The 135,413-nt window shown below is 35.2% G+C and overlaps 19 protein-coding genes, 1 non-coding gene and 3 pseudogenes across 42 annotated transcripts; 17 read left to right on the forward strand and 6 right to left on the reverse strand.

Annotated features, from left to right (window-relative positions):
• The first annotated feature begins 4,035 nt into the window (after positions 1-4,035).
• On the forward strand, positions 4,036-6,309 carry LOC125211401 (phosphoenolpyruvate/phosphate translocator 2, chloroplastic-like). The gene is made up of 9 exons (XM_048111171.2): positions 4,036-4,450; positions 4,528-4,650; positions 4,765-4,917; positions 5,072-5,157; positions 5,226-5,310; positions 5,400-5,519; positions 5,593-5,670; positions 5,769-5,898; positions 5,974-6,309. The coding sequence occupies exons 1-9, from the start codon at positions 4,109-4,111 to the stop codon at positions 6,042-6,044; spliced, it is 1,188 nt and encodes a 395-aa protein (XP_047967128.1). The 5' UTR covers positions 4,036-4,108; the 3' UTR covers positions 6,045-6,309.
• Positions 6,310-7,101: 792 nt separating this feature from the next.
• LOC125210966 (DNA (cytosine-5)-methyltransferase DRM2-like) lies at positions 7,102-12,323 on the reverse strand (annotated as a pseudogene). Its single transcript, XR_016137364.1, has 11 exons — positions 11,950-12,323; positions 11,753-11,832; positions 11,318-11,352; positions 11,025-11,156; positions 10,780-10,876; positions 10,652-10,698; positions 10,432-10,554; positions 9,537-9,696; positions 8,668-8,762; positions 7,832-8,539; positions 7,102-7,695 (listed from the first exon to the last, which is right to left on the reverse strand). The product of XR_016137364.1 is annotated as a DNA (cytosine-5)-methyltransferase DRM2-like (transcript).
• A 1,314-nt stretch (positions 12,324-13,637) lies between these two features.
• On the forward strand, positions 13,638-14,481 carry LOC125216026 (GCN5-related N-acetyltransferase 8 pseudogene; annotated as a pseudogene).
• A 2,525-nt stretch (positions 14,482-17,006) lies between these two features.
• On the forward strand, positions 17,007-17,932 carry LOC125216344 (MYB-like transcription factor EOBI; annotated as a pseudogene). Its single transcript, XR_016137378.1, has 3 exons — positions 17,007-17,149; positions 17,297-17,428; positions 17,530-17,932. The product of XR_016137378.1 is annotated as an MYB-like transcription factor EOBI (transcript).
• A 1,854-nt stretch (positions 17,933-19,786) lies between these two features.
• On the forward strand, positions 19,787-19,858 carry TRNAP-UGG (transfer RNA proline (anticodon UGG)). The gene has a single exon. It is a non-coding gene; the product is annotated as a tRNA-Pro (tRNA).
• Positions 19,859-19,971: 113 nt separating this feature from the next.
• Positions 19,972-20,788, forward strand: LOC125216345 (large ribosomal subunit protein bL12c-like). Its single transcript, XM_048118036.2, has one exon. The coding sequence runs from the start codon at positions 20,038-20,040 to the stop codon at positions 20,590-20,592; it is 555 nt and encodes a 184-aa protein (XP_047973993.2). The 5' UTR covers positions 19,972-20,037; the 3' UTR covers positions 20,593-20,788.
• Positions 20,789-25,077: 4,289 nt separating this feature from the next.
• On the forward strand, positions 25,078-28,403 carry LOC125212990 (PWWP domain-containing protein 6). The gene is made up of 2 exons (XM_048113312.2): positions 25,078-25,225; positions 25,533-28,403. Exon 2 carries the CDS (start codon positions 25,611-25,613, stop codon positions 28,203-28,205), a length of 2,595 nt encoding a protein of 864 aa, XP_047969269.2. The 5' UTR covers positions 25,078-25,225; positions 25,533-25,610; the 3' UTR covers positions 28,206-28,403.
• A 258-nt stretch (positions 28,404-28,661) lies between these two features.
• Positions 28,662-30,618, reverse strand: LOC125212991 (universal stress protein A-like protein). Its single transcript, XM_048113314.2, has 4 exons — positions 30,311-30,618; positions 29,363-29,484; positions 29,128-29,246; positions 28,662-29,012 (listed from the first exon to the last, which is right to left on the reverse strand). Exons 1-4 carry the CDS (start codon positions 30,498-30,500, stop codon positions 28,904-28,906), a joined length of 540 nt encoding a protein of 179 aa, XP_047969271.1. The 5' UTR covers positions 30,501-30,618; the 3' UTR covers positions 28,662-28,903.
• Positions 30,619-33,029: 2,411 nt separating this feature from the next.
• LOC125216355 (uncharacterized) lies at positions 33,030-37,770 on the reverse strand. Its single transcript, XM_089066249.1, has 3 exons — positions 37,653-37,770; positions 36,578-36,684; positions 33,030-34,002 (listed from the first exon to the last, which is right to left on the reverse strand). The coding sequence occupies exon 3, from the start codon at positions 33,949-33,951 to the stop codon at positions 33,484-33,486; it is 468 nt and encodes a 155-aa protein (XP_088922375.1). The 5' UTR covers positions 33,952-34,002; positions 36,578-36,684; positions 37,653-37,770; the 3' UTR covers positions 33,030-33,483.
• A 2,151-nt stretch (positions 37,771-39,921) lies between these two features.
• LOC125213944 (uncharacterized) lies at positions 39,922-49,853 on the reverse strand. Of its 5 annotated transcripts, none has more exons than XM_089068268.1 (22): positions 49,683-49,853; positions 48,764-48,959; positions 48,328-48,643; positions 46,046-46,300; positions 45,558-45,682; positions 45,393-45,437; positions 45,232-45,313; positions 45,080-45,148; positions 44,841-45,011; positions 44,676-44,741; positions 43,429-43,497; positions 43,226-43,345; positions 43,018-43,091; positions 42,277-42,525; positions 41,619-41,710; positions 41,441-41,505; positions 40,911-41,033; positions 40,796-40,838; positions 40,607-40,647; positions 40,474-40,532; positions 40,339-40,390; positions 39,922-40,253 (listed from the first exon to the last, which is right to left on the reverse strand). In XM_089068268.1, exons 3-22 carry the CDS (start codon positions 48,493-48,495, stop codon positions 40,203-40,205), a joined length of 2,019 nt encoding a protein of 672 aa, XP_088924394.1. In that variant the 5' UTR covers positions 48,496-48,643; positions 48,764-48,959; positions 49,683-49,853; the 3' UTR covers positions 39,922-40,202. The 5 variants fall into 5 exon arrangements, with proteins under 5 accessions (XP_088924394.1, XP_088924393.1, XP_047970709.1 ...); XM_089068267.1 differs by having other exon boundaries at positions 41,429-41,505; positions 48,328-48,637; positions 49,683-49,851; XM_048114752.2 differs by having other exon boundaries at positions 41,429-41,505; positions 49,683-49,851.
• A 7,384-nt stretch (positions 49,854-57,237) lies between these two features.
• LOC125209157 (uncharacterized) lies at positions 57,238-58,232 on the forward strand. Its single transcript, XM_048108765.2, has one exon. It carries the CDS (start codon positions 57,338-57,340, stop codon positions 58,061-58,063), a length of 726 nt encoding a protein of 241 aa, XP_047964722.2. The 5' UTR covers positions 57,238-57,337; the 3' UTR covers positions 58,064-58,232.
• Positions 58,233-61,109: 2,877 nt separating this feature from the next.
• Positions 61,110-65,208, reverse strand: LOC125209030 (protease Do-like 1, chloroplastic). The gene is made up of 8 exons (XM_048108612.2): positions 64,754-65,208; positions 64,296-64,418; positions 63,299-63,470; positions 62,743-62,780; positions 62,180-62,378; positions 61,926-62,078; positions 61,642-61,776; positions 61,110-61,326 (listed from the first exon to the last, which is right to left on the reverse strand). The coding sequence occupies exons 1-8, from the start codon at positions 65,146-65,148 to the stop codon at positions 61,249-61,251; spliced, it is 1,293 nt and encodes a 430-aa protein (XP_047964569.1). The 5' UTR covers positions 65,149-65,208; the 3' UTR covers positions 61,110-61,248.
• A 2,654-nt stretch (positions 65,209-67,862) lies between these two features.
• On the forward strand, positions 67,863-69,764 carry LOC125214886 (uncharacterized protein At4g28440-like). The gene is made up of 3 exons (XM_048116095.2): positions 67,863-67,985; positions 68,439-68,673; positions 69,202-69,764. Exons 2-3 carry the CDS (start codon positions 68,451-68,453, stop codon positions 69,414-69,416), a joined length of 438 nt encoding a protein of 145 aa, XP_047972052.2. The 5' UTR covers positions 67,863-67,985; positions 68,439-68,450; the 3' UTR covers positions 69,417-69,764.
• A 59-nt stretch (positions 69,765-69,823) lies between these two features.
• PDE329 (calcium homeostasis regulator) lies at positions 69,824-71,007 on the reverse strand. Its single transcript, XM_048116094.2, has 3 exons — positions 70,553-71,007; positions 70,319-70,483; positions 69,824-70,245 (listed from the first exon to the last, which is right to left on the reverse strand). Exons 1-3 carry the CDS (start codon positions 70,913-70,915, stop codon positions 69,922-69,924), a joined length of 852 nt encoding a protein of 283 aa, XP_047972051.1. The 5' UTR covers positions 70,916-71,007; the 3' UTR covers positions 69,824-69,921.
• Positions 71,008-77,278: 6,271 nt separating this feature from the next.
• Positions 77,279-80,521, forward strand: LOC125210342 (uncharacterized). Of its 8 annotated transcripts, none has more exons than XM_089066935.1 (7): positions 77,279-77,430; positions 77,539-77,634; positions 78,655-78,933; positions 79,082-79,188; positions 79,290-79,422; positions 79,556-79,750; positions 79,910-80,521. In XM_089066935.1, exons 3-7 carry the CDS (start codon positions 78,664-78,666, stop codon positions 80,240-80,242), a joined length of 1,038 nt encoding a protein of 345 aa, XP_088923061.1. In that variant the 5' UTR covers positions 77,279-77,430; positions 77,539-77,634; positions 78,655-78,663; the 3' UTR covers positions 80,243-80,521. The 8 variants fall into 8 exon arrangements, with proteins under 8 accessions (XP_088923061.1, XP_088923062.1, XP_088923060.1 ...); XM_089066936.1 differs by having other exon boundaries at positions 77,539-77,615; XM_089066934.1 differs by having other exon boundaries at positions 77,280-77,430; positions 77,539-77,604.
• Positions 80,522-83,992: 3,471 nt separating this feature from the next.
• On the forward strand, positions 83,993-88,425 carry LOC125198880 (potassium transporter 8-like). Its single transcript, XM_089068869.1, has 9 exons — positions 83,993-84,227; positions 84,319-84,519; positions 84,612-85,098; positions 85,205-85,258; positions 86,322-86,582; positions 86,656-86,708; positions 86,804-86,927; positions 87,016-87,270; positions 87,346-88,425. Exons 2-9 carry the CDS (start codon positions 84,481-84,483, stop codon positions 88,323-88,325), a joined length of 2,253 nt encoding a protein of 750 aa, XP_088924995.1. The 5' UTR covers positions 83,993-84,227; positions 84,319-84,480; the 3' UTR covers positions 88,326-88,425.
• A 3,453-nt stretch (positions 88,426-91,878) lies between these two features.
• On the forward strand, positions 91,879-92,670 carry LOC125198977 (uncharacterized). The gene has a single exon (XM_048097187.2). The coding sequence runs from the start codon at positions 91,941-91,943 to the stop codon at positions 92,421-92,423; it is 483 nt and encodes a 160-aa protein (XP_047953144.1). The 5' UTR covers positions 91,879-91,940; the 3' UTR covers positions 92,424-92,670.
• A 9,229-nt stretch (positions 92,671-101,899) lies between these two features.
• On the forward strand, positions 101,900-104,611 carry LOC125198874 (xyloglucan glycosyltransferase 4-like). The gene is made up of 4 exons (XM_089066297.1): positions 101,900-102,787; positions 102,873-103,181; positions 103,251-103,655; positions 103,746-104,611. The coding sequence occupies exons 1-4, from the start codon at positions 102,131-102,133 to the stop codon at positions 104,379-104,381; spliced, it is 2,007 nt and encodes a 668-aa protein (XP_088922423.1). The 5' UTR covers positions 101,900-102,130; the 3' UTR covers positions 104,382-104,611.
• A 767-nt stretch (positions 104,612-105,378) lies between these two features.
• On the forward strand, positions 105,379-107,594 carry EMB506 (Ankyrin repeat family protein). Of its 3 annotated transcripts, none has more exons than XM_048097128.2 (8): positions 105,379-105,600; positions 105,703-106,108; positions 106,209-106,288; positions 106,402-106,500; positions 106,568-106,666; positions 106,757-106,855; positions 106,925-107,023; positions 107,117-107,594. In XM_048097128.2, the coding sequence occupies exons 1-8, from the start codon at positions 105,403-105,405 to the stop codon at positions 107,240-107,242; spliced, it is 1,206 nt and encodes a 401-aa protein (XP_047953085.2). In that variant the 5' UTR covers positions 105,379-105,402; the 3' UTR covers positions 107,243-107,594. The 3 variants fall into 3 exon arrangements, with proteins under 3 accessions (XP_047953085.2, XP_047953084.2, XP_088924411.1); XM_048097127.2 differs by having other exon boundaries at positions 105,385-105,600; positions 105,706-106,108; XM_089068285.1 differs by having other exon boundaries at positions 105,473-105,600; positions 105,695-106,108.
• A 25-nt stretch (positions 107,595-107,619) lies between these two features.
• On the forward strand, positions 107,620-111,933 carry LOC125198378 (uncharacterized). Of its 7 annotated transcripts, none has more exons than XM_089068288.1 (10): positions 107,620-107,741; positions 107,835-108,044; positions 108,643-108,825; positions 108,986-109,045; positions 109,650-109,748; positions 110,105-110,197; positions 110,473-110,616; positions 110,846-110,953; positions 111,436-111,487; positions 111,579-111,933. In XM_089068288.1, exons 2-10 carry the CDS (start codon positions 107,946-107,948, stop codon positions 111,611-111,613), a joined length of 873 nt encoding a protein of 290 aa, XP_088924414.1. In that variant the 5' UTR covers positions 107,620-107,741; positions 107,835-107,945; the 3' UTR covers positions 111,614-111,933. The 7 variants fall into 7 exon arrangements, with proteins under 7 accessions (XP_088924414.1, XP_088924416.1, XP_088924412.1 ...); XM_089068286.1 differs by having other exon boundaries at positions 107,629-107,750; XM_089068289.1 differs by having other exon boundaries at positions 107,629-107,750; positions 109,653-109,748.
• A 134-nt stretch (positions 111,934-112,067) lies between these two features.
• LOC125212501 (uncharacterized) lies at positions 112,068-114,219 on the forward strand. Its single transcript, XM_048112696.2, has 4 exons — positions 112,068-113,252; positions 113,337-113,375; positions 113,527-113,815; positions 113,895-114,219. The coding sequence occupies exons 1-4, from the start codon at positions 113,196-113,198 to the stop codon at positions 114,059-114,061; spliced, it is 552 nt and encodes a 183-aa protein (XP_047968653.1). The 5' UTR covers positions 112,068-113,195; the 3' UTR covers positions 114,062-114,219.
• Positions 114,220-115,108: 889 nt separating this feature from the next.
• LOC125216168 (uncharacterized) lies at positions 115,109-115,912 on the forward strand. Its single transcript, XM_048117809.2, has 3 exons — positions 115,109-115,198; positions 115,280-115,475; positions 115,560-115,912. Exons 1-3 carry the CDS (start codon positions 115,142-115,144, stop codon positions 115,742-115,744), a joined length of 438 nt encoding a protein of 145 aa, XP_047973766.2. The 5' UTR covers positions 115,109-115,141; the 3' UTR covers positions 115,745-115,912.
• A 12,553-nt stretch (positions 115,913-128,465) lies between these two features.
• On the forward strand, positions 128,466-134,052 carry LOC125215978 (transcription factor BIM1-like). Of its 2 annotated transcripts, none has more exons than XM_048117570.2 (12): positions 128,466-128,756; positions 128,878-129,115; positions 129,215-129,295; positions 130,576-130,935; positions 131,380-131,494; positions 131,636-131,772; positions 131,842-131,950; positions 132,483-132,552; positions 132,638-132,733; positions 132,954-133,399; positions 133,484-133,613; positions 133,695-134,052. In XM_048117570.2, exons 2-12 carry the CDS (start codon positions 129,091-129,093, stop codon positions 133,776-133,778), a joined length of 1,653 nt encoding a protein of 550 aa, XP_047973527.2. In that variant the 5' UTR covers positions 128,466-128,756; positions 128,878-129,090; the 3' UTR covers positions 133,779-134,052. The 2 variants fall into 2 exon arrangements, with proteins under 2 accessions (XP_047973527.2, XP_047973528.2); XM_048117571.2 differs by having other exon boundaries at positions 132,957-133,399.
• The last annotated feature ends 1,361 nt before the right edge of the window (positions 134,053-135,413 follow it).

Here is a 135,413-nt window from a genome sequence, read left to right on the forward strand (position 1 = left end):
GCTGCATACTAAATACTATGATTGTCATTTCTACAATAATATTCAAAAGCATCTAAAGAAAACTTTTCTCCCATATCTATTAGTAGTAGTATTAATAAGTGATGTATATCAACTAATTTGTCGTAAGTACGGAGTACACTATATAGTATGAAATCACGAAATCAATCATCACAAAATGCAGGTTTAATTATATTTTTGTCATAATAAGTAGGAGTATATAGTATGAAATCACGCCTCTCTGCAAAGGGTTTAGGGCGAGCATTTGGTGCCTTAGGAGCTTGGAGGTCTGATTTTATAGCTAAGGTTGGGATTTGCTCCATTTTGTCTGTTGAACTTTGGTTAATATTCTATGAGCTTCAGTTCTGGGTAAGGAGTTGTGATTTTGGAAACTAGCTAGAGGCAAAGAGTGATAGGTATAATTAATGTAAGGGTTTTTATGATTCTGGAGCAGTGTGATGTCTCTATTAGTTTGCAATCCATATGCATAAGCTATGTGGTTCATTCCAAGATTTTGACTAATAGTGATTCATCAAGCATGTGCATAGAGAAAACAATTTTTCTGCAGTTTTTTGTTGCATTTTGCTTATAATATTCATAGAGGTGTTCATGTTTTTAAAGCTAATTGGGTCTCAGACTCTCAGTAGCTAGATGCTTCATGATAGAATTAAGTGTTTCTTATATTTGTTAATTGCTTTGTAATAATATATTGACTGTAGTTGTTGTTCATAACAAAAAATGATTATAGATACTTCAAACTATGATCTGAATTGTTGGAAAATGTCAACAGATGGCAAAATAATTGCAACAAAAAATGTCAACACAGTGTCAACGGTTGATGCTGTGTTGACATTTTGTTCACATCAAAATCTTGAAATTTTACACTATGTTGATATTGTGTTGAAACTGTGTTAATACTCTATTGAGGAGTTTGTACGGTATATAGAGTTTGCATTTTATCACTACCTTGTTACCTTTATATAAATAGATATATACTTCTACTTCTAACCAATTTTTTAACTAATATTTTGTCTAAAATGGGAATGGAATTATGGAACGATTGCTTAATTATTGCTAGGACGGTAGGACCTATCGCATCTCAGCACTCGCTTGTCCAATATAATCATAATCTAAAGATTAATTAGTAAATTGTTCTAGCAGTTGCTCTATTTAATATCCAGTATAGAATTCGTGTAAAAGAATAATTATGAACGCGCGTATCATTTGTTTATAGTTGAGACGAAAAAAATAGTAAAAGATCTACTTTTCGGGTGATCATTAATTTCTCATGGGTCCATTTTTACAGTTTAATCATTTAGAATTATAAATGACACACATATTGTACTAATTAAAAAAGGTAAAGTATAAGGTTTGAAGTTGAATTATCAATCCTAGCTCATAGATGTAAAGATAAAGAAACAATAAATATTTAAGAACGAAAAGAATTAATTTGAATATAGTGAAGCAAAATCTTTGAATATCATTTGGGGGGGAAATGAGTGATTTACATTAAAAGGGGACCCCTACCATATATGATGACCATGAACACATGTTTTTATAGAAGAAGGGCCTACAAAAATTAAAGTGCAATTTTCTTGAAAATATGTAGACGGATTAAATTAAATAATGGATGTCACAATTTGGGGTTGGATGGTAGGCTAGTGGAGGGGGACTATGGTTTAATTTGGGGTAGGGTTGGTGAAGATGATTGATGAGTGATTATTCACGGGAGAAGATTATGTTTCTGCATCAAAATATGCTTTGTCTCTTTTACTTTCTCTCTCATTCATAAAGTGTTCCACGCGTGGTATAAATAAATATTCAAATGTCTTCAAAGGGTTTTTGGATTTTACAAAATTATAGTACTATATGTTGCGAGTCCAATGGTGTAGGTGCAATTTAGAGCAACAATTGAGAGCAAGTTGAGAATGCTGAAAATTAATTTGGAAAAATACTTTAATATGTGAGGAAAGCAGTGCCGGGCACTAATACGTACACCTTTTTAGTTAAATTGAAATAATTGGAATTATACAAAATTACACTTCTTTAATTGTTAAGATAGATATCAAAATTACCCACTCTTTATAACTACTACACACTCTATTCCCTTAATAAACTGAAATTATACAGTAAATTAAATTGTCGAAATGGGCCGTCAGCTGAGATGAAGCACAAAAAAATAGGAGTAGATTAAAGGTGAGTATATAATTTGTCATGTATAGAATTTTGACTGGATTGAGCCCAACTGTCTATAAATAGAAGGCCCAATAGATGAAAAAGCCCATCTCAACCAAATATAGAAGAAAAATCAGAACACTAATATTGTGGATAAGGGGTGGAAGTGGATATAAAATCGAAATAAATCGAAGGATTTCCAAAATCTATTTAGTTTTGAATTAAATTTGTACTTTCGAAATCTAATGACAAACTATACATAGTAACATAGTTGTATACAAGAATTCTACAAGAGAATCTTGATGTTAATTGTTAAGAGTAAGATATTGCGTGTCATTTTACATGATGCATTTTGATGGAGTATTATTTTTTAGGGAAGTAATGGTCATAAAATTAAGTTGGTATCTAACTAGATTATTTCTTAAATAACCCAATCTGGGTATATACAGTAATTTTCTATGCACAACTTTTCGAAAAATTACCAAGTCTAACATAATTAGGCTATGTATTAGATAGCCAAGTTCTAAAGGTAGGTAATGTGGTAGAGATGTGTCTCAAAACATAGGCCAGCCCTATTAAATAAACAAGGGATAGAAAGCGAAAATAATCCCTATATATGAACACCTCATTAATATCTTGAGTTTTTTATACTTGATTTTACAAATATAGTGAGTCTATCATATCATTTTCAAATACTATACAAAAACTTGGATTTATTTGGTGCGGACCAAAAATAAAGACATTGAAATATGATAAACACCAAAATAAATAAATATAAGTAAGTAATTTAAGGGACAGATATCAATTGTAGTAGTACTAAGCTTGCACTCAACGATAGGGGATTGGACCTATATTGAATTGGCATGATCATGACATTTCGACAATTACTTATATATATATCTTTAAATAATATAATAGTCATATTATATTATTGGCATATTAATTCAATAAATGTAATTATACATTTTGTGTGTGAGTGTATATGTGTGCGTCATAAAATGCATAATGAATCCTCATAAATTCTTATAATTAAATTTGACAATCGTCATTTTTAATTATAAGATAACCACATTGTTATTTGGAATATTGTTAAATCTATATGGAATAATTGTCCCTTGTATTAATTCATTACGTACGACAATTGCTTATATAACTTTCATTTTTAATCATAAGAACTATTAACATTTTATATAATTGTCACATTTTATAATAATGGAAATTACAATTTTTTGTCACTAAAATTTGGATGGTTGTATATCAAATATGGAGTAGCATATAGAGGAGGCGTCGTCTTCAATGAGCCGTCACCATTTTTCCAATAATAAAATGAATTAGTAAAAGCTTCGAGTATAATGTTTCACACATTTATATGGTCAAAAATGAATCTATTTATCATAGCTCACTCTCTCTCTCTCTCAAATTTTTTTCCATCAATGCAATCCAAATTCATCAGCACCACTCACCACAAAAGTCCAAATTCTTATTTTCAAGATATTTTTGTCCAATTATAAACTTCAATAGAGTTAGCATAATGCTCTATTTTGCTATGACTATGATCATTCTAAAAGGTGTCTTAAATTTACTAATTAATGTTGCATCTCATCTAAAAATAGGCATTCAAGTGCTCATTTATTTACTAAGTACTGATAAACAGCAGATAGTAGCGTAGTCGTAGAAATCAAGAGTAAATAAATAAATCAAAATAGAAATATACTATTGTTTGAAAAACTCTAAATACAAACTTGGATTTATAAGAAATTTGTAAAATGAGAGATGGATATAATTTGTATGTTTGAGAGCCCACAAAACAAGAGTGTCACGAGTTTGAAACCACACGCGATTTATGGCGGCTATTTATTCTCACTCCACGCCACATAAAACGTTCTTCTAATTCAATCTGCATGAATCCATAATTAATTGCTATTTTCAAACAAAAATGGCAACTAACTATGCATTGGCTCTCTCAACCCCAAAGCCATTCTTCACTTGTCTCAAGCAATCACCATTTCAGTGTGGATTTCCTGCAATCAATCAGTCCCAACTTCCCACCTCTTGTGATGCAAAACATGCCATTTTTTCAAATTTCAGCAGCAGAAACCTCGTGCAAAACTTGTGCAGCAGCCGGAGGCTTCCCGATTTCAAGCTCCGGTCAGCAGCTGCCCCGGATAGCCGAGACGAGGCAGCCAAGGCCGACAAATTGGTCAGGACAGTGCAGCTCGCAGCCATGTTTGGTGTCTGGTACTTGTTGAATATATATTTCAACATCTTTAATAAACAGGTCAGGTCCTCTTTAATTTTTTGTAATACTATTATTTAACTATGTGAATTGTATTGATGTTTTTTGGGGGGATTCAGGTGTTGAAGGTTTACCACTATCCGGCAACATTAACGGCCTTTCAGTTCGGATGTGGGACAGTTATGATACTTGTGATGTGGGGTTTGAATCTTTACCCCAAACCTAAAATCACCAAGTCTCAGGTTAATTTAGTTATAAAATTTACTTCAAAATCAATTATGGTGTTTCTCACGTTTTATGAAGTGTTTCAATAGTACTACTAACTAACATGAGTTAATTTATAAATTTTGGTGCAGTTCTTGCAAATACTTCTGCTTGCGGTTGGGCACACCATAGGAAACCTTTTAACAAACATCAGTTTGGGGAAAGTGGCAGTTTCATTCACACACACCATCAAGGCAATGGAGCCCTTCTTCACAGTCTTGCTCTCTGCCATTTTCTTTGGTGAGGTATGATTTGTAGATTTCATCTTCAAGGGCTTTAGGATATCCTCAATTTTCAATCTATTTTTATCACTTATAACCAAGATTTTGAATTTTAGATCATTCATGATTTTATAAGTATTTCATCAAGTTTTATTGAGTTTTGAGTGTGATAAGACAGAGGCCATCTCTATGGGTAGTTTCTTCTCTTGTTCCCATCGTTGGTGGTGTGGCGTTGGCATCGTGCACTGAAGTCTCCTTCAACTGGTATGAATATATACCATTCTCAGATCATTTCCTCGCGTCCTTGTTTCACAACAAATCTCTGCGAACAGGATAGGTTTTGGCACTGCCATGGCTTCGAATCTCACCAACCAGACGCGTAACGTGTTCAGCAAAAAGTTGATGCGCAAGAACGATGTACGTACTAGTACACTACTGTATACCGTGCTATAATGTATAAATGAAGGTTGGATAAGTGAGAAATTCTCTTGGTCTGGAATTGACAGGAAAGCTTGGATAACATCAATCTTTTCTCCATCATAACAATCATATCATTCTTATTTCTTGCACCGGCTGCCATTTTCTTGGAAGGTGTCAAGTTCAGCCCTTCATACTTGCAATATGCTGTAAGTAACAAACTGGAATAGCTCAGTTTAAATAATTTCTATGATACTATTGATTTATCTACTTCTGATTTAGGCAAGTGAAGGTTTGAATGTGAAGGAGTTGTGTGTAAGAGCTCTTCTATCTGGTTTGTGCTTCCATACTTACCAGCAGGTAAGAAAGTTACCAAAATTACGATAGTCATGGATTCCGTATCCCAAATAGATGAAAAGGTAACATGTTGAGAAGACTGATGAGTTTGCTATGGCCAGGTTTCCTACATGATACTAGGCATGGTGAATCCGGTAACACATGCTGTCGGAAACAGTGTGAAGAGAGTGGTGGTGATTGTGTCGTCAGTCATATTCTTCCAAACACCTGTCTCACCCGTAAATTCATTAGGTATCTATCGCACTCGTATTTCCCATCTAACTTTTCCTAGATCATTTCACATTTTGACATGTGTTTACAACTCAGGAACTGCTTTGGCTCTTGCCGGAGTCTTCTTGTATTCCAGAGCAAAGAAGATGAAGCCGAAAGCTGCTTAAACTGAAGATGATATTGGTATGATAGATTTGAGATGGATGAACAAGAGCACGAATAAACTGCAAGAATTGGTTGCAGGCTCAATTTTTGCCGGAATAACATGCATTCCAGCTAGGCTTCTTACTCCTTTAAGAAGAACACAATCCAAATAGATATGTAGAGGCTCTCTTATCATTTACTCATGTACATAATGCATACAGAACATAATATCAGTAATAAAATACCATCAATATATCATGTGGAACAAACATGCAAGTTGTGCTTAAACATGTCTAGACAAGTTTATGGGGGTTGTGTGGGTTTGACTTACAAAAGATGAGTTAATCTTAAAGAATAGACTAAGTTCATAGTAACTTGAGGCCAAAATTATATAGGCTTTGATATCATCTGATTATATGTAGGTTCAAACTTGACTGAACGTAAAGCAAAACAAAACGAAGATCAATGGAACTCTGCAAATTATGTTAAAAGAAACACCATAACTATAATAATTTATACTTTCACTTATGTGGTCTCAAATGTTAAAGTTTAAACATATACCACTATATTAGGTTTCTGAAATTTGCAGATTGCAAAATCTTGACTTAAAATACTCTGGGTTTATGCACCACACTTTTTGCTACAGTTGGATGACTCAGCATATGATCCAATATGTTTCTGGCAGACTAACATGAGGTAGCATATAAAAGGAAACTATCAGTGAGACTCTTACAGAATAAACATGGATCAAGCATTTAGGTTAAATCACATGAATAAAAACTGTGAAGGATAGCTATTAAATTACTCATATGAAGTTCCATATACCCAAGAGAAGAAAGAAGGTTATGTAAATTGGATAAGAGAACTTTGTGTATATGAGTCAATTTATCAGAGAAAAACTTGAAGCATCCCAGCATTGCTATATTAATAAAATGATGTTGGGAAATTAATAACCACATTTCAATTGCATTTGTATTTGCACCTAAAATAAGCGTGGAGAGCCTATTTCAACTATGGTCTAAGGATATTTACATCTAAATTATGCAGCTTCTGTAATCAGAGAAAAAGGGCGAATATACATTAAACTCAAAATAACTCCTTGTTCCAATGTGATTAATATTGATTGGCTCATGTTCATTTGCTCGCTGCATTCACTACAAGGGGAAAACAAATTGTAGCATCTCCCAAAATAATGCATAAAGTGTAGAACCATCTAATTGCTGCCCTATTTTTACATCTAGACTGCCCTATTGCTGCCCATAATACACTTGATTAAATCTAATATACGAAAATAATCATAAAACAGAGACGACTCTTTACCCTCCAGACCATCTCGGCTGACTCTGTTGCATCCTGCCAGATTGTTGCAGGGGCTTCCACCGACCACCAGATCGAAACCGCCGATGCTACTAATGATCTGTTCAGCTCTGGGGGCGTCAAACAATTGCATGTCGTCAAAATCAATCAGGCTACCTGTCTGATTGGTCTGCTCCCACCAGCTTCTTACTATGTCTCTATTCGCTTTTGATTTCTCGATGGAGACAACATTGTTCAATTTGATGCCAAGTCGGTGCAATGCCACTTCCGCTCCACCGATGCCAGAGAAGAGGGATAGCATGTTGATGCCCTGAGGATACATATCCTTGAGCACAGATGATAAGCCACAGTATCGACCTATGTTGGAAACACAGATCAATGCATCCAAAAATCAAGGATCAACAATCAAGAATCAAATATCAACAATTGACAATCAAGGATAATATCGATTATAAAAATTGAACTAAAATACAAAGAGTTAAACACTACTTACCTGAAAGGAATTTCCAAGAGACTTATATCTGTCTGTTCTACTAATCCCACCACCCCTCGTGTGGTTCTTTGGGAAGCCCAAGAGCATTTCTACTTCATCAGGCTCTAGAGGGGCAGCTTTGTTCCTTCCCACCCAAACCAAGTTCCACTTTCTGCACTGCTCCATAACATAGCGTTGGACAGCCTCTGGTGGGTCATCATCACCTTCATGCCTCTCCAGCACAGTGCGGATCCTCTCAGTCAGTTTAGCACTCGCTATAGCAGTCTGGATGCAGTTCAGCTTGTCTCTTGGGTCCCAAGTGGGCCACCACCTTTTTGATAAGGGAAAAGCCTGCTGGATGGTAAGGGGTGGGAGAGGTATGAGGGGAAACCTATTCTCAATCGGCAGATTATGAATATAGCCTCTCTTTCTTGCACAAGCCGAGAAGAACTTTGAGTCGACAAACTCTGGCTCAATGTCATAGAGGAACCTTGAGATGGTTTGCCAGACCCCCTTTGGTGTAAGGGCAACATTCTCATAGTAGAAGTATGGGGGGCCTCTTGATTCTTCTGGCAAGGAACGATGCACCCGCTCTGGTGGCTGCATGGAAGGAACACCATATCCTATCATTGGATTAGGCAGCTGTATCGACTCCTCCATGACCTTCTTCTTCATCTCAGAGAGTTTCCTTTTCTTGCTCTTGCTACTCCCATTAAGAATATGCCTTGCCTGTTAGAAGTGTTAGACAGTGGTCAATAACAGGTTGCTAAAGTCTAATGGATAATGAGGACAAGGAGCAAAAATAAAGACAGCTCAATCAAGATGGGTTTAAACAGTAAACATATGAGAAAGTTGACCTTGAGACCGTCTTCAGGCAAGTAGCAGTCTTGTTCTCTAGCCATTTGAGCAACACATATAAACTCGATCAAACCATCAACTGAGGTTTCTGGCCCTGAACAGTGGCAGCAAGTAAGTACTAGTCTAAGATCAAGCATGTCTTTGAGAATTTAAGAACAACTAAGGATTACCATGGTCCATGGATATTTTTCCTGTAACATAGGGACAGTGATGCAATAATGAGGCTAAAAAAACATTCATGAATTAAAAAGGAAAATATCACTTATTGTCCCTATGTTGGCCCCAGATATGCCCCAACGTAAGCATAACTTTAAAAGAGTACGCAACATTTCTAAATTAGCATTTGTATCGCGAAAAAAAATATTTCGCTGGAATTCATGTGTCATTTTGAGGTGTCCATGTTATGGACGTGGAGTTGTTTTAACAAAAAATAATGTGTTATTTGAAATAAAATCAAGATTGAGGAAAAGGGCTGTGGCCGGATACAAGCACAGTATCTAACAAACACTATTAACCACATAATCCATAAAGTTCAAGCAATGGTGAGAATATCAGAATGAAACACACATTTTCTCACTTATAATTCATGGGAACATGTAACAATTACCATCCCACATTAAACCACGCAAGCAATTTCGACTTCATAAGAAAATGACCCCAGTGGTGGTGATACTATCGTGAGACAAGGTAAAAGTTACATGTTCAAATTTGTATACCACCAGTCCACCACAATCAAAGGAAAAATATTCAGAAAATTTTAAGTAAGTTCCAAAAAGGTTGTTCAGAAAAAAATGAAATGGAAATGAATTTACATCACAGATCGTGCCCCAAAATAGAGAAACAATAGTTAGCACATTTGTGTACGCACCAGATCTTTCCAGAGCAATTTCCGCATCTTCCAGAGCGTATCCCATGTTTGCTAAGGCAAGCAATTTTGTCTCTTTCTCTGACAACGATCCAGATTCTGCCAAAGACAACAACATCTTGTGCTTCTCTGATTTATAATCACCATTATCCTTCAAGCAGTCCTACATGCCATGGCAAGAGTAAAAAACACACTAAAATCATCTCAAATGCTAATTACTAAATGTCAATGATTGTAACTGCATGCAGAGTATATACATGCCTTTGCATGGAGACCTTAATGATGAAGTAACTGTCAAAACAATACCCTAGAAATTATATAACATGAGTAAAATCATGAATAACTGAAGACCATGTGTATTTTCAAGATTTTAGTAAATAGAACACATATCATCTCCAGTCTCACTGGTTCATGTTCTGTCAGATCACCTGAACTTTCCTTAAATGACTTCCTGTCCTTTTGACTAGTATATTTATTATTTAACATGATACCTTTCTTCTTAGAGAATGGTATTCCCAAAATTCTACCATTTTCTCTAAGAAGAAAGATATCCAGTTAAATAATAGGATTAAATAAACTAACCAAAAAGACAGGAAATCGTTTAAGGAAATTTCAGATGCTATAAAGTGAGGTCCATATGTAAAATAAGTCTTCCAAACAAAACCGGCTAAACAATATAGACCAATGCCAGCATAAGGTCTTTGATTTTGCACGTGAATTTACGATATTCCAGGAGAAACTAACTTAAGAATGCATTCTGGCCAAAGGTAGCCATGCAATGCAACAGACCTAAATAACAAATGCACTTAAGAGTTGCTCGAAAAGTTTATTCATGCATACACCTGAAAGCATAAGGACAGAAAGTGAGGTATAAAAGGACTAGTACAGCTTCACATACTTCTGCTTCATCTTCGGACCAGCTGTCCATATCTGAAAGATCATATGGAAAGATCTCATTGTAATCAGAAGAACATGGATCAGAATTTGTGCTCAGCTGTTGTGGTGGAGACTCTTCAAGTGTCTGAAAAAAACCAATTATACATAACCAAGGAATTACAGAGGATTAAAAATTCATGCAACATGTTAGTAGTATATAACTATATATACACATCACTCACCGAGAATGTTAAGATCCAATTGAGTATAGAATCTGGATCTTCTTCTCCTGCACAACAGGCAATTAAAAGAATTAAACAGCGACAGTTACTTCAAACAAATTTTAGTCATTTTATAAAATAGTCTGTACCATTTTCATCAATGGCTTTTAAGACCAATTTCTCTGAAAACCCCATTCCTACAAATTGACCGATCAACTTGGAACGGGTGGCATTTGATGAGCTTGCCTTCAAAAACAAGAAGTTAAATCATCAATCATAGTATATGAGAAGGCATTCATGCAGCTAAGGTAAGACTCTTTATTCTTGCACATTTAATACAATGCAGACTATAAATAATAGTGAGTCGGCGTTTAATACGGGAATGCAGCTTTACCTCCTCATTGCCAACAATAGTTTCAGTACGAGTTGGCTGTGGTGATGTACCTGCTTCCAAGTGAGTTTCTGACTCCTCATCAGAAGAAGTCCAATCAACATCAGAACTATCTCCTCCAGATACATTTGCATCCTGAACATAAACATCAGGGACATAGAATGCAATGTAGTAAACTAAGTCAAACAGCTCATAAAAGCGATTAGTATCTCATGCAGTCATGCTAATGACATAATGAAAATTATGAAATCTCCAAGTTATCCATAGAATATAAAAGAAAATGGAGAAAAAGGTACCATGATCCCCAAATTTTGTGAACAAAGCTCTCAACCTGTTCAATATAGTACTATCATTTAATTGAAGTAAGCACATCAATTTTAACAAAGTATTGAATCTTATACTATATTCAAATAGGCACCTACAAGACAAAATCAGCCCACAATGTCAACTATAAACAGCTAATTGGAAATCCCTAAGAGAACCTATTTGATTATATACAAAAAGTTACTACTACACAATAAAAAAAATGAACAAAAGCAAAACTAGCACATTGCACCAAAGTTCAATTGAACACCTTCCAGTGACACCACTGATTAGAAATTAACCCAATTCAACAACCTCACCCTTTGCATGGTCGCAATTCCGCTACATACTCATTCATAATGCGCCTAAAACAAATTGGAAAAAAGAAAAACGAGTGAAACTTGAATGTAATTGAGACGGGAGCTCACCGAACCACTTCACTCCCAAACGCCCAACACTAACTCTTCACTCCTTTTCTTGAAACAAAATCCGAATGACATAAATTCTTCTGTACAGTAAATTCAAAACGCAATCAGATCAACTCAAAACGAATGTAACGAATGAAACAATTAGTAAAAGAGAACAAGACCCGAAATGATTCGCCTAATTGAACAGAAGCACGAACCTGTAAAATCGAAACTGAGAGAATACAATGAGAGAATTTGGGGGAGGAGTAAAATCAAAATCAGAAGATGAAAAAAAAAAGAGAGATTCCTCCCACCACACTACTTCATGAAATTAGGAGTAATTTTACGTACATATAATTTTGAACCCACGCGCCAAGTGCAAGGCAAAAAACATGTAAATTGAAGTTAATTATGAAAAGATTTCATATATTATGATCATTGTTTTGATTATTTAGTTGGACGAGTGATCAACTTTATTTCGTTTTTGGAAAAAAGACAACGAAATACATTAGTTGACCACTTCAAAAATGTAGGTGTGGCAGTGGGAAGGGAGAGAATAAGATGAATTCTATACACTCAGGTGTGGGCAAATGTTTTTCTTGAAACTGATGATGCTTAATAAAAGTGATTGATATTTTATTTATTTTTTAAAGTATTTATTAACTTTGACAATATATCACTGTCAAAGTTACATCTATGCATATCATATCTGTACAGCATAATATAGCCTTCTGTTATATTAGCTGTACAGCACCACGTTCACTTTTATGAATAGCGTGAACTTCAAATTTAGTCCTTAAGAAAAATATTTTATACATTTTAGATTTTTTATTTTAGTCTACATGCAAATTAAAATGTGACATCTTCTATTTAATAGAAATTATTTACACATAATTTTATATTCATAATAAAAAACCAATTATAAAATGAACTACGATAAAAATAAATTGTATGCACTACAGAAATACATAATGAACTACGACAATTAACGTTGCATTACATATAATTAACATTGTGCAACAAAAACCGCAACATATTAACATCGGGTAAAAGTAAAAGATCAATATTGGCACAACAAAAAACTCACTAAATATGCTTACTAATTTTGAATCCCACCTGTTCAATTCATCATTTTTTTAATCTACAATTTCTATATTTATTCAATTACAAATTAAAATAAATGATTATATTTAAAAATTTAATCAGTTTAAAAATTACATAATTTAATCACGGTAAATAACGTAATTTTAATTCGTAAATCTTCACAATTAGAAATAAAATAAACTTCATAATCGAAATCATTTAACAGAAGTTGGTCTTTTTTTCTTGCTTTTCGGCGTTTACTTCCGAAATTAAATTTTACTGTTACTTTAATTTATTATATAAAAAAAAAAACTGTTTTCTATCACAAAAACATGAGAATCATTTTCAACATGTATAGTGCGAAGATGATTGATGGACACATGCATCTCCTTGATAAATGAATGCAGTTAATTAATTCAAATATTATTTTTAAGTGCAATTAAAGTAGTAACACATTTTAGTATGTTTGATACGATGTCCTCACATTCCCACATTAATTATTAGTAATTGTTTAAATTTTATCCAATCTTGTAAAGAAGAAAGAACTATTGGTCATGTATAAATATTGAGAAATGAATTGTAACTAATCTATATGTATCCTCTGTTTTTCATCCATTTGGCTCAGTGATGTAGGTATGGTTTTAGTGTAATTATGCCCTATATATATTACAAGTGGTGGGGATGAACCGTTGTATCTGGAAGTTTATTCCAGGCCAAGTGGAAAACACTCTGAATTATTATTTTGGAGTTTGTAACACACATGCACCGAACCTTATAAAGAATTCAAATACAATTTGAAAGCCACATCTGTGAGGTAATCAATAATCAATAATGCAGATATGAATCAAACAAAACATGATTTAAATTACAATGTTGGATTTATGAATTACTAAAATGTAGTATAAAATTTATGATTTGAGAGAAACAAGCATACTAAAACAAGTGAAGCAATCATGGGCGCACCACCGCCTCTCTTCACCCGCGTCCGCCTCGCCACCGCCGCCGACATCCCCCACATACACAGCCTCATCCACCAGCTGGCCGTCTACGAGAACCTCACCCACGAGCTCCAGGCCACCCCAGCGGCCCTCTCCGCCACGCTCTTCCCCGCCGCCGCGCCGCCGCCGTTCGCCTCCTTCACAACGCTCCTCCTCGAGATCTCCACGTCGCCGTTCTCTCCATCCCATGACCCGCACTTCGCGCCCCTCCTCAAGTCCTTCCACCTCCAGCTCCCCGTGGACGACGGAGAGGAGGAGATGCCCACCGTGGCCGGATTCGTGCTGTTTTTTCCAAAGTACTCGACGATTTTGGCGAAGCCAGGATTTTATATTCAGAATATATTTGTGAGGGAATGCTATAGGAGGATGGGGATGGGGACTCTGCTTCTTTCGGCTGTGGCGGCGCGGGCGGCGGAGATGGGCGGGCGGAGGGTGGAGTGGGTGGTGGCGGACTGGAATGTGGACGCCATCGCATTTTATGAGCGGCTTGGGGCGGAGATATTGACCGGGAGGAGTCTATGCAGGCTCACCGGCGAAGCTCTTCATGCTTATGCTTTTTTGTAATTTTGATCATTTTGTAATTTTGGGTAATTCACTCTACAACTTTATTGTTGGAATTTGATGTTACTCAAATCAAGATATAATCTACTTGATTTTTGTTTAATACTACTACATTGCCTATGACATATTTTCTTGATTTCATTTCAAGGAAATATATTGATTGCCCCGTACAAAATTTGGTCAAATTTGTGGCTTAGGTGAAAGCATAATGGCGCAAGCCCACTTAATTCATTTTTTGTCCACAAATTGGACTTGTAATCAACAAATAATCGAAATGAAAAACTGCATAAATATTCATAATCTCAAGTCTAACTTTTGTCGAGAGACCACATGAGGAAAATTGAGTAAGCCCATTTATTCAGCAATAAAAGTGGTCACAAATCTGAAATTCTTCTTAAAATGGAAAACACTTTATTCCCACTTGATTACATTCCATGTGACAAAACTCAACATTAGGTAGGTGCTCGATTTCTTAAATTCCGATACTGTATCGTACAATATGGATAAAGTGTGATTAAATCATAACGATATATATTCCCTCCGTCCCATTAAATATGCAACATTTGAGAATTGGCACAAATTTTTATATAATGTTGTTTTGTGAGTTAACGAAGAGATAGAGATGTTCCATTTTAGGAAACGTTTCATTTTTAATGGAACAAACTAAAAAAAATGTTTCATTTCTAATGGGACAGAGTGAATATTATTATAAATATATTTAGTTCATTTAAATTAAAATAATGTAAATTACAGTTATAATTAGTTAATTAATTGATTGATTTATAAAAAGTTAATAATTCAAACCATTCAAACCACACAGCACACATCCAGCTACAAGTCTACAACTACCACACATCGAACACAAGTAGAAACTGCACCTAATGATTACTATCGAATGCATCTACGAAAAATAGAATATGCGCGTAAAAAAAAAAAACTTGGATGCCAACGTTTCATACTAAAATGGTTGGCCCAACTCAGGATCTATATAATTGTATTAAATACTCCATAATTTATGGGGGTGAAAAAAGTTTAAACTATAACCTTTGCTATATAGTAGTAGTACTATCAGATTAAGATGAAATTTGATGTTTCTGATGTATTAAAATATTCGGAATCAGTCTACAAGTTGATTTAATTTCTTAACCCCAAAAGCTGAAAGCATGAGCCACGAATCCCTTTCAGTGATCAAATATGCAATCGATTTTGTCCCTTATCTATAAGTCTATAACAATGTCTTGTACCATACGTATGATTTATCAATATTGTTTTGGGTCCAAATAATCCACAAATGGAAATTCATTTATGGAATGAATGTGTATAAATAAAGTTTATGTCCCAAACAATGCGTTCAAATTTATAAATGTTCCAAATTTACTTTTTTTTTTTTCTCTATAAAAACTCAAGTCTTTATAAGAAGTTTGATTTATGTCCTAATTCATAGTACTAGGAGTATATTACAACAACAATATAATGAGTCAACTAGCTGGCCGCATTAAGTGACGATCTAAACAATGTTATTTTGTACGGTTTAGCACAAGATACCAGTCAACTTAAAACTAACATACATATGATATGACTATTAGGCCATATGTAAAAAAAATACTCCACTTGCCAGAATTGATGGTAAATTAAGGTTTACATTTATTCCCATGTGGCTTTTAGTTAAACGAGTGAATTATATATGAAAAAATGAGTGTGTATTGGAATTTTCAAATAAAATTCACTAAATTTATTATATCTAATTTATAATAATTGAATCAAGATGGATACATTGTGAATCTGGATAATTTCGATTATTGGAGTGCCAAGCATTGATATCATTGAGAAATGCACCTCGTCTCCTGAAAAAGGGGGCTCATTACTGGAAAAATAAATGGCAATGCCACATGAAAACTCCTCCTATAAATAATGAAATAATATTTGATGGTATACTTATATAGAGTTGCATTTCTTCTTCTTGAGATCATATGCGTAGGCCGTAGCCATGAATTTGTAAAATTTAATTATTTCACATCTTAATCGTAATCATACTATACGGAAGGTTTGATCACAAGTGTATCCGTATCTATATAGTTGAAAACCATTTTGTGTAGTTATATATACCTACTATTTTTGCATTGTGTTGTACGGTTCAATGATTCCAGGCAGTCTAATTATATGCGACATAAATATGTAAATGTATTATTTAGATACTCCTATATGAAATCTTAATTCCTAATCGGTCAAGTTCACCGAGTTTTGGGTCAATAGTAGTACTTGGATTGTGGGTAAATCAAACTGGAATTTATCGGGTTATAAATGTTCAACTCTAACCTTAAATGTTGTTCATATTTCGGGCAAGTCCATTTGAACTAATTCGGTTGCTAATTAACAATAATATTAATATTGATCTATTTAATGAATTTCGGGATGTGGTTATTTAACTTGGTTGCTTAATGCACAATGTCGAGAGTATATCAATAATTTAATAAATGAAAGTTAGGTTGAAAGCTAATCATTCATACGTCTTCTAGTAGCTATTTAACTGGCCTTATAAACCGATCTCTATAAATTGAGCTCCAACTTTTTAATTTCCCACAAATTAATACTCCACCACTATCTCACACACATATACACACTAACGACTAATTAAGATGGAGAAAGAAGCATGCATCTCAGTTGAGCCTGAAGTGAGGAAAGGACCATGGACTATGGAAGAGGATCTCATTCTCATCAACTACATTGCTAATCATGGTGAAGGTGTTTGGAATTCACTTGCTCGATCTGCCGGTTCGTCTATCACTTTGTTTTTTTTTCTTTTACCAAATGTATTAGGTGATCCTTTCCGCTAGCTAGCTATTTTTAGTAAAATAGCTTAATATTCCACTTTCTAACATTCCATAGTGGGACAAAAATGAATCAAATTGATATGTGATTTTAGGGTTAAAAAGCGCACCGGAAAAAGCTGCCGTCTACGGTGGCTGAATTACCTCCGGCCGGATGTGAGGAGGGGCAATATCAAGGCGGAGGAACAGCTTTTGATTTTAGAGCTACATGCTAAATGGGGCAACCGGTATAAGCATAAATTAATATGGAAGTGATGAATAAAAAATAAAATAAAGATTACTATATTTTTATTATGCTAAATATTACTTATTTTGTTTAATATGGCAGATGGTCAAAAATTGCAAAGCATTTGCCCGGTAGAACTGATAATGAGATTAAAAATTTCTGGAGAACTAGGATACAAAAGCATGTAAAACAATCTGAGAAATTGACTACTCTACCTCGAAACAATGTCGATCAACTCACCTTCATGGACCAAGTTCTCCCCAGTGCAGTTAGCCAATCATATGAACCCAATGTTGCTACTTCTTCCGGTCAGGGAAGCATACATAATTTTCCTACTCAATCAAATGATCAAAATCTTTGGAGCATGGAGGATTTTTGGTCGACGCAGTAGCTTCATGGAAACTAATTCATTGATATTTATATTTATTTCATTATGGACAAATGTACGTTGTTGAGCCATTTCGATTATTTTCTTCTATTTAATAATTACTATATTTTTAGCATATTCGCTTTCGTTTAATACATTGCCTCGACTAGGTGGAGACAGAGTTAATCATGTATATATTGACTTACGTTTTAAATTAAACCGATTGTTTTTGCGAAGCCATAAAGGTATATATGCACATGATTGGGAAATCTAATTTCGTTAATACGGAGTATTATAAGTATCAAATGTATTTGGATGTATTGCAATCACTTTGCATCTTCTTGCATTGCTAATCACACTATTTATCTTGATCGATTTGTTGCACATTACTACTCCATATAATAACACCTATCATGAGTACTATTCGCATCTAGTTTGTATGAAATTGAGATAAAATTTAAGATAGTCAAAATATATAGATAGTTAAATATAGTAGTTAGCCACCAACTTAATTTCAAACAAAACTACTCCACATAAATTACTTGCCTAAAAATTCCTACGACATGGGTTTGGTGATACAATGATGATAGTCAAAATTTGTGAGACATAATAACAAAAAGTTAAATTGAAAGTGAATTTTTTCTGCAATGTACTCACGAATCATGTTACTATAGATTGATTTAGATATACATGTACATTAACTAATAACAATTCACATCATTTGAAAAATTATACTCCTCCAATTAGTAGGGTACGATTTCAATGCAAATTTAATATTCAATCTAGCAAAACTCATATTTTCATTTCCAACCATGCAATTAAGTTTTCCCAGTGTAAAAAATTTGTCACGAGAGATGTTAGTTAACATACAACAATTAACTCTAGTGAATTCGAAATGCTCACATAACATTTCATTGGTTTGGGCAGGTCCACGTTTCACAACGAATTATGCTAATATTTTCTTCATTTTCCATGATCATGTCGGAAGCAAATACCGAACTAAATTTGGGATATATAGACACGTATAACAGTGGGAAATCTATTAATGGGAATTTTGAGTAATTGCTTTATTTAAATTGGACCATGATTACCAATGGCATTGCAAATATTTAAGTTCGACATTTGCCTAACTCGAAATCCCTCATAGGGAAATATTCATGTGGTTTGGCCGGATACACAAATTCACACTAATTTTTCTTTTTTGTATTTAAGTTGATTACATGTATTTTTAAATTCATTCAATAAAAACGTATTGGATATTTTGAACCAAGTAGATTAATATCCATTAGGTTTGAATTTTAAAGTTTGGCATCATAAATCAAATACTTACTGTAAGGCGATTCATTTATGTTTTTTTAAAACTAATTACAACACGGTACTAAACTTAGATTACTACCACCAGCCTAAAAGAAATAGAATATGTGTTTTCCTTTTCAATGCAGATAAAGAGATTATAGCAAATAGAGAGTGATTAATGTGAAATAAGTGAGGGAAAGTGAAGAAATTTCATTTTGGGCTTTTGTAGTAGCAGTATCATATGGATCAAAGCGGGCCAGAAGATTGCTTTATGTTTTTCCATTTTCCTTCTTTTCTTCATGTAGCGGAAGAGCTGAAAATTGCTCTTATATCTTTTGCTCAATAAAACTTTGAAATATCCTAAGATGTAGTACTAAACTGTCACAATATTTAAATTTGAGCTTAATTTGTTGGGCTGATATTTAAGTCAAAGTAGATGATAATCAACAGTTTATTGGACAGTTCCTAACAAAGAAGATAAAAATATACTAGTACTAAAAATACATATAATGTATACGGTCGATTATGAAAACAGTTGTGTGTAATCTTGTATATGATCAATGCTATCCTTTTCCCAATTGTAATAGCTTAGATTTGGTGATGAATCCAAAATTTTGGACTCTTCGTTGCACAGCACAGCAGTTACAATTTTTATCTGAAAACACAATATAAAAAAATGTTAAATACAGCAACAGTGGGCATTTGGTCTAGTGGTATGATTCTCGCTTTGGGTGCGAGAGGTCCCGAGTTCGATTCTCGGAATGCCCCTGACAACTTGATTTTTGCCTTCGGGCCAGTGCATTTTTTGTGAAATCGGAAGGGCAATTTAGTAAATACCTATTGGAAATAGCAACAGTATTTCATCTCCCAAAATCCTTATCCTATCTTCTCCTCGCACTTCATTCACTACGCCCTATCGCACTTTCGCTCCCAATCTTCTTCTCTCCATGGCTTCAACCACGCTATCCTACGCCACCCTCCGCTCCGCCGCTTATCCTACACTCCCCTCCGCCACCTTCCCCAAGCAGCCCCTCGAATTCCTCTCCAAATCCACCCCCAAACCCCTCCGCCGTCGCGCGCAATTCGTCCGCCCCCTCGCCGCCGTCGACGCCCCCGAGAAGGTCGTCGAGCTCGGCGACCAGATATCGAATCTGACCCTTGCCGACGCGCAGAAGCTCGTCGAGTACCTCCAGGACAAGCTCGGCGTTTCCGCCGCGTCGTTCGCCCCGGCGGCGGCGGTGGCAGCGGCTCCCGCGGCCGGTGAGGCGCCGGCGGCGGTGGAGGAGAAGACGGAGTTCGATGTGGTGATCGAGGATGTGCCGAGCAACATGAGAATCGCGACGATTAAGGTGGTTAGGGCGCTGACGAATCTGGCGCTGAAGGAGGCGAAGGAGCTGATTGAAGGCTTGCCGAAGAAATTCAAGGAGGCAGTTTCCAAGGAGGAGGCTGAGGAAGCGAAGAAGCAGCTCGAAGAGGCCGGCGCCAAGGTCTCCATTGTGTGATTTTCACGGTAAAATTTCACTTTTTTCTCTTCAATTTGGTAGCAGATGTAGATGCAGTAATATTGGGGATTTGTAATTTCTGTTCCTTTGATTTACTTTTGATTATGAATTTTGGCATTTGGATACTGAATGCGGGTTGAAATATTTTTGCAAACTTGTTATAAAGATGAAGCCATTGTCCCTTGTGTTTCTATAATTCATTATCTGGAAATTGGAGAATTTGTGAACTTTGAATTTGTAGCTTTATATTTGCACAAGCATGTACACATAAAAAATTCTGTGTCAATTCAAGTGTTGCAATGAGCCATCAACGGGAGAATTAGTCTCTGGCAATTGGAGAATTTGTCAAGGCAATAAAAATCAATGTAAACTGCAAAACGTTTCTTCTCGATGCAGTAGACTTTGAAAATATGTTATCACAAAATACATTTAAAGTTATAGTTGATCCCTTTAAAGAACCTTGGAAAGTAAGCAAAAAATATAAAGTTTATATGAGATTTGCCAAAAAGATAATTAAGTTCAAATGTTCAATAATGACCATAATTCCTAAGAGCATCCCCAGTGGCACCATTTTCATTAGGACTTCCCACAAAAACTTTCTGTCACGTCTTCACTAGGATTTTTCCTGCACTAGGACTTTCCACTAGAACTTCCCGCAATAAAATTAAATTCACAATTACTCAATTCACGGGATTAAAATTTGCGGAATTAAAATGTCGACACAGAATACGGGAAAATTCGAATACTTCACTAAAAAAATTACATAATTAAAAAAAATTACATAATACTTAAAAAAAACATAAATAAGTTAAAAATTACAACCCTCGGCTCTCACTCATCCTCGTCATCGTCCCCGTCGCTCGTGCCGCTGCCGCCTCCGACGTCCCCGCCTCCAATCTCGACGCCATAATCATCAATAGGTAGCATTCTTAAATCGCGCCGACATGCGTCGATCACATCCTTTTGAACACAGGATCGTGCGACGTATACCACCTATGCATGGTCTGACATAGAGTCTTCGTTAGCTGCGCGCGGGCGAGACGGTGGTACTCATCTGGGCCTTCAGGGGCATCCGATTCGACCTCGAAGGACCCGCTGCGGTTGCCGCTTCCCTTCGTCATCCGCTGCGCAGCCTTTTGCCCCATCGGGCGACGACGGCGGCGGGAGTCTGATCGTGGTAGCGGGGACACTTCCTCGGCTTCGGGGAGCTCGTGCGAACCAGCACTGTTGCTGTACTCACCGGAAGAGTTGATCTTCGTCCGCTTCCAGCCCGAGTCGACACCCGCACAAAACTTTTGCAAATCCCTGACCACGAGAAAGGCCTCCCATTGGTCAAACTCTTTGAACTTCAATTCTTTGTCGGGGTACTGGGACAGGGCCCGGTTCTTCACATCATCCTCAGACATGCCGCTGGTTGCCATGCGCAGGTTGTTTTGGTAGAGGGCGGCAAAACGACTGAGCTTAGGCCTCAACCGATCCCACTGTTTCCGGCATTGCTCGGAAGTGCGAGGCTTCGCCCTAGCCGATTTGAGTGTTAGGTAGGCCTCACTAATGCGATGCCACAATCGATCAATATACTGGTTCGCCCCGACATAGGGATCCTCGACTACACCGACCCAGGCCTTCGCAAGCGAGGCGTTTTCCCACACGGTCCAGATCGACCTCTTCTCACTCTCCTCCTCTGCCCCCGTTTGCGAGGAAGAGCTCGGAGCTTTCCAGTTGCCCTTGCCCCTACCCCCGCCCCTGGCCTTGCCCTTGCTCCTTGCAGCAGGCTCCGCCTCATCGGGAATCTCACGGATCGGCGATAGCCCCAACTCCTGCCCCAGCTCCTCAAAAGAGAAAGTCTCATGCCGGCGTACTGAGTCTCCGGAACGGTAATAGGGGAATCATCGGCCAACAAATCTATATATGGGCGATAGACAGATTCCCTAGGCGTCCTCGGGCTCCTGTGCTGCATCGACCCACCCACCCCCGCCATATTTAGCGGCGTACTGCCCATCCCCGCTGCCCCGGGCATCATCCCACCCACCCCCGCCATATTTGGCGGTGTACCGCCCATCCCCGCTACCCCGGACATCATCCCACCCACCTCCGCCATATTTGGTGGCATACCGTCCATCCTCTCTGCCCCAGGCATCATCCCACCCATCTGACTCATCCAATTGTACATAATGTAGAACATTTGGGGAGTAATCCCCGCCATCCCTGCCATTTGGGGATTCTTCCCCGCCATCTGGGGATTCATCCTCGCAAAGTTTTCCACCGTTCCGGTGTGAAACGTGGGTGTGTTTCCTCCACTCGTGGTGGGGGAGTTCCTATTGTACTCCATTTTAGTAGAAATGAAACTTGTAGGTTTAGAGAGAGAAACTTGTCAACACAAGTGGTGTGAATGAAATGAAGTTCAACGAGCCCTATTTATAGAGTTTAAAAAAAATTATTTTTTGTCGGACGTCCGACCCCACGCCACAGTGGCGGACGTCCGCCCGCCCGTGGGTCGGATATCCGAGCCCATCCGACGGGCGCACAGGACGTCCGTGTCCTACCATTTTGCTCACTATGGCAGACGTCCGATCGGACTTCCGCGACGGCCGCCGTTGGAGATGCTCTAAGAAATTATCTTCTTTAATTGTTAAACTTATGAATATAGTCAGTGAATTTAACCTACTATTTTCAGCAGTGATGGTAATTTCAATATGTCAACTCTGTCAAGTTTACAAAATTATATTCCTATGCAAGTCAACCTTTTCAGTTTGTGTTAAAATCTCCCTTCACTTACGGCATCTCTATATGTGGAATTAAATAAAGGATTATTACTTTTAATATTTTCTAGGAGTAATTTTTATTCTATTTTTTTTTAACACAAATACATAAAATTTGGACTTTAGTAGTTTTTTCAAAATGAAAAATCAAATTTGACGTGACAAAACTCATGTATGGCTGTATGCACTGAGCAAGTACGTGTAATTATTACTCCCTTTATCACCGGAATGGATCACCTCATGCATTGTATACTACATTACATAATACATCATTAAAAAATTGACAAATGGATCTTATTTTATGGAAAGAAAAGTTATTTCAAATATAAGAGCATCTCCAATGCCGGCTAGCCAACCGGCTAGCCGATTCGCGTCGTTAGCCGGTCGGCTAGCCGAACCATTGGAGTAGGCCAGCGGGAAATCGGCCAAAATTTCGGCGTGGGCTAGCCGATGGCGTGGCGCTGGCCGCCATTGTGGCGTGCCGATCGGCCAGCGCTATTTTTTAATTTTTTTTTAATTCATTTTTTTTAATTTTTGAAAAACTATATAAACGCGATTTTCTCTATCTCTAAATTTCTGTACAAGAGCAACATCTGGCGATGGACAACAACAACTAGCCCAATACAAAATTAAGACCTAAAACAGAAACATGTTATACCGTCGCAAACTATAACAGATTCAAGGCATACTAATATTTTGTAATGGATTTTTTTAATAAATTAGTGAGGAGTAGAGTGGGGCGGTGGCTCGTGTGTGGAAGCCCATATTTTTTTTATTATGTAATTTTTTTGATTTTTAGTTAATGTACTTTTTTTATTTAAATAAAATTAGCCGGTGCGCTAGCCGCCATTATGGATGCTCTTAAGTAAAGAAATTAAACTACACTAAATATCAAAAACGCATTTATTGAAATTAATTTCAGTTATTTATGCTCAATTTTAATAATAAAAAAATAATGTAGTTTCAATCAATTTTATTATCTTGATATCTCATTCCATGAATATGAGTATTCTAATAAACCTATATTTTGTTAGTCTCATCTTACTCATATTTTATTATAAAATAAATTAATACTCCATCCGTTCCTTATAATTTGTTACCATTTGACCCGGCACACATTTTAAGAAATGTAAAAGAAAGTGGTTTGAAAAAATTTGTGACATGTGGATACTACTTTTATAATTAATTTTGTAATAAAATATGAATGAGAATGAGTTAGTGAATGTGTTGTCTACTATCAAAATTAATAAATATAAAATGTGACAAATTTTTAAGGACGGATGAAAATAAAAATAAGTGTTCAGGGACGTCTATAAATGAGATTCATATATTTCATTTATCTTTTTTCACAAATTATAATTTATAGTATTTCTTAAAATTTACGTTGAAATAATCGGTACTCCTAATAGAAGGATGAGTAATTAATTAGAAATTAGTAGGGGTGCACTGCTGAGTAATTAATCATAATTATGACATGTGGAAATCATCAAATGGCATTGGAAGACTACCGCCTGCAATTAAAATGGGTCGGGTTCCACTGCAGCTGGTGCAAGACACCGTCGCAGTGTTGTTGCATAGTCAACGATATCTTCCAATAGCACTTCAACATATTCAAATAATCCAACTCATCAGTTGTGTCTGGTGCACCGCGCTCCACTCAAACATATCCCTCAGCTTTTATTTATTACAAAATCCTTTATTTATTTCTCTCTCGAAAATAAATAAACTATTATCGATTTTCATTTCAGTTTGTCTGAGAAAATCTCCATAAACCCTAAATGTTAAACTCATGCTACACTCACAAACGCTTTCCTAGAATTTCTCTCTGCGTAGCTTTTTCTTGGGAGAAGATGCGTGTCTGAGTATTTGACAACGTAAGTTAATAGCTCAATTTCCGCTTTCCCTCTTTTTGAAAAAAAAATCTTTTCTTTCTCTGCTTCAGTTCTTTTGAATTTAGCTCGTACTGATTTGGATATGATTTATTATTAATTTTTTTTAATCGATTTTTGGTGTTAGTGGGGTTTGCTGTGCCTCTGTGTTAGTTTAGGATTTGAACATTATCTCGGGCGTTTCTTTATTTCAGTTTATTTGGTAATATTGCTAGTTGATGTTTAGTTATACCTGCAATTTACTTCCATTTATTCGGTTTTTATTCCTTATTTTTGGTTTATTTTATTGCAGTTGTAAATGTCCGAGAGCTTCGGGTAATATATTGGAACGAAGAGAAATTTGGGGGTTTTTTGGATTTTGAGTATAAAAATGGCAACTTTAGAAGATATTGTTGCTGCAACAAAAATCCTCTCTGATGATCCTGACTCCGAAAAACCGAAAGAAGATCGAACTAGTGCTTCTAATCTGAGAAAATGCGATGGTGGTTCTGATCCTGATGCTATTGTTAGTGAACAAGTTGTGCAGAGTGATGTAATTGTGGAGTCTACCATTGACGCGAATGGTTGCAATCAAAATAATGAAATTGGTGAGAATTCTTTGGAGGAAACGGGGGAATGTGATAAGGAATTGGATGGAAGTGGGACTGATGTTATGGATGTGGACGGAGATGGATGTGAAGGAGGCGTTGAAGATGATAAGATGAATGATTTGGAGATGAATAAAGAGGAACACGGGTTTCGTGTGGGGGATTTTGTTTGGGGTAAAATCAAGAGTCATCCGTGGTGGCCCGGGCAGGTGTATGATCCAAAATATGCTTCAGAGTTTGCTATGGCTCGTAAACAAGAGGGTCGTCTCCTAGTGGCCTTTTTTGGGGATAATTCTTGTTCTTGGTGCTCACCGTCACAGCTGATACCCTTTGTGGATAATTTTTCAGAGATGTCGAAAGGTAGTAGTTCTAAGAGCTTTCTTAATGCTGTACAGTCTGCTACGGATGAGGTTGGTAGGCTGTTGGAGTTAGATATGAGAAGTAAGTGTATCTCTAAGGAGAAGAAAGACAGTCTTGCTAAGCCAGAGGTGACGAATTCTGGATTGAACGCAGGGGTTGTCTTGCCCGAGGTAGATGTTTGTCGACTTCCCTTCCCCAAGTATGAACCTGCAGATGTGTTGGATAAAGTCAAGCAGTTAGCAAATGTGGTTTCTGTGGGAAATGCTCTCGACCTTGCTGTTTTGAGGAGTTGGTTGTCTGTGTTTTATTATTATAAAGGTGGTCATATGCTGTCTGCGTATCACGAGCCCTTTCATATTGAAGGTTTGGAAGACAAGAATCAAGGCAGAAATGGGGCTGGGGTTGATTTCAGTGTTCCGATTGAAGTCCCTATCCTTGGCCCACAGGACGATGACTGGCTCTCTACGCCCAGAGCTCGTTCTGTGAACTCACGCTCTCCGTCGGAGAATAAGGTTTTGCATAAACGGAAGCAGAGAAGTGTGGCTGAGCTCATGGGAGAAAACAAAAATTTTAAGCCGGAAAGTAGGAAGCTGGTAGCTTCAGATAAACAGGGCACAGATGTCGAGAAGTCCACGACCACCCGGAAGAGGAAGAAGGATAACAATGGAGAACTTAAGGGAGCTGGCAGTGAGCACCCTTCTTCAACAGGTAAAAGAGGTAGGAAGAAATTGGCAGATATCTCAGTGTTGTCCCCTATGATAACAGATGCAAAAGATAACAGTGCAGATGGTGTAAACGGAGGCAAGTTGTCACTGAAACCAAAGGAAATTAATGTTTCTGCTACTGAAGATGCTTCTGAAGCCAGAGATGACTCAGATACATTGTCTACCCCGAGGGAGAGGAAGAAGAGCAAATACTTATCTCCTCCGTATATAAATCTTGCATGGAGAGTGGGTAACGCGAGTTTTAAGTCTGCAGCACAAGCTGAGAATGGTGTATCTACCAAGACGGCTGAGGCTGGAGAGCGCACAGAGGAACGGGAAACTGGTACGTCTCAGTCTGTGGACATCGGGCTGACAGGAACTGTTAGTACCTCTGTCGAAACTGATACGCAGATAGTCAAGGATGGTAAGAAGCTGAGTTTCTCTGTGTCTGATGTTGATCTTCCGGTTAATGAACTGCTGTTAGAGATACAACACGCAGCTCTCGATCCATTTTACCTAAGCAAGAAAGGTTCCCTTGATACGGTTTGGGCATTTATCTCTGCACTCAGAAACTCAACCTACTTGCGTGGATCGGACTATAAAATATATCTCAATCGCAAAACAGGTAAAGGGAAATCAGTGCCGTCTGAGCTAAGGGATGTAAGCAACGAACTAACTGAGGAGAAAACAGACAACAAATCGCCCGACCAGGATATTCTTGTAGCATCAAAGACGCCTAAGAAGTCCAAGAAAGCTGTTGAGGCAAGTGTCGCGAAAAGTAGCAAAGAATCTGAAAAGGGCAAAACTTGGCCATGCCTTAATCTGTCTTTCACACCTGGATTTCCTGTGCCTTCAAAGAAAGAGGTTGTGGGGATGTTTGCCAAGTTTGGGAGCCTCAGCACTAGAGAAACGAAGGTCGAAAAAGATAGCAACTCAATCAAGATTGTGTACAGGAAGGACTCAGATGCAGAAGCAGCCTTCAAATCATCAGCAAGCCAGTGTCCATTTGGTTCAGAGAATGTTAGCTACGCGTTGCAGCGGTCTCCAGCTGGTTCAAAGTCGCGTAGATCTCATCTAAAAGCGTCGCCGCCTCCTAATACAGCTCCTGAGAATCGAAAAGCTGAGAACTTGGTTTCGGATCTCAATACCATCAAGCAGAAGCTTGAGATCACAACGGCCATTGTGGAGAACTACCGTTCGAAATTCTCATTGGAGGACGAGTCGGGTTTGAAGGACGAAATGAAGCATCTGATGGAGAAGATTGAGACAGTTGGCGACATGGTAAGAGTTATTGCTGAGAAAAGCTCATCGTGATCTAGTGTTGGTCTGCAAATGCAATTGTTGTAGATGTTTTTGGTTGAGTTTGATGGAAGACGAGAGAGCACCAATTTTATTTATTTTTGTTTTGATGTTAGCCTTTTGTATATTGGCAATAGGATAAACAGGGGTGTAGGTATAACCTGCTGCTGCACCTGCTCTATCATTCTAATAAACCTAGGTTTCACTTTGTTATTTTATTCGTTTTTTTATTTGCATTTTCTGTTTTTCGTGTAATGTTCTGCTCCGAAAATGATTATATCCAATTTATCGTCAAGCTAAAAATAATTGTACATATCAAAATTCTAAACATCAATGCTCCTTAAATGTATTATCAAAATTCTAAGCTTGAGCACAATAATTGGTTTCAGCTCTTGCTGCTGGAGCTTTGAAATGAGAGAGAAGAATGAGTGTCGATCATCAACATACGAAACCTAAACGCGATCATCTCAATAAACTTAAAAGACGAGAAATAATACTCACGGATACACAATGATATTGTCCACCCACAATCACAAATCTTGCTCACTAATACTTTACAAGGCACTCGAACTGGCTTAATATACGCGGAACGAAAAAATGGTCAAGACTCAACTCAGTACCAGAAATGCACAAGGAAAGCAGAGAAACAACATCAAGAATAGAATAGATTAATATGTCCCAATTGATCACCGATTAACAGGCAGCAGTAGCACTCAGTCATCAACAGGATCCTGAGGAGTCTGAGATGCATTGCGCTTGATTGCCATCACAGGGCAATCAGCATGCTTCACACAAAATTCACTCACAGTTCCCACAAACACCCTGCAAAACAGGTCACGAATCTTCAAACTATATACTACTATAATTTTCCATCATGTTGGGGAAAATTGAAAATTCACAATGAATATCGGAATAGAATCACAATAAGCATACGTACTTCTGGAAAGGTCCAAGACCTCTGCTTCCCAAAACAAGAAAATCTGGCTGGACACGATTAACTTCATGGCAGATGACTTCTTTGGGATCACCTATCTTTATCCATGCTTCACAAGCAACCTACAAAAATGTTACTATAACTACATTACTCATGCAGGTGAGCCAAAATACACTAAAATGAACAATATGGAAGGGGAGGGGGAAGTTTCAAATAGCCAGTCGGATTGTCTTTGTACCCCAATTTCATGACAGTGATTCACAAAGTACTCCAAAAGATGAAGACCTCTGATCTTATCTCTTCGCTTCATCGTCCTGAAATCTTCTGGGGAGGCAAATATGCTATCCACATCATCGAAACCTATACGAGTTGAGTAATTCAGCATTTTTCATTAATCTGCTCAACAAATAAATTAAGAAAACACACATCTACAAATTCAGCTTTTCTTTTGTTTTTGAACAAGAGGCAAACTTCAGAGATGTTCGCGAATTGATCACGTCAATGAGATAACTGGCAGCACTCTAGTAAACATCAAAATCAGGGAAGAAAAGCAACTTGAAAACATATGCACCCCAACAAAGATTGGCAGAGAATCATTCATGAGATATTCTACATTTAAAGCAATTGATCATCGTTTAAGTCAAGTACCTATTAATTTGGAATCTGAAACATAACAAATAGTATCAAAAATGAAGAAAAAAACAGATAAGCAGAGAACAGTAAAAAGAAGTTAGATACGCAACATAGAAAAATTATACTACTAGTATTCAAACCATTCGAACTCAGCTCTAGGTAAATAATTATTCAAAAATCATGGTTGGAAGTTAATAACAATGGCGACGATTTGTTCTCACAACTATCCGATTGCTCTAATTCTCCCAACCACGCACAATAGAACAATTACAATACAATAATAATAATGATTATAACTTGATCGCGAAATAGATCGACAAATAAGAAGAGTCGGGAAAAGAAAGAATCTCCCTATTCCAGCTAATTCGTTAGGCAAACAAAATTCATAAACAATCTAAACACATACAATCCCTAGCTAAACCAAAAGCACATAGTTTAACTTAATCTCAATGAAGTAGACAAATAAGAAGCGATGATCACAGAATCAAAACGCCTACAAGTACGAAAACTTGAAAATACACCAACATATAGCGAAAATTGGAAGAATTAGTACCGTCTTCGTCGGGGACTTGAACATGAAGTAACAGAAGCTTGAAATCGGAAGTGTTGGTGCGGACGATTTTGTTGAGAGTCCAGTCGAAAGCTCCTCTGCTGCTTATGGAGGCGTGGGGATAACCTTTGAGAGTTGACTCGTTCACCGCCACCATTATCCGAGTCGGCGCAGTACCTTCCGCCGCTGCCATCTCCGATTCTCAACTCACTACTCCTCTTTTCCCTCTCTCAAATCAAATGCAGAAAGATTGTGGACTACTCTACAATCAAAATTCAAAACTCGATTACTCTCTATTTCATTTCATTTCAATTTATTCGATTTATAGTTTCCATATATTTTCGAATTTACCCTTCAAAAATTATTATTATTATTATTATTATTATTATTATTATTATTCCATGAAGTCTCATTTTATAAATTTTGGATAATCTAAAAATAGTCTCATTTCTAAAAATGAGAAATTTCTGTTTACATATACTATTATGTTTTTTCTATCTCTTTTATTTTATGCTTCTCTCTTGCTTTATTAAGACTATTTTTGTTAATAGACGGAAGAAGTACGGAGTATTTTATTTCTTATTCCATGCGATCACCTTGGCAAAAATTTCAACACGTAAAATATGATGACGAATTTGTCATCATTTCTTGATAAAGATGAGTTGGTTATAATCAATAGAATGGATGATAAATTTATGTAGTACTCCATCATAAACCAATCATTTACAGTCCTCTTTATATAACTTTTTCTAAAAAAGCATCAATTATGAAGGGGGAATATCCATCATCTTTAATAGTAAGTATAAGATTAATTTAATCATTTAATTTAAGAACAATTATAGCCAAATCTAAATATATGTAATCTTGGTACGTGACATGAATGAATTGTTGTTTCCTTCATTTGGAATTCGCAATTGTTAGGAATATTTGCGTGCACTCATTTTCCATCAAACGATATCAAATGTGGTCCTGTGGCAGTGTTGGTGAAGATAGTGAAATTGAGAGAATAAAACAATTGAAGTTTGAAAAAACAAAAACAAATCTAATCTGTATCTAGTAAACAAAATTATCCTTTTCAATTATTGGCCGACAACACAACAATGTATTGCCACATAATACAAAAATATTGTTAATTTTATACTTCAACAACAATTCAATGAATATAATGTGAATGCAAACTGTTTGTTCATAGCTTTACGTCATTAAATTCTTGGAGGATCACGAATCTTTCATTCATATTCTATTTTAACGCATATTTTCTTATGAATTATGATGTTGTATTGTAGTAATTGCTTATTCTTGGTGTTGCAAAAATAAAATATGCAGAAAGCAAAAGATTTCTATAGTTAATTATTAGTTAGAAGACCAATAATACAGTAAAATGAGGTCAAATATCCGCTTTGGAAATTAAAGTTTGATTGTCACCTCGCATTGTTAAGACAAAAGGTCAAAAAAAACACACATTAATTTTTTTTCAAATAAGAGAGAGAGAAAACTCTCATTAATACCGTGTTTAGTTTGACCATACAAATCTTATAATGGAGTCCATGAAAACATTTACTAGTTTTTTTAAATAAAAATAATTCAATTCACTTAAGTTTAAGAAATCTCCAAGAATTCTACTCCTATTATACTAACTTCTTGATTGTAATTTTAGAACATACTTAAAAGAATAGCAAGGAAAGAGAAATGAATTTGGCCATAAAATAGGCGAGAAATTAGGAACTAGCCACAGCCATATAGGTAGAGCTCAAATTGCAGAAATCTTACACTGTTGTAAATTGCAGTAATTAGGAATTAGACGTGACAGCGGCTATAGTTTTAGGTACAGGTTATAATTATAAACTATATAAACCATGACAAATTCAAATAATTGATTGAAGTCCTAAAATCTAGAAGTTTGGGGAGAGGTATGGTGTGAGCTTATTTCGGTTCGTTTATAAAAGACACACGTAAATTCCTATTATAAATACTAGTAATAAATATTGATTGTGGATTATTAAATTCCAACTTAATCAATGAAGCTCGATTGAATTCAATTAGTGGATCCATCATACAATCTTCAATACTATAGTTGTATACTTAAATCCCTTAAATTAGACATAATCGTATATTTATACCCAAACTTTGGACATATATTATTGCAAATTCAACCCAAACAATGAACTACGTCAGTGTTGCAATTTGTGACAAATTGCACAATTCTATATGTAGTACTCCATATGATCAAATATAAGATGTAAAACATTTATAGGATGTTCAAATTTAAGTTGTTTGAGGTCTTTTGAAACCATTATTTGGATTGTTCATTCTTCTTGTTAATTCACATTAAGATATTGATGTTTAAAAATTAAGTTGATAGAGAATAGCTTGGGAAAAAGAGTAAATAAACTCTAATTGTGAATAATCATAATGTAAGAGAAGTTTTATTGTGATTTATAATATATATTCATATTTTATTGAAAAAAGGAGTGGATAGCGAAATCAAGTAAGGTCGTTTTCAAATCTAGTAGAGAAGCTCTTTACTTGTGATAGAAGATAAAACAGTCTAACAAGTAAAAGTTTGATGCCAAATCGAATTGAAGTTGATATTCGTGTTTTAAAAGTCAATAACTATGTTTAGTAGTAGTATTAAATCAAACCTGTTTAATTTTCACGTCCACGCGTCTACATCAGAGTTTAGTTATTTAGAAAAATAAGGAATAAAATCAGATAAAAAAGAAATCATAAATGCTTCGGCTATTGAATTTTTAAAACAGCCAAAGGCCAAAGCCAAGTCAGATCTGATTCATAATCAGAAGAACCAACTACTCCAATTACAGATAAAACTTTGACGACCAAAATATCTCATTATTATAAGATTTTAGCAAAAATAGCTGAAATTGAATAGTGTTGGAATATTTATTTTACTGTTGAATATACTAGTTTTGAAAATACTCAATTATATAATTTAAAAATAATTCAAACAGATATGTGTAAAAAAAATGAAGAGAAAGAGAGGGAGAAATTCTTGAAACTTTCTGTACTAATCGGCCACCAGGCATCAATTAAACTACACATATACTTTCAGAATCCATAAGGGTAAAACGGTCTTTGAATTTGGACCAATGAAGACCGTAAAAAATGGTAAAGGTTTTCCCTCGGGAAAGAAATGTGAAAAAGGGAAGCGAATTTCCCTAATCGCCCTTGTCTTGGAAAGGAATCCCCGTAAAGGAAACCCTACCAAAACCCAAATGCCCCAACTCATACAACTCCAACCACACCTCTTCCCCTTTCAACTCAGCCCCAAATTCGTCATTTAACAACTCCTCCCCGATATTCACCACGATCTCCGACGTCGTCGCCCCATCGCGCTTCCGCCGCTCCTCCTCCAGGCGCCGCCGCCTCTCCCGCCGCCGGCCGATGCACCTCCGCGCCACCGCCCACGGCAGCTTCACGAAGGCCAGGGTGAAAATGTTGACCACCGCGCACGGGCAGCAGCAGACGGCGACGCAGTCCGCGATCACGCCGGCCGTGCACGACTGGCACGATCTCCCCGTGCAACCGACCTCCTCCTCCGCCGAATGCCGGCTCCGGCACCGGCTCACGGCGGCGGCGCTCGACGCCGACGAGGAGGAAGGCGGGGATGCGTTGCGATCGCACATTTTTCTGATTTCTCTCTCTCTCGCTCTCGCTCTAAAATTGGACGCCGATTGCTGCGAGGACAACAGATTCCACGTACATTTACACCACCGCAAAAGTTTTCACGCTAAAAACAAAATGAATTTTTTTTTACTCTCTCATTTCTGCTGTAAAAACAGAAATTGAGAAACGTTTTCTTTTTTCTTTTTTTTTTCTCTCCCTCTTTTTCTTTTTGTCACTGTAGCATAACAGTGCCGCGTAAAGGAACATGAAACTGTACATATACATAGGGAGTACTTATAAAATGACCTCATTATAATTTCATAACCTTATACGTCTCTATTATTCAAAAATAATAAGAGAAATTAAAGAATTTCAAGTTTGCCCTTTATAGCTTACAACATGATCTATAATTCGACTTAGGCCAAACTCAATTCTTTTAAAATTTATACTCTAATTTACTTTAACGCATTAATCTATACCCGCAATTACAACATCACTTAATAATCACCGAAAATTATCCGCCCACACAACGAGCTCAGAAAATGCTCCTATATAGCATTGATTCGCATTTTCACAAACAATTGAAGCAATCTATTAAGGCGTTCCCACTATTGCTCATGACTAGAGGCTATGTTTATTTACATATTCCTAATTTTATAAAAAAAAAGAATTAGAGGGGTTTTCTTAAGTATATAAAATTATTGTTATTAGGATAGAATAATAAACAAATAAAGAGAGGGGGTTTTCCCATGCAATTATGCTTATAATTCCATAGAAGTGCAGAGATCCATGTATTTAGTGTGGCAAGAGTTGATAGAGTTGCTTAAATAAGAATAGTAGTAGAAGGCAAGCCCAGGCGCAGAGGGCAGCGCGTGAGGCGCACGGACACAAAATAACATAGTACTCTATAAATAGGGTAGCACAGCAGCTAGGTAGCCCTACCTGAGGAAATATCAGACTACTTTCGGTTAATTTTGTGTAGATTTTACACTGAAAAATACTTACCACTGCTATAAAGTAATGACTATTTTAATGCCTTTACCTAAATATTGCATTTCACGATTTTGGCTTCATTTCATGTGTAAATTAAATCACTTTTATCAAAATTTAATAGGAGTACTAATAAAGGAGCGTGAAAAGCACTGCACTAAAGGGAGGAGAGTGGTTGATGAGTGGGTGGAATTATACTAGTGTGGAATGGCCAAAAAGATGAAAGAAAAGATTGAAAAAATATTATGTGTAGGTAGCATATGAGAGAGAGAGAGAGAGGGATGGAGCAGCAAGGTAAAGGCATAGGCAAATGCAGAAGCCTAATGTGTGAAAATGAAGGATAAATGTAGAATGTTGTCATGTAATGGTAGATGCATGCCTTCTGCCAATCAAAACCTTTTTAATGCTTGCTTCTAGTTTGTCTTGCCCAAAAATAGGGACCTTTCTCTAATTTCTTGCCTATATCTTATCAATTGCCCATCATATTGCTATCCCATTTTATATAATTTACTCCTATTCTAACATTTACCTTTTGGTTTTTACCACTACTCCCCAAAACCAAAACCAATAAACCATAGACCTACCTCACCAATCTAGGATAATCATAACAATAATTAATGCACTTTTTGTACAAGTATCAATATCAATTTTGGACTTGATTAAGCATTGGATTACTAATATCGAAGCCATTCGGGTAGCATAACGTGTGTCTGGTGCATGATTGCTAATTCCAATGATTTTTTGGGTGCAAAACACAACTCCAATCTCAAGTAGTAGTAGGAGTAGTAAATAAAATAGGAGTACTTAATAGTTTCAGTGTGTTAGTTTTCATATACTGTAGTGATCAGTGCAGGCAGGCAGGCTAGGGAAGATTTAAATTTAAGTATAAGTGAAGGAAAGGATCTTTTACCATATGGAACTTTGACATATCTTGCTGCATAATTAAAATCAAAATGGTGGTACTTGAAATCCCTTATTTATAATATCATGTCTAACTTTCTCCAAGGAGAATAAATTGAAAAGTTATTTATGAAACCCACACAACTCTACAAGATCTCGTACTGTTTTAGTATTATACTATTAGGTAATTACCAAATAACTCATGAAAACTCAACTATAATTTTAACTAATTTTGACTCAATAGCATTAGCCCAGGTAATTAATGGAGTACAAAAATAAGTCAAGAATTCTGACCCAATTATAATCTCAACTAATTTTGACTCTCTAGCATTAGCCAAATAAGCCAAGAACTCTGATGCAATTATAATTTTAACCAAACTTTAACATTTCGATTTTTAACCAAAATTTTTGGGTCACTCAAAAGCATGCACAATCCATTAATTTCGCAGAAGATATGAAATGAAACATAACTATAATGTTCTAGCTAGTTAAAGGATGTATCTATCAGTTTATACATATATAGATAGGGAAATACTATGTACTATGAATTGCATATAATATGTAACAATAGAATCATGTAAGATCATGATATTTATTGATAGTTAACTTAACTTAACTTCAAAGTCCAATAAATGCATAAATATTCGTATTTTTTACTTTAAGTGGAACTTAGGTTTAATTCATGACAGAAAATTCCATTAAAAAAAAGAACAAGTTCCAATGAATGATTCGTAAATAGATTCCACATGGGGTTACCTTGAGTTAATCTTTAGCTTGTGATTTTAAAGTCCATACTGAGCTGGCAGTCCTCCTATTTTTATTATGTAGTAGTAGTAATTAAAATTCTCCAGCTTACTCAGCACCTGAAAATTAAATTCAAATCAACACAATAATTAATACTAGAACTATATTTTACTATTACAGAATAACACAGTCAAAACAACCATCTATATTAATTTAGATAAATAATGCATGTTTATTCACACTTACTTGGTTTACACATTCTATATTTATGCTGCATTTTGTTGGAGCTAGGTTCATTAAGTAATATATAAGGATTCTAATTAATTATCGCACTGTTTATAATCAAAAGTTTATTTGTTATCTGAGATGATCAAGAACTAAAATACTCCTATATACCAATATAATATATTTGGGGCCGAAAGGTGAAAGTGTGATGACTCTGATTCTTGTGATCACATTACGCTTATTAGAAAATTACGATATGTGTTGTGTGTGTGATTGAGAACAAAAATCATAGGCCATTGATTGAGATTAGCTTTCTAAGTCAAATTAAAAAAGCAGCTTTAATTCATGGTTTACTTTGGGTAAATTCTAATTACAAAAAATAAAAGAGAGCACAAAAAACAGAATATGTGCAACAAAATAGTACTTATAAATACTGAGAGAGAGAGAGAGAGTCTGAACTTAATTACTATATTACTACTAATATACTAGCATGTAATGTGAATCAACAGTAAATAAGTAAGTTGGTACTTATATTATAATTTAGAAACACAAATGTAAAATAAAATTTAGTGGTTTCATCTGTGAAGGAGTAGTATTATTAATTGAGGTAATGGAATAATAGTATAAGGTGGGGGGGAACGTGCAAGTCATTAAGAGGCGATATATGTGCCGGGAACTAACTTGAAACTCATAGCTCTTGATTGAGAGTGGCAAGGTAAAAGTAGGAGTATTTGATGGGCATGGGTGATGGCCCCCCAAAAACAATTAATCCATCAAATTCCCAACTGTAAATAGTATCTGTTGAAAATGATGTTCCTATTGGATGGCGCACGCACGATTCAGTAATTAAGATATCACGTACCTCGCAAATATTCTTCCAGATTTTCACCTTTCTTCCCCAATTCATAAACTCTCTTTTTCACTTCTCCACAAACCTTTCATCACGTTTACGCCTTTTGGGTTGTCATATCAATTCTCTCTCTCTCTCTCTCTCTCTCTCTCTCTCTCTCTCTCTATGGCTATCTATGTGTGTAATGAACTAATGGTGGTATATATATATATATACATTGCTTTAATGTATTTTATATAATATTTCACCTGCCGCTGTCTGTGGCTCTCTGGTTGTGAGATCATATTATAATGCTTTGTAAATCTTGACTACACCAAACCATTTTAAATTCTCACTATCTTAATTAATCTATACAGGAGGAGAATACTTCCATACTTTACTTCTCTTTTTTACCACTTATAGTAGTTTTTAAACATGCTTCATCACACATTGGAGGTGTTTAATTAGGTCATACAGTGCTTGAATAAAACCAGAAACGAAGTCATTTCAAATGGATCTTTCAAAAATGTTTCTTACATTCTCAGTTTGCATACCATAAAAAATGAGTAGTAGTAGTAGTATGTAAATAAATGTATTACCGATACCAAGATCGATTGCTCCCTAATCAGACATGAAATGTGAAATTGACTGAGAATAATGTATATGTAGTAAATGCAACTCTTTCCATTATAAAGTGTCTCTTTAAATGGACTAAAGGTTGAGTAGATTAGTGATGAAGTTTTCAAGATTCAAAATTCTCAGTTTCAAATGACATAAAAGCTTGTTACATTGAAGTTTTCAAATATGGTCTGTATGAATTTTATATAGTGCATACTAAAAGTATGACTCCAGATTCCCATATATATGAATACAAGAAAATGAAAAAAAATTATTAAGCATGTATGATGGTTGAATGATATAGTGGAATTATATTTCACATGATGACTACGTAATACTATAACAACATTACATAACTATCAAGTTAGGTAAATCACATGAATTTATAGAACAGATATAGGTCTCGCAATAATTTAACTAGATAATTTTTACTTAAAATTTCAATTTCTGACTCTATTTGGAATTTCAAATTAATTTTTAAAATGTAAAAATAAGTATACAATCTTTTAATTGTAATTAAAACCCGTCCCAGAATTTCCAGTGATTTAATCTTTATATTACCTTGACACTCATCCTAATTTACTAAATACTCATAATAGTTAGAGTTTTCAAATTTAACAAACGCGAAGTATAAACTATGTTTTCTAAATTCCGTTAACAATAAATATATTACTAATATGTGTGAAAACGAATAACGGACTAATTTATTGGGACAGGTTAGATAATAAGAGTTATTTTTACATCTAAAAGATTCTAGAAATAGAATTACTAAATAAATCGAGATTAGAAACTGAATTACCACGTAATGCTTTGTCAGGAGAATCTTCAAGATCGTCATCTAAAATTTTTAGCTAATAGTCTTATTTTAACATAGTTACTTGAATTTTAAAATTTCATTAATTAATAGGAGTAAAATTTTAACTACTAATGCGATCCGATTAAAATTTAATATATTTAATTATGAATTCATATTCTAATTACGCCTAAACTAAGACCAATTAAAATAAATGCTACCAACAAAAAATTATCTTAAATTGAAAATATGACAATTTATTAATTGGAAGCTCAAACCATACCAATTGCTAACTGATTTCAAGTTGTCAAACACGAAAATATCAGTACGTGGAACAATTGGAAGTATATTTTATGTTGATTCTTAGATTTTAATTTGAAGAATTGAACATACTCGCTATACGTATAAGTTTATATTCATATAGGTAATAGGTTGATAGGATAAAATTATTAAGTTGCACGTCCCCTTCTGAGTCCTTGTCAGTTGAAACTTGAAAGAGAAAAAGGGCCTCCGTGGCCCCAAGTCTGTATGGATGCGTTACACAATAATTTGTATTCCAAAATTATTAAACAATCTTATATTGATATCTTATCCTAAAATTAATACTCATTCAAAATTTCCGAATATTATGCTGTAGTACAACGATTCCGAGTACAATAACCATGTGTTCCTACTGTGTGAAACAGGAAGGACACTAATCAAGAACATTAAGTTCAAGTTGCAGTCATTCGGTCAAGTTTCTGGACGATAAATATCGATTGAACCCAACCGAAACACCTCTGTACATTTAAATCATTGTTCTATTTTTAACTTCCAACCTTTAAATTTTCACCAAAGCATTGTGTAAAGATTAAAAAAATGAAATAAAATAGCATGCAGCAGCGGTACAACTAGGCGCCATAACAATTATTCTCAATATTGGATCAAATTAATTAATTACAATAATGGAACAACGATTTGAAATACCACAACACATGCCACTCGCAACTGGTAATACCAACACTACTAGTATTCACACTATGCTGCACAAATCACATATCCCCACAACAAAATTATGAGATGCCAAGAGCTCCTCCTCCTTTGCAGGAACAGATCAAACATATTGCGAGAGGGGAATGTCGACGTCATCATCATAAATCATTTCACTGCCCTTTTCTCCTAGAAACTCCATATCATTGTACCTTGTCGTCTTGCTTGAGTACTGCGTTTAATTTTCTTTCCAACTGTAGATCGAAAGATAGAGCAGAGAGGTTGCATCAATCTGAATATCTGAAATAGCTATTCAGCATTTGCTATGCAAAGACAAACCTGAGAATTCTTCGCCTTTACTCTATGGAGCTCATCCACCACACTTCCAATGCTGAAATTTGAAACTCACTTTAGCGCAGAGATGATGATACAATACAACACAACTCATTGGTATCCAGGAGTTTGATCTCATACCTTTGTTGCAACTGCATAATCTGAGTTTGCAACTCTCGCTCCTTAAGTGTCGGGTTTATCTGTAACAGTGGAAAAACAGAGTAAATATTATTTTTCTCAAGCATTACAACTCTATATATCAATGAATGCATACCGGTGAAAGTGTTCCAGCTTCAGTTAGCTCAGTGCCATTACCTGCACAGAGCATATATCAGCTACTTTGAATAAACTCTGTACAACAACAGAGAGTGTATTGACAAAAGAGAATTGTATTGGGGGAGGATAAAATTTAGCCAGATGTAACTAGTACGCAATCAAAAGTTAAAATAGCATAAACGGTTACCAGAAGGTTGCTCCAACATCTTCATCAGTTTAAGTATCTCGTCCTGGCAAGATGAACGGAAATGTTACAGCAACAAATAATCAAAGAAGATCTGACTCAGTTAAGCAGTGCTTACTCTTTGTGCAGTGTTCTGCTGCAGGATGAATTGCAATGATGGAAGAATTAAAGCACCTGAATGGCTTGGTATTGTTGGGCTTGTTGAACCACCAGAAACTGGGCTTACCAAGTTCATTGAACCCTAAGTGAAGAGATAGGTATCCATCAAAAAAAAAAAATTGCAAACATCCACAATCCGTGTCATTATTCCAAAGCCACTTAAAAGCTGGGTGCAACTAGCAGCACACTTTTCATAGCCAATGCATGTAGAAAGTAGAGTTGATGCCCTTCACAGTGGTTTACAAGTTAAGTGAACTATGCAAACCAGTTAAGAAGACCCCCAACATTAAAGGGGGAAGCTTCTTACCTAAGGTTTACACCATACAATAAAAAAAGTGTTCAAACAAAACAAACAAAAAAAGCAAAAACAAATAGAAGAGAAAGAAAAAACACAACAATGGTTGGAAAATGGCATATAGAGGGCCCATCTTGGCACCATCCATGCACATAATATAGTAATGAGCCCACAAATGGTACCTTGGGACTCACATCTGCTGATGTGACTTTGAAACGTCCTCTCCGTTCAACTATAGCACCTTCTGATGCATCCTCGCCTAAAACGGATGCATTAATATATTTGCAAGGATACATATGATTAAAAGAAGACAGAAAAAAAGAATGTCGAGTCCATATCAATCAGCAAACAATACAGCAGTCTACAAATTACCTGCATTAGGAATACTGAAATCTTTCTTGTGACGATACTGCAGTGGACCACTAGAATTCCGATCTACTTGAAATCTTGGTTGCAGATGATCTCTACATTATAATCAAAATTGAACTACTCAAAATGTTAAGTGACAATGCATTTAAGCAGAAATAAGATGATTTAGCTATATTTTCAACATGTATTTAATAAATATGCTTCCAATATCCTTAAGAATATATAGGAATGTTTCAGGGTGCAGGACATTCCCATGTAGTAATCTTTTAGCAAATGGAGTAAATGCTGGAGAGCTAGAACCCCTAAGCAAGTTGATGATTCCGGTTTTTAATGCGGAAGAGGGAAATGAAATTGATCTCACTCAAAGATATTAGTTGTCCACAGTTTCAATAGAGCTAAACTAAAAGTCATAGAAGAAATAGAAATTAGAGTGCGAAAATATTAGGCATCTTCAACAAAAGATGCATTTTACAAAAATTGGCTCCAGATAGTTGTGGAAGTATAAGAAGAGATTGCAGAACAGCTTAACAGAACTAGAGGCTTTTAGTGAAGAAAAATTTGAAGGGTAAAATACATTAGAGGCAACCAAAGTTCAATAACGGCAACTACCAAAATACAGGTGTTCAACTTTGTACTAGAATTACTGATAAAGAATATTTACCTATCCCCATTACCAATAAGTTTTCTTGGGGAAAGCACGTATTCCTGTAGCAGTGAGCCACTGGAAAATTTTCTGCGTCCTGCAATAGAAGAATGAGATGGATCCAAACCATCATCTGTTCCTGCTTCTCGATCCACAGCACTTGTAGATGACTGTTGTGGATTTTGCTGTTCAAAATCTGAAGGAACAGAATCTCTTGAAGTTGGACTAGTAGCAGCAATATCATCTTCACTAACATCAAAACAACCCCTGTATTGAACAAAAGGGAGTTGAACACCTCAAGCAAGAAATGACTGTCAACATTTACGGCCAAAACAAATTAATATGAGGAGATGAATGTTCTGAGTTGGTAATAAGTTGGTTTGAGCACATAGATGTCATACAAATAAAATACGTCAATTTAAAGATCCAACAAGAAAACTGAGCGATGCAAGCCATTAATATCTCTTAAATTTTGTTATAAGCACTGAAGCACTTGATAGAGGCCTAGATCAAGAAAACCAAGCCATTATTATACTTTCATCTTTCTTGCATAATCTTTTGGAACACTCTTTACAGCTAACAGAACACTCAAGATCACTGATAATAAAGATCAGATATTAGGACCATGCATCCCAAGATTCCCAACAAGAAGCGCTGTTAGCAATTACCCGTCCCTACCATACTGAGTCCTAAAGTTTAAACAAAATCATTCTTAAAGTACAGAAAGAAGAGCGGAGGTCAATAGATTTGATAGCATACTTCAGAGCCTGAAGAGGTTTCATTGGAAATGCAGCAAGAGAATCCTCCATATTAGGTAAATCATTGAGCTCATCCTAAGAAGATAGAAAACAAATATTTTTAAAAAGAAAATAACTACAAACATCAGAAAGAAAATGGACGGAGAAAATAAAAAAAATTAGAGCTGATATTACAAAATGAAAACCAGGAATCAGCACAGAAGCAATACCTCCAAGTTAGACACAGCTTTGGAATCACTATCCTTCTCAGAGAACAAACTTTCCTGACCATCAGCATACTTCCCACTAACACTTGCATCATCGGAGTTTGATACAAAATCATCTGGAATCTGCTAGCATCAAGAGATATTCAGAAGCTGGAATATGTACGAATTCAAGCAATAAAACCAATTTATTAGAGGCTATGGCATACAAGGGCAGCTTGGTTCTTCAAATCATCCAAGTTGAAATTCCAGGCGCTGATTCCTCGAATGTACTCTTGCTGCATACAACAGCTCAAGATGAGGGATGGCTAGAATCATCATACAAGTGCATGATACTGTCATAAATGAAATTCACATTTCCAATAAATCGTATCATGTTGATCCTTGTTTTTTATAAGTAAAACTTGACACCAGAAGCAACTAGTCTGACATTATATGCGCATATCATAGCATGATGTCAAAGTCAAACATCCTGTGATCAGCCATCCATAAAACTACACTCAAATCTATGTAAATAAATTAAATTGCACATTATGTCTTCCTACCAATATCACCAACATTTTAATCTAGTAATTTTGCAGCCTAGTTCTTAAATATTCTACTCTACTGACTAGCTGATTAATGCACTCTTTTTAACAAAAAACCGTCAGAATACAAATTTCATAATGCAATATCAGCATCAAAAGCAGTCACTGACATGCGCTTCCACCAAACAACTAGTACCAATTTTCCTCATATCCAATGTTAATACTTTATTCATTCAAATTCAACAAGTACAACACATGCAGTTTTAACTTTAACGTTCTAAATTTCTAATAAGACAAAACACATTTAAAAGTCCTTGTATTTTTAGTTTTTTTTTTCAATACGTCCTCGTACCCTTTTTTTCTCACAAGATCCTTATTTAAAAAAATCTGACGAGATCATTAACTTTTCCTTTTATCTTAAGATTAAAATTCTTGATTTCTCCGGCAATTCCCTCTCACATATTAGTTGAGGATAAAAATATCATATCAAAATTACTAGATTTAAGAAAAAATGCCGCTGGAGAGAAGTAGAAAGAAGATTTAATCACAGTAGGAACATGAGAACAATCAAATGCCTCTTGATCATTAAAAAAAAGGGCCTTTCGTCTTTTAGATCATTAAAAAAAAGCCTCAATCTGGCTAATACCTTCAAGATTTAACTACAATGGGAAATGAGAACATGGGCTCCATTTTAGAAGAACCATTTCTTGATTTAATCAGATTTTAAAGATGAAACAATAGCAGCTGTATAGTAGTAGATATGATGATGAATCCACACTTCTGTTTCGCAAAATGGATAGCCCATTGCTTATCAATTTCATAATTCAACCAAATGTCCCTAAACATTGTAATTAGGTTCTCAACATATTATAATATGCATATTTGTTCTAAGATAAATATGGAAAGATTAGGCACAGTTCATTCCTTACCTGCGATAGATGTTCCTTGTCCTCATATAGTGCCTTATTTTGCACCAGCATATCTGCTTCTTTTGCCTGTAATAGCAATCCTCGAAAAACATTCCGATAGTTAGACATAATTGTAATAAATGATATTGAAGGTAAACAAACGAGACAATAGAAAGCATGTTAGACCTTAAGCAGCCTAAAACGTTCTCCTAGAGGTGGCATGCCGGCAAGGATACCACGCTCCAAATATTCAATTGAGCGTGCATGTTTAAAGAAGGGATGCTTCAAAAGCTTTTCTGAGGTGGGGCGTTTTTTGGGATCCTTCACCAAGCAGGCAGCGACCATCTCTTTGAAAGACTGCTGACACTTGTATCTTAGCACTAAATAAAAGAACAGCACCAAGTATCTAGCACAAAAGGTTATACCTTAGAGAACCTCTTGTCCCTTTCGTAGTCCAGACCTGGAGGTGCATTTTGTAGCGTCATCAACAGAACCTGAATGTAGCATTATAAGACTGAATAATTCACCATATTTAACATGAGGAACAACGATTATAAGTATATAAATTATTACTAACCTTCATAGGTGGGTACTTGGAGAAAGGGGCATGACCATGAGCAAGTTCAAGTGCTGTGATTCCAAATGACCATATGTCTGCTCTATAAAATAAATCAACAAACAACTTGAGAAAGATAAAAGACAGTCAAGATGGATAAATAACCTTCTTTAGATACTCACTTGAAATCATAACCATGTAACTGCTGCATGACTTCGGGTGCCATCCTGTTACACAAAATACATATATACTTAGATATATAAAAAGGCTCAAAAAAATTTTAAAAAAAAATTGTTAGCCCCTGTAGAACATAATTGATAAAAATTTCATTCATAGAGATATTTTACCAGCAAGGTGTTCCAACAAAAGTATTACGTGTACGCTGACGATCACCAGTATCATACATGCATGCAGAGACTCCATAGTCTCCCAATTTAACAGCACCATTAGAATCAAGCAGTATGTTCCCTGACTGTGATATCATACCAAAAGAGATACATCAAGTCATTACAAATTCGGAATTGGCATAACTAAAGAAGGATTGTTTCTTCAAGCACATAATGCAAAAAAATCACATCACATGAGACTGTATTGGATGTGAAATACTAGTAAACATCCAAGCCAGATCAACTTATAGTATATTTAAAAGTAGCTTTAAATTTAAGAAGTCCTACTAGATAGCAGAGTGCAGTAATGATTCCAAGTGCAAAAGTAGATAATGGTTTTTAACTCAACAATTAAATCAAACATGAAATAAGAACATGCAAGGTTATTGACAAAATAGAACTATAGAAGCTAAATGAGGTAAACAAAGAGAGAGAAAAAGTTATCATACCTTCACATCTCTGTGGATATGTCCATGGCTGTGAAGGTACACAAGAGCTCTGAGGGTCTCACGTAATAATGTAGCAATAACAGGCTCCTCAAAACCTTCCGGATAAGATGATTTCATAATGTGTAGGCAAGATCCACCTGCCATGTAAGGCATAACAACCCATAGATTATGGCCAGCAGTGAATGAGCAGTGAGCCCGCAAGAGATTTGGATGGTCAATCAGAATCATGGTTTGCACCTCTCGCCGAATGCCATCCTATTATGATACAGGCAAACAGAAAAAAAAAATTGAAGATAAGGTCAATATGGGGGCATAATTAACTAGCAACAACTTGAAGTACCACTTTGCCAGTAAGATTCTTAAGGTAAGTTGGGGGAAGATTTAACCTGACCTTGACTCTAACAAAAAGGTCCAACCTTCAATTAATAACAATGAGGTAACAAACCTTTCCACAATTTTAACAAAGCAAACACTCGTCAACATTCTGGCACCATGAAGCTGAGATGACACACAAGATTCCTACATTTCATTTTGCTAAATGGTCACATTTTGTGTGGAAATAATAAAAATCTGAGCCCAATCAATGTGACGCTTTTAGGAAATGTCAGTGACAGGCATGGTCCCCTGGTGGTGGCAAAGCTTTACGTGATTCTAAAAGCAGTTGCAGATAAAAGTGGAGATGTACATGGGAACATAGAAACAATTGATCGGCATTCTTCTGTATTTTATCAACACTCTTAACTCTAGTCCTTCCACCATGAGTTTCATCGCCTTCATCAGCGTCTACATCGATAACAGATTTTCTAGCTTGCAGTAGAAATACCTGATGATGAAGTTTGTTCGAAATTCTTTAAGATCAATCCAAACCATTAGAACTGTTCAAAATCCAACTGTGGAAATGATGGAATAAGTTTCAATGTGTGACAAGAACTACTCAGGAGGATGGCGCACATTGTGTGACATCCTGATGGTGATAGGGCTGTGAACTCGCTGTAAACAGCAGCACATTGGCGAGAGTGGAAATCACTTTCCAGTGAATGTTAGGGAAACATAGGAATGGTTACAAAAGTAATGCATGATTGTTTGAACAAAAGGAAGAATCAACTTGAATGAAAAGGATTTGGAGAAGAGAGAATGGTAAACGGAGAAATGTAGGAAATGATGGTGTCACTATAGGTGGAAAGCATAACTTGTGTGTTGTGCAATAACTTTTTACTCCAGGCACAAACTTACAGCCATATTATTTTGATCTGCGTATGAATTACATGTAGGAGTCCAACATGCCAACTCGCATTATGGTGCCCAAACTACATTTGGGTGTTAAATTTGTTAAAATAGAGAAAGATCGCCAACACAACGTAAGTGGTTGACACTCAGTGCGATGCTGTGGAAGTGTCAAAGGTCATGTTAAAAAGCTTGTATTTTCATCATTTTATATAACTTAGACAACTATTAATTTGAATCATTTGATATTGATTGGACTTGGGCCTCGCAATCATTCATCAATTATCCAAAATAGATTCCAGTTGAAAATTAGTTACTTCCAAATTCCTTCTTTACTTCCAAATTCCTTCTTCTCAAATGCACTCCATCTATCGTTTTACCCCAAGTTGGCAACTTTCTTCTTATTTGCTGGAATAAATAACTCCGAACAACGATATATGATAACAAATTGAAAATATTTTCAATCCCAGATGGGGTCCCCACCAATCTAACCAGCTAATAACTCGATATCAATCACAGGCATCATACACTTACAAAATCAAACATGTAATCTTTAAAGCCATGTCATAAATCCTAAAAATATGCATTGACTTGTACTTAGATGTTTTTTGTATTTCCCATCTTATGGAATACCCTTTTAATTGAAAAGGGCTAGTAACCCAATGGAGTTAACGTAAGATTTCAGCTATTAGACAATTGTCTGAGATAGTGATGTTTTATGTAGAGCATGTCATATTTTTCCACAGACTCAAGCAAAAACTTATTCAAAGTTACAGAAAATTGCATTTCCTAGAATGAGAGATGCAGATACAGAAGATATATTCTCAGGCATTAAATATGTATTTTAAAAAAAAAACTATGGAACTCATTTGAACATGGATAAACAACTAGGTCTTAGTTAAGCAGAAGAAAAAAGAAACAAGTGAAGCACTGAAAGTTTAAAAACATTATCAGGGAAGTAGTGATCATGGACCGAAAAGGCAACAGCCAACATGTTACGACATATTGGGATAGTATTCAATTTCAGACTAGAATAAGTTCACAAGAAAATGACGTACCAAGTCATTGTTGCACTTCTCAAGATCAAGAACCTTTATTGCAACAACCTCGTTAAGTGGAATACAAAGAGCTCTGTATACAGTAGCACTGACGCCCTCTCCAACTTCCTCATATAACTCATAATCTTGAGCATTAAGAGGAAATTTTTTGGCTGGTTCTTGAGACATGATTCCTTATACCAAAGTGAATAGTCTTCTACACATTGATGTCCCAACAAACATCGGCTGGATATACACAGAGAAGGCTGGTATTGAAACAATGTTGCCCTCCCACAAAACAACTTAACATTGGCCCTTGCCAACACAATATCTGCAGCTACAACAAATAAAAAAAAGACCCATTTGACTCGATGTTTATAGAAAAATCAGTCATCAATTGTTTTGTTCGACAGCCATGGAAATTTTTCAATATCACTAACAGAGACTCACCACATACCTGTAGATAAACAACATAGTTGTTTCTCAACACTTGTGAGAAAGTGAAAATCTATCCGCCTTATGAACAGAAAGCCGTTATAAATCAGATCATGTTACACACTTCTTATGAAACTTGAAATATGAAGTCAAGAACTTCAGTAAAGACTGCCAGACCGTAAAGACTGCCAGACCAAACTCAGCAAAACTTCATATATCTGCAGAATTTAGATAATAAGTGTTAGGTGGATATCACATCATGCAGTTAGGTAACCAGGGAGATGAATATAAATGAAAATGCGTGACATTCATGCAATCCATATCAACTTTTCAAAATGAGTTCAATGAGTGTGAGTTACTTATTGTAATGTTATTACAAATCCTACTTCACATTGACTAACAATTCTGAAATAATTCTGTAGTTTAGGAAAAAATCCACTCTTCAGAATTAGTTGTCATCGCAGATGAAATCCACACCTTGTTGGGATCAAGTCACTGATTGTTGTCAAAATCATCAAAACAATGACTTCATAAACCCAAAATCCACGAAGCTTAAAACCTAGAGCTTGTACACCTAATCTCTGAGCGGCGAATCAAACAACTGCACTCGGTACAAATCCAGATCTTCTATCATCACATCACAACTAATCATATGCCACTACAAAATGTAACGAGATTGAAAAGGATAGCAATAAAAAATCGACATTTCCGAAGTATCATTCCAGAATGCAGAAACTCGAAACACATTCTCTCACAAAGCTACCAATCAAATCACAGCAACAACGTCTATCAACAACACAATTCAGCTTTGCGCCAGCACTGGATGTAAACTCTAGCATTCAAGCCAACAGATTAAAACGCGATAACAACACGCGCGAGCTAAAATCACAAAGCTAATCGGCATCAACCAAAAGAGCTGTAAATTGTCATTGCAGACTAACCTAGGGTTTCCAGGCCGGATAATCTCCGGAGGCGAAACGAAAAATCCAAAAACGACGGAAACAAAGACGCAGAGAGGAGAACAACGGCGTCGTTTAGTTTCGTCGTTTCGACTTCTCCGCCATAGACGTCGTCGAGAAAACCACCAATTGATATATAGAGATATATATATTTATATTGATATGTAAAACTCTTCCTGTCTCTACGGTTGAATGAATCTTCACCACGTAGTTTTATGGATGGTTGAATTCTAATCCAATTACTATTTCTTACAAAATCATGTCACCTATATTTAGTTACATTTATATATTAGGAGTATTTATCAAATCCAAGATTTTATTCTACATTTTTATCATGAATCGAATTGCTTCATTTTGGAAAAAATGGATAGGGATGAAAATAAATCTGTCATATTAATGCAACCATATTAATAAGGGATATCGTATTAAAAAGGGAAGCAACTTTTCTATTGGGAATTTGGGATATTTTTAATTATAAGGCAGAGCAAATTTTACATCACAATTTACTTTTTCAAGGAACATATTATATATATAAAGCTACAAATTTGCAAAATGATGTTTGTTCCTCTTTTTACTAATTTAGACAACTATGAAATGGACTCGTATCTTTATTTGGACCAAGTTATAAGTCTCTTGTTGTATTAAAATAAACGTATCTTTAACTCAAGGGATGTGGTCGAGTGGCACGGGACTCGTTCATCCTTAACCAATTGGTCAGGAGATCAATAACTTTTTGTTTAAAATTACATGCGGAAATGCCAGTGGATACCCTTGGTAATTACCAAAAATAAAAAATAAATGTATCTTTTTGTTTAAAATTACCTGCGAAAAGAAGATTGTATAGATAACGTATTTTTTACAAAATTACGAAATTAAGTTTGATTTATAAGATATTTTACGAAATTAGTGGAAGGTTGTGAATTTTCGTAAACAAATAACTGTAGAGGGATTTGTTAAATTTTTTAAACTTCATAGGGACTTCTCGGTATGATGGAATGGAATGTGATTTCTACTTTCATTATATTAATTTGCTTGATGTAATGGAATGAATGAGTAAATTGATGAAAATGCAAAGGAAATTCAAGGAAATTGACATTTCATTTCTATCTACATTTCATTCTACCCTCCATTCCATTCCATCATACCAAGCATGCCTAAAATTTTGTCACTAGTCACTGCATTTAGTGATGGAACTGGCAGCGGAAGTGGTGTTGCATGGATTAACATAATTTAACAATTATTAATCACACTAATAAATCATAATAATCAGATCTATTTAGCAGATTATTTAGACAAAATCTATTCGTGTAATTCTTACATGTATCATGCTCATAACTTGAATTAATCATGCTTTAAGAATATTGAAACCTAAAACTTGCTTTTCTACGAAGCAGAAATATACCTAATTAATTCTCCAAAAAATTGAAGATGGCTAGCTGCTTCTCCACGTGACGCTTTGAATACTAGACCACAAATCTTCTCTCTGGTTTCCGAACTGTACTCCGATATCAGTGTGGGCTGATCTCACCAGAATACTAGGACTTAAATAAAGAAGACAGAAGAAATCATTTTGGGAATAGGAGTGAATTTCGAAATCCTCTTCAACTAGAGGGATTCGAAAATTTCGAAAATTTTAAGTATAAAAATTGTGATTTTCTGTCTCTTTTATTCTCCTATTTATATTAAGTTCCTTTTGGGCCCAGACAAGGATCTATGGAAGGTTTTGGATATGGGCTCATCCAATTTACTTTTTACTAATTAAATTGAACCCACAATTCAATATAAGTTATAATTGGAATATTACGAGCAGCCACTACAGAAGTAATATTGAACTCTCCCCATCCAAATCCGAAATTACAAGTAATCCGGGTTTCCGTTTAACTTTCATTTCCCATGCTTAAGATAAAAATGTCCATTAATTAATTAATGTCTGGTATGGACTTAATTAATTAACTGCTTATTAATTCCAAGAGTGGACTCAGCATGAAACACTTATTTATTATTCATAGAGTAATCAAACTCCAACTAGCTAGGTTCCGAATAATAAAACCTTGTTTCGCACTCCTATTGAGGACATTATCAAACAAGACTCAGCTCGTGCACGATTCAATATAATAGCAATCCTGGCACCGCTAGATATTGATCACCACTACCCAATATATCAGGATCATTGGGTTACGAAAAACCCGCACCATTTGATAAGTCAAAGTAATGCATAATCAATATCGTATGCTCAATGCTAACCTACATTGATTAAGAAACAAATATTTATCAAGACCTCGCCTTTCAGTAGATAGCATAAGGACAAGTCTTGCTGTTAGATCCGTTCAGTGCTATACCACACCAATGTCATCTTATTTCAGTAAGACTTAGAAATATGCGGACTGACATTGCAACCTTTCTCGATGGATAGTCAAATTCCAACTAGGTTGTGAAATTCATCTTTTTTTTTTGTTTAGAACTGACCGTGTTACCTTAAAGTGGACGCCGCCCACAACCGGTCTACTAAAACAAAGACTTAGACTTTGTTAAGTTAACTTATACATTTAATCATGCATTAACATCCATTAAATGTAAAACATAACAACATTATGACAAAAATAATCTGTTTTATTCATTGGAAATAAAATAAGAGTTTACAGTATTCAATCACTCGAAACGTGATTTTTAGTATACAAACTCTAACATTTAGTTCTATTGAAGCGTGGGTAGATTTAAAACTTACTCCCTCCGTCCCATATTTGGAGTCACTTATTGTTATGGCTCAGGTTTTAAGAAATAGTTGAAGTGTGTAATAAATGAAGTGAGATGATGAAGTGTGTAATAAATAAAGCGAGATGACAGAATGTGTAATAAATGAAGTAAGATGATGGAGTTGGTTGAAGGTGAGTCTCTTTTGACTTTTGATTTTTGTTATGATTTATTTTAATGTAGATAATGACATTTTTATGTAATTTTGACGAAGAATTGGGTAAAATTGTATGACCAAATATGGAAAATTTTAAAAGTGACTATTAAATTGGGACGGAGGGAGTAATATACTTCGTGAAAAAATATGACGAGAAGTAAGAGTAGTTAAATATGTATACAAAATATAGTACCAGTATAAACTAGTAGTAATAAATTGTTTGGGACCTTTAACATTTTAATCAACAAAATTTTACTGTATAATATATGGACACATTTCATATCCTTTTAGATATCAATTTGCTTTTCCATTTTACACGTCACATTTCTCCAAACTTCACCTAAAAATCATCTTCTATTTTTTTTGTAAAAACTATACTTTAGTGTAGAAAATTTAAGTACTCCATATTCTTTTGGCAACGATTTAACAACAGTCGCAATACACAGTTTTTGAAAAATAATATCTTTATATTAATGTAACATATTAATAAATTATTTTTAAATATATTATTGGTATTATAATTTTCATGTTCTAAAACTGTCATGTTTTATAGAGTATTAATTGACAAAAATGATACCTGTAAATTTTACTATTTTTTTTTTATTTTGATGTACATGAATATTAGGAACTACTCCTATAATATAATTAAACATTTATACTATTGCAAAACTGGTACACATTGTACTAACGCGTCAATAAACTTACCAATTACAACTAAATGATGACTCAATCAAACATCTAACTCACGTAAAACATAATTATCGTAAACAACTAACGCATCAATAAACTTACCAATTACAACTAAATGATGACTCAATCAAACATCTAACTCACGTAAAACATAACTGTCATAAACAAAAAGTGTTCCTAAAAATAAAATATAGGAACATAATATAGCGTGAAGTTATGGTAAACATAAAATTGTTCATACTTTTCATCCACGAGGAGAACTCAATTCTAAGACTAATCCTAACAAACAAAAGACAAACAAAAATGTAGGAGTAAGATTTTGATGAACCAAATAAAAAAGCAACACAAAAGATAACAATGTCTATTTTTAACTAATTCTAAGGACTAAGATAATCCTATTTTACTTTTTGGTTAATTTTTCAATTCTGAGCGTGTGTGGCATATAATCCTACACGATTCAATTATGAAAGAAACAAAACCGCCATTTAGTTATTGAAAATGCATTAAAAGCATAATCCTATACATACACATATATATACACAACACACAAGCACGAGTACATCTATATACAATATATTTTATTTTTTGAAAGTTATCCCAATTTATTATCTGTACAACAAATTATTTACTTATAACTTATACCATCATTAAACATTATTCCCTTCATCTCATTATATGTGAGACATTTCATTTAGACATAGAGTTTTATAATTGAAAAAAATAGAGAAAAAAAAAATAGGATCCACGTTCCACATCTTTTTTTATTGATTTTTATTTTTTTTAAATTTTTTTTTTTTAAATCTGAAAACGGAAGGAGTAACTCTATATATGTATAGTGACATGATGAGAGATTCACGTGACAGGGACCACGATGAATATGATTATTGATTGGTCAACTATTAGTATGGACACCAATAGCTGACTACAGTCAACTTCCAATGATTGATGTTATGTAGCTACATGTAGAATTTTAGGCTGCAAATTTAAATTAATCTCAATTTATGTTAGGGAGATTCAATATATTGAACAGAAAAACGGATATCTTAAAGTCGTGATAATTACTTTCAAATCAAATCAATTTTGGTGGTTCTATTAAACTTATTTGATCGGATAAAATTCAGAGAAATCAGAAAATTCATGTGTATTCGAGATTTTTGAACCAGAAGAATTGATCAGATTTTGAAGAAGACGAACCGGTGCAGCTGTTGACGAAACAGTGCATCCGTTGGGAATATTAACCGAAAATAACTGATTTTCAAAAGGTTTCCGAAATTGCAAATTAGTCTTTTGACTTTCAGAAATTATATTTTCGGATGAATTTCTAATACAGCTCGACCCCAGCCGGGGGCTGCCGCCCCTTGGACCCCGCTACCCGGGGGCGCTGCCCCCGGACTCCCGTTCATCTATTCAGGAGCTCCGCCCCTAACATCATAATGAATTCAAATAAGCGTGCACTCCGCACCTCCATACTTAAATGATGTATCATTATAACAATAACCGATCAATCAAGTTACTCCAATTACACTAAAATATCCAACAATTTATGAACAAATTATCAAATAAATCTTTATCTTTGAAGTTAGGATATTATTATAATGTACTAATGTCTCTTACAAAAAATAAAATTGTAACTATTTTGAAAGTTGGGAATCGTAATTCAAGATTTTTAAAAAAATAGGTTTCTGTAAATTGAAAACAGAAACTACACTTATCCCATAAATTATGAAAGTGAAATTTTAGTTCAATAATTTAATTAGTGTCTCTCACTCTCACCTCAGTCCTCATAGTTGGTAAACAAATCTCACGTTTCTCAGTATCTGTATAATACAGACATTGCCTAGCTTCTCATGTTTTTGAGATTATTAACTTTTCTATTTAACTACTAATAAAATGTCACTCATTTTTTATATTTAAATAAATAAAACTAAGGGGATTTATGAAAGTTGAACAAAAATTTAGTTGCACTATAGCCATACTTTATCGATATATGTTAAATTCTCTAAATTATGTCCCACACCGATTTGATGTTGATCCAATCTAATATATATAAGGGTGGATAATCCTCCCCCTTATAAGGCCTTTTAAGGAGTGAATGATTCATTTCTAATATGGTATCAGAGAGGGCTCAAGTCGATGATGGATTATATCTCTTTATCTCTTCTCTTGCCTACCCACGCGATGGAAGTCCGATGTATCGTTCTGGCCTACACGTGAGGCGGCGTGTTAAATTCTCTAAATTCTGTCTCACATCGACTTGGTGATGATCCAATCTAATCTATATAAGTGTGGATAACACTCCCCTTTATAAGACCTTTTAAGGGGTGAGTGACCCATTTGTAATGACGACTTGGTGAGAGTTTTCCGGACTTAGCAAGTAATTAATTACTCACTTTCTTTTTTTTTTTATTGGAAGCAAAAAGGGCTAAGGATAAATGTATGTTGAGCCCGAAATCAATTAAATCAGGTTATCATTATATGGGGCCGAATTTCACTTATTTGTTCTACCCATGTTCAATTAAATTAATCATAAGCACGATCCGTTTATTTAGTTATTTTTGGTAGATATTGTTTCACCCACCTAAACTCATTTTTTTAATGTTTTTTATTGGACCCTAAACAATACTCACTCCAATTCTGAAAAGTTTTAGAAATATTATTTTCTAAAAGTTCTAATGCATCATATTAATAGTTGCCGGCGCTTTTAACCTATGTTGTAACTTGCAAAAAATATGAGATGCTCTTAGCCGTTGTTGTAGATGCACGTAAAGCATTTCGATTTAGAAAATATTGATTGAGTCTTTATATATGTAATGCAATTAAATTTAATTTTGACCATTAGACCATTCGTACACCACTAACCAATCACCTCATGAGAGTAGTGAGTAGATATAGATTCGTTAAAATGACGAATAAGATTAAACATAATAAAAGAAATAAATAAAAGCATAAACGAACTATATATATGCTATTATAGATTTTACCGGCAGTATGTTAAACTAACTTAACTAAGCAATAGTTTATTAGTGCTAATTGATTTCCGGTTCAAAAAATATAAAATACTCAATCAACATCATCGATGACAGTTGTTATGTAGTAGAAATTTGCATTTTCCAAATTCAAACGTATTTTTTAGCTGCTATCTTCTAGAAATTTGCATTTCCCCAATTCAAGAAAATTACGTTCTCTTAAATTCTTAATTAATAGACTGTTGGTATTTTAGATTTATACGTTACTATCATTAAGTCAAGTAACTAGAGAAACAGAATAATTCATTCTCTGTATTTTAGGATGAGGGAATGATAGGGTTTGATCTTGAACATCTCGATTATAATCTCAAGCATTAAAGTTGTTAAAACTCTCTCGTCCTAAGGTAGTTGGGGCATTTTTTTGAACACGAAATTAAAAAAATTAATTTATTAAAAAATTAAAGTAGAGAGAGTACATTAAGACTGGAAATAAAGTGGAGTAACTAAATAGAGAAGAAGAAGAAGAAGAGTAGTAAAGTAATATAGAAAATAACGTTTTTTAAAAAAAAAAAAAATTACTCAACTACCTTAGGATAAATAAAAAAGGAATACGATTTAACTATCTCGGGATAGATGGAGTATTCTTTTTTTAATGAAGGATGATCATATGTAGAAAAATGAAATTTTTGTTGAAATGAAAAATTCGATGAAACTAGTAGTAGTACTACTTTTATTCGAAATTAATTAACCAAATATCGCTTCTAGAAGGAAATATATAGTCCATGATGTAATTTTTATATTTTTGGGGGGGCTAAAAGTAAGATATGTTCACAGTGCAGAGGCGTGGAGAAGAGGTTTGTTTATGGAAGCATAGTGCATACGTGTGTGATGATCTAATTGTGTAATTCACATCACATCACTCGTGCGAGGCAAGTAAACCATAACTGACTCATCCCGTATAAATGCAGCCTCTTCAACCTCTTTCTGGTATCCCATACTCCTCTAAACTTTTCTCTCTCAACACACTCCTAAAAGTAGACTGCATAGTGATAATTGAGATTCACAACAGTAATATGGATAACGCTCAAGACGATGTTTGCATATGTCCTAGCTTCAACAGCTATTCATCAGATCGATTACCGGAGATCGCAATCAGAGTCGCTGACGACGATTTTGAATTCGCTTTGCTACGCGAAGATAAGGAGGTTTCCGCCGCGGACGACGGCCCGGTTTTCCCCGTATTTAACCGCGATTTGATAGAATGCGGCGGAATCGAGCAGCCGGAGTCGAACAATCTGATTCCGTTGAGAAAACTTTTCGCTGAAGAGGACAACGAGGAGCGCGATTCTCAGCCGTCGTGTTCCTCGTCGGAGGCTGACGAGCTGGAGAACGTTCCGGCAGGCACGTACTGCGTGTGGAGGCCTCTGCCGAGCCAGTGCGAGAAGAGCAAATCGACTGGATCGGCTTCGAGGCGGTGGAAGATCCGAGATCTGCTGCGGCGGAGCAAAAGCGACGGGAAGGAGAGTTTTGTGTTCCTGACGCCGAAGCAGCGCGAAGAGAATCCGGTGAAACTGATGCTCCGATCTCCGGAGCAAGGGCGAGGTAAAGGATCTAATTCCGCGGCGGCGGCGTCAGCGCATGAGGCGTTTTACGTGCGGAACAGAGCGATGAAGGAAGAGGATAAGAGGAAATCATATCTGCCGTACCGGAGAGACCTCGTCGGGTTTTTCGCTAACGTGAGCGGTGTGCGCACGAGTTTCTCGCGTGCATCCAAGGATTGTACGTTGCACGCCAATTGAATTGGAGTTTTACTGTACAGAGATTTTTGCCTATTTTATTTATTACTGATCTACCAACTTTAAACATCTAAATAAATATATTTGTAGTGATGTTTATATTTTATGAATTTTATCAAGAAAAGCTTGACTTATTGTAAAATATAATTAGCATATTATGTGCCTTTCTTTCTTGGTCCTTCCTACATTGAGGTAGAATCCGGGAAACAATAAACAAACAGTTTCGATTATATTAGTTGTAAAATAATAACCGAAAGATAAGGATTTTGGAATCATGTGCAATAAAGAAGAGAGACAACGCTTAAGGCTAGTTTCTTTTCTTTGCCATTTCCCAAAATGGTCGGTGTAAACATGCATAAATTAATTCATATCATAAATTTAATAATTATTGAACAAATTTTAATTAAATTTAATATTTATAGCATCGATTTGGTAAATTTATCAAGTACTCATATCTACCATTGTAAATAGAAGTACACACTTCATTTTGATTCCAAACGCGAACATGAATTGATTGCTTAGTTTTTTGAATCAATTCTTCGATTTTTCAACACTATCAGCTACTCCTGTGTTAATCAATGGTTATAAATGTTTGACAATAATATTTATACTTTGCACAAGAAAATGTGCAATTGTTTGCATTATTCATACATTGTCAGTGACATCACCCCAAAATAGTCCCTTGAAGTAGTAAAAATAAGACAAATGTAGTGTAAAAAGGGTCAAAATATTTAAATGATAATGTCAAGCATTACTCAGTGAGGATTTTATTGCAACAAGCCAACAACAGATACTGTAACACAGTAACACTTCTCGTGAAAACTAAATCCCACTTAACAAATCTACCCACTACTTTTTGAAAATTACTGGATTAGGACATCCACTCTGTACGATAAATTCTTAGTTTTAAAGTTTACGCAAATATTTGATTGAAACATTTCTTTTGCTTGACAGACCATTATTCAAGTGTTTGAAAAAGATAGTTTGACAGGAGATGTGTTTTTTTAATTGTGTTTGAAAAAAAAACTAGTTTGATGTTTTTATTGTGTTTAATTGAACATGGAATAGAAGACCCTACTCCACTCTAGAAAAAAAGAAAATTACTACTAGTAAATAATTACTCGTATAGTCGTATTAAGTTCAGATCACATTAGTCACACCAATTCAAGATTAATTGTTCCAGAGTTGAATACAGAATAATCACTCATTTAAGGAAAATAAATATACAAAACAATTGTAATCGAAATGAGTTAAACATAGGAGTAATATTTTATATCTATCGCTATTGAGATTAAATGATTAGTCACGTCTAAGCATATATTATTCATGATTAATTTAGAATCGCCATATTAGTCGATAGGCCGCCATTAATTAATATTTCTCAACATTGACGGTCATATCTTCTAATCCAAGTATTTTGACCACGAAGCAATTTACATGTAACAAAAAGAAGTTTCGATGTAGATTTTGTGGGATAACAACGGAGCAATTTAAATGTACGTAATCCAATCTTGACAACATAGCTTATGAGTTGGAATTTTTTTCCATAATTTTCATACACTCATTAGACAAAATTGAGTGTTGTACATTATAATATTTTAATGATTCTTGAAAAAATCGAAGAGGTAGAGGCATGGCATGATACTCAAAAAATCGTCTAAGTGAGAAGCGATGGCATGTTACTGTTTAATTATTTATTTCATATTTATTTAGTTTTTAGTTGTTTTTTCCAATTTATTGTTTTGGTTTTTGTTTCTCTATCATCGTTTAATTAATTTCCAACAAAAATCATACGAGACGTCACGAATTGGTAAAATTAAATACTATGTAACATTCACGAAACATAAAATTAAGCGACGACGAGTGACACGAATTGGTAAAATTAAATACTCCTTAAGATGTAACATTCATGAAACATAAAATTAAGTGACGAGTGACGCACATAATATGCCAATAGTAAGTGCATTATTCAGTTATAGTGATTGATAAAAATGGATGAAGGTGAAGATAATCATCCATTTTCTCGAAGTTTAGAAAACGTGGTTGATCAAAATGGTTGCTTAGTGGGATTGAGTGGACATGATTTACACAATGACATACTTGCTTTCATAAATTGTGTTACATGTGTTAGTGTTACCCTCAATGCTTCATCTTTAGTTATGTCTTATTCATGGTTTATACTTTCCTCTCTCTCCTTACATCTGGATTTCACCACCTTCAAACTTTTATCCCCTTCATTCTTATATATTATCACATTATACAAAGTAAAACATACTCCTATTATAATAAAGGGAACATAAATCATTTCATTTTGATTGTCATTTGTCAACTACTATTATAAAACAAAGGGATAATGAATCTTTTCATTTTGGGTGTCACCCTCAGTGATTTGGTTAAAGATTATTAAAACACACCTTACAAGTACCTAGACGATGGACTTTTTTACACAACTATATTTCAATCTAAAGAAAATACATATCTGAACTGAAGCATCAAACTATTAAGAATTAGTATGTCTTAGGACTTTTTAAGACGTTGTTTTGATGCCAAACCGAGTTGAGATCAAGTATTCAGTCGTCGAAAATCGATTCTAATACTTTGATATTTCCAACATTCACAACTTATTTTCTGTAATAGAGACTTGACTTTTAAATTTATTAAGGTGTTAAATTTAATAGATACTCGATTTCAGACTTTCTCCACCTGTATCTCTATGAACGTGAATCCCTCAGTTTGCCTGGTAGTTTCTGCTACAGAATGCAATTCCAGTGGTCCTCCTTTTGTTTGTTGTACAGTCCTACCTGCAAAGCACACTATTATGTAAAATTGATAAGAGATTCAATTCCTTTATGAGCATATTCTGGTAACAGTGGAATGAAATAAACGTGCTTCGAAATACTTCAACTTTAACTTCAATACAGAGTTTAGGGGCTGCTACATTACCTATACAGCGATATTGTGTATACGTTGCAGTCAAACATGCAAATATGATTGAAGATCAGCTAGTTTAGTTTTACTTTCATAAGGATAATAGCTTTACAACACAGACTACGGAAATAACGCTCTGATATAGTAGCTTCATTTCAAGATCCAAGATTATGTACAACATTGAGGGCTAAATCGGACAAATAATACTACAGAACAATAGACACTTCCGATATGAATATAAATATGAATTACAATTTACATCAGGATTCATCAGGCTTTGGTTCAAGGACAACAGGGATCTTTTCCAGTTTATCGCCACGAAGTACTTCTACTTCCACCTGCAAAGTGAAACATTCGAAATGAAGTTAGCTCTCAGTTCTCATAATTTTTTTACATCTTCATCTTATATTGCTTTTAGTGGTTTCATTCCATACTCCTATACAACGTCCCTTTTGACTAGTACAATATACACATAACTATGCACACTTTTAAACTATGATGGTAAATATATGACAATGTTCAATTTGATTCAGGAAAACAAAATGAGACGCCAATTTCTGTATATCCAATATTAGGCATTAAAGGCCACAAATTCTCCATACACATTCCCTATTTTTAGAGGATCAATAGTGGAAGTTACGATTAACGTTTACCTTATCACCTACTTTGCATTGGTCAAGGATTCTGTACAAATCACTACCATTTGCAACTTTCTTTCCATTAACAGATGTAATTATGTCGCCTAAAATAAGTCTTCCATACGCATCACGTTTTGTTGATTGAAGACCCTGCAGCACCAAGAATACAGAAGCTGTAATCAGCATTACATGATTTATACGACACCATATTTTGAAAATCCTGTAAGGCAGTAAAGCAAAATGAAATTTCATATCAATCTAAGCATCACACCAAAATGAAATGTTAGAATTGGACATACTGCTTTGCCTGCAGGCCCATTCGGAGGAGCATCCAGGACAAGAACCCCACTAACTCCTAGTTGCTCCACTGACTGGTCAGGCGCAAACTTAATCCCTAAAATTGGTCTAGTGACTTTCCCAAACTTGACCAACTGATCAACAATACCGCTTACCTGGACGTAAAGGAAAAGTCTTAAGAAAAGCGTACATAGTGGAGTAACTCATAAATATTACAGTGTGTATAGAAATCTTCCTAACTAAAGCAGTCACTCACTGTGTCAACCGGAATAGAGAAGCCTACTCCAGATGAAGCACCAGAAGGAGAATATATAGCTGTGTTTATCCCAATAAGATTGCCTGCACTGTCGATCAGTGGTCCTCCACTATTGCCTGGATTGATCGCAGCATCTGTCTGGATGACATCCTGGATTGGACGGCCAGTTGCAGCCGAACTGATTTCTCGTCGCAGCCCACTAGAAAAGGATTGAATTCGTTAGACACCTTAATTCAATACTAATACACTATTAGCCGGTTATATGAATAATTGAATAGATTTTGTAAAAGCTGGTTTAATCTAAAGGTTGGAATAACCGACTTATGCCAACATACATAAGCTTCAATCGTGATCCTGGTATTCATTGGCGATCATGAAAAAGCAAAAGTAAACAAGGCGATGTGGGGATATTTTGAAATTATGTTAATATATATTCTAGAAACTGAAAATTATAAATCTAACAAGTATTTTCTACATGTCTAAGCCAAAAAACTTGCTCGCTCGAAGATAACATATAGTATGATGATAACTTGTTACATTATTTTTATACGTGCTGTTAGTACCTGATAACACCAGTGGTAAGCGTATGGTCAAGTCCAAACTGCCAAGCAAAAAAAGTGAAACACAAACATATTGTCAGAGAAGGGGAAAGATATGGTACCATATAAAAGAAGCTTGCCACTTTTGAATTCATTAATACCATTATGTGTCTTATCGAGTCATTCAAAGGAATGCCATTCAACATTGGAGAACATGACGAACCAGGAGGACCAGTGTGTGGTTATAAAGGACATTTTAAGGAAGAACTTGGTGTAACACATAGGAAACCACATGACATCAGTGATAGACAGGACTTGGTTGCATCCATAAACTTTATCCAAAAGTATCGATTAGCTGTAACCATGCCATTATGCTTTATAACAATGAGTATTATGGACTCCTCCCCAATGGGAGATCAAGAATGGAATTAGAGGGTGAAATCCACATCCACCAAATACCACATTTGACACTTTCCGCTTGTGTATGTTTGAAATGGTAAATTTGATAAGAATCCAGAAAACTTAGAAGATATCAACCAGAAAGCATAATCAGAGACAATTAATTGGGAAGTGCACTTACAGGATTTCCAATTGCATATACTTTTTGACCAACAAGCAGATCTGCAGATACACCAATTGGTATCGGCCTCAATTTGCCTTTGGGGGCCTCAATTCTCAAAACAGCGACATCTTTATCCTGATCAAACCCAACAACTTTTGCATCGTATGTACTCTGGTCTGCAAGAGTGACCCTGAACACAACCATCCCTTCATCAGAACACTAAAATTGTACATCCTAAAGGACATATTCTAGAAACTCAAAAACAATACTCCGTATTAAACTGATTCAACAGTTGACATGGCCAACTTACTAACCATCAATATGATGGAATACTAATATTCAAGATGACAGCTTTTTCATATCATCAGACTCATCACAAACTCTACCACAGTTGCATAAAGTAAGTTACTAAGCTTCCTACATAGAGATCACATCTTGAGATTATTGGTCTTCCTATCACCAATGAATTCTCTACCTATTTCACAGAAAGGAAGGCTTTGTGCATACAGATATCTACACGTTGCTGAAGATCTTGCAGTAATCAAACAATGTTTTTACTTTTGTACTGAAAATGTGAAATGCTGGAAGCTTTACAAAGCAAAACTATAGCTCAAAGAAAACACATAGGGGGTGTTCGGTTTGCAAGATTGTATCCGGGATTAAATTTATAGTGTGTTTGGTTCATGAGATTCAACCCCACAACTCAATCCTAAATGAATAATCATGGGATAATTAGTCATAGCTAATCCCATATGACTAAAATAATCTCACAACTCAATCCTAGATTATATCTAGGTATTATTTTATCTTGGAAACCGAACACCACCATAATGAACTATATAGTCTATGTCAACAAGAAAACCAACATACATACTAGAAAGTACTATGCAATAACAGGCAATGCAAAACAAGCCAAAAGGAAATAATTAGTTAACTAATTCAATAACTATTCGGCCAATAACTAAGTACTTAGTTAAATACTCGGCCGTAAAATCACAAGACAGGTTAGTAGTACTTGAGATCAGATGCACCACGAATCACGTGATAATTTGTGACGACATGGCCCTGCGTGTCCCACACAAATCCAGATCCTGATCCTTGCGGCACCTCCAACACATCCAACGTAAAGGCATCCTGCCTAAAACAAAACTCACAGTATGAATTCACTATATCAACAACTCATTCCAGAACCAAAATCTATTGCCAAGTGCCAACATCACCTATAACATATACATTCTGCCAGTCAACACCCTAACAAGTACATTGGATGCCATATTAAGCAGATTATTGTCTAGATCATATCATTATTTGAGCTGCACAACTAGGTAGTTGAAATTAGAACACGCTGATGAAGTAGCATTAATTCTCCAGTGATGACGACCACAAGGAAATAATGCAACCAGCACAACCGGTCATATTTACATCATCATAGGTAATAATAATCGACATACATAATATGCAAAAACTGATTACCTCGCAGCTAGATTAGTAATGTAAACAACAGAAGGAGTGTTCTCTTGAAAGAGGCGAACTGTAGCCAACTCATCGGACTGCAACTTCCGCGGCGTAGTGACGACGAAAGCCGAGGCAGAATCAACGTCGGCAACGAACAGCGCCGCTGAAAGAGCGACCGAAGTGCAGAGCACAAACAGCGAGTCGAGGAGCTTCTTGAGTCCATTGGTGGAATCGAGCTCCGAGGCGGAATTGTTCCGAATAAAGTCATCGCGGAGAGCGGAAACGACGATCGGAGTGATGAAAGTAGGTCGATTGAAGTGAGAGAGAGATCTCCCGAGCGGCAATTTGGGGAGTGAATTGAAGCGCGACACTTTTGGAGTGGTCGCGAAGAACGTGGAAGCGAGTGCAGCCATTGGGGAGTCAGAGAGGGAGTTGGATTTCGGTAATTTCACTAATTTTTGCTCTCTCCACAATTATATGTGGATGTGTTTTTTCCAAGTGATTGAAAACAATTTCTAGAGTTTAGAAAGTTGTTGGATGCATTCATTTCGGCCCATAACTACGAATATGGGCCCGAACTTTTCTTCCACTAATTTCCAATCCAACCGGACTTGATCCACACTCCACAGCTACATCTCCACACAACGACAACAAAAATTGCGTCAAATTTTACTTATTTCCCCTTCTTTTTCAATTAAGGAACCACATCTCAATAAAACAATAAAAACTAACTTAAGATGAGAATACTCACACGACAAGTCTTCTATTAATACGGTGGTGGGTTTGTCATTTGTGGAATATCGTGATATTTGGTTACAAAATCGCTACATCTATTGTCTTGATACGTTAAAATCAGATACTCCCACTTGATAGCTAATTATTCCCTCTATTTTTTAAAGATAGAAATGGTGGAATAATACAAATTTTAATGCAAAATTGATAAAGACAGAGAGAAAAAAATTGATAAAATAAAAAAGATGAAAAAAAAGGTAGTGAAATTAGTGTTAGTCGATTGTGGAGTCTATTTTCTAAAACAACTTTTTTTTTATTTCTAGATAACGGACTAAAAAGAAAAGAATTTCTATTTTTAGAAAATAGAGGGAGTATTAAGCTATATTTTCTGTCAAATTGCTAACTACAACTAAATGATAGGCATTAGATTTTTAAATTAAAGGTGAAGATCATTCAACCCTTGAGGATTAATATCATGCACAAAAAATATCAATAGGGGTATTAATATCAATTAACTATAAAATTAGTTATAACTAACTTTTAAAAGAAATCCCAAAACTTTAAATTCATATAGCATATATCAAATTAAAGATAATTTTATAAGGATTCCGACGATATCCTACATGCATATGTTCCGACGTCAAAATTTGAAAAATTTTGAAAATTTTTAATTTTTTCGTACAGCAGAAATGTAACATACTATATAAAACATGTCAATATAATACACGTAGAATGTCAATATAAGCAATAGGTTAACATTCTTAAAGCATTGTGTTGACATTCTTAAAGCATTGTGTTGACATTCTCAAAGCATTGTGCTGATATTTTCGAAACACTATATTGACATTTTCATCCAAAACCCTAATTTGGAGTTTTTTTTTTATCCTTTTCGATTTAACTAATAAAAACAAAAATTACACGTGGCAAATTGTAGATCACACATTTTCTAAAATCCTATGACCTTAAATTAGTTGTAGTTAGCAATTAATTGATGAGTTAGAGCATGAATAACGCAGGCGGGCCGGGCTGCAACTCGCGAGTCCCGGCCCAATTTCAGCGTTGGAGGCACGAGCGTCTCGGCTCGGGACGGTCCCGAGGACGCAGTTGCGTCCCTGGGCCGCTCCCGAGTCCCGTCCCGTCCCGGCCCGGCGTTATCCGTGCCCGTGCCTAGGGCTGGGGAAAAATATCGAAAAAATGATATATCGCTCGTATCGTATTGAAAAATATCGAAAAATTATCGAATTTTCGATATATCGTAATTTTCGATACGATACGATATCGTTTCGTAAGTTTTCGATACGATAACGATATGAATTTCCTTATATCGCGATATATCGTTTTATATAAAAAATACGATATATATCGAAAATTTTCGATATATCGATATTTTCGATATATATAATATTTTATTTTCGATATATATCGATATATCGAATTTCGATACGATATATCGAAATATCGATATGATAACGATATGAAATTTTTTTATATCGAAAGTTCGATATATCGAAACTTTCGATACGATAACGATATGAAATTCTTTCATATCGATATTTTCGATACGATACACGATACAATGTTTTCGATACGATATATCGTATCGATCCACCCCTACCCGTGCCGCATCAGTGTAGTCCCGGCCCGGCGTTTGTTGTGTTCGGGCCGGGCCGCAAGTCTCAATTTTTTTTTTCAGATTCTTGAAGAAATTGAGAAGAAGAAATGGAGGGGAAGAAGAAAGAAGAAAAGAGGGAGAGAGAGGAACGTTACTTAATATTGGGAATTGAGAGTTTAAATATGATTAAAATTTATATTGGGAATTGGAAAATGGAGTATAATTATAAATTTATATTGGGAAATGGGGAAGTGGTAGAATTAAAATTGAAATTTATAATTTATAGTTTATAATTTTTTCATTTTGATAATTTCTTATTAATTTTTTTCTCAAATTGACTTATGTTTTAAAATTTTTATTTTTTGAATTTTTAAATTTAAATGTTGTAATTTTCTATTTTTCGATTGAACAATGAATTTTTCCGATTTTAATTGTTCAACGTATTTTATTTTATGATTAAAATATGTTGTAGTTGTGAATAGTGCAAATGAATAGTTATGGCCTGAGTTGTGGCCTGCGGTGCTAATGGAGTTGTGGCCTAGAACCCTTAATTTGAGAGAATGATGACGCGGAGGGGACTTGTGGCCCAAATCCAGGCTAGGGTTATTCATGCTCTTAGCAATTGATCACTCCTCTACAGTTCCTAACGAAAAAAAGAAAGGAAAGTAAAATCATCACGTGCCTTAAATCAATTCACACATCCTTGCACGACTTTAAGCGATTCTCTCCAGCTTTCGCGTTTTTAGTACTACTACAGGCAACGGCTGAGATCTGCTGAGAAAATGGAAGATCAACGGTCAAAAACTAGATTAATTTTTCTATTCAAAATTCCATTTCGACGGTCGTCTCACTCACCAAAACTAAGTAACCTGCAAAAGATCTCACTTCTCTATTACTGTTGCCAAGGTGATTCCAATCCTTCAATTTTTATATGTGCAATTTGTCGTATATTTGTGTAAAATTCTGAAAATTTTCATTTTATCGGCATTTGATCTGATAATTAGGGTTTTGATTTGTTGCTGTTTGTTTTGAGTATCGGTACTAGTGTAGAGTGTTGGTCTAATCTATTCTGATCATATTTGTTGTTATGTTCAATTACGATTGCATCAATTTTATCTGTGATGGCCGAGTGGACCTCGAACGTGCTTTCAGTCCATTTTTATTCATTCTTTTAATGATTAGTCATTGGCACTGATCATGATGAATTCTGCCTAATTTGTATGAAATTTGATTTAAAGATGATTTATGCATGGAATTTTGAGCTCCAAATGTGTTCCAAGTGGTGATTCTGCTGATGGCTTTTTTGAGGAGGGCTTATGGATTTCCTTATTTCCGGCTAATGTGGGTTTATCATTTTAGGTATTGATTTAAATGGCTGAAAAGAAATCATCTATGAGGAAGCCAGTTTTTGCCAAGGTTGATCAGCTGAGTCCTGGCACGAATGGGCACAATCTCATCGTGAAGGTTTTGAGTTCGAAGATGGTATTGCAAAAGGGTAGGCCGGATGGGCCTCGAGTTCATCAGATGCGTATTGCTGAGTGTCTGGTTGGGGATGAAACTGGGACGATTTTGTTTACTGCTAGGAATGAACAAGGTATGGTGCTTTGTGCTTGAGTGATTGGAATGATATGCGTATTCATCATTTTATGAGTAAACCTTATCAAATTGTGGTAGTTTCTATGTTGAGTTTGAAAACGGTGGATTTGTTTTAGTATCTTATAATTATGAAATTTGGCTTTTGTTTTACATATCAATTTGGTTATCACAATATGTGATTTTGCCAATAAATGGATAATGTAATCACAAGGTACATGAGTATACTTGTGTGTTAGTAATATTTTGCCAGGTCTTCACAATGTTTGAATGTGAGACAGTGAAGTTTTGCAGTTGACTATTAGGAAATAAAATACTCTAGAAAAACTATATCCCGGCTGGTCTCCCGCCAATAGGTGGTTGTTCTGTTCTTTTCTTGACATTAAGTGCAGTTTTGTTCTTCTATTCTTTTCTTGACATTAAGTGCAGTTTTGTTCCCACTACGGGAAATGTCTCATAAATATTGGCCCTATGGCCCTTATCCCCTTTGTCACAAATTCATGATCTTGATGTGAACTTCAATGTGCAGTGGAAACCATGAAGCCTGAAACAACTGTAATTCTGAGAAACGCCAAAATTGACATGTTCAAAGGATCAATGAGACTAGCTGTGGACAAATGGGGGCATGTGGAAGCAGCTGCTGATCCTGCCACCTTCACTGTCAAAGAGGAAAATAACCTTTCCCTGATTGAATATGAATTAGTAAACGTAGAGGGATATGAAGCTGCCAGCATCCTTCTCTGATTAGATCAGCGTTCATAAAGAAATGCTGGGAAATGAAGTGTGTTTAGGAGACTGCTTGTCGTTTTTGCAAAGATGTTGATCCCACCTCTACGAAAGAAGATCCTAAGTATTACTTGATGGTAAGTACGCATTGCAGCTGGACGTAAAAAGCAGGTATCGTCGCAGCTTGGCTCACGGTCCAGACTTGCTTTAGTTTGTCTATTCTAACGGCATGGATTCTCTCTTGTCAAGAAATCATGTCTTCTTGTATGGATGAAAGGAATAACTTTGTACTTCTTCGTGTAATGAACAACGTATGATATACTTATTCTACTTCGTATCATAAATATTTGCAAGTATTCCTGGTCATACGTTGTTTTTGTTTCTTTGTTAAGTCCGTGTTGTTTGAGGTTTATTACACACGACCCTAGCTACTCAAAATGTGGCTCTATACCCAAAACAGTGTGTGAAAGATGCTAGTAAATTTCATGGTTTTTGGTTGAAGATGAAGAGAGAAAAGATGTGTTTACGATGTATCGGTTCCTTTCTTGAGAAACTCAAGATCTTTCATTTGCAGCTCCACAGCTTCTTTGGGCAAGGGCTTGGGCTCAGGGACTTTGATTTCATCGGTTCCATCTGCGATTCTCTGTGCTTTCTCTCTCACAATCCTCTCAACCTCTTCCTTTCCGGCAGCCGGAAACACAGCATTCAATATGGTACATAGCAATTCCTCATCTTCTTCCTCTATAGGATCTCTCCCAAAACAACACACATATATGGCTTCAAGAGCTTTCTCCGCCCGAACAGCCATTGGGATATTGGGCACGGGAGCATTGAGCCGCGCTCTTTTCTGCAAGCAACACAATCCTGTGTTTAGCAGTAATTGAAACAAGCTAACCTAGTAATGCAGTAAATGCAGAAACCTCTCTTGATTCTTTGATCATGGCAATGAAATTTTCTTCTTCGAATTCGATATCATTCGAAATCCGAAGCCTGGCCACTCCTTCCAATATCTCCTCAGATTTAAGCAGACCAGCTCCAACTGCAGCTAGCCAACAGCAGAGAAGCACATACAGAGGATCCCCAGCCTGCAATCAAATCAAGAATTATTCATCTTCATCGAATGCCAAAGTCGAGCTTTGTTACTTATGACGCACCTTGCCTCGTCGATCTTGGAGCTCGAAGAGGGCTCGGGAGTCATTGACGGAGCACTTGTTTCCGACTCTGCGGCGGAACTCAGCGAAGTCGATGATGTCGCCGCCTATGCCGCCTTCATCGCTGATGATACGGGCGAAGAGGCCGATGACGGGGAGGGAGCCGAGGACCTTGTTGGCGAAGCCGGAGAGGGTGTTGGAGTCCTCCATGTAAGATCGGACGAGGAGGCCATGGGGCTTGCGGCGGGTGCGGCGGGCGGCGTAGAGGTGGCGGAGGAGGAGGAGAGAGGGTGGGGTGGGTTTGCAGATGGTGGTGTAGGTGTGGGAGGAGTGAGGGTTTGTTTGGAGGGAGGAGAGGACTGCCATTACTGCCTTCGTTGTTCAATTCTAACCTCTCGTTTTCGGATCATGTATGCTACTGCTACTAATCTCTATATCTCTCTCCCTCTTCTACATATTTTTATCAATATCACATATTTTATGCATAAATAACAAGACTATATACTACTCCCTCCGTCCCAAGATAAGTGACCTACTTGTTTTAGGCACGAGATTTAAGGAATGGTATTTAAATAAGTTAAAGTGGTGAGAGTAAAGTATGAGAGAGGGAAAAGTAGAGGAGAGAAGAAAGAATAAAGTAGGTGGAAAATTTGTAAGGGAGATGACTTTTTGCTAAAAATGGAAATAAGTCACTTATAGTGGAACACCCAAAAAAGGAATACAAGTCACTTATCTTGGGACGAAGGGAGTACTATTTTATATTCTAAATTACTGGTCACTGAACATAAATAAATTTTTTTTGATAAAATGTTATTATAATAAAATATATTTGGACATGAATCTTATGTACTTATAAATTATAAGTAAAGGTTACAATTGCATATACAACCTATTTCAAAATTAATAAAATAGCCCAATTTTGGATTTCTAGCTAGTTACCCAAAAACTCAACACCTCATTTATCTTGTAGTAATAAATATTTCGTACTCCTATTAGTTAAAAGTATGTATAAATAATATTCTATTTTAGAGGCCACTGAGATTCATCTGAAAGTTATCTTGCAATTTTAGTACTACATGATATTTTTGTTAGTTTAAAGATAAATGTTAGTAGTACTATATCTTACTTTAACTAGTAGAGTACATGATCTTTGCAATGTACATGGACTATTGTGGTATACTGTATACTTAAAACACTTTAGCTATTAATTTAACATAAAATATTACTCCCTCGATCTCATTTTAGTAGTCCCATTTGTGTTGTGTGCGAGTTTGAAGAAATGGAGTATTAAGGAAAGTTGGTATAAAAAGGGTTTAGGGTTTAGATATAAATCCAAAAAAAAAACTTAATACATAGCACTCCATGATTGATTTTTTCGACAAATTAAACACTACACAAACAAGAAACTACACGTACGAATACAAACTATACGCTATAAACAAATGGATAGTAGTTTAGTAGTGTTTGATAATATAGTAGTGTTAGTTTTATACTCCCTATACTAGTATAAAAATAGAGGTCTCACTGGGGCAAATACTAGAGGATGGGAACGTCATCAGAGAGTGGGAGGGTTGACGCCAGGTTTGAAGGCTTGAGAAACACACGAAGTAGGTGGGCGCTGCTGCCTCTTGCTCCCTCGCTATCTTCTCTCAGGAAGCTTTCTGTTGTTTGCCTTTTCTTTGTTAGTTAGTGGTGTGCCTTCCTTTCGAATGTTGTTTTTTCCTTTTAGCTCTGTTAATTTTGCACTTGTTGTGCTGTCAGCTCTGTTGGCTTTTTCTTCGGTTTTTTAATCCGTGTACATCTATTGTTGTTGTACTCTACCTCGCCACTTTTGGGTGGTTTGAGATTTTTGATTTATCGAAAAAAAAAACTACTAGTATAAAAAATAGAGGTAGCCTAGTAATATCAGTATCATGTTTGTTTCTAAGTTCTAACCAAAATGTTGCAAGTTCGACCATGATATTAGAATTTATTTTCCTTCTACTTTTCTTCGTTCTCGCTCGCTGAAAAATACTCCATATGCATCCCACGTCGATCGGAGAAACAATCATGAGAAAGAGAAAGGGGTTATAGCAAAACATAAAATTAGTTTTAAAATTTTAACGATTTACCATCAACTAACCGATTGATTAATAAAGGGAGTAATTAATTAGTTTATCGATTCGATTGAAATAGAGTTTGAGCTAATTTCTTGAATTAATTTGATTATTAACCAAATCAACGATTAACTTCAGATTAAGTATCTCTACCGACAATGATACTATATTCAAGGCTACGTTGGACTCTAGTCGTGTTGAGATTTAGATTTGTAATATCAACTATGTTTATGTTGAATAAAATCCTTTAGCTCCCAAAATTATTTGTGTATATACGCCATGTGGTGCTATTTTGGAATTTAGCGTTGTTTTGTTGAATTGGGCACTCATTGATCCATTTGTGCGATGGGATCCGACATCAGACATGCAATTCCAAATCTAAATCTTGCTTCTTCTTTTTTAAATTTATTACTACTAAATTTAATAATAAGAAAAATACCCAGCCTCTTTAATCGGTTGCATTATTGGCATGCCAGGTCATATTTATTTGTTAATATATGAATGTAAAATACTCCGCGTAAAGAAGAATACACTGTATTAAAGTTTCAAATTGATGCGTGGAAATTTAACAGATTCATATTGAAATTAAGATCAGGATCACAAATTCATAGAGAGATCAATCATGCTGTAAAGTATGCTCATGCTGCAAGGACTAAGCCACGACACACAAAAAGCACATCTTGCAACGCAAGGAAAACAACAATATAAAATTAAAAGTACAAGGACCTATCTAAAACAAAACATTATAGGAGTAAAACACTAATAGAACCTTTGCTTAATTACCATATGCACATGACATCAATAAATTATTAACTCCCAAAGCACCAAAAATTCGACTCTGTATTTCACACCAGATCCCTCCACCGGCCGGTGCATCAAATCTTGCACCATATTTGGTGAAAAAGGGTAATAATTTTATACTATGTTTTAATTTTGTACTTATACTAAGTATTTAACTAATTATTTTAAGCACAGGATCATGAGTACTATAATGCAACCACTAAAACTTTGAAATTCCCATTTAAGATTTTGAAGAACATTATGTGATATGAGTATGGCAAAATGTTCATCCTATTGAGTCTATCAAAATAGATATAGCTTTTGGTTCTTTTTAGTCAGGGGCATGGAACGATTAAATTGCACTAATTGAAAGGTTGTGTACTTGAATCCAAATATAAATTGGATTTAAGATTAATTAAAATCACAAATATAATTTTTTTACAATAAAAACCAATAGAGTTGTTTTAACTATCGATAATTTTTCCAAACTCGATTTGAAGCTTCACTATTCCACAATCTTACAAATACTACAAACAAATTAAATCGAATCTTTAAAAAAAAAATTTAATTTTCCCCGATTTAATCGAGCCAATCTTTCGTATATATATTTTGACGTGGATTACCTTTGTAAATGTACCAAATGATGAAGTAATACACTCTCTCCGTCCCATTATAAGTGAGACATATTCCTCTTTTAGATCGCCTCAACTAAAAAGACAAAAAAAAAAAAAAGGATTGGATTTTTTGAGTTTTCGCCGCCCCTATAAATGCAGTCCCTTTATTGCATGTGATATAGCATATACTAATGTCTGGCCTAAAACGGATATAACATCAATTAATTTGCCTTTCAAGCGTTGCAGCGTCACTTCAACATTATATTGAGCTTTGAAGTTTGAACCCCTCGCCTTTAAAGATTCAGTTTCATTGCGTAATGGGGTACTATTACTCCGTATTCAAATTGAGGTAATTAAATCCAAACCAAACGAATTAAAACCATGATCACTTTCAGTCAACTTCCACCCGATTATTCAGGAAATTAAATTGACGATTATTTTAAAGATTAGTAGTACATGGTTACAAATAAACTTAAATCAACCTAGTAAATCACTATTCATTTTAAGTCAAACTTTGAAAGAGAATGATCTAGGCTTCTAGCTAAAACAAATGTAAAAGTCTCACGTCCAGCTTAAAACAATTAAGCAGTGCATGTATAATCTTCAATCACAATTATTTTCTTGACCGAGTCAAGTATCAAAATAAATTCTTATCAGGAGTATAATATACTATGGTATACGTTAAACTACCGTAATTCTAGTAAGACAATAATTACGTCACTCTATCAATATGGTAAGATGAATTCAAACTTCAACATCATATTTCAGTGTTTAATGATCATTTATAATTTGAAAAGATACCATTTCTGTAATCTACTTATTTTTTTTCACATAACAAAAGGAAATTCTATATACTATACTATAAAATATGGAAATCGTATCCTAAATCAAAAAATTATTCCACTATTTTTATATTTTACTTATTGTTTTGATTTTTTTATTTGAGTAATTAATTAAATATTCTAACACTTATACTTCAAGGGTAGATCCGTCGTTTAATAACTGAGGAGTCCCCCTAAGGGTGTCTCCAATGGCGGACGTCCCGGTCGCCCCTCGCCGACGTCCGACCGGACGTCCGCCGTAGTGGGTGGGAAGGGCGCCCACGCCCGTCCCGAGTGCCCGTCGGATGGCCTCGTCTCTCAGCCCGACGTCCTACCTGACGTCCGCCACTGTGGCGTGGGTAGGACGTCCCAGGGTGTCTCCGGTGGCGCCCCTCCCACTAGGACTTCCCACAAAACTGCCTGTCACGTCATCACTAGCCCCTCCCATTCCACTGCCACATCACTAGCCCTTCCCACTGCACTAGGACTTCCCACTAGGACTTCCCGCAATAAAATTAAATTCACAATTAAAATTAAAATTTACGTAATTAAAATTCGACACGAATACGAACGGCGAAATGCGAATATTTCATTAAAAAAAACATACATCATTCGAAAAAAAAAAATTACATAGTAGATAGAAAAAAAAACAACCACATCAACTTGCACCCCTTCGCGTCCAAACCTCTTCGATGATATCCTCCTGAAGTAGAATATGGGCATCTCTTTGCCGCATGTCGGCAAATGCGCGCAACCGCTCAACCTCTCCATGAGGTACCCCCATGTTCATTCGCACTGGCCACGCCGTGGCTTGGACCGGCACCCGTATCATCTTCGTTGGTCCACTGAGTCAGTTCGTCCCCTTCACTTTCGACAATCATGTTGTGCAAAATGATACATGCGTACATGATGTCGCCGATGTTGGGAATATACCACTGCCGTGCCGGACCCCTCACCATCCCCCATCGACTCTGGAGCACACCAAATGCGTGCTCAACATCCTTGCGCGCTGCCTCCTGACGGGTCGCAAAGTAGGACTTCTTTGGTTCGACCGCATGCTTGATCGTCTTCACAAAGACGGGCCAGTTTGGGTATATCTCATCCGCCAAATAGTATCCCATATTATGCTGGTTGCCGTTGGCGATGAAACTGATGGCGGGACCAACACCATTGCACTGATCGTTGAACAGGGGCGACGACTGGAGGACGTTGATGTCGTTGTTCGACCCGGCGACTCCAAAATAAGCATGCCATATCCACAACCGGTAGTCAGCTACAGCTTCAAGGATCATCGTGGGATGCTTGGCTTTGAAGCCGGAAGTGTGTATCCCCTTCCAGGCGACGGGGCAGTTCCTCCACTCCACTCCCAATGCATACAATCTATGCTGCCCAACATCCCAGGGAACCCGTGCACCGACCCGTGCATATTTATCAGCCGCTGGCAGTCTTCGGGGCTCGGACGACGAAGATACTGATCCCCGAATATCGATCTAACGCCCGCGCAAAAATTCAGCAGACACTCGACGGCTGAAGACTCGCCAATGTGGAGGTACTCGTCGAACATGTCGACCGGGCCTCCGTACGCCAGTTGCCTGATTGCGGCAGTGCACTTCTGTATTGCCGTGTGTCCGGGTTTGCCAGCCGTATCCTCCCTGATCCTGAAAAACTCGTATCTTCTCTCTAAAGCACCCACCATATGCATAAACAGAGGACGATACATCCTAAAACGTCGCCGGAATAAGGCCTCCCCAAAACGCGGTTGCAGAGCAAAGTAGTCCTCATACAACCGAATATGTGCAGCAATGTGGTCACGGGGTACATGACGTCGGCGATGGATCGGCCGAGGTACCGTCGCCGCTGCCTCTGCCGGAGCAATCGATCAATCGCCTCTTGCACAGCGAGATCCAATTCATCATCACTATCACTATCACTAGCGCCTCCGCCACTACCACTCGCACGACTACTCGCCATTAGATATAATTGAAAAAAGAGGTTAGAGAGAGAAACTTATCAACACAAGTGGTGTGGATGAAATGAAGTTGGGGGAGCCCTATTTATAGAGTTTTTTTTATAAAAAAAAAATAATAATTAAAAAATGCGGACGTCTGACCGGGACGTCCGACCTTCGCCACAGTGGCGGACGTCCGGTCGGACATCGGTGCGAGGGGCGAGGCCATCCGACGGGCACTCGGGACCGGGACGTCCGCCGGTGGACGGTGGAGAAAACACCTACTCTGCAAAATAATGCTCACTGTTCACTACTGCAGCCGCTGGATTAAACAATCGACGACAGGAGGCACGCAGATTTGACTATAGGGGCAGATCTGTCATTTAAATACTCTGACCGCCGGTCACGTGATTATATTTAACCGAGGGGCCGGCCTAGTTTCGGGCAGCGAAACTTGCCGTCTCTATCTACCCGCGTCCTCCGCCGGTTACCAAAACTCATTAATATATTTCCCTCATTTTACAGTTTTACACTTAAATAATACACTCATTCACAACTCATACTATATCTAAAAGGAAAGAGAGAGATTCCTGTTCTCCTTGAAGATTTAACTATTCTGGAGGTCTGCAATTAATACTTTCACCATTTTCCCGTTGTTGCGGCGGCCACAGTTCTTTCTTCTCCTGCTAATTACTCTCATCTGCCTACTCATTTTAGGTATTCATTGCAGTTTCATCGCACAGCATTTCGAATCGGCTCCGGAATAGATCGAAAGTCGAACTTCGCGAGGTGAATGGTAGTGAATGCGTGAGATCTTTATGCAATTGTACTTAATTCTTCCGTGCATTTGTTAGTTCGTACTCTCTTTTTGTGGCATTTTGCTGCTGTTTTGCATTTTTGTGTTTTGAATTTTATGTGCTGGATCGCTGTTCTAACTAGGAATCGTTAGTTTCCAAATGCCAGCAATTTTCGTTGTTTGATTTGTTGCTTTAGCTTTTGGCTTGGTGTGGTTTTTGTAGTTCGAATTCGAGCGATCTGCTAATTTCGATTGATCTCTGGTGACATACTGAATCGTTTTCTTTTGTTTTGTTACTGAGTAGCCTTCGTCCTTAGTAATTACGTATCCTGTGGCTGAAGCCTGAGTTTTCTCGATCTAGTAATTTGCTGTCTGTAGCTAGATGGTGCTGTTACTGATTTGAAGATGATATAGTAAAACTTAAGAGTTGGTAATCTGCTCCCTTAATCTTCTGGAAATTTTGGGATAATCATTAAGTGTAGTAAAACTGGTTCACAGAAAATTCTAGTTTTGAGACCTGTGTTTGCATCATAGTGATTAGATTGCCAGATAATGAATTGATGTATATTCAATTCGCTCAGCCATTTGAACTTTGATATGCAACTTCTTTCAATAATTTTTAATTAGACTCTGTTGTGCTTAACTGGTGATGAGCACGGGGCGGTTGGGATTGATAGATTATTTAGAAACTGTGGAACATAATCTAGAATAGAACTTGCCAAAGTTTCTAGCCTCTGTTTTTGTCATTGCATTTGGTACTGCCAGTGAGCTCCTAGAAAAACTTACTATTGGAATTACTCCTAGATGCGAAAGTGATTCATTCATGAACTCTGAGCAAGCAGTGGTTTGCTTTACACATTGCTTAATAATTATGTATATTTCCACCTTTTGTCCCTTCTGTCATTACTGGTTTGCAATAAATTACCTGGTATAAAATGCAAAACTCTTCAGTTATAACTTTGGCTTGCCTACTTATTGACATAGAACCTATCGTATTTCTTATGTATAATTTTCTGAAACTCCATTGAATTCTTACTGATGTTGCTTCAGGCTACCATAATGTCTGAAATAGCTGTCAGAGATAATAATGTACCCGAGTCTCAGAAGATAAATGGAGGCTTCAGTAATGGAAGCATGGTGAAATCTCAGGTTGAAGGTGTGAGCAAAAACAATGAAGAAAGGCAAAGGAAAGGGATGGCTACAGTGGTTGGCACTTCCATTAAGATTGACGAAACAGACAATTCTGAAGCGGCGATAACAAGTATAGAAGTAGAGTACATTGAGTCCGAGGACTTGAAAGACGTAGAAGACGTGGATGATTGTCTGAAGGTAAGGGTGTTCTCTACAAATCTTTATAGGCTTCACTAATACTTTGTTTTAAAGCGGATGAGGATTTCTGAGATGTCTCAGTATCATGATTCCATCCTTGAATGAATAATGGATATGATGTAATACTTATCTTGTACTCTGGTTCCAGGCCCTCTTGTCAGGACTTGGCTCCAAAGACTGGGTTACAGTGTGTGACGCACTCAACAATGTTCGCCGATTGTCTATATTTCACAAGGAAGCTATTGTTAATATTCTGTAAGTATTATATTCTCTTTGGTTTGGCAGAAAAATGTTATCTCGTTGTTTTAACTGTGTTTGCTGATCGTGATATTATATGACTCCTTGCTTCACACCAGGGATGAAGTCATCTCCTTAGTCGTGAAATCCCTAAAGAATCCAAGAAGTGCTGTCTGCAAAACTGCAATTATGACTGCCGCAGACCTGTTCAAAGCATATACAGACAGCATCATTGATTTGTTGGATCCTTTGGTAATATATTTTCATCGAAAATTTGAACTTGATCGATGCTATTACTCTCAACTTGTGCTTCTTGTGAACCGTCCTTTTCTGAATATAATTTCTTTACAGATTTCAATTATTGATTTTTCATTTCTATTGTTAGCTTGTGCAACTTCTCCTCAAATCCTCACAAGACAAGAAATTTGTTTGTGAGGCAGCTGAAAGTGCATTAGTAGCCTTGACAAGATGGGTTTCTCCCGTTCTGTTGCTACCCAAGTTGCAGCCTTACATTACACATAGAAATCCTCGAATTCGAGCTAAGGCTTCTATATGTATTTCTCAAAGTGTCCCACGGCTGGTAAGTACTCTTGGACATGGTGTGCTCTTTACTGTGTTTTTATTATTTCTCCTGTTTTGTGTATTTCAAAATTCGACTAGTGCCTGTAAAATCATTCCCCCTAAATCTGTAAAAGTCCTTTGTGGCATCTCAATTGTCTTCATGTGGCATTATTTGCAGGGAATTGATGGAATTGAAATATTCGGTATAGACAAACTGATTGTAATAGGCGCATCCCAGCTTAGTGATCGGCTTCCTGAGTCCAGGGATGCAGCTCGTAACCTGTTGCTAGAGCTGCAGTCTGCATACGAAAAATCTCAAGTCCCAGAACTAACTGCAGTACCTGAGCAATCTGAAGTCCCAAAAACAACTGATGTACCTGAGCAGCCTGTTGTAGCATCTTGGAAGGATTTCTGCCAATCAAAGCTTTCGCCTTTAAGTGCTCAAGCTGTCCTTCGTGTGACCAACTCTGCTCGCGAGGAAGGCTTATATACAAAAGCTTTTATCTGGTAATATTTTCCCCAATTTCGTGGCGAGATTTGAAAAGTTTTATACTTGTATATACCATGGAAGTTTGAAGTGTTTGCAGAGGCAGCAGGTGAAGCACGTATTGGTGCTATAGATCCTACGATTTTACGTATATGGCGAAATTTAAGACTAGCAATATTTCCTTAATGTTTTGACGTTGTGTATTGTTATTTTGTGCTTGGTTGTAAATTGTTCCGCCCGTGAGCTGTTAAGTGGATCTACATTTTGTTAGCATAATTTTCTAAATCTTGAGGTGTTGAGTTTTCTCTTTGTGCAAAAAAACACAGTATGCGTGTACATTTGGCTTTTTTTGGTCGTTTTTTGGGCTGATGATGTTATTTACTGCGTGTTTGAATGATAGCACTATTAAATTTGGAATATAGAGGATATTTTCATTAGATAAAAGTTACTGTTTGTTGGTTGTCGCGTTAAATTTGATGTTGTTCTTCTCTTTGCGATCTGAATATAGAGAGTTAAACGTCATGAATTTTCATTATCAAGACTCCATTTTTGTACTCGGAGTTCATTATGAACTGCTAGCTGATAAAAGAAATTATTGATGGATTCGAAAGTGGAGAAAAAAAAAGTGGTGATTTGTATTATCAGAAACGAAAAATAACTAAATTATTATGAATCAAATATTAATAGACTATTGGTTACAGACTTATAGATGGATAAGTGTTAGTATTTTTTTCAGAGGATTGGATATTGATTCTAGTTATAAGATTTTGATTGTGGACAAGATCTTCACACTTTCCTACCGATGATCTCCTAAATCTAGATAGCTTTGCATACAGTGAAGGTTCAATTTGAGTTACACACGATGAACTGAGGATTTTGGACAGATGGAGTTGAATAAATGAAAAACGAATAAGAACAAAACCTAAGACGTTGTCGAACACAAAAATGAGCCCTTGTGGTCGGGGATTTCATTTTAGAACAACTTCAGCTATAATTCAATCGAAAAGGCGTTAAATAGGAAAACCACTCTTGAATTGGCACATTAGCATTGCCCACTTTATTAATGTGGACCTCATATTTAATGCCAAGGATAAGTACTCTATCCGATTTTCCTACTAATGATTAATTGTCCGTTTTCACAATTTGTTGGCTTTAATTGTATCATTGGATTTAGAACTATATATTGGAATTATTAAGATTCTCAATTTGATTCGCTATATATTTTAAGAAATATAAAAGAAATGAGTGAAAAAAATCAGTTGAATATAAATTCTACTTGTATAAGTTAATTTTATAATAAGTTATAAGTAAAATAATACACACACCTATCATTTACAATAACAAAATTAAATATGAAAAAATGAGACTCCTAATCAGATAAAATATTTATTTATTTATTTAGTAAGTATTTAATATCCTATATATTTCTTACTGAAAATGAAATTATAACAGCGTGTATTTAGTAGATTGGGAAGCTCATTCAGCAAAAATATAAAAAAGTAAATAAAAAATTAAATCGCAAACATACTAAAATGATAAACTAGGAAACATTGTATTTCGCCCAAAAAAACGTGCGTTCAAGTTTACTGTTTTGTAGTAACATTTTAAATTTTATTGTCTTAAAAGTAGAGAAATACTATGTATAATCATACATATACAGAAAATTAATGTTTAAAAAATAAATGTCATGCTTTTAAGTTTAAATTTAAATGATACTATTATCTTCATACAATCATGAAAGATTCTTGTAAAAAGAGCAAAAAAGGTATATGTAACTTTTACTATTCCTATCTACCTTTGTACTAATATTTTTCTTTATTGTTTTATAGAACTTTCTAGCAATGGACATGTCATTCTCTATCAATTATTTTGATATTGACGAATATTTCATTGTCATTCGACTCTTCTCGAATGTGTACACACAATTTCATCAAACTCTCAATTTCAAATAAGGCCTTTCCTTTATTTCGATACTATTAAGTATAGGTGATTCGTAAGGGCATATTATGTTGTTTAGATCTACATTAATGTACGGAGATTTTATGGATAAATATTGATTTATACTTTATTTTCAATGATTATTCCTCCTAGACTAATCAACAGCACTCCTCCCTAAATTACAACCTTACAAATTACTCCCTCAGTCCCACATTTGGAGTGACAATTAGTTATGGCACGGGTTTTAAGAAATTGATGGAGTGTATAATGAATGAAGTGGGAGGTAGAGTGTGTAATAAATGAAATGAGATGGTGGAGTGAAATGATGGAGTGTGTAATAAATGAAGTGAGATGATGAAGTGTGTAATAAATTAAGTGAGTTGGTTGAAGGTGAGTCCCTCTTTGACTTTTTGGTTTTTTATTTTTGTTTTGATTTATTTTAATATATATAATGACATTTGAGTGTAATTTTAGTAAATAATGGGGTGAATTTTTATGTGCAAATATGGTAAATTCTAAATATTACTCCAAATATAGGACGGACTTTTATGGCAAAATATCACTCCAAATCTGGAATGGAGGGAGTAAATTCTATCAGTATTTATAAGAATGAAATAGATGAAAGTACATTTTTATACATACTTAGTTGTTTAACAATTGAAAAACTTAGTGAGCAATTCTTCAGATGTGGAAACAAATTCTTCTTTTTCATTAAATTCCTTCCAATTTTTACTAGTAACATTCTGAAGTGAAACTATTTTATACTGTCTTATCCCTTAATAATAGACCACATTTGTTATTTAAAATAAACTAATTTTATTTAAAGAACTTTTTTTTTTCCTTAATAAGGTGGGTTTTCTTTTCCACTAATAATACTTTAATCATTTTTTCTTTCTATCTCTCTTACTTTATTAATTTTGATTAAAATTCGTGTCGTTTCAAAAGTTGTCTAATTTTTTTTAGTACGGAGAGAGTATTTTTTACTCCAGAGAACATGGGATAAAAAAATTCAATAAAATATGATGACTAGACTTCTCAAATATGGTGGTCAAAGTCAAAGAGCTGTGTTTAGGCTTGGGTTGAATTCCAGAACTGACATTTTTTTAAATGCATTAGTAGATTTTTTTCCTTTGTGCATAAATAAAATATACTCCCTCCGTCACCCATTAGGAGTCATGGTTTGACCGGGCACGGGTTTTAAGAAATGTAAAGAAAAGTTGGTTGAAAAAGTTAGTGGAATGTGGGACCCACTTTTTTATATTGGTTTTATAATAAAATGTGAGTGAAGTGAGTTAGTGGAATGTGGGACCTATTACTATTTATGGTAAAAATGAAGTGTGACTCTTAATTGGGGACAGACCGAAATGGAAAAAAGTGACTCCTAATGGGGGACGGAGGGAGTAGTACTCTTACTAACATTTGGATTAATCGTCATGCAAAAATAAGAAATTCTCATAGTAATAAATTTGCAATTAAAGAGGATAATAATATAGAAAAAGAGTACTTATCAAATAGGAGAATAACAATACAATTAAAACAGGTGTGAAAAAAGCAAGATACAAATCTCTGTTTTGATAAGGGAGATTCTAGCCCATTGCCACGTTTTCTTTTTCCCTGCCTTATATCAATATCAAATCAAAGCAAACATTTAAGAAGAAAAAACTTATGCATAAAACCCAAATAATTTCTCATCATACGTTACTTTAAGGAGCTAAATGGAGTAATAACTACAGTTTGTGTTAAAAAATGCACAGATACCCGCACGTATGTGTATGTGTTTGTTTACAAACATCTGAAACTGGTGCTGAGCAAATAAGACAAGGAGGGTTGGTCAGAAAGTATTAATTAATTCTGGTGTGGTGGTTTTGAACTACTTACACAACTCATCCATTATCCCACAAAATTGGACTGCTTTATTTTCTCCATCCAATTTCCACGCATTTATATGCTTGACACCTCTTAATTTTTTCAATTGGTTTCACTTTTCTTGATCTTATATAACTGAATATTCTACCGACAGCTAAGGACCTACACTAATCTCTCATAATAATATTTTATTACTGTTACACAAGTAAGTGTACTTTATATATATGTATGTAGTAGTAGTAGTATATATTTTGGAAAACCGTCTTTAACTCAATTTCCCACCATCTTCTGTGTAGATTTGAGCGAGTGTTTGCTCTTCAGATTTTCCCTATTTCAAAAGTGCCCCTTTTCCTTGTAGCATTCTTGAATTGGTTTTTGCAGAAACCAGATTTTAGGTGTTGATTCAGATCAGATGTTAGCTGAGAATTGACTTTCAGGTGGATTTAAGGAGGCCCGTGATGGATAACGAAGGATGTAGTGGTAAACACACACTAAAGGTGAAATCTTGAACCCAAATATTTGGAGAAAAGGCATCAACTTTGATAATTTGTTACTAGGACTATTTATTTTCCCTGTGAATTTGTTGCAGAAAGAATCTTGGCGGACAGTATTCGCATTGGCTTATCAGAGCCTGGGAGTTGTGTATGGGGATTTAAGCACATCTCCGTTGTATGTTTACAAGAGCACTTTTGCAGAGGACATTCAACACTCAGAAACCAATGAAGAGATATTTGGGGTTCTATCTTTTGCGTTCTGGACACTAACCCTGGTACCACTTGTTAAATATGTGTTCATAGTGCTTAGAGCTGATGACAATGGTGAGGGTGGGACTTTTGCTCTCTACTCATTGCTATGCCGTCACGCCCGAGTGAGCACTCTGCCCAATGGGCAGCTTGCTGATGAGGATTTGTATGAATACCGGAAGGAAAATAATGAATCTTGTAACAGTGGTGTTGGTTTGAGATTGAGGTCTGCATTGGAGAAGCATAGGGTGTTGCAGGTGATTTTGCTCACTTTGGCTTTACTTGGGGCTTGTATGGTGATTGGGGATGGAGTTCTTACTCCTGCGATTTCGGGTATGAGAAGGCATCTATTCCTTTGATTTTGTTATGCTGCAAAGATTAGGGAATGAATTGATTGGATATGATATGAGAATTGCTTTTGATTTGTTTGAGTATACAGTGTTTTCAGCAGTATCAGGATTGGAGCTTCTTGTTTCTAAGCATCATCACCAATGTGAGTCTTTGAACTTCCTCAAGTTTATCTTGTTTCATGCTGGCATCGATTGTCTATAACCAATGTGTTGCTCAAATTTGATAGCTAGTTCTTCTGTTAGGTGGTAAACTGTAGTAGAATTTTTTATGATTTCGTTTTTGCACACGACAGTGTAAATCAATTAGTTCCTTGCCATGTTTTAGCTCTGTCTTAAGAGTTTGTTTTCAGCTCTTCAGTTAGATGCCGAGGTTAAAAGCATGTTTGACTCTGTGAACAGTGTGAATTTGTAGAGATTGGTCAAACAAGGGTAAAAGGCATGTTATCCTTGAGGTTTTCATTGGAATCAAAGAAGTCATATTCCAAAATTCTTTTGATTTTCTAGAGATTATCGTTGGATTGGAATTTTTTTTGTAGACGGAACCAGTACAAAAATAAGGATAATGCTGTGGGGCCTTTGTTATACCAGGACAATTTTTTTGGTCTTCATCAAAGTTAAATATATCACCATTATCTAAGTATTGACCATTCTTGGTACGCTAATGTAGAGATGCAACTCTGATTAAGACAACGTTGTTTGTTTGTGTTCGATGACCTTATGAAACGAGATTAACTTTTTAGTACGATCGCGACATCCCAAAAGTTCTAGTCTACTAGACGAGTACATCCGTGGATTTGAAAATGTTAAAATACAGTATAAAGTATTAAGCCTTGTTGCAGCAAGCTAATATTTGTTGGCTCATTCATTCCGTGTTCCACGTGTAAAAACATAATGTGGAACTGAACTGTGGCCTTGTTGAAAAAGAAAAGAATGTTAGTATTTGTTTTGCTTGGATCGTCGTCTATTCTCCCTTATGTGGTTCTCTTTTAGGTATATTGTATCATTCTAGTGCACTTGTTTACTCCAGTGCTCCAAGAACTGACAAACTGGAAAAGAATTTGGATGAAAAAGAGAAACTTATAGGGTAAAAGGCAGAATAAAATTGCTCTGGAACTTTGAACATTTATCTCATATGAGATCTATTATGCAAGTGATTTAAGATATTATGCAAAGGTGACATACTGTTAAATTTGTATGTTCCTGCAGATATAGAAGTTCCAGTTGTTTGCATGATTCTGGTGTTCCTATTTTCTTTGCAACATTTTGGGACCCACCGGATCGGATTTCTATTCGGACCAGTTGTTATAACTTGGCTGTTGTGCATCAGTTCCATTGGGATCTACAATATTTTCCACTGGAATCCCCATGTTTACCAGGCACTCTCTCCTTATTACATGTATAAGTTCTTGAAGAAGACACAGGGTCAAGGCTGGATGTCGTTGGGCGGGATCTTGCTATGTATAACAGGTATTAAGAGCTCACGATTTTGTAGTTTCATTTCCTCCTCGAAACCAATATCTAAATGCAGTTACACGTTCAGGTTCGGAAGCCATGTATGCTGATCTTGGTCACTTTTCCCAGTTGTCCATCAAGGTAAATTCGAACTGGCTGGTTTTCTTTGAGTCGATTGCAAAATATGTGTCATGTTAGCAAAGATGAAAAATATCGCTATTCCTGCCTCGTTGCAGATGGCGTTTAGCTTTGTGGTCTACCCATCTTTGGTCTTGGCTTATATGGGACAAGCGGCTTATCTTTCAACGCATCACATAATCGAGAACGACTACCCCATTGGGTTCTATGTTTCAGTCCCTGGTATACGATATTCCTCATCGTTCCATCTCAACTTGAGCTATGTAAGCGTGGTGTTGGGGCTCTTATATATAGCTATTTTATGGTGCAGAAAAGCTGCGTTGGCCGGTGCTTGCGATTGCTATACTCGCAGCTGTGGTTGGAAGCCAAGGCATGATAACCGGGACCTTTTCCATCATCAAGCAATGCAGCGCTTTCGGTTGCTTCCCGAAGGTCAAGATGATCCACACATCCTCTAAGATATGCGGCCGGATTTACATCCCAGAAATCAACTGGACTCTGATGCTGCTATGCTTGGCTGTTACAATCGGCTTTAGGAACACAAAGCACATCAGCAATGCATCGGGTAATGTTCACAACCGATAAATGCTCGATCACCAGTCGAATATGTTAGCGTGTAACGTTCTGTTTCGTATAACAGGTCTGGCAGTGATAACCGTTATGTTGGTGACAACATGCCTTATGTCTCTTGTGATCATAATCTGCTGGAACAGAAGCGCCCTTCTCGCCATCGCTTTCACGCTCTTCTTCGGCTCCATTGAAGCGCTCTACTTCTCGGCTGCGCTGATCAAGTTCCTCGAAGGCGCTTGGGTCCCCGTCGCCTTGTCTTTCGTCTTCCTCATTGCCATGTCCATCTGGCATTACGGCACACGGAAAAAGTACGAGTTCGACGTACAGAACAAAGTCTCCCTCAACTGGCTCCTCCGCGCCGGCCCCGAACTCGGTGTTGTCCGAGTCCGGGGCATCGGCCTCATCCACACGGAACTCGTGTCCGGGATTCCGGCCATCTTATCCCATTTCGTCGCCAACCTCCCGGCTTTCCACCAGGTTTTGGTCTTCTTGTGCATCAAGTACGTCCCGGTGCCCCACGTTCGACCTGAGGAGAGGTTCCTCGTTGGGAGAATCGGCCCTAGGGAGTACAGAGTGTACCGGTGCATAGCCCGCTACGGATACCACGACGCCCTCTTGGATGACGCTGCGTTCGAAGAGGATCTGGTTTGCACGATAGCCGATTTCATCCGGTCGGAATGGAGCCATCATAATAAGCATTCCGAGGACGGCAACGAGAAGATGACGGTCGTGGGGAGACCCTCGTCGTTTAGCGTTGGGGACGACAGTGAGGATGCGGAGGTTCCGATGAAGAGGGTGAGGTTTGTGGTGCCGGAGATAGAAAAAAGGGGGGAGGCAGAGGTGGAGGAGCTGATGGAGGCGAGGGAGGCGGGGATGGCGTTTATACTCGGGCACTGCCACGTGAAGGCGAAGGCGGGTTCGGGTTTAATGAAGAGGATAGCCATTGATGTGGGGTATGATTTCTTGAGAAGGAACTCGAGGGAGCCTACATATATGGAGAGCTTTCCTTGTGCATCAACGTTGGAGGTGGGAATGATTTACCATGTATGATACTTGGTGCTAAGCACTCGTGTAAATAGTGAATCATCACAACCCAAAGTAACTCTTGTTTCTCTTGGATTCAAATCTAAAATAATAACACGTTTTTAAAGCTTAAGAGGGTTATATATAAACATTAAACTTTAGGAGTAGTATTTTTCAATTTTGTGCGGTCACAAAACAATTTAGCGTATACTACATCATAATTACTGTAAACACGTATGGTTATTAGGCTTATAGCACCCTAATCCAAAATTAACACCAAATCCTCACTCTTAGATTTTAAAATGAGTGGATGAGATTAAATCTTACGAATCTTAATAAATAGTAGTAGACAAAATATCAACAAAAGGATAATATCGTCATTATGTTATCATATGATAATTTTCGTGAATGTTTTTTTATATCTACATAGTGTATTACAAATATCAACAATATGACATAAGAATATCAACACTAGTACAAGAAAATATCAACAAGATTTTTACATGGTTTTATTGAGATTTTTTGATGTATTTGTTGATAAAAATCTGGTTATCATCATTTACGAAAACTAAAATAAAAAATATCAATTTCATTATCCGAACGTCGTCGGAACATATGCAATTGAGATCTCGTTGGAATCCTTATAAAATTATCTTTAATTTGATATATTTTTTGCGTAAAAATAATTTAAATCGAGAGAGTTACGTAAATTTAAAGTTTTAAGATTATTTTAATGAGAGAGAATTGATATTAATACCCTCTAATTTTATTTATTAATTTTCTTAATTAAAAATATAATCCATGTGACATTATTTTAACCACTAGATCTTCTAATCTAATGGCTAAAATTTAGTCTTAGTTTGAAATTACTAATTACTAAGTTAGCAATTGACCATTCCTCATAGACGGATTATACAAACATTTATGCAGTCGAAATTGCAAATAGAGTTATTTTGTAGATTATTAAGCAAATAACCTTCTACTCCCTCCGTCCCAGAAAGATTGTCTCAGTTCATTTTTTGCACTCGTTTTGCAAAAATAATAATAAATAGGTAAAGTTAAAAGAGAGTAAAATAAGAGAAAGAATAATATAGGTAAGACTATTCTCTACATTATTCTATCTTTTAATTTACTCTCTCTCTACTTTAACTATTTATTATTATTTTTGCAAAACGAGTATGAAAAAGAAAATGGGACAATCTTTCTGGGACGGAGGGAGTATAAAATACTGTGAATCAAAAATATTTTTTAGACAAGGAAATCACAAAAATGATAATTGCATAATTTATTGGTCAATTAAAGGATGGTGGGATCATTATCTTTCACGAATTCTTATGCAAACAGTATCCAGAATTGAAGAAAATAAGTATGCAAACAAAATTCCAATATTGAGAATTTGATAGATAAATAAAGAAAATATTATAGTAGGAGTAATATGCATTTTAGCTATAGATCGTACTAATGACTTATCTTTGAATCAATTCGGCCCAAAGGAGTACAACAACGAGCCCAATCCGTTTAATTACATAAGCTTAACAAATCAGCGAGAAATTGCAAATTAAGTGGTCCGATTTAGAAAAAAATGTAGGACAAAGATTTTGCTATCTTAACTTACTCTATAAAGTAGACAAGTGATACATTGAGTAATTATGGTTAGAAGTTTCAAATAGTTTAACTTAGATACTCTTAATTAAAGGTACATAATTAGTTTTGCTTTAGTGGGAAAACAAGGTAGGTGTGATTTGTAAATTGCTTAGCCCTAAAGAAATGGCTTACCAATAATTAAATCAAACATAAATGCACCTAATACCAACAAAAATACAACACTTTGTACAAACAATCATCATATTCTCGTGTTTTATTTTGTACTATTACCAAGCAAATCACATAAATTTACAATTGAAAATTTGATGGGACTGAAAATGTATTTTTGAAAAATTACAAATAGCAAACTAATGCCTAATTAATTTAATTACTTAATGAAATCAAAAAAAATAATTAATGAGATCCATATATATATATATATATATATTGTATTGTACTACAGTGAAATATTGCTGAAGAAATAAGAGATTAATTGATGAACTCATAAAGGGCTTTTTCAATTTTATTTCATGAGATATATTTTGGTAGTAGTTCATTATAAAATATGGAAGTAGTTATCACCCTAGATGAGTTATCACCCTTACAAAATATGGAAGTAGTTCATTATACTTATATTATATATACTAATAAAAAAAAATCACCAGATTGATATGATTGTAGGAATAGAATCTTTCCCGGTGGATCCAACAATTAAAAGAAACTAAAAGCAAAAAAAAGTAAAATATAATTATATAAGCCATTTTAAACAGTTAAGGTTTGTCAGTTGTCAAGTGAACAAGAAAAACGAATATGCTATTCATGTATATAAAGAGAGAATCTTCATTATTGTGAAACCTACTGAATCGCAAAATTAAATTATCATATTATATTAAGTATATTTTTCAATTGAAGAGATTATATTATCTGGTACAGCTCTATATCGAGCCCTCCGCCACGTCGGCATACCTAACGAGACCGTTGGCCGCCGACTTAGTTGGCTCCAGCCACGCTCTCAAATCACAATCACCAACCGGTACCATTAATTTGTTAAAAATTATATTATGACGTTAACTATATCTCCTTTTAGTGTGAAAAAAGGTTAACCTCGCCCAAGCCCAACCTTTTAATGTTTACAAAAGAAAAAAAAAGGGTTTTTTGAATGGATATTTTGCTCATAGTCTTCACGTGATTGGGGAATTTCTACTCTATCAGATTAATCTATCTAAAAATAGTGAACTTAATCTTTACTTTCAAGATTAATGAATAAGCCAAAATTTATATAATCAATGTACTATAGTTTTATTGGCTATGCTTATAAATATTCCAAAGTTGTCTCGCATTCTATTCTTATTAGACCATATAATTGTTTTACTAGAGCTGATGTTTTGTTTTTATCTGCATAATAATTTATTTCTCATGAGTTATAAGATAGACATAGGTAGTAGAAACCAAAGTACAGAACTCAAATATACTCCATATAAAGGGTAATGATATTATGGGGTGAAAATGTGAAATCTATTTGAAATTTAGTACTAATACAAATCAAATTACAGAACTCTAGTATATATAAAAAGTGAAGAATATACTACTCCTGCTACTTATTACTCCCTCCGTCTCAAATAATTTGTCCAACTTTTCTATTTCTGTCCGTCCCACATAATTTGTTCAATTTCACTTTTACCACTTTTGGTAGTGGATCTCATATTCCACCAACTCATTCCTACTCACATTTTATTATAAAACTAATATATAAAAGTAGGACTCACATACCACTAACTTTTTCAACCCATTTTTCATTACAATTCTTAAAACCCGTACCCGGTCAAAGTGACCCGAATTATCTGGGACGGAGGGAGTACTGCTCCGGTGTAATCTAGACTTTAATCAAAGACCAATATTCCCGTTATGTGAGAATGAAGACCTTTTGACCGGCATTCCCGGTATCCGGTGACTCTTCTCAACGAACACTTGATATAATCCCGTTATAAAAGAAGAACGCTAAACTTGTGAGGTAGAAGAGCGCATTATTGTTCGCGGGAGGGAGAGAATCGACTTCTCATGGCGTCGCAATTGCAGGCAGCCGCGCCGGAATCGGACTGGAAATCCGACGTTTCAGCCGACGCTTTCGACGAATCTACATTCTTCCTGCGCCGTTGCTGCTGCATCTGGACTTTCCCTTGCTACGGCACGCCCAAAACCAAAAATTGGGAGCGAATTTCGACATCGGAGACCGAAGACGTCGCCGGAGACCGGAGTTGGTGGAGCGATGGAGTGGAGGCGTTTAAGAAGGTGAGGGAATGGTCGGAGCTAGTGGCGGGGCCGAAGTGGAAGACGTTCATCAGGCGGTTCAACAAGGCGCCGGCGCGGCCGAAGTCGGGGAAATTCCAGTACGATCCTTGTAGCTACGCGTTGAATTTTGATCAAGGTCCGGGGCAAAACGGTCAATTCGAGGACGACGGAGTTTTCCGAGACTTTCCGTCGCGGTATGCGGCGATCCCGGCGCAGAACAGCCTGTTGAAGGACGGTGCGACGCTCACGTGACCCCTGCGATCTGCGCTGACGTGGCGTGCAGAAAGTCGGTTGGGTAACGCAAATGGAATATAGTTGGGTGGGCACATTTATTTTATCTTTAGTGAATACTATTAGTACTCATTAATTTGTTTTAGGCATTTTTAGTTATTTAATTTTTTCAATTAAATTGTTAAATTACATGTTAAAGATTGAATATCTTCAAAATAATTTATTTGTAATACGTTTCCTTCTATGAATGATGATTTTATATACTCTATATATTATGTCAATGCGTGTATAAGTGATAGAGTAAATGGTTGTGGCGCGGTTTTGGTCTTCAGCAGCCTATAGCCTAGTGTTTGAATGCTTTTAGGAACATCAATTTTTTGTTTTTTATTTATTATAAGAGTGAATTATATAAATGGTATTTGATCTTTCACTTTCGCACATGAATGGTACCTGATATTTATTTTATATCGTTTTTGGTACCCAGTGACAAAAATAACCCTAGGTACCAAATATGTGATTTTTTTTCATGGGGGATATTTTTGGAAATTTCCATTAAATAGTACCAAATATGTGATTATTTTTTCTTCCTTTCTTATTTCTCTTTTTCTTCATTAGTTTCTTCTTCTTTCTTTTTTCTTCATTTTCTTCTTTCTTTTTAGTATTTTATCCTCCTTTCTTTTATTTTTTTTCTCCTTAGTAAAATATTTCTTCTTCCTTCTTTTTTCTTCTTTCTTTTTAGTGATTTATACATACATCTAATTGCATTCATAATATAAATTAAAAACAAAATACCTAATTAAATTAATTATTTAAAGTAATTAAATCAATTGAATATTTTTTATTAAATTATTTTATACTCATTTTAAGGTTGAAACACCTAATTAAAAATACAATTCACAATGTTATATTTTTATTAGGGCTATATTGATTAGTTACTAATTTAATGTAAATTAATAATAATAATTATTACTACATAATATTATGTGATTCATAATTTATATAATTATACTACAATTATTTATTAATCACTATTTTTAGTATTATAACAATAATAATCTATATTGATTAATTACTAATTTAATGTAAAATAATAATAATTATTATTATTACATAATATTATGTGATTCATAATTTATATAATTATACTACAGTTATTTATTAATTACTATCAGTTTTTAGTATTATAACAATAATAATCTATATTGATTAGTTACTAATTTAATATAAAATAATAATAATAATAATAATTATTATTATTATTATATAATATTATGTGATTCATAATTTATATAATTATACTACAATTATTTATTAATTACTATCAATTTTTAGTATTATAACAATAATAATTAAATATAATTATAAATATAGTTATATTTAAGTATATTTGAATGATATTAAAAATAAAAATTAATATTAATATTGATTAATTATAATAGTATAAAGAATTAGGAGAATGAGAGAAGATATTATAATATCACTTTTGGTACTAATTTTATGTTTGCCCAAAATACCCTCTATGACATAAATGAGAAAATATATTTGTTTAAAGGGCATTTTGGGAAGAAAATTGCATCAGGTACCAAAATTGTGATTTATAAGTACCAAAAAACGATATAAAATAAATATCAGGTACCATTTACGTGCGAAAGTGAAAGATCAGGTACCATTTATGTAATTCACTCTTATTATAAAAAACAATTAATATTCTGGGTCATTTTCTAATGCTTATAGCACCCTAATCCAAAATCAAGACCAAATCTCCACCTTTAAATTTTAAAATAAGTGGATGAGATTAAATCTTATGAATCTCAATAAATAGTAGACAAATTATCAACAAAAGGGTAATATCGTCATTATGTTATCATATGATAATTTTCGTGAATGTTTTTTTATATCAACATAGTGTATTACAAATATCAACAATATGACATAAGAATATCAACACTAGTACAAGAAAATACCAACACATATCTATTGAGATTTTTGCATGGTTTTATTGAGATTTTTTGATGTATTTGTTGATAAAAATCTGGTTATCATCATTTACGAAAACTAAAATAAAAAATATCAAATTTCATCATCCGAACGTCGTCGGAACATATGCAATTGAGATCTCGTTGGAATCCTTATAAAATTATCTTTAATTTGATATATTTTTTGCGAAAAAATAATTTAAATCGAGAGAGTTACGTAAATTTAAAGTTTTAAGATGATTTTAATGAGAGAGAATTGACATTAATACCCTCTAATTTTATTTATTAATTTTCTTAATTAAAAATATAATCCATGTGACATTATTTTAACCATTAGATCTTCTAATCTAATGGCTAAGATTTAGTTTTAGTTTGAGATTGCTAATTTGTTAGCGATGGATCACTTCCCTATTCTTGCAAATATTAACCTTAGTCTGAAAAATATCTCGAAATTATTACTAACATTATTTTGGCTCCAGTATAGAGGTTATGGCTTTGTAAACTAATTTGACGTGACACATTTTTTTATGAAGCGAAGGCACAATTTAATTATAAGGTAATTTTTGGACTTTCCATATATACATAGTACTACTACAGTATATACACCCATAACTCAGAACTCATAAGGCTGTATGCAGTAAATCATCGTTCACAATGATACAAAGGAAAAGACGAGAAGCCATTATCTATATGAGTCGAGTTGCCGCAAATTTGAGTTCTTACTTAATTCTATATAGGTTCATGGGCTTCCTGACTTTGGTGGAAATCCATGATTGAGCATGCTGTGTTTTGGTCTCTGTTAACCATTTTTGTACGGTATGCTTTGTATACGATCCAAGTTCTTGGTGATGTTTATGCGTTGTAAACGATGATTGTTCCTGTTGAGATGTATACTTGGGGTGACGTATGTGTGTTTTTTTATCAGAAACAATCAAAGTTCTTCTCGAAATGCTATACTTAGTGATATCTACATGTTTTTTTTAATTAAAAATGAATAGTGCTCAAGCTAAGAAACGATGGTGAGCTAAGAGTAAGAGTACAAACAACTAAAGACACAAACCAGGTGAAAACTAAGAAAAGTATATAGGGCTGCCACAAACACCCCACACTTCTCGTAAAACAGACAAGGACCAAAGCAGAAAGCTTGGAGAGCAGAAAAACATGTTCCGCAAAAAGAAGTCCAACCAACAAGAACAAGAGACAGCCAAAAGCATAAAATTAAAAACACCAAAAAAAAACACCACCACCAAGACCGAGACAAACGAAGCTACTCAACCGAAAAATTGTGAAAAGTGAAGACGTACCACGACCACCTCCAAAATATCACTGATTTATGCTTTTTCTCGGAGTCTTGGTTCTTTCCTCTTTCTAACGTTGATAAGATCATCAACACACTTGATTAGGTGAAAAGGGAAAGGTAGGACACCAACAACCTCTAATCTACATACCAAGCCAAAAAAGACCTTTTCCATATCCCAATTAGGGTTGAGTTTATGAAAAAATAACTCCGTTCTTTTCCATATCTGCATGTTGTTGATCATACACAATCGTTGTTCTTGTTGAAATGCTATAGTTGGTGATGCATACATGTTCCTCGGTAGAAACGATCAAGGTTCTTCTTGAGATGTTATACATGGTGATTGATTTCAAACGATTATTGTTCTTCTTTAGATGCTATACTTGGACCTTGGTTATCACGACCGCCGGCAGAGGCGGAGCTACGGTGGGGCATGGGGCCCCTTGGGCGCCCCTAGCCATTTAAACTTTAAGTATAATATATATATTCGGAAAATATTTATTGTCAAGGTGTTTGGACTTAAGATCTTACCAGCAGGAGATGCTGAGTTCGATTCTCACTCACTCCTATAGTTTATATATTTGCCCAATGTAATATTGTATTTTAACTACTTTTATTGTAATATAACTAATAGTTTTACCTATATTTTCTAATATCTATAATTAAATAATTTTGTTTTACTTATGAAAAAACTTAATTTTATTACTAGTAGTTTTTAGTAGGTCATCACAAATTGCTTATATCAATTATTCTTGATGTGATTAAATTTGCTTGATATGCATTTATTCTTGAGTACTACATATTTGAAAACATTCTTTTAGTTTTAATATTTTCTATATGATAAAAAAGGCAAAATATTAGAGGGTCTACCTCCGACTATCTGCAATGACAAAAACATCAAGAGATGCCCGCAATTATTAACTACGGCAGAGCTAGAATTTTTCTTCTTTTTGGCCCTCCCGGCCCATCGTAAAAATTCTGGCTCCGCCACTAACTGGCGGTGACTGGATAAGTGTGTAATTGCTTGCTCTAATCAGGTTTAATTCCCCTGAATATTACATGTATTGTGGACACACCTTTAATTTGTAGATTCAAAGAAGTAAGAATGATGTTATAGGACATCCATAGTTTTTTAGTATAGAGATTCAGATATGGATTTGTTTGGAATTAATCTATAGCCCATTTATAGGTTGAGTATGAAATTCCACTGTTGATTTGTATGGAATTAATCTATAGCCCATTTTGTTGTTTAATGGTCTAACAATCAAGTTGTCGAATTTAAACTTATCACATTCACATTCACATTCACAATATAAATTTGAAAAAAGTAACTGTACCCAGATTAATCTGAATTAAAGACTATTTATCCTCAACGAAACAATCACTACTTGGTAAAAAAATATTTAAAAAAAAATTAAAAAGACGTAAAATAGGAGGATTGACTAGGGTCAATTTTGATGGAGTATTAAAATCCAAAACGTCATTTAAAATAGTAGGAGTACTAATAATTGGACGTTACAAAAAGAGTATTTGATTGGATTGAATTGCAGCTCATTAATTATTTGGCAATATGAACGTTGACGCCACTTGAGCTATATGGCCTATGAGGGCCAAAAGGAAAAGACTAGACCATTTGATCTCTTACATCACTGCAGTTTCATATTTGTCATTTACATTTATGAACTTATTTAACATATTGTAGGGAATTTCAGTGGGGTCGAATGTTTGATCTAATTTATGGTTAATTTTGCGATCAATATTTCTGTCGTGTGTGTTGTCGTCTGATGTCAAATTTCATGTCGCTACTTTCACCTTCTCTTTGTTTCTTCTATAAACTATCAACTGTCATTCATTTGCTACACTTACTCCTTGGATTTATTTTATGAACAAATTAAATCGGTAGTGATTGTGGTTTTACAATTTTTGTATGTTGCATGAGTAACAATTTTTGACGCGATACTAACACGCACAATCTTTATCTTGTTTTATCACTTATCATGTTGGTACCGACGCATGATAAAGATATGAGTTGATGTCGTCTAAAATAATTTAATTTTGTGTTGGCATTCATGCCCAATATCTAAATGTGTATAAATACAGGTAATATACTCCCTTCGTCCCTGAAAATTTGTCATATATTTCCTTTTCCGTCAATCCCTAAAAATTTGTCACCTTTCACTTTTACCATTTTTGGTAATGGACCCTACATTCCACACTCTCATTCCCACTCATATTTTATTTTAAAACTAATATATAAAAGTAGGATCTACAAGCTACTAACTTTTTCAACCCACTTTCTATTACATTTCTTAAAATCCGTGCCGGATCAAATAGTGTCAAATTTTAAGAGATAGAAGGAGTATTATTTAGTATTATTTTTATTTGAATTAAGGGTTTTATATATATTGTCGTGTCATCATAGTATTGCATCAATATAATCGAAATTGAGCTCATGTGAGCATATCCTTATTGCATGGACCGAGTGCATGAATGATCTTATCATGTCAATATATAAACGATGTGATATATTTAATGTTGAACGAGAAACTTGCCATCATGATTTGATATGTGTTTTAAGTATTCATGTGGAATGTCTATGATGTAATTCTACACGACGAACTGAATCTATTAAATTTTCATGATATTCAGTATCGTAAAATTTCAATTTGCACATACACTTATAATGATGAGTGCACAATAGCTTTTCAACCAATTATGGCAAGTGATGGTTTGTCTAAATTTAAATCTGACAATGGTCAGATTTTACTATGCATGTCCATTTGCATAACATGAGGTCCCAAGGCATAGTGTGTTGTCCTCATATATTTATTATGTTTGTTAACTCATGTCTATAAAGTAGAAAAGATTATAATGTGTGTGTTTGTGTTCATATACAATGGTCTGATTTTAATACTTAACTCTATCTTCATTTGGAGTTGAACATTGGTGTCATTTTAAAATTAGGAGATGTCAGATGTCAATCTAAGTTTCGTCGACTCTTTAATCTTAAAACGACGCGCGCTATTATGTTCCGAATGGAATAGAGAATATTAACATGAAATACATGTGAACATGTCTTGTTTATCTTGATTTTATTTTTTTGTTTAATTTATTATCTTGATTATAAGTAGAGAATGTTGAAATTTGAGGAATTATTGTGTAGAGATAATAAGAGTTGGGGGCCAGGTCCTCACATGGGACATGTTCCCTATACATATGCGTGTGTTATTTGGTAAGGTCGTGGGCTAGATATTGCTTGGTTGATAGGGTGCACTATGGTTGCCCCATTCCCTTTCTATTCTCTATTATCCAAAACAGTCCAATTTTCTAATCATTCATAGAGTTAATAAAATCGATACTTTTTTCAGTATATATCTATTCAAGTAAAAATTTATTTCTCCTTTTAATACTTCATCGTCCACCAATGAGAAATGTAAAATTTTACAGATACAAAAGGTTAACCTTACTTATATTTGTTTAATTAATAAATGAGAGTAAAATGAGTTATAGAGATAAACTTATCAAATGTAATAAAAATGAGATGTGACAAGTAATAGAGTACACTAACACGGTAACACCATCCGATTTGTTCATATTATAATTTTTCTCTTTTTAATATTAAATTCTATCTAATACCGTAGAATTTTGTTGGGATTAATAATCTACTAATTGATAATTACCTAAAATTGAAACTGGACATATTAATTTAAACTCTTTGAAAATAGAAGGAAAAAGAAATAAATTAAGCTTTGATCTTGTGAGCTACTATAAATTAGATAGCCGAATAATAATTTCTAATTATTATAATTAAAAATAATATGTCAATGATACTCTAAGAAGATGCTCGTAGATTTTAATCGACATATCATTCTTATTTAAGAATTTTAATGTCTTTCTATATAATTAGTTAATTTAGGGACAGTATTATAGCTAGTGTATTAATATCTTCTATGTAAGCATTTAATTTATAGCTACAAGCCTAGAACCAAAGACCTAATTATACTAATTTTTGAATTATTTTTCCCACTTAAAAAACAAATGAGTAAATGGTGTCGAGGAGATTAATCCAACGAGAAATAAATAGCATGGACACATATGTATAGTTGTTATAAATATATGCGTTCTTGTTTGACTGTAAAGTTATCACTTAATTTCAACTAGAAAAAAGGCGCTTAATATTTACTTAAATAAAAACAATGAATACATTTATTTATTGGGGAGGGGGGTCTCAAATTGAGCCTGAATAAAAATATACTACTACTTTCTTTTGATCATATTAAACATATGTTCGGCCACTTACAAAAATGCCATTGTAAATCAATGTTTAATTTAAAACTCACATCACTTATTTGTCTTTTATTTTCTGATTTCCTTTTACAAAATCGTTCTCTTCTTTCTTTAAATTGTTTTTTCTTCTTCTTTTGAAAAAAACATAAAATCATCTAATCTAACGGGTACGAAGTGATGATTGGGTTCAATATTTACGCTTGTGATGACAAAATCCATCAGTTCCAATAAATTTCTTCATGTTTTCTATTCCTTATAAAGGTGAACCACATTAATGGTTGTGAGTCGGTACTAAATTCACTCATGAATTAATCATGTTCTATTATACTATATGCGAAACGATACACTCTACTAAGGTGAAACAATTATGATTATTTACTTTTTATATTAATTAAGTACATTATGGAATAATTAAAGGCGTTATACTTTTCTAATGGATTCGGCCATTAGAAAAATTTATGTGCAAAATTTGTATAGTATATTATATTACGATCAAAATCAGTTATACCCAAATTAAGATTCACATGCATGGCCGCCCGAAAAATCATTTAAATATTTTCACTTGCTATCACTGACAAAACTAAATGAGTCTGGCTACGTGAATTTGATAACGTGATATAACATGTCTTGTCAGCATAATTTTGGAAGTAAACCAAACTTAGTCATGTAATTAGAATCGATTAAAATAGTATATATTTATATAAGTAATGGAGTACTTTTTTGGTATGCAAATTAATATTTGATCAACTTTAAATAATGTACATAGATGTAATTAATTGTTATCATTTTATAAAAACTAAATTTTATTTCCCTCATATAAAATAATCGTTCTCTACATTCCTTAAAATTAAAGATTTTGAAGACGGTATAGATTTTAATTTATAATTAGTGAAGTAGGAGAGACTAGTGGAGTAAAAATACATTTGTAAATACATGTTGTAATTTTAAATCCAACACCAAACCATTGTGATACTATATTAAGCTTTCTGAGATTTGGTTAGACTAGTTCCCAAGATTTTGGCCGTACTAGACCATGCATCATCATCAATATACGACACAATTCGTATACTTTGTAAAATAGTACTCCCTCCGTCCACAGTTCCGTTTTTCCATTTTGGTCCGTCCACGAATAAGAGTCCCGGTTTATAATTACCATAAATGGTAAAGAGACTCCACATTCCACTAACTCATTCCACTCACATATCATTTAAAACTAATATATACAAGTGGGACCCATATTCCACTAACTTTATACCACCCACTTTTCTTAATATTTCTTAAAACCCGCGCCATTTAGAAATGAGCCTCTTAATCATGGACGGAGTAACTATGAAGTTCACGTCGATTTGATAATTGATATACTCCATTTTATATGTTTGTTGGTAAAAAGGAAAAAAGTTGAAAATCGAATCACATGAGCAAACTTGTGAGTTTAGCGGATCTTGGCATCTTTGCTTGTTAATGAATGCAATCAATTGATGTTGACTTCACAACATACGGGGTACAATGTTTTTATTATGAGCTGTGATTAATAAAATCGTATTTTTTTTATTTTACTTACTTTTCTTCTATACAAGAAAATCATTACTTACACATTAATTATACTCACCATAATTAGCAATTGATTACATATGCACACTTTAGTGGATTTGGATGTATAGTGGTGCATTAATATCTACTTAAGTTCTAATTGTAAGTATTTACATAAATTTTAAAAAATAACTAGTTAATTTTTTAAAGCATAAGTAACATCTTAATTAGAGGTTAATTAATTAACATTTGAGAATGAATACATTGTAATGCATTAGGATTGAAGAGACAGTGAGAGGATAAAGGTGAGTTCATATCTCACCGACACAATAATGAGTGGTGTGCTTTCTTAGCACCTATGGAAAGAAACCGGTTGTTAAATATGGTTTAAAGAAACACACTTTTTTGTTTCACTTTGATTGTACAATCTTCTCTCAACTCTTTTCATTCCATCACTCTTCATGTCAAATCCCCCTTTTCATTAGTCCTCTCACCACTCATGCTGATGCTCCACTTTTTTATTACTACTACTTCTCACAGCCATTAACACATTTCTCTCTTTGTGTGTGTGTGTGACTGATTCTCTTGAACACACACCATTCTCCATAACTAGTATGGTTTCTACATGATCATCAGCAATGGCACCAAGTAGTGTGGTAGTCACACTTGATCGGCCCGACAACATCTCCCTGATCAAGATGAACGAACAAAATCCGGAATCAGCAAGATTTCATGAGAAGCAGAAAGCTGCAAGCCCCAAGCAGTTCACTTGGGTGCTTCTGCTGAAGCTGCAGAGGCTTCTGGCTTGCATTCCATGGGCAGCAACGAGCACGTGGGCAGCTCTCGGGTCGATCAAGAAGCGTGTAGCCTCCTCTGATCCAGAGGATCCGAGGTACAGAGGCAGATTGTACATGTTCATCAAAGCATTCCTTGCTCTCTCATTGATAGCCCTTGTGGTGGAGACTTTTGCCTATTTCAAGAATTGGGATTTGAGTTTGGTGAATGTTTATCATCCATGGGAGGTTGAGAGCCTTGTGCAGTGGTGCTACATGTCTTGGATGAGCTCAAGAACTGACTATCTTGCTCCTTTCATTGCTGCTCTTTCGAGATTCTGCGTTGTCCTCTTCATGATCCAGTCGTTGGATCGCCTCGTGCAGTGCTTGGGATGGTTTTGGATTAAGTTCATGAAGGTGAGGCCTGTTTTGGAAAGGGATGATTGTGGTGATGTTGAGGATGATGGGATGAGTTTCTATCCCATGGTTCTTGTTCAGATTCCTATGTGCAATGAGAAAGAGGTGAGTTGATATGCAAGAAAGGTAAATGTGATCATCTTTTGCTTTTGAATGTGACTGATTAACGTTTTCTTGTTGGATTTTGAAGGTGTATGAGCAATCAATTGGTGCTGCTTGCCAGCTAGATTGGCCCAAGGATCGGTTTCTTGTCCAAGTCTTGGATGATTCGGACGACGAGCTCTTACAGCATCTGATTAGGGATGAGGTCGTGGCGTGGAAGGAGAAAGGGGTGAATATAGTTTACAGACATCGGTTTATTCGGACAGGTTACAAAGCAGGCAACCTCAAATCCGCCATGGCCTGCGACTATGTTAAAGACTACGAATTCGTGGTCATATTTGATGCAGACTTCCAGCCCAATCCTGACTTCCTTCAACTGACACTACCACATTTTAAGGTAATCATCAAGATTCTGATGTTTTATTGTACAAAGTTGTGTTGTTTATCTGTTTACGCGTTGTTTCAGGGGAGGCCGGATGTAGGCCTTGTTCAGGCGCGCTGGTCATTCGTGAACAAGGACGAGAATTTGCTGACTAGGCTTCAGAACATAAACCTATGCTTCCATTTTGAGGTGGAGCAGCAAGTGAATGGCCATTTCCTGAATTTCTTCGGGTTCAATGGGACAGCCGGGGTGTGGAGGATCAAGGCCTTGGAGGACTCCGGTGGCTGGCTTGAACGGACAACAGTCGAGGACATGGACATAGCTGTCCGTGCTCACTTGCACGGATGGAAATTCATATTCCTCAACGACGTTAGGGTGCTCTGTGAGCTGCCAGAGTCGTATGAAGCCTACAAGAAGCAGCAGCATCGCTGGCATTCCGGCCCAATGCAGCTCTTCAGGCTATGCCTTCCCGCAATCTTAACTTCCAAGGTAATCTATCTATCATCTTGTAATAGAATAATTCAATGCCTTCAACGATCAAGACTCGTGTAATAACTCATAAGTGTTGGATTCTTGTAGATATCGGGTTGGAAGAAGGCGAATTTGATCTTCCTATTCTTTCTGCTAAGGAAGCTTGTGCTTCCCTTCTACTCATTCACACTCTTCTGCATCATTTTGCCACTAACCATGTTCATACCCGAAGCTGAGCTACCGGCTTGGGTGATATGCTACGTCCCCATTGTCATGTCGATCCTCAACATCTTACCCGCGCCCAAATCCTTCCCCTTCCTCGTGCCATACCTACTCTTCGAGAACACAATGTCAGTCACAAAGTTCAATGCCATGATCTCTGGCCTATTCCAGCTTGGAAGCGCCTACGAATGGGTGGTGACAAAGAAAACCGGGAGGGCATCAGAGTCGGACCTAATAAGCCTGGCCGAGAGGGAATCCAAGAATCAGGGGGAGGAGAAGATCCAGCGGAGGCTGTCTGAATCTGGCCTAGAGATGCTGGAGAAACTGAACGAGCACAGGGTGCCGGTTGTGAGGAAGAGGAACAGGATTTATAGGAAGGAGCTTGCATTGGCTTGCCTTCTGCTGACTGCAGCAGCAAGGAGTTTGTTGTCTGCTCATGGCATTCATTTCTATTACTTGCTGTTTCAAGGGATGTCTTTCTTGGTTGTTGGTCTGGATTTAATTGGTGAACAGGTTAGTTAAATCCTAGGATGTAATAGTAACTGTTCTGTTTTGTCTTCTTTTTTATGTGTATTGATGCTTATAGATAGTCTAGTTCTGAATAAGTGGCAAGTGTAAGCTTCAGTTTTCAATTGGATGTTATGGATAGTGTTAGCACTTAGCAGAGGTATAGATATGATTCTTTCAATTGTATGATAACCAAGGGTAAACAGTATTTTGGAATTATTTATATATATGTAGTTTTCAATAAATGAGTATTTAAGTTGGGATCTTGATTCCAATTTTTTGCTTTCTTATTCTGTGATTTTGTGGTGGAACCATTTTGTTTTATGATTGAGCTTCATTGAAAATGCACAAGAAATAAGTTTGTGTGCCTTTAGATACAAGATGATTAAATGTGAAATGAAGGTTGAGAGTATGGCATTGGATAAATCATAAATGAGTATGCAATTTTGGCAATGCGGATCTCCTACTCCAACACTCCTACTTCATTCCTACTCCAACATTCACAACACAATAAAATGATGTTATAAAATCCCACCATCACTTACATGTTAATTATAGCATATTATTTTATTTTATTTTATTGTGAGTGTTGGAGTAGGAGTGTTGGAGTCGAATATCCTTTTCGAAACTTGGGAGGTCTAAATTTTTAATTGGGTGCAAGACATAGAGTTATATACGTAGTCAATTGTGCAGTCCATTTACATTATCCAAGATAGACCTGTCATCAAAGTCTTAGCAAAGCAAGTTGGATTTATTTTGATTGTGGGATACAAAATTACAAATGCAAGTTAATATGCAAAATAGTTGCTTCACAGTAAGAAAAATATTTAGCCACAAAGAGAATTTATAAGATTTTTTTGAATTACAAATGCAAGTTAAGATATACTTATAACTATGTTTTGAATTTATAAGATTTTTTTTTACAAAACTAGAAAATCAACTGGAGACAAATTTCAGATTTCACATTTGATTGCAGTAAATACACAAACTTTTATTGATTTTCAAAATCTTATAAATTTAAATACAGTAATAAATTATGAGTAGAAATAATCTTGGCCGGACCGCTGGTTTGGAAGTTTGGATAGAAAAAGAAGCGGCATTCAACAGAGCCTCGCACATTAATTACCGCCGGAGCAATTCCATTCTCCACCTAATTCCACTCCATTACTACGGAATTCTTCCATATTCGTTCTTAATTATCTTCTCCCGAAGTCAGAAATCATTCCCCGTTAAGGTACTACTCCGATATACATTTATCTTGAACATTGCACGCCACCTGTTCGACAAAATGCACAAACGCACCGGTTCCACTCTTCCACTAAAAATAGTGTTGTAGCAGGTGAAGAATCAATACTGGTGTCGTAAAATGATGGTTTCCTTGAGCAATGCGCTAGTCCTTTGTCCTCAGCAACAATGGGACATTGCAGCCAGAGTAGCATTGCGCTCTTCTAATGGCCGCTTCACGTGCTCGAGTAAAGGGTACAACCGTTTTCCAATTCGTCTCACGCTCTCGAGTTCGAAAAGACGGGCGAGGGCCGCTGCAGAAGGGTTGTGGGAAGACCCCGACGATGGGAGTGATGACAGTGAGTTCGAGGATGATTATGACGACAACGACGAAGAAGAAGACGAGGAAGCGGAGGAGGATTATAGGAGTGATTGGGAGAACAATGGGAATGATAAGGTTGTCGCTAGCAAAGCTGAAGCCTTGTCTATGAAACAGTACGAGGAAAGTCTTGTTAGAGGTCTGTGATTTGGAGTACTGCATTGCTTTTTTGCTTTTCTGCTAATATTTGTTACAAACGAGGAAAATAACTCAATTTCTTGCTTTTTTGTGAAATGCAGATGTTGAGCACATGTTGAGGCCGGAGGAAATAGCAATTTTGGAGCAGAACAAAACTCCTAACCTAGATATATTGTCAACGGTAGATTGAGTTGCTATGTAGCTATGATTTGTTTGCATTTGTGTTAGATGAGAATTGGTATATTGATTTCTTTTTTATTATTGGCTCATCTTGATCATGTTGTGTTGGTACAGGAGAAATGGAAGCCTTTCCATACCTTTGCTCTAGCTGGACAAATAAAATTTATGGATGGTCTCCTCGAGAATGGATATGATATCGAGCTAGTTGATAAGGTACATGTGTTTCCATTCCATTTCTTGCTTGGTTCGTGCAATTTTTTAAACGAACTTGGTTGGACAGGGTGGGTCGACTGCGCTGCATCTGGCAGTCATTGGAAAGAGAGAGGCCGTCATTAGTCATCTCTTGAGGAAAGGAGCAAATCCTGAAGCACGAGATCAGGTATACAACTGTGTGTGTGGTTATATATGATCATATTTCATTCCTGGATGGTTTCAAGGATTATTGGGCATTTTTTCCGATCTTGCACAGGACGGTGTTACTGCCCTCCATTATGCTGTTCAAGTAGGGGCGATGCAAACTGTGAAACTGTTGATGAAGTACAAGGTTGATGTGAACGTCGCTGATAACGTGAGCCTCTCCCTGCTTTAACCTTTTGATGGATATACCATATATGGTAGATCATATTGTTCTTTGCAGGAAGGATGGACACCATTGCACGTGGCAATGCAGACGAGAAACAGATACATAGCGAAGATCTTGTTAGTTAATGGCGCTGACATAAACAGGAGGAACAAGGTAACATTAGCTTTAGATCAACAGTGGATTAAGTTTAGAAAGTTAGTAAATTCTATCATTCGACTCCAGTGTTGATCGGATGTTCAACTGCAGGATGGGAATACGCCCCTTGATCTTAGCTTATGTTATGGCAAAGAGTTCAAGACGTATGATCTTGCCAAAATGTTGAAACAAGTTGCTGGTAGCAGAAATCTCGATTTAGGCAGAATTGGAGTGTGAAAGATGGAGACATGATGTTGCAGAAATCTCTTTTGAAGCTTTATGTTGCTGTCTCATTCATGGGATTAATCTTTCATACGCCAATGAAGAAAATGTATTATAGGATGTGATTTTGTTGTTTTCTTTAGTTTGTTCTGTCGTTTAACCCAAACGAAGGCTGTAACTAAATCAAGCCAATCGTGAGCTATTTAAAATTCAACCCAGAAAAAAGTCCATTCAAAACTCGAATGTTTAGTTAATGAGCTCTCGAGCCTCGAACCAGGCTCGACATCAACTAGGCCGTGGGTGTTTGGCTTGGTCAACTCTTTTATCACAGCCTTTGGTTGAATTTAAATTGTTTTCTTTTATGTTACTTAAATTATTGAGTGTCGATAAATGTTACTACTACAAAAAGAACATACAGTCAGTCCACCTAATCTATCTACTCACTCAGGACTCAGCTAATAATAAAAAGAATAAAAAGGACAAATTTCAATTAGTTTTGTGAGTTGAAATTCGGGTGAGGAAGGTGACAATTTTCCACTCCACTCTTTTTTAATTTCTGTTTCTGTTAGTGGAACATGATCCCAAGTTTTGTGGTGGTTCATCGTAGGTAGGGTTTCTACTATCAATTCGAAAAACTGCAAATTTGGTTGAGCTGAGAGATTATTCGCCGTTGGTTTCGGAATCCTGCTGGTTTCGAAGTCGGGGAAGAGACAACAGAATGGGGGATGAAAAGGACGCCTTTTACGTTGTGTGGAAGGGGGATATTATTGGAGTCTATAAGAGCATCAATGATCTTGAATCCGTTCTTCGATCTTCGGTTATTTTCTTCGCTTTGATTTTACCTGTGCTTCTTTCTTCGTCTTCCAGTGTTTCTGTTGATCTGAAATTATTTACCTGTGATTATATGTGTAATGGCACGAGTTTTGTATTTGGTTCTAATTTATGTTAGGTTATGTTTGATATGGTATGTATTCAATTCTCTAGACTAGAGCCTTTTGTGGATATGAGTAACTAATGACGTTCCATCACTTTAAGCTTAAAGTTGCATCCTACTCCATATTTAATTTAAGTAGAAATGTTACAAGTAAAAGATTTACTGTTTTAGATTGTATATGAAGCAATTATATCTAATTTCTGTATGAGATGGTGGTGTGTTTTGTTCTGTTCTTAAGGTTCCTATGGGCTATACATAAATCTAGTCTAGACGTGGAGTTGACATGCTGAACGGCTGTATCAACTAAAAGTAAAAATTATTTAAAGTAGGAAGTCTTATAAATTTACAATGATGGATGGGCTCTTGGCAATTGGTAATTGGCAAAAGTTACCTGATTCCAACTATAATCTGCCTAACAATTTGTGAGATTGTGCTAAAGGTTATGTTCACTGAGTAATTATGTATGCACTTTCTTTTGTAGGTGGATGATACTTCAGTTCGCGTGTTCAAAGGGTATGGCTTGTCTAAAGAAGCTGATGAGTACCTCTCGTCACACGGACTTAAGAATGCTATATATTCTATTGATGCCAGTGAAGCGCAAAATGACCGTTTTGGCCAACTTATCACATGCCCTTTTCGAGTTAGATTCTGGACTTGTGTGCAAGTGAATGACTTTTATGCCCAAATCCTTTTTAAAACGTGGCTATATTTTATGCATCTGACCACACTTAGTATGCCTTCCAAGTGTTATAGCAGTGTGAACGGTGTGATAACCGGTAATACTTACAACATTTATTAACAACCTGCAAAATTTCTGAATATAGGAACCAAATTCTTCCACGAGTAAATCATCTAGCAAGAATCATCAAGAGAAGAGACCGCAGGTAATTTTAGTTAGGACTTGTGGTTGTGGAGTTGAAGCATGTGAATATGAATCTAGTTGGAGTTTAAGTTGTGAATTGTTCCACTCACCCTAGGTTGATACTTGGCACTTACTACTTTACATGCCTATTTGCTAATGGGGCTTTTCCTGGATGAAACCAATACATCATTTTTCATGTTATTTTGTATTGTTCCTGACAAGTTATGGCACTTCTACTTCTGAAATAGAGGCCTATATATAGACTTAGTGATTCTGTTGTGATCATTGAATAAACATTTAGCTCCTCTCAAAATTTTGTAGGTTAATTTTGATTGTGCTATGCGATATTTCTCATCATTTACTCACAACATCCAAACCTATTACCTACCAAATATCCAAATTTGTTGTTCTTTCACTTCTTATGTGGGACATGGAGCATATGATATGAATTTTCTTTAATGTGTTGCATAGTGCTAGGTTTATAAAGATGCTTGAAATAAATCTATTCCACTGTTCAGAGAAATATTGTGATTTTTAGATCTAGGTGATTAATTTTGCGCTGTTTGTGTTTATTTTCCAACAGATGATTCTTAAACTCTCTCTATCTTTCTGCCTCTCTCTTCCAGCAGGACATAGTTGGTTCAGCTTCTTTTGCAGCAAATCCTCAATTAAAACCTTCTAAATTAGACGATTTTCTTCAAGGTCTACCAGTTTCTTCTTACTGCGTAAGTTGTTATGAGTCATTCTCATGTTTCGATTCATCAGCAAATGGTGTAGAATAACCTGATCATTTAAATTGATATACTACTAGTTAGCTTCAGTTCCACTCTAACAGTGTTTTCAGATATTTGCGACAATCAGTATTATGGATGCTTCTGGGTTTTGACAAAGTTAATTGTAGGAAAAATCTTAAACCTACTACTAGAGGCCTTCACAGTTATTATGCCATAATATTTCATGTTTTGGTGGCTGACATATATTATGCTTCCCTTTTTTTCAATCCATCCCCTGAGGCATAAGTTTGTATGAGCTGTGTCTAAACATACTTTCACTCACAATTCCTGTTTCCGGTTATTTACAGAGTTCCTGTATTATTGAGTTTGATGGTGCTTCAAAAGGAAACCCTGGACCAGCTGGCGCAGGGGCCGTCCTGAGATCAGCCAATGGGGGCATGGTACTGTCATCTTAATAGTGAATGCTATGTCATTCTACTTTGATCAACTCTTTACACCTTGTTCTCTCTCAACTTGCAATTGACTGCCACATCATCGTGTGAGTTTGTGTGTGTCACTCTGTTTGAAGTTTTGACATAATTTGCCTCAGAACTTGAAATGATAAATCATGAGTGAAATATCCGAATAATCTACAGCATCACATAATTCGTCTATTGTTCTTGATTTCTAACATAAGAGCTCCTTACATTTTTCAGTGTGTCCATGATCTTGATAGGTATTTCGGCTGCGTGAAGGTGTAGGTATTGTGACCAATAACGTCGCTGAATACCGAGGTGCCATTTTAGGCTTAAGATATGCTCTCTCAAAAGGGTTCAAATATGTACGTATGCAGGGAGACTCTAAGCTAGTCTGCATGCAGGTACTATGGTCTTGCTTGTCCCATTTACAGTTTCTCATGTTTCCTTTATTTGTCCCTCAAACAACAGAAGAGGGAGAACTATCAAATGACCTGGTAATGTTAGCATAGTAGTAGGAATGGCTTACACACTTTATACTATTTGAAAAGCTTTTCTTTCTCATCTATTCTGAACATAATCTCTAGTCTTCTTTCAAGTAGTTACCTCCTTTTTGCTTTATCTCATGGACAGGTTCAGGGTCTATGGAGAACCAAAACTCAGAATATGGCTGACTTGTGTAAGGTGGCTAAAGAGCTCAAAGATCAGTTTGCATCATTTGAGATCCGTCATGTTGAAAGAGTGAGTTAAAAATATTATGACTTGATTCTTCCCTGCTTTTATTGAAAAGAGAACTTCTGTGGACGAAGGAATAAAGGGATTAAGTTCAATTACAGGTGGCTAAATTTTATGAAGTATGAACATCAAAAAGTGTTTCTGTTAACCATTAGCATCACCTATTGAAACAGCTTGTGCCTTATGGGGTGGCTACTGTAGATGTTGTACGCCACATGGTATAAGGTTTTCATGTTAATGTAGTGTCATTTGACTCATTCCGACTGTCTGGTAATAGTTATATGATCAGCAATCTTTGAATTATGTGGTACTGTATAAGATAATGTACTTTATCTACCTGGCTGATCTTAAATGCATTCCCTAGTTAATTTTTATGGGCCCATATAAATTCTCCATTTATAAGTTGATCATATTTTCTGATGGTCATGCACAGCATTTTATCATCAATTCTATCTTCATTAAAAATGCATACTCTTGCATCTTATCAGGAGTGCAACACTGAAGCTGACGCCCAAGCAAACCTTGCATTACATCTAAAGAGTAATTCCTTTAGATTGTTTTCCGCAGTTCCTACTTTATCGTCTCTCGTCATATACGCATTTGTAGAACTCACATCAAATTACTGTATCAGATGGCGAAATTCAAGTGGAATGCGACGTGAAGTGAAGCTCAGTGGTCTGCTTTAAGAACGTCAGTTATTGACAAATGAATGACTGCACTTTTTGGGGGGAAAGCTGACAGTTGAAGTTGTTAAATATGGGGAAGATATCTGTTAAAATGGAACTTCTTTTGAGAAGTTTTTTTGGAAGCTTCTGCTTACTACAATCGTATGTTAATTCAACTAGTTGTCTATCTAGGCTACATGTACTAGTAAAATTCTATTGGTGGAAACATAGGGAGGGAAATTGTTGCTATGATGGATGCAAGTTCCCCTATTCTGTAAGGAGCCGTTTATTATATAATCATTTGATGATGCAATTGCTGTATATCACATTCTACTATAGCTCTTTCTTAAATTAGAAATTGGTGACAATGAAAGGAAAAGAAACATGATCTGAAAAGATGGATAGAAGGAATGAATTCAGGAAGAAAATGCTACAAGCCAGTTCTGTTCACGCACTGCCAACAGAAGAGCTACATCAGTGCCTTCAAATTTGGTGGGGAAACGACAATGCAAAGCCCGAGCTTCATGTTGCAGAGTTCGAATTTGAGCTTCTACGTTGAAGATTTGAGCTTCCCTGCATCCAGGTTTTATAGATTTGCCTTACATTTTATGGATGTTGAGCAGCATATGTATCGATTACCGTATTCACTGTATTCAGTATGCATTTAGGCTTTAGCTATGAACCTAACTGTGTTTACGCAATGAGACACGCTGTCATTGCTACAAGACCAGCAAAATTAGTCTCCAATCCCTGCTTTTATTGAGAGAAAGCTTCTAACATCAGCTGGTAAAGTGCTGATGAATATGGTAGAGCGACGAGAGTGAGTAACAATTTCTAAATATGAAATTCCTTTCCAGTATTTATTTATTATTCAATTTTTGAAGTGCGAAGCACTGTATCAAGTTGTTTTGAACAGATTTCAGTCCTTTCCAGTATTTGCTGGGTCCATTTTCCATTTCCATTAGATATAACGAAAAATTCAAAATTAAACAATCTAATTTTGTTTACTAACAATAAGTCGGTTTAAGCTTCCGCCTAACAGAAATATTATTTTGTGCTTATCTAGACCAAATGAAAAGACCCACATATAAACATTTTTTCTGTCCATTTAAGTATTCCAAGTTTCCAACTCCTCGGACATGCTCGGCTTATTTCATTATTTAAATTATGCACGACAAAATGCTGAAATTATAAATTGATATTGAAAATGGGGATAATGTTTCCAGCAAACTTTCCGAAAAAAAAGCATGATTTCTTGCATTGGTTTATGCTTCTGAGGTAATAATCATCCTAATCGCATTCCAAGATGAATACTCCACTATACTAATTCCATTGAGCCCAGTGATTAAATAACTTAGTTTACACATTTTGTACATCAACATTTTAAAACACCTAGCAATCTGTAATTTTTATTAATAATTAATTAATTAATCCATCTTTTCATGCATATTCTTGCTATGGATACGCCTTTTATTCTCCCTACATAAACATGCCTGCTTACCAGAATTTAAACATCGAATACTTGCTTAATTCCCTCTCTCTTATTGATTATTTTGCCTTTTTGGTGTGTTTCATCTCCACAAATGACTTCTAAAGGGTTCATTTTCATGCTAGCTTTTGTGCTTTTGGTTACAAGAATGGTTAGTATAAAAGTTCACTAATTAGATTATGTGTTAATATTTTGTAATTATACATATGTGAATGATTGTTCTTTGTTATCGCAGGTCTCGTCCGCAGGAGACGTCAAAAATATTGAAACCGAGGTCACTTTTCTCTCCTTTCCCATTCTTCATCCCTAACGTATATCAATATCACACTATAAAGTTTACTCTCCATGCACAAAATGCATGTTTTTGCAATCTACATTGCAAAGTAGTGTTTCATCTCATATTTTTGTGCATCACGTGATAACAGAACAACGATCATGGCCACCACCATCACCACCACGAGCATGCCAAAGCACCAGCGCCTGCCCCCGTCTACACTCCACTACATGCACCAGCTAAGGCCCCCATCCACCACCGACACCATGAGCATGCCATAGCACCGGCTCACGCCCCTTCCCACCACCACCACAGGCATGCCATAACACCTGCTCATGCCCCCCTCCCCCACCACGAGCATGTCCCTGTCCACGCACCAGCTAAATCCCCTGCTCACTCACACAAGGCACCTGCCTCTGCACCAATTCCTCCACCCCATGGTACAGATCTCACAAATTTTGTTCTTTTTTCAGCCCTTGACAAAATTTTCTTGTTTTCTCACAACCATCTCACATGCAGGTTGTGTGGCACAATGTGCATCATACTGCAAGCCGATTAGCCCGAAAAGGCCCTGCATGAGGAAATGTACCATGTGCTGTGCCAAGTGCAAATGTGTGCCTGGTTCCACAAAGTGCCACAACTGGAACAGTGTCGAAATCCATGGCCATCTCGTCAAGTGCCCTTGAAACCCGACACTCTTTTATTGATCTTTTCCTACTTCGTTGTCATCTTCCTTGTCTTATCTCTTATTTGCCCGTGTCAGTTCATCAGTGTACCAACCACAAAAATTAACCTTGTTTTTTTTTGTTATGAGCTAAGTTTTCTATATTGTTATATGGCATCATCCTCTCTCATACATAAAAGACACAGACATCAAATCTATACTTCTTGTACTATCATAGATATATGACAAGAAACCTTACAACTTGATGTTTGAATAAGAATAGTATAAAATGCTTTTCAGTTATTATTAAAATAATAGTATCTGATATTATCAGAGCTTACAAACGGTGTGAACTTGTAATATAATAATAAAAATAAGAGATATGAAACACAATTTGCAATAAAGAAACCAGCCACTAGCATGAAGGCTTTTGCACAATACAATACATAAACTATGAATTTACTAATTAAACTGTAGTTTTTCCAAGAAACAACTCATGTGCAGCATTTCATATATTACTCTAATTAAATTTTGTGACACAAAATCTTTAAGTGTTGAAACACAAGTTTGACTAGTGTCTGAGTAACATGTGATCTCACATGGACTCAGTCTCCTGAGACATATCTCAGTTGTCACACTTTATATCTTATGAGTATTTTAAACCTCAGTGAAGACTCTAGAACGTCGGTGCTTCCCTCTTTTACCATACTATCCCATCAAATAGTAGTATAGTCTCACACAACCTAAATGACTAGTGCTAATTAAATGGGTAAATATCAAGTCTAAGCTTCAAGGGACTTAGAACAATTATAAATACTTTGTAAGTTTCATGACAAGAATGGATTAAAACTTGGTGTAAGTCTATCTTGAAGCTTTCAAGAGTAGGGGTAAAAGCCTCGTATTTGAGTTAAACAAGTGGTGTAGTGAAAAAGGGATGTAGTAGTATTTGTTTAAGAGAATCGAGAGGTGTTTGCACGTGGTGTGAAGACTGGTGCATACAGCTAGACCCATTACAATATGTCTCATTGCATTATTCGATACCCCAAACCAACTCTAGTCTCTATATATATCACTAACACCGTCAATTAATCTTCAACCAAAAATGGCTTCAAAAGGTGTGCTTCTTGTCCTCGCCTGTTTTCTTCTCATCAACACCAAGGTATATATGGCCTCACCTTTTTAAGTATTTTCTTACTTTAACATCATCCTTACAGTATAATAATGTGTTCATTTTGGGTAGGTTTCATCAGATGAGGAAAACAGATTCCTTAGTGAGGTGAATAATGCTTACAACAAGCCACCGCCACCCCTGCCTCCGGTAGTCAAGGTGACCCCACCACCACCATCTCCGTGCCCACCCCCTCCTCCGGTAGCCAAGGCATCCCCACCACCGCCACTACCTCCACCTCCGCCATCGCCACCAAGGAACACCAAAGGTAACTAACTTTCAACTATCCTTATATAATGCATACATTGATTTGTTAGTAATACTACTAATTAAGCAAAAAATGGGTGAGCAGAGTGTGCTCCATTGTGTGTGGTTCGGTGCAAGAACCATTCGAGGAAGAACATATGCCTGAGGGCGTGCGTAACATGCTGCGATAGATGCAAGTGTGTTCCACCGGGGCAGTATGGAAACAGAGAGAAATGCGGCAAATGCTACGCCAACATGACCACCCGCGGCGGCAAGCTCAAGTGTCCTTAATTCAGCACAATCTGCAAATTTTCTTCACTCCAAAACCAAGATAAATTATGAGATTTGCTCTACCTTATGTTATATTGATGGAGTGATTAATAAATAGTAGCAAAATGGAACTAGAAAGTTTGTTGATTCTGCCAAATCTATGAACTCGAATATATGTCTGTTTTCGCATCGGAACATCTCACTTAACTTATTCCATATTCAACTCAGATTCACCTTACTTATTAAGACTCTTGTCTCAAAATTTGTAACAACTTAATGTGTACAAAAAATATGGAATTACAATATTTCAATATATTAGATTCGTGTATGGTGAATTGAATATTTTCATATATACGGAGTAATTTAAATATATTCAGTACCATTTGAATCGGTCGCGCAATACAAGGCAACAACTAGTCACAGCTTTTTACTATTACAATCAACAGTCATACTACTCTTCTAAACATTTTTCTTCTTGAATATAGAATTAGTGGATTTCAGTAAAAATTATGGAAAAAATTCTATATGTTGAAATAAATTTACATTTAATAATATACTCAGCTTTGGCTCGGTTTGATTATAATATACTCCATTTAGTTGGATCTGCGTCGGAACGAAACAAGTGTGATTAAGTGAGTATTAGTTGAGATTTATGTAAAGGATGCAATATTGAGATCACATGTTTCAGACTGACCACAAATTATAATAACAAGTGCTTCCTTCGATCAAATAAGTTAATACAAATACTCGATGCAATATTAAACCACAACACACATTGGTACCTCCCCAGGCTAGCCACACAATTAATTTGCATTAGTAGGCCCAAATTTTCCAAAACATTGAATCAATTGCAACAGGCTCAAAGCCCATTTGTGTTTTTCTTTAACTCGGTTTGGTTTATTCGAGGTCTCGAGTGTTTTCAAGTTTTCTTATTTTCTTGTTATTTTTTTAAAAATTTAGTGCAGTACTAATTTTGAAACAAGTCCAATTTCAAAATGAGAAGTAAATAATTTGATAATCATTTAGAAGTTGAACCTTTAAATATGGGTATCGGAGTATGTCCTTAGCGCTTACTTAGGAGAAATAATGTAAGTAAATATTGAGTAGAAACTCAGTTTGTATACAATACGAGATCAAGTAAAAAAAATGACATGCTTTTGTTATAATAAAACTCGTAAACTCTGGCGTAATAGTTGGCCCAAAATTCGTAGATTGAAGATTAGCCCAAGAAAGCGCCCGAACATGTTTTATTGTTTTTTGTCGCAAATGCAATGAATTTCATATAAGTGATTAAAGTAAATTCAAAAGTATTTAACTCCATTTACTTTTCCTTTATTTTCTTTTTTCCAAATAAAATTTATCAGTCAATTCCAATAATTCACTAGTACGTCAATTTTGTACGGTTTTTACATGTGTTTTTGCCCCCTTATAGTGAAATCATTAATTGTAGTGTATAATAAATCAACCAATTATGTAGACTTGTGTGGATGAAATTATGCAGCTTCAACATTGAATTAGAACACCTGAATTATTTTTCACTTTTGAAAAATCCTAGTTTCGAATTTTCTTTAATGCACAAATTCCATATGCATACATTGCAAATTCAATTAAAGAGAGTTTTTGACTTTTTGTGATTATCATGAAGATAGTTTTTGGATACGAAGATGCATTTCCGGAAATTAAAAAAAAAAAAAAAAAAAAAGGGAAAATTATTTATCCTTCGAATGAGTGCCAACAGTAAAATGTAACACATGTCACAACAGATGTGGGGCCACGTGACTCCCCTAAGCACCAACCAAAGCGCATGAATGGAGCACGTGCATATCCCGCCACGTCATCCTCAGTAAGAAATATACACACATTTAGATATAGAAAACTATTGGATAGCTTTGAAAATGACAGGTCAGTTGAGAGGGGATTGCACATGCCCCCACTATCAAATACTACTACTCTACTTTTTGATAATATCACTATAGTATGGGTCATGGAAGTATAACCATATTGTATCATGTAACAATGCATACACACACCATACTAATAGGCAAACATCATAGAAAAATAATAATAATAGTGATATCATACGAGTTAGGACCATCTCCAATAATTTTGATCAAAATGGTTTTCAATTTTGTTCTATTAGACTACAAATTTTGGTGCATACTAACAATATTCAACCGTGAATTAATCAGAAAAAAAATGAGTATATCAACGGAGGTGTGAAAGCAGCCCAAAATGGTTGACCCAAATAAAAAAGAACTAAAGCTTGTTACGATCGACCCAATTAACCAATGTTTTTTCGTTAATTAATTTACAAATTACATGACTCTTCTCCAATAAAGAATGCCTGTGCATAATGAAGTATTTTGTGTTTTCGATTTGGAAGTTGTATTTTTCCTTTTTTTTTCACTTTTATGGTACTCAAACAGTTAATGATAGTAATTCTTTCTTGCATCACAATCATTTACAGCAAATAAGTTCAATTCTTATCTCTCATGAATATTCTTACTACATCTAAAATGAGATTAAGAGTCTTGATTTTAAACACTTACTTTTTGCATCTAAAATGAGATTAAGTGTCTTGGTTGAGTAAACCCATTTTTTTAACAAGACATGATTATAAAAAAAATACACATATGTCAAAAAATTCATAAACTTTTTGGCAAAAAATAAGTGAGAGGACAACTCTGGCTTAACGTATTTGGTCTCAATAGAATGAATTATCACTATTAAGTTGTCCTGTTTGAAATAAGCATTGACATGTTTACATAAACGGAATATAAATTTAATTATCTAATTACAGCCCTTAATTACTCGTTTGGATTAATATTGCGCCCATACATGTAAGAAAAATTAAACTCCAGCATTGATTAAACAAATGAATATCATAGCATTTGTTCAACAATTATTAATTAAGAAGAGAGTGATGGCATGAATAGAAAAGGCATGAGGCATCCAATCTTGATGTTGAAGACTTATTCTAAAAATAAAATAAAGTGAGAAAGGCAAAGATGGGCCACTTATTATAACTTGAAGCACGTGACTCCGTCACGAGAATGAGAGCGACGCACCGCCTGTAGCATTTCACTCACGTGCCTATACAACTCTACCATATCTTAATCTATTATCTATGCCATTTTAATAGGTGTATTACCTATTATGAATATTAACACAATGCTTTGCCCATACCCAATGTCGTTATCATTATTTTTATACTAATATTAACAATAATAAATTATAAAAATAATCATAACAATTGGGTATAGGAACTTCATAACCCAATGTTTTGCCTATTACAGTTTGTGTTATTTCCTTTTGAATGAGGTCGTTTATAAGTTTAAAAAAATCTATCTACTATTGTGTCAACATAAGTTTATGTGTTTCTGATATAAGAGCTTATAATGTACATTAGTTAATTCATTTTAATAGTATAAGAGTTATGTTCATGTTCGTAATATATAATACATAATGATTTTTTTTGTAATTTACTACTACTACTATAATAAAATGTATAGAGTCGTATTTTATTTTCGGATATTGATCATTAATATCAAGAATTATAACCAAATTATAGGTTTTCCCATAAACTTAAAACTTGGTCGAAAAAATTATGAACTTTGGTATTGGTTTTGATTTTCCAAAATATCTTAAATCTAAATAGACATTATATTGTTGAAACTGATATCACATTAAAATCCATCCAAACTTTGATATTATCAAGTAGCGGGAGGTTTTTAATTAAATCCTACGTATGTATGCTTTAATATATTTTTATGCTGTAGTGATAGAGTTGTCTCATAGCACTCCCAATGCTCTCTAAAAATTCTTTTATTTCTCTCTAACTCCTGCCACATCAGCGCCAAAATTTATCCCCAGTTTTTAGCCAACTTTTAGCCAACTGTTTTAATGGTTTCTCCCTTATTTCTCCCTAACTCAACATTTCATTTTTACATCATTACTAATTTAATTGTTTTATTTTTGTATATAATAAAGCTAGCTAACTTATAAGACAAGACAAATAATAGTAATAAAGTTCGTTGTATTAAACACGAGTAAAAAATTACAACGACGAAAATTAAAAAAAAAATAGGGGGGAAATTATTTTAAATTAATTATTAAATTTTAAATTTATAGGGGGGGGAAATTAAATAAAAAAAAACTATTTTTATCGCCGGATTATCGCCCACAGTGGTCGGCGATAATCCGGCGAATTTTCGGGATTCGGCGTTAATTCTACCGAATTAACGCCGGATTATCGCCGATTCCTCCCCATTGCCGGCGAATTTTCGGCGATAAAACGCCGGATTTAACGCCGAGTGCATTGGAGTGCTCACCTGTTTGTGATTAAATACACTCTTTATTTTAAAAACTCGTTATAATAGATCTACAAATATTTTAAAAACTCGTTATAGCCCCACTTTATTATTTATATAATATATATTACTATGATTAGCATTTCACTAATTTTTTCAATCTAATTATTTTACAATTTTAAAATTCTCGCCGAGTTAAAAGTGAGACATTTATTCATGCTCTGCCCAGATTATTCTATAGATTTCGGATTAGACTAAGATCCTTTGCATGTTAAACTAGAATCCATCTCATTTAAACCCGACCCTTATAATAGATTTTAGGTTACGTTTGATATTTAATTTATTAGTACATTTTTTCGGATAGAGTCTCTAACTTATCTATTTTCGTATTTTTTTCAACTTTTATTATCTACTCCATTTTATATTCTTATGAAGGAGAAATTGTGATACGTTTCACTAAGACAAAGTTCGGATGCAACGGAGATGGGAACCACCACACGTGTGAGGTCAGGGTGGGCATGGTTGCGCGTGACTCTATCCTCTTACATTACGTTCCTTTTATACTTAAACCGAAAACTCTATTCAATTATTTACTATATTTACTCATAATCTTACAAAATGTTGCTATTTAGGATTTGAAATAGACTGTAATCAGAATATCTCCTCGCATATGCTGTGATTGTAAAATTTATATCTCCTCCAATTCTTGACTATTTGTTGATTTAGTATCGAATAAAATAAGTGTAATCGATGTAAAATTTTGCAATAGTGAAATATATATTGATAACACACGTCCAACATGTTGGGCCACAAGTTTCACGTACCTTAAGTGTATATAAAACCTTCCCCACATCCACTTAATTAGAACTCACACTACAACTACAATCGTCAACCAAAATCATGACCTTCTACCTAATTCCTTTGAAAAATTAACACCTCTATAATAACTTATTGCTACAACACTATTCTATGAACATCTATCTTTTTTTTTATAAATTTTTCTCTGGCAATATATATTGATAAATCAGCCTCAACGCTGAACAAGCATGGATATATATAGTCGATTTAAACCCGTGAAAGATACTCATTTCATAATTTCATTGCGTTTTGCATTTTAGCTAATTTTGATAATTAGAAATTAGACGAGAACATTTTTACAACATCCCGTTTTACTAATTACAGTACCAACATTTTATAATAGAACAAAACATCCTAGTCACACGAGTGTTATTTTTCATTAATTAAATTAATTCCAATATTAAAACGGAAAACCAATCAGTGACCGCACGCAATAGGGAATCAAAATGACGATAATGCCCCTGAGAGGGTAAAATAATGTACTATTGCGTTATGAAAGGGGGGTGGGGCCCCACCACATCACGGCATTAGTTGGCCACGTGATGGGTGAGGCAGACAATTTCTTTTGATCACGTGACTTTCCCCGCTTTTCACGGTGATTCCGCCACCTGTCCTATTACTGTAATACAAATATTAAATTCATTAAACATTGATATTATTATCCTAAACCGGAAAATAATGATTGTTAACTGATCCCTAAGCTGATACGATACCACTGCTGCGTTACAAGAGAATGTCCATGTTTCAGGGAAACTCCTTTACCTTTTCCTTTTTATTATTTTAATATAAATAATTTTGTTTTTGATTATTTTAGTTTTAGTTAAACTCTTGATGTCAACATTTATTTAATCTGTAAATGTGAAGGGGTATTTAGTTTCTTCATTGAACCTCTTTTTAAATAATATTATTGCTTAAATTTTACCATGCATTTTTCAACAAATATGCGTAAAATTGAATTATAGAAAATGACTGTCCTGTTTTAAAAAACAACTCCAATAATTGCACGTCAACATCATAGTGTTGTGTGTTAAGCTGCCCCGGTTTGTAATGTGGACAATTTTGAAGTTTTATTTTGTGGCTTGTTTTTTGTCTTCTTCCTAATTCCACAAAAAACTATTTCACCATAGTTCAAACTTTTCTCTTTCTTTATCTTCACTTTTTCAATTTTTTTTGTTCATTGCTTTAGAGTGTTCAGTTTAGAATTTTTGAGAGCTCAAAAATTTGAAATTTAAATAGGTATTGCATTAATTATGCTATAAAATGCACTCTTCAACATATAAATCAACATAATTTCCCTCTTACTTTAGTTTGTTTTGGTTTTTATTTTGAACCATTGATGCTAATCAAAGGGAAGTATGCTTTCGTAATTTGTGGACATAAGTTTTGGAATAAAGTTTAGCATGTTCAATATTATTCAATTTTTGCATCATTATAGACTTAATGCTAATATTGAAGACACGACATATTTCATGAGTAATTACTTGACACATGTCCCTCATTTTGTCAATATAGTCAACATGAAATCGTGAACTTGTCTAGATAATCCATTTATGACTTCATAATTATTGACTTAGCTGAAATCAAATTAGGGTATCATGCATGTTTCCTCTAGAGCTTATATAGTGTTAGTTGTAGATGTTAAATCAACTTAGGAAGTTGTAGCCTATATCTTAATTAATTAAACATTGGATAATAAGTGGTCATTTTATTCAATAGGTCGGGTCATATGACACAGTAGATAAAAACGTTTATTTATTGTGCTATTTAATATATCGTGCAATAATGATTAGTACTGATGTCACATTTTCGTTTTGTTATGTTATTTCTATCTTCATCCCAAATTAATTTTAGTTTAATATAAAGATAATTATTGTTTCTATGGTACAGTAGTACTACTACTACATTTGTCCCAAATTTAAGAATGAAATGTTAGTTAAATAAAATTAATAGCAATAATGAGGGAACCTTCTTAAGGATTTTTTAGAATTATAAATTAGTGGTATTAACAATACAATTGTAAAACAATCGTAGATTTTTTAGAAATTCCATGTGGGCATAAGTGTCCCACTGTCTATTCCCCCTCCGTTGATCACTATCAGCGGCTGTAAATATGCTTAAAAATATGTCAATATCTTGTTAAACACAATTGTCTAGATAATGACTTTAGAAAAAGAATAATACAGTTTCCCACTTATCATGATGTTAAATTAAGCAGTTAACGCTGCAAATTGAACAATTATTTTACAGAATTAATAAATTCTTGAAGGCACAAATTACTGAATTTTGTATATTACCTACCCTATGTATGGTTAAAATATACTCCTTTCGTCCCACAAAGATTGTCCCATTTTGTCATTTTCGTACGTACCACAAAGTTTGCCCCATTTGACTTTTTATCATTTTTGGTAGTGGACCTCATATTCCACTAACTCATTCTTACTCACATTTTATTATAAAACTATAAAAGTAAGACGCACATTCCACTAACTTTTTTAACTCATTTTTCATTCCATTTCTTAAAATCCATGTCCAGTCAAAATAAGACAATCTTTATGGGACGGAGGAGTAGTACTTAGTATATCTCTATAAAAAGTAACCTACGTTGTCTTGTCTCCCACTAGTCAAGTAGTCAGCCCACTAACCTTTCAGTCATTCTCATTGAACACGCAAATAAAAATGAATTTGTTACATTTAGTAACTATAGAAAAAATATTAAAGTATATTAATAAACTAAGATGGAAACATATAATTGTGAGATTCAATGTTTCTACACTAGGTCGATGCGGTACTCACTAATAACTAATATACATGTTTTTTAGAAAAAATTCGATTCCATTAAATCTGTCGGATTCAGGGACTGTATAAATAAAATGAATATTCAGGATCAGAATGTATTTCTAAAACTATACGACACTCCATTTAATTCAGCACCAAATTTTGCGGGGATGGGACTCTACATACATCACTTTATGTATTTTTACTACATAAAAGTATAACACAGTCTACAATTTTATTGTACTTTCACAAAAAAACCATTTTATTATAAATTTATTCCAAATTTATTAATATTACTAGCGTATTTTTTCACTTAAAACTTGAGTCAATTCGACCTACTAACATTGGCGGAAGTTGATTGAATGTGATTGAAGTTTGTATAGTACTAGACTACTAGTAGTATATATTTTGTGAAAAAGATAAAACTAGTGTTGTCAAATTAAATCCGCTTCTGGTGATATTTGTAAGCTTCAATTGACATCAAAATTCCAACTATATATAATGTTAACAATACCCTAATTATTAACACATGATCCAGTGTAAGATAGACATTTAAGAGAAGTTTTATCTATTTAATTATGATTGTGTGGATGATCTTCAAGACTCACGGATGAATGAATATCTCCATCTTTTGACTTTTGAGTGAAGGAAGAAGAAAAGTAACACAGACACTTGTTCACGCATATATTGATCATATACTAATTAATGTTAAATTAAAAAAATGGTATAATATTTGGATATTGGAATAACAAGCTGTGCATGGAAGTGGTATAAGCCATGTTCTAGCATACTTTGATTCTAAGAAAGTGTATTTATCTTTGATGCCAGCCTGTTTTGGGCTCTAACCCTCCCCCCCTTATACCATTGATTAAGTACTACTGCTACGATTTATTTAATGTAAAAGCTTAGCTTGATTGTCGGACTTAAACCACCATGCTTTTTCATACAATTGCCTAATTATTGCTTCACAAGATTCCATACAAGATCCTACTATATTAAACTATTTTCTATTTTTAAACTTTTAATTTTATTATTACATACAAAGATCCTATATTAATGAAAAGTCGGGAGATTTACACTTGTGATTTCATGTTGAGAGCCTATTTTAGGTTGATGAGACATCTAATTTTTAAACTTACCAAATAGGCAAATATTATAGGTATGTTCGTCCTTTCATGCTTAACCATAAAAAGCTTTTGCTTAGTAATATTCGAATATTATATCCAATCTATTTAGAATTTAATAATAAATCGGATGCTCCTTTAAACTTGTTTCCATGTTTTGTTTCTAACATACTTGAAGTGATCGATATAATTGCATGAATGAATCAACATTTATCTCCAAATCAAGTTGATTTGATTTGGGTTTATTCAGTGTCAAACGACTTGGTTTGGCAAAACTTTTAATTTTAAATTGCCAAATTTTGTGCTTCTTCGATTATTTGCAAGAAATTAAGAGCACAACTTTATGTGGTAAGACTTTTGAATATGACTTGAATTAGTACAACATTTATCTTCACGCCTTCACTCTAAATGAATGATGAAAAGTCAATTTCGGGAATTTACGTAAAAATCACAATTGATTCTTAATTGATATAATTGACTTCCAATCTAGTGATCAAAGAAGTGTAGCATCTTGAACTTGGATCACTATTGTTGGGTAATCTCTCCAAACTATGCCTAGACCACTATTTCAAGCTTGTAATATTATATTTGTTGAGGGAATATTGGGATTTATTATCATTCTCGTTATTTTGCAAAAACGATGAGTAATAAATTGTTTGAGGGAAGAGAAAGTAAAGTTAGAAAGAGAATAATATAGAAGATAGTCGTATATATACATTAGTCTCTTACTTATTTTACTTTTTTTCCACTCTAAATATTTATTAGAGTATATTTTTGTAAAACAATGTCCGAATAAAAACAACCTGTAGCGTGACGGAGAAATATAAAGGGGAGCACGTGGGTAAGGGAGGCCCCGCGAATTCCAGTGCAGTAGAAAGAGCAAAAGGGCTACAGCACGTGACTTTTCCTCCTTTACTATCCACATCCTTATATACTCACAAGTTACAACCTCTATTCAATTACTGCTTTAAAATTGGAAAGACATTTATTTTCTTTTTAAAATTAAACTAAGGGTAAAATAAGACGGATAATAAAATAAAAGAGATAGAAATTTATTGTTTTTTTTTGACAAAATATGAAATGATCCCACTATAATGAGATAATGCAAAAAGAAATACGACTCAACACCAAATGGACGAAGATAATATATCAAACCGAGGGATTATATCAAACCATCTTAATTAGGTTAAGTTCAGGTGCATTGCATCATAGTACTAGTACTATACTTTCAATTACTAAAACAAAATAATGATTTAATTTGTTCGTTGATGGAGTGAATCAATGTACCACCTGACTGTTGTTTGATCTAGTTAACTATTCGCAGTAGTTGCTATGGGCGGGGAAAAGTACTACCAAAATAACGGCATTATTCTACTGATAAAATACTAAAAATATCAAATCATTGTTATACCGTGATTTTTGGTATGGTATGATATTTTACTAAAAGATTTTGTTAAGTAACTGTATGAATTTTCATATATCGCGGCGTACTAAAATTCAGTATATGCAGTAAATTACGATATATACTGTATATATTTAATATATTTTAAAATTACAAAATCTAATGTAAAATCTAAATATAATTGTATAAAATATATTTAATATATTTTTTAAATTATAAACTCTAAATAATATTCTAAAAATTCAAATACTCTATTTTCATTAATGTTGAATTACGGTATACCGCAAAAGTGTGATATATTGAACTTTGGTGTACAACATATCGAAAATAAGGTACGATAACAATGTCGAAATTCGTTATATAAAAAATAGTTTTGTGCACTGAAAATTTTGATAAGATAAAGGTATGTTTATTTATATTTTTTCTTGTTACAAAAATGACTTTACCTACACAATTAATATTCGATTAAATTTTTTTGACAAATTTAGAGTTTGAGATCAATCGCATGGTGTGAAGTGTGATGGGCTTGTAGTTTTATCCTAAAATTAACAACACCAGTATAAAATATAATAAAAAGTAGGGTTATTAGCTAATTTCTTTTGTTAAATCATGTTTCAGATTTTCGTAGAGGTACTTTTCTGTGTGAGTGAGTTAGATTTTTTCATAGAATAAGGTTACTATATAGTACGCCCTCATCCCAATTAAATTGGGTCGTACGAAGTATTTCTTTTTGGAATATCTTTTTCAACATAAGTGTTCAAAATTTTTAACTCAACTTAATTTGGTGGAAGAGTACTAATTTTAAGCTAATACAAGTATAAAAGCTAATACTAATAAAATGGAAGCATAAAAAGAGTTGAAAGTTAGAAGACAAATGAAACGGTATAAAAGCTAATACTAATAAAATGGAAGCATAAAAAGAGTTGAAAGTTAGAAGACAAATGAAACGGTACATGAGGCAAGTATTTGAATTTCGAAATCAGATTCCAAATTTAATCTTTTGTTAAGGACTACTGTAGTTGTTAATTACTAGTTGTTGAGGTATGGTTTGAAATTTGGATTTACTCTGAGAAGGCACCGACAAGAGAGGGAATTAATATTAATACTAGTATTAGTGTATTAAAATTGTTTAATTAAAAGGTTGTGCGGAGAAGAGAGAGGATATAGGATAAATTTGTGAATGGGGATCTGTGCAGTAATGATGTTGGTTTTGGGGGTTATTAATGAAAATGTTAGTGTTAAGTTAATTAATTTTAAGGTCAACCAAGATAAGTGTAATTAAGTAAGATTGTATGTAATTGCAGTGCAAGTAACTGCAGAGACGTATCTGAGTCACGTGACACCCCACACATTTACAGTGCGGCAGTTTTAAGGTCGAATTATAATGAGGGCGACTCCGCTTTGCCTTGTCCAATTGCACGTGCGCACCAACAATAAAACACACCCTCTCTAATAATTTGCCGTGAATATCCCTGATATTTAATTCATGCTACTATTTTTATTTTTCATATTAATACAGTTGAGTTTTATTCATAAAAATTAATGATTTTAATTTAGGAAATATATCATAAAATTTCTTATTCAACTCGTTAGAGTCTTTTGTAAAGTCTATTTCACTATTCTGACCATCTATCCTTTCGTCGATCATCTCTTCAATTTATCATCTAATTAATTAAATAAATAAATTTTATACTATAGGCACGAGACATATATACATACAAACAAAATGTAACGGGTAAATATATATCCATTCACAAACCCCTTTTCCAGGAATTCATATCCATTCAATAACTGTAGCTAGTAATTTAGGCTACATATTTTTCTAAGATATGATTAACATTAATAAAGACATGAATTCTTCTCTAAAGCAATTAAACTTGAAAGTCCATATGTTGTATTTGAAATTGAACATCTAATTTGATGATTACTTTGACATGTGACATAGTAAGACTAGTATATGAATTGTTTGAATGAAATAATCCAATAGATATATAGACAGTAGAGAGATGCATCATTAATACAACAAGATTTAGTTATATAATAAAGAAAGGTTAATCGGGATCACCAAAATCCCTTAAAATAATCCATTCTGAATAAAATAAAAAATTAAATCATTTTCCGTGTGATGTGCCCGTACATAACACTTGAGCTGCCAAACGGCGTTTACACCGCCGCAACGTCGTTAACTCAACGCCGTTCCACTCTCTCTCGCCCAATAAACCCACCAATAACGCTTTATTCGGAAATACGAAAACGAAAACGAAAACGCCCCCCCTCCCCCCACCACCACCATTTTCTGCTTACATATATACATACACATATACATATATATACAGTAAAACAAAGGAGACTTCTCCATCTACAGATGAGAGTTTTAAGAGAGAGAAACGCATAATTGAAATTCCGTTTCTCTTTAATTTCTTTCTCTCAAAACTCTCTGTATTTCTTTTTTGTTAGGGAATTGTGTCTGCACCTACCATCGATCCCGCGAAAGCCACTGCTCGGTGTTGCTTTTGGAGAATCTGAAGCTCAATTTTGCGTTTCTCATCCTAATTTTTCTATGTGTGCGTAAATGAATGAATCTCGATTCAAGCTCGACGCCTTCATTCGAGTCTTAATTTCCGATTTTTTCATTGTTTTGGAGTTGAATTGCGTGTAATTCAGTTGAATTGTGTCCAACTGCAGATTCGATGAAGGTGGAGGAAGTCATGCTGGTGCTGTTCATCTGAATTGCCGTTTGCGATTCTCGGCGAGGATATTAGGGGAGAGAAGAAGATTTGCGGCGAATGCGCCTCCGATCTTTACGTTGGAGGCGGATCTGAATCGGAGCTCGAATTGTACACGCCAAAACAATAAATTTATAAAAAAAAAATCTGCAGATTGAGGAATTAATTATACATGGAATTACCTCTTGGAACTGAAGGTAAAAAACAACGAATTCATAACCAAAATTCTGGGGAAATTGGATTGGCTAGTGTGATTTTTAATTTTGGTGTGATGATTGAATTTTGTCGCGAAACAGGAAGAAAGGCAACTCATGATTTTCTCTCACTGTATTCGTCACCAGCTGCACATACCCAACAAGATCCGTCTCCCTCGCAAGGTACATATTATTTGTCGCCGATTTTCAGTCAAGCAGTTACCATGGCGAAATTCCGTACTTTTTTCCTTTTTTATTTAATTTTGCATGCTGCAGTTATTTTTTACGATGCTTTTTATGCAAAATTGGTCGCGTCAAAAACTGTGGAAATTTTTATGAGATATCAATTCTGGAAAAAGCTCCGAAATTAGATGGATAAATATCGTTCCGATCGATTCAACATCTCCTCTAAATTTGACTGATAAACAGTAAAAAAAAATTACTCCATTTCTTATTTTAGTAAATTAAAACATGTATATATTGGTGATGATTCGCAAAGCCTATGGTGTGTGGTTTGAATGGAAGGAGGAAGTATAAACTAAAAAGTAAAGAGAAAAGGAATCGAAAAAATAAGTGAAAAATGAGTGGGGTAATTGTTGGTGGGGAAAAGGAAATAGGAAAATATATTGGGAGGGCAACCCACGAGTGGCGCAGTAAATGTACCCGTGACCCCATCGGCGTATGTTAGATCTGGGCATTTGTCTTTAGGTGTGGGCCATCCCTTGGATTGGCTGATTTTGCCTACTCCAAAAAGGCTCAGGTTAGAACTTTGCGATTAGCTCATCTCTATCTTGCTGCTGGGCTTCGTCAATTCATTATTTTACTCCGTTTTTGTTGATCCCTTAAAATCTGGGACAAATGTCTGGGTTTATGCATGATCTTATTTTTTTAGTTTTTTCTTTGTAAAAAGTTATTTGGGCAGTGAAATTTGATATGTAGTGCAGAACTTATAAGTTGCAGACACAAATTGTATTAACTCAGTCCTAAAGAAAGTGTTTTGAATTGCAGCCTATTTCAAATATAAGTACACAACCTAATCTGGCTATATCAGGAACTATGAACATTAAATACTCCTTATACTTTTTTGGGTAATTTCTTTGTATATAAGAAGGCATTTATTTTAGTGCCATCTCCTTTTTCTCGTCAGAATATGATTAACAAGTAAATATAATGAAATATATGTCACAAATTGAGGTAGAAATAAGGGTGCCTGAGAAGGAAAGAATTTTTGACTAGGCGAAGAAAGGCATCAAATATAGTAATATCTTGTAAGGTCTTGGTCTATGTATAAGTATTTCGTTTCATCTTAAAATATCTTCAAAAGAAAAAAAATCTGAAAGGCTTCATTGGTGCATGCCTGGTATATTGGTGGATTGATTATTCCAAAACATGTTTCCCGCAGAAATGGTAGCATTTGAATCATACTGCTTAACTCTCTGCATTTCTTTCTACATAAACTGCAGGCGGCTACCTTAAAACGCATGACTTCCTGCAACCATTGGAACGGGTGGGGAAGCATGTGACAACAACGAAAGAAGATATTAAAGCTACGGTGGTTGCTGTTGATAGGCCTCCAGTGCCAGCTCCTCCGGCCTCGGTGGAGCATATTCTTCCTGGTGGCATTGGGACGTATAGCATCTCTTATTTCAATAAAATGGTGTTACAGCCTGAGGGGAGCATGTTTACTGCTCAGCCGAGTAGTACTACCAGGAACGACGGAAACTCAAACTGCAGTTCTAGTTTTACTCTGTGGAATGAATCTGCAGTTAAAAAGGGAAAGACAGGGAAGGAGAATCTTGCCACAGAAAGACATATTCTGCGAGGTATGTTTAATTGCATTCTTGAAGTGCAAATTCAGTGACTACTTTTCAACAAGAAGCTGTTATAGTATTTTTTTAGTTAGGAATATTCCTGGTCACATCTCTTGTGAAAATAGCTGTTTCAACTTACTTACTCACTAGTTAGCTCATATCTATTGTTGTGTTCCTTGTTTGGGATGAGACCTTGTTAGTTCATAGTTAAGCTTTGATGGTGCGACGCGGAAATTGACACGTCCAGTTATATATTGGTTTCAATTCTCTAAATTCTATTAAATCATGCTTGCTTTTATATGCTGCACAAACAGGGCCATCTCTGAGCCTCAGTGACTCATTAATTTTAGATTATATAAGATAATATTCTATCATTGCAGGTGGCCATTGTATTTTTATTAATATGAAACACTAGTTTGGATTTTTACTGATGCTGAAGTTGTTGATGTTCAACAGAAGCGGGTGTTAATGTGGTTGGAGGGCAATGGGTGCCATTCATGGAAAATCCATCACAATCCTCGTTTAACCATAAGAACAACGCCACAAACTTCAGCTCTTTCTCATCTTCTCAGTCAGTGACTTGTTATTCCATTTTTTTTCCTTTTCTTTTTAGTCTTAGAACATCCCTATTGTGAGCAATTTATATCCCAATCATATAACTACAGTTAATAATAGTATCTCATATTATTTGGCCCTTATTGTGTTTTCTCAGGCCATCATCATCTCATCAGAAGAACCAAAGTTTCATGGATATGATCATGACATCTAAGAATGACCAAGAAGACGAAGATGATGATGATGATGAAGAGGAGATCACCATCAAGAAAGAGCCATCACCCAATTTTAAAGGTTTGTTTTTCTCATTTAAAAATAGTTGTGTAACATGTCTGCATTTTATGACATATTCAAATTTGACAGGTAATTTGTCTGTGAAAGTTGAAGCAAAAAATATAGATCAAAAGCCTAATACACCACGCTCAAAACACTCAGCTACAGAGCAACGAAGGAGGAGCAAGATTAATGACAGGCATGCTTCTCAACCCTCACGATTTAAAGTTCAAGAACTGTATGCACTTTGTCTAGAATATATAACAGACTATTATCTTAACATAGTAAAACTTGAATTTAATTATCAAAAAAATTGTCATATCTCTACTTAAAATGATTTCCAGTTCCATATCACATTCTCTTTTCTGAATTCTGAAACTAGGACGTGTTCTCTTCCCCCAAATATTGCATCTTCACATCTTAGTGCATATGTGTTTGAAAGGTTGTTACTAAATGGAATCTGAATTTATTCTATTATGCCAATATAGTTTCACGGGCTGAATATCTTTCTTTCTACAGAAATGGCACCATAATTTACATCTCGAGTTCTTTCTGTGCCATTTTATTTTGTCAAAACATCTTTTGGAGATGTAATCATCATTCCGGATGGTACTGGCAAGTAGAAGTATTTACTTTTCAGCATTCCTAATGTGATTTGTATTGTCTCGTCAGAAGTGCGTCACAAAAACAATCCTGCACTACATTCTAAGATGGTTTGTGGTGTTCTGCAGATTTCAGAGGCTGAGAGAGATCATTCCTAATAGTGACCAGAAGAGAGACAAGGCATCATTTCTCTTAGAGGTAACTACAGTTTAAAAAAAAATCCATCTAACTGAGACAGGATTTATTAACTTTAAACACTGAGGTTGTACTACTACATTTACAGGTTATCGAATACATCCAGTTTTTACAGGAGAAAGTAACCAGATATGACAGTTCATATAACATCTGGAATCATGAGCCATCTAAAATGATGCAATGGGTAAGTAAGCTTTCAATTGATTCTCATACACAATTTTAAAATGTTTTGTAGGCGAACAGTGTGATAAATGTATCATGTTTTTGGTATATATAACAAAATTATGCTAGTAGATAACTACGAGATGAATATAATGAGGTAAGATCTAACACCAATTACTAGTCCTAAATTGCAGTGTTTGCAAAGCAAAATAACTTCATTACTGATTTTTTTCACTTTGTAGCAGAGGAATTGTCATGGAAATGAAGGTTTTGTAGAACTTGCACGAGGAGCAAGCACTGATTCTGCTCCAGCATCAGTATTTGGCAAGAAGTTTGATGAGAGCAAAGCTGTCGTCTCACCCAGCCTGCCAATCAGTGGACAAAATCGAGTAGACTCGGATTTGAGCACTGCTACTACTTTGAGAGAGAGAGTGGTTCAACCTCCTGAATCAACATCTAAAGCTGGGGCAGTTCATTCGTCAATGCAGCCAAATATCTTCACTCTTGGAAGTAGGACAACAAGCATTCCAGCTTCCCCAATTTCACCAAAACAGGCATCTGGTGTGGAGAAAATTATTGCAAGGCCTCCATCTCAGGTTCGATCATGTACCACCGACAATAAAATGACAGAACAGGAACTGACTATTGAAAGTGGCACGATCAACATCTCAAGCGCCTATTCCCAAGGGTGAGAGCTTCTCTTGATTTGCATATCCTGAGGAACCGATAGTTTTTAAATTCCTGCCTAAGCTTAGTTTATTCGACATGTCAGGCTGTTGAATACTCTTACACAAGCGTTACAGAGCTCTGGAGTTGATCTATCTCAGGCCAGCATCTCAGTACAAATCGATCTGGGGAAGAAAGCAAACGGCATCATACATTCTTCAACTTTCGTCTCCAAGGTGTGAAACGACTTTCTTTTCTTCTCTTTACTATAAATTTAAACTCGAATAGCATAATACTTAAAACTATGACCATGGCAGGAGGATGAAGTCGATGCCACCTTACCGCGTTCTGCAACGGGGAAGGAGTCAGGGCATGCTACGAAGAAACTAAGGACTAGCTGAAGCCTAGTGTAACAGTGTAGTAATATTCTTTGGTAGTTTTATTTGTTCATTTTTTCGGGTTCCGTTTTCGACAGAGAGGTATGCCAAAATCAGGAACCGTTGTACATGTGTTTTTTATTATTCCAGATGTTTTAACTCCAGTTTTGGGATACACATATCTCAGCACACAAAAATGTTGTGTTACTATGTACTACAATCTGTATGTTACTATAATTTATTTCTATATGTAAGAGGCTTCCATTCTGATATTAGGAAGCCCTGCTTTTGATTTCAAGTCTTGGTTTACTATTTATGCTTATCGTATTAGTTTGAATTTAGATTTCTTGAATACTTTGCCTCATGAAAAAATAATCATTTTACAAAGGTAGTGATATTTTATAAAAGGGATTTTCTCTTTATGTTTGCAGCCAATAGGGCCACAGTTTTGTTTGTGTTTTTTTATCAAAAATAAAAAGCTCTCAACAAGTTCATTTTAACAGGAAAAATAAGTATAACTGTCGCTTCTAAGTATAACCAACGAGTTGCAGTGCAGTTGGCAGTGCGGAGCTGTGGTGACCTTTGAGGTCACGGGTTCAAACCCCGCCATCTGCTGGGAGACTTTTGGCCTTAATTCGCAAGCTCGGTCGAATAGGATTAGTCCGATTCCGCCAAAAAGGCGAGTTCGGTACACATGTGGATTAAACCAAAAAATAAATATAGTATAGCTAGCTCATGGATAGTTTTTTTTAAACACAACTAGCATTATCATTGGAAAAAATGATGGAACCTATTACTTTAAAGTGAAGGGAAATACTAATTACTAAACCATTAATCAATTCTCCTTTATTCGATGTGTCGCGATTTTTAAATTAGTTTAGTAACCATTTCCAGTTATGAATACCTTCAGCCAGACTTGGTATACTGTACTCTCAAAGCAACCATTCTATTTCAATGTAATTTAATCATCATATCATATCTGTTTGTATAAATTTATTTCGAAAATTCTTATGAGTTGTATACACTCTAGGCTAATTTCTTGGATCATACAAATCATGTATTTCAGGTAAAAACGTTTATTTATTGGGGATCAATCAAGTTAGTTTCTCGAATTCTTCACTCGCCTTAATCATTGAGTGGTCCACTATTTATTTTTTAAAGTATTGTTTATGCTTACAACCTTTAAAATCAAATAGAATGAAATGGGAGAATATTCGAAATAATAGAAATGACTTAGTTGATATAATTATATCAAGTTTTGGTTTTAGATTTCAAAGCTATCTTCCACACTACTAATACAAATTTAAAGTATTAGAAATCTAAACCAATGACACCCCCTCTCATTCTAATTTTAACAGATGTATTTATATAAAATCAATTTGTTACTAATTCTTGATTACATGATGAGGATTTAAATCTAGTAATATTTTGAAAAAAAATTGCAATGTCTATGAATCATTATTCACAGCAAGTTGTAAAAACCAAATCGTTTATAGAGCCCAATTATAATAGTAAATGCAACTAATAATTGAAGACCTTTTCATGACAACTATTATGCGTTCGAATATTATGTTGTTCCATTTACTTCGATCCGCATTAATAACCAGACAGAACACAAGACCAATAATCTAATCTAACCGCCTCAATTATTTATCACCC

This window comes from Salvia hispanica, chromosome 3 (genome assembly GCF_029641045.1).
Source record: "Salvia hispanica isolate PSC_SH4W2 chromosome 3, Shi_PSC_v1, whole genome shotgun sequence".
Classification (NCBI taxonomy): Eukaryota; Viridiplantae; Streptophyta; class Magnoliopsida; order Lamiales; family Lamiaceae; genus Salvia; species Salvia hispanica.

What these genes read in the sequence shown, in the direction of transcription:
- LOC125212501 (XM_048112696.2), top strand. Translation starts at nt 113,196, where the DNA reads ATGACTTCTAAAGGGTTCATTTTCATGCTAGCTTTTGTGCTTTTGGTT. An exon ending in TGCTTTTGGTTACAAGAATG is followed by an intron (nt 113,253 to 113,336) that starts GTTAGTATAAAA and finishes TTGTTATCGCAG; the next exon opens with GTCTCGTCCGCAGGAGACGT. An exon ending in TCAAAAATATTGAAACCGAG is followed by an intron (nt 113,376 to 113,526) that starts GTCACTTTTCTC and finishes ACGTGATAACAG; the next exon opens with AACAACGATCATGGCCACCA.
- LOC125216168 (XM_048117809.2), top strand. Translation starts at nt 115,142, where the DNA reads ATGGCTTCAAAAGGTGTGCTTCTTGTCCTCGCCTGTTTTCTTCTCATC. An exon ending in TTCTTCTCATCAACACCAAG is followed by an intron (nt 115,199 to 115,279) that starts GTATATATGGCC and finishes CATTTTGGGTAG; the next exon opens with GTTTCATCAGATGAGGAAAA. An exon ending in GCCACCAAGGAACACCAAAG is followed by an intron (nt 115,476 to 115,559) that starts GTAACTAACTTT and finishes ATGGGTGAGCAG; the next exon opens with AGTGTGCTCCATTGTGTGTG.
- LOC125213944 (XM_089068267.1), bottom strand. Translation starts at nt 48,495, where the DNA reads ATGTCTCAAGAACCAGCCAAAAAATTTCCTCTTAATGCTCAAGATTAT. An exon ending in AGCAGAACACTGCACAAAGA is followed by an intron (nt 40,839 to 40,910) that starts GTAAGCACTGCT and finishes TCATCTTGCCAG; the next exon opens with GACGAGATACTTAAACTGAT. An exon ending in ATTATGCAGTTGCAACAAAG is followed by an intron (nt 40,391 to 40,473) that starts GTATGAGATCAA and finishes TTCAAATTTCAG; the next exon opens with CATTGGAAGTGTGGTGGATG.
- LOC125210342 (XM_089066934.1), top strand. An exon ending in ACGTGGATGATTGTCTGAAG is followed by an intron (nt 78,934 to 79,081) that starts GTAAGGGTGTTC and finishes CTCTGGTTCCAG; the next exon opens with GCCCTCTTGTCAGGACTTGG. An exon ending in TTGATTTGTTGGATCCTTTG is followed by an intron (nt 79,423 to 79,555) that starts GTAATATATTTT and finishes TTCTATTGTTAG; the next exon opens with CTTGTGCAACTTCTCCTCAA.
- EMB506 (XM_048097128.2), top strand. Translation starts at nt 105,403, where the DNA reads ATGAGTAGAAATAATCTTGGCCGGACCGCTGGTTTGGAAGTTTGGATA. An exon ending in ATATCGAGCTAGTTGATAAG is followed by an intron (nt 106,501 to 106,567) that starts GTACATGTGTTT and finishes TTGGTTGGACAG; the next exon opens with GGTGGGTCGACTGCGCTGCA. An exon ending in ATCCTGAAGCACGAGATCAG is followed by an intron (nt 106,667 to 106,756) that starts GTATACAACTGT and finishes GATCTTGCACAG; the next exon opens with GACGGTGTTACTGCCCTCCA.
- LOC125198977 (XM_048097187.2), top strand. Translation starts at nt 91,941, where the DNA reads ATGGCGTCGCAATTGCAGGCAGCCGCGCCGGAATCGGACTGGAAATCC.
- LOC125198874 (XM_089066297.1), top strand. Translation starts at nt 102,131, where the DNA reads ATGGCACCAAGTAGTGTGGTAGTCACACTTGATCGGCCCGACAACATC. An exon ending in CTATGTGCAATGAGAAAGAG is followed by an intron (nt 102,788 to 102,872) that starts GTGAGTTGATAT and finishes TGGATTTTGAAG; the next exon opens with GTGTATGAGCAATCAATTGG. An exon ending in CCGCAATCTTAACTTCCAAG is followed by an intron (nt 103,656 to 103,745) that starts GTAATCTATCTA and finishes GGATTCTTGTAG; the next exon opens with ATATCGGGTTGGAAGAAGGC.
- LOC125209157 (XM_048108765.2), top strand. Translation starts at nt 57,338, where the DNA reads ATGGATAACGCTCAAGACGATGTTTGCATATGTCCTAGCTTCAACAGC.
- LOC125216345 (XM_048118036.2), top strand. Translation starts at nt 20,038, where the DNA reads ATGGCTTCAACCACGCTATCCTACGCCACCCTCCGCTCCGCCGCTTAT.
- LOC125214886 (XM_048116095.2), top strand. Translation starts at nt 68,451, where the DNA reads ATGGCTGAAAAGAAATCATCTATGAGGAAGCCAGTTTTTGCCAAGGTT. An exon ending in TACTGCTAGGAATGAACAAG is followed by an intron (nt 68,674 to 69,201) that starts GTATGGTGCTTT and finishes TTCAATGTGCAG; the next exon opens with TGGAAACCATGAAGCCTGAA.
- LOC125215978 (XM_048117570.2), top strand. Translation starts at nt 129,091, where the DNA reads ATGGAATTACCTCTTGGAACTGAAG. An exon ending in CATCTAAAATGATGCAATGG is followed by an intron (nt 132,734 to 132,953) that starts GTAAGTAAGCTT and finishes TTCACTTTGTAG; the next exon opens with CAGAGGAATTGTCATGGAAA. An exon ending in TCAAGCGCCTATTCCCAAGG is followed by an intron (nt 133,400 to 133,483) that starts GTGAGAGCTTCT and finishes TCGACATGTCAG; the next exon opens with GCTGTTGAATACTCTTACAC.
- LOC125211401 (XM_048111171.2), top strand. Translation starts at nt 4,109, where the DNA reads ATGGCAACTAACTATGCATTGGCTCTCTCAACCCCAAAGCCATTCTTC. An exon ending in CTGCCATTTTCTTTGGTGAG is followed by an intron (nt 4,918 to 5,071) that starts GTATGATTTGTA and finishes GTGATAAGACAG; the next exon opens with AGGCCATCTCTATGGGTAGT. An exon ending in CTCACCCGTAAATTCATTAG is followed by an intron (nt 5,899 to 5,973) that starts GTATCTATCGCA and finishes TTTACAACTCAG; the next exon opens with GAACTGCTTTGGCTCTTGCC.
- LOC125209030 (XM_048108612.2), bottom strand. Translation starts at nt 65,148, where the DNA reads ATGGCTGCACTCGCTTCCACGTTCTTCGCGACCACTCCAAAAGTGTCG. An exon ending in CTTACCACTGGTGTTATCAG is followed by an intron (nt 62,379 to 62,742) that starts GTACTAACAGCA and finishes ATCCTTTTCTAG; the next exon opens with TGGGCTGCGACGAGAAATCA. An exon ending in TCTCTATTCCGGTTGACACA is followed by an intron (nt 62,079 to 62,179) that starts GTGAGTGACTGC and finishes CTTTACGTCCAG; the next exon opens with GTAAGCGGTATTGTTGATCA.
- PDE329 (XM_048116094.2), bottom strand. Translation starts at nt 70,915, where the DNA reads ATGGCAGTCCTCTCCTCCCTCCAAACAAACCCTCACTCCTCCCACACC. An exon ending in TCCAAGATCGACGAGGCAAG is followed by an intron (nt 70,484 to 70,552) that starts GTGCGTCATAAG and finishes ATTTGATTGCAG; the next exon opens with GCTGGGGATCCTCTGTATGT. An exon ending in TGATCAAAGAATCAAGAGAG is followed by an intron (nt 70,246 to 70,318) that starts GTTTCTGCATTT and finishes TGTTGCTTGCAG; the next exon opens with AAAAGAGCGCGGCTCAATGC.
- LOC125198880 (XM_089068869.1), top strand. Translation starts at nt 84,481, where the DNA reads ATGGATAACGAAGGATGTAGTGGTAAACACACACTAAAG. An exon ending in TCTTACTCCTGCGATTTCGG is followed by an intron (nt 85,099 to 85,204) that starts GTATGAGAAGGC and finishes TTGAGTATACAG; the next exon opens with TGTTTTCAGCAGTATCAGGA. An exon ending in GTTCTATGTTTCAGTCCCTG is followed by an intron (nt 86,928 to 87,015) that starts GTATACGATATT and finishes TTTATGGTGCAG; the next exon opens with AAAAGCTGCGTTGGCCGGTG.
- LOC125212991 (XM_048113314.2), bottom strand. Translation starts at nt 30,500, where the DNA reads ATGGCAGCGGCGGAAGGTACTGCGCCGACTCGGATAATGGTGGCGGTG. An exon ending in TCAAGTCCCCGACGAAGACG is followed by an intron (nt 29,485 to 30,310) that starts GTACTAATTCTT and finishes CAACTCGTATAG; the next exon opens with GTTTCGATGATGTGGATAGC. An exon ending in GGTCTTGGACCTTTCCAGAA is followed by an intron (nt 29,013 to 29,127) that starts GTACGTATGCTT and finishes CCTGTTTTGCAG; the next exon opens with GGTGTTTGTGGGAACTGTGA.
- LOC125198378 (XM_089068288.1), top strand. Translation starts at nt 107,946, where the DNA reads ATGGGGGATGAAAAGGACGCCTTTTACGTTGTGTGGAAGGGGGATATT. An exon ending in GATTCTGGACTTGTGTGCAA is followed by an intron (nt 108,826 to 108,985) that starts GTGAATGACTTT and finishes TTCTGAATATAG; the next exon opens with GAACCAAATTCTTCCACGAG. An exon ending in GATCAGCCAATGGGGGCATG is followed by an intron (nt 110,198 to 110,472) that starts GTACTGTCATCT and finishes TGATCTTGATAG; the next exon opens with GTATTTCGGCTGCGTGAAGG.
- LOC125212990 (XM_048113312.2), top strand. Translation starts at nt 25,611, where the DNA reads ATGGCAACTTTAGAAGATATTGTTGCTGCAACAAAAATCCTCTCTGAT.
- LOC125216355 (XM_089066249.1), bottom strand. Translation starts at nt 33,951, where the DNA reads ATGTGCGATCGCAACGCATCCCCGCCTTCCTCCTCGTCGGCGTCGAGC.